Source organism: Bos mutus, chromosome 2, assembly GCF_027580195.1.
Source record: "Bos mutus isolate GX-2022 chromosome 2, NWIPB_WYAK_1.1, whole genome shotgun sequence".
Lineage (NCBI taxonomy): Eukaryota > Metazoa > Chordata > Mammalia > Artiodactyla > Bovidae > Bos > Bos mutus.
The window spans coordinates 10,312,485-10,453,553 of NC_091618.1; the positions used below are offsets into that span (position 1 = coordinate 10,312,485).

At 53.3% G+C, this 141,069-nt stretch overlaps 3 protein-coding genes across 10 annotated transcripts; all 3 read right to left on the minus strand.

The window, feature by feature from the left end:
- Nucleotides 1–721: 721 nt before the first annotated feature.
- On the minus strand, nucleotides 722–65,365 carry AHDC1 (AT-hook DNA binding motif containing 1). The gene is given in 8 exon segments (XM_070383671.1): nucleotides 722–1,362; nucleotides 11,124–15,496; nucleotides 15,498–16,032; nucleotides 16,433–16,470; nucleotides 16,602–16,818; nucleotides 21,972–22,149; nucleotides 64,800–64,897; nucleotides 65,141–65,365. Coding segments are annotated over 2 exon segments (4,791 nt in total). The 5' UTR covers nucleotides 15,959–16,032; nucleotides 16,433–16,470; nucleotides 16,602–16,818; nucleotides 21,972–22,149; nucleotides 64,800–64,897; nucleotides 65,141–65,365; the 3' UTR covers nucleotides 722–1,362; nucleotides 11,124–11,166.
- Nucleotides 65,366–73,764: 8,399 nt separating this feature from the next.
- Nucleotides 73,765–92,816, minus strand: FGR (FGR proto-oncogene, Src family tyrosine kinase). Of its 8 annotated transcripts, none has more exons than XM_005895905.2 (14): nucleotides 92,609–92,816; nucleotides 89,341–89,502; nucleotides 84,915–84,977; nucleotides 83,715–83,944; nucleotides 83,139–83,241; nucleotides 82,272–82,370; nucleotides 78,627–78,730; nucleotides 78,020–78,169; nucleotides 77,187–77,342; nucleotides 76,892–77,071; nucleotides 76,046–76,122; nucleotides 75,657–75,810; nucleotides 74,683–74,814; nucleotides 73,765–74,574 (listed from the first exon to the last, which is right to left on the minus strand). In XM_005895905.2, exons 4-14 carry the CDS (start codon nucleotides 83,932–83,934, stop codon nucleotides 74,366–74,368), a joined length of 1,584 nt encoding a protein of 527 aa, XP_005895967.1. In that variant the 5' UTR covers nucleotides 83,935–83,944; nucleotides 84,915–84,977; nucleotides 89,341–89,502; nucleotides 92,609–92,816; the 3' UTR covers nucleotides 73,765–74,365. The 8 variants fall into 8 exon arrangements, with proteins under 8 accessions (XP_005895967.1, XP_070239798.1, XP_070239817.1 ...); XM_070383697.1 differs by having other exon boundaries at nucleotides 83,715–83,947; nucleotides 92,609–92,815; XM_070383716.1 differs by lacking the exon at nucleotides 89,341–89,502 and having other exon boundaries at nucleotides 92,609–92,815.
- Nucleotides 92,817–115,601: 22,785 nt separating this feature from the next.
- IFI6 (interferon alpha inducible protein 6) lies at nucleotides 115,602–119,299 on the minus strand. The gene is made up of 5 exons (XM_005895906.3): nucleotides 119,145–119,299; nucleotides 117,635–117,738; nucleotides 117,199–117,273; nucleotides 116,963–117,112; nucleotides 115,602–115,841 (listed from the first exon to the last, which is right to left on the minus strand). Exons 2-5 carry the CDS (start codon nucleotides 117,705–117,707, stop codon nucleotides 115,735–115,737), a joined length of 405 nt encoding a protein of 134 aa, XP_005895968.1. The 5' UTR covers nucleotides 117,708–117,738; nucleotides 119,145–119,299; the 3' UTR covers nucleotides 115,602–115,734.
- Between the last annotated feature and the right edge of the window lie 21,770 nt (nucleotides 119,300–141,069).

Genomic DNA, 141,069 nt, shown 5'->3' on the forward strand with positions numbered 1-141,069 from the left:
GTTTGCATAGGCAGGTGAAGGTGTGTTGGGGCAAAAAAGTGGGGAAGAGGGGTGCTGGAGACAAAGAAGACCCAGGCCCTGGGGTGAGCAGGAGACACATGAACAGATACTCCAGTCCTTGTGGGAAAAGCGGGTGAACCACAAGGGTGCTTGCCCTTAGGATGGACTGAGTATCTCAAAGACAAGTATCCTGAACCGGAATATAACTGGGGGGCCCAAAGGCTGGGGGGACACAGGACAAATGAAGGGGCTAGAGTCAGAGACCCAGGGCTGAGGATGGAGTGAGGGGGTCGAGAAGCACAGGGGGACCCAAGACCTGATTTATAATGGGGGTTCCTCAGGGAGAGGAAACCTAGGACTTGGGGGATAAAAGGGGTCTCAAATCAGGGGAGACCCAGGACCTAAATCAAAATGAAGCTCTAAAAGGCAGACTCCCTGGCCCTGGGACAGAATGCATCAGGGCCTAGGAAACTTTGGGGCTAAGACTGAGGAGCCCAGAGGCAGGGGAGACCCAAGGCCTGGTGTGCAAAGAGAGGGGCCCAGAGGCAAGTGACACTCATCTCAGGCAGAAGGAAGAACTCTGAGGGAGGGAAAGTGGCGGAAATATTTCAAGTTCTCTGGGGACCCGGTGGATGGTGATGATCCCCAGCTGTCACCCCTTCCATTCTGTCCACCCTCATTCATCCCCTTTCACAAGACACAAGGTTGTTTTTTTGTTTTTTTTGTTTTTTTTTTTTTTTTTTCATTTCTTTTTAATACAAACTTGGATCTTTGGGTGTGTCCTGCCAACAGAAAACAACAACAACAACAGAAGAGAAAACCCAAAAGAGTGAAAAATAAGAAAGAAAGAAAAAAAAAAAGCTCCCGCAAGAGGTTCTTCTCCCTCCCCCCAACCATGCGAATTTGCACACCACGGGACCACAGCAGGTTTACAGAATGCAATATACAATCCACGATTTATAATAAAACAGTATATACAATAAATAGGATATTGTTCATTTTTGTCAAACAACCTGTAGATAAATTTCTCAGTGCATACTTGCAGGGGCTCTGGACACCGTGAGGCCCCGCTCGCAACCTCTTGCACACTCGCGCGCGCTCTCTCTCTCTCTTTTTTTTTGTCTTTTTCTAAAACTGTGTTTTGTTTTTTTAAGTTTTGTACATTTTTAAAAAGTATTTACAATTGCTGGTTTTGTGCAGAAAGGGCTCACCTTCGGCTTCTGCGTGGAGGAGATGGGCGGGGAGGGGCGGGAGCAGGGGACAGGGCTGCAGGGGCTGTGGGGGGGCGGCGGGAGGCAGAGGGGCAGGCAGAGGAGGACGATGTGGACACTGGGAGGGGTCTTGGCGTTGGTTTTCTGAAAGCTGCAAAGAAACACAAGAGAAGAGGCAGAAGTCAGTGGCAGGGACAGACCCTGAGCTCTAGGAACAGGGAGTCTAAGAGCAGGACCCCCCCACCCAGTTCACCCAGAAGTGAACTGCCTTGTTCCTCCTCCCAGAAAATTCCAAACGGCTCCGCTCATGAAACTCTGGCCTGCTTCGAGCTCAATTTCCCCACTGGTAAAACAGGTGTGTCCCCAAGGCCCACGCCACTGAGGGATAAAGGATGGGCTGGATAAGAAGGTGGAGTTTCAGGCAGAGCAACCTGTTAAGAACTTGAGCTCCTGAGTCAGACACAGCTGAGCTCAAACGCTAGCACCTCCATTTCACAGCTCTATGACCTTGGGCAAGTCAGTGGATCTCTGCGGGCCTCAGTTTACTCATCTGTAAAAAGGGGATAACAGAACTATCCTGTGTATTTGCTGGGAAGATTCAGTGGTTTGAGGCAGATTACAGCTGGTCCATAAATGCATCATAAGTGATACTAATTAGCACGAGTCATTATCCTCTTGGGGCTTGGGCCAGCTAGGCTCTCCACGTCTCAATTTCCTAATGTAACAGTAAGTTTAGTAATTCCTCCTACTGAAGCTGTTCTGAGGAATGACATAATGGGAAGACAAGGCCCTAGCACAGCACAGGTGTGAACTGCGGCTTTAATTTTTTCCAAATCCAACCTTCTCCCCATTCCCTACCATTGCCATTCTGTTCCTTACAGAGGTGAGGTGATGAGGAAGTCTGTCGGAATAAAGGAAAAAAGAAGACAACACAATAGCATCTGTGCTGTCTGCAGCCCCTGCCTTCCGGAAGCTCAGAAACTCCCCCAGTCCCTACAATCATCAGACACTAGAGATATGAAGTCACCCACTCCCCTAGATGGTCCTAATTATGTTTGCAGGGCTCTGGGGACCTGATTTCCTATCCAGACCCCCAGCTTTGCTGGGGTGAGCAGGAAGATGTCCAGTGGGAAAGAGGTGATATTCTCAAGACCTCTAGTTACTATCCTGGCTCTTTTGGGGCTCCATCTTCTCAGAGCCCTAAAATTCACGTCTCCTATACTTGGTGAGTGACCATGCCACTGAAAATGGGCAGGCATGGGAGGTGCTAGAACCACCTTCTGAGACTCCTCAGGGAGCCATCCACCCTCCTCCCCCCAACCCCCCCGAAGAACCAGCGGCCACTGAAAGCCTTTCCTCTCTTGTCCTCTTTCTTGGCTTCCCTTTCCAATGGGTCCACATTTAAATTCTGCTCAGCCCTGACTGCTGTCTGCTGGGCAGTCAGCCCCGGGGAAGACTTTTGTCCTGAGGCTGGACTTGCCAGGACTCCCCTCAAGGGCCAGGGGAGCCAGGTGGACCCCTGAGAGGTGGAACAGAATCCCATCCTGGTGCAGCAGCCCAGGTGGCTTGCAGAGGCGTGAGTGGGAGGGCAGGAGCTGTATCTTTGTTAGGCTGTCAGGTCTCCTGCTGGTGGGAGGAGGATGGAAAATTAGCCGCAGGGGTAAGAGGTGTGCTTGTTAGGGTGACAGCTGTATCACAACTGGGGTGGTGGGGACCTGGGGTGCAGTTGGGGTGGGTGCCAGTTCTCCAGTTAGGGGAGTGATAAACGGGTAGGGGGGCACAGGTTCTGTTGGAGGGCTGGGGGCATCTATCTGTAAGACAGCTTTACTGCAGTTGAAGAACAGCTGCCAAGCTAAGGAATGGCCGTTGGGGTGATAGATATGGTGTATTGGGGTGACAAGTGAGGGGGAGATTCAGGACGAGCAGCTCCAAACCACTTAACAAGCAAATTGTACCGAACCCCAGCCTCCCCTGCTTCCCCTAAGGGCCCCAGGGCAGGCTGGGAGCCTCTGCACAAATCCCTGTCGCCCCCGCCCCCCTCCAGCCCTTAGCCACTGCCAGTGACCCTCTCCAAGCCAGGTCTCCATGGTGATCTCAGCCCAGCAGGCAGCTCCTGCCAGAACCATTCCCGTGGTGCCGGCGGCCAGGCAGCGGGGAGGCTTTCTCACCCTCTGCTAAGCCACCGCTGTCTCACCTTCCTCCTCCCGCCACCCTCCCCAGCTTTCATGACTTGGCCAGAATCTGGGGGATGGTGGGGGGTGGGGGATGGGGAGAGAATCAAAACCAGAGGCTCCTGAGCCAGGAAGACAGAGTGCTGTGGCCATGTAGAACCCTGACCTTACTAGGTGCAACTCGCCCCAGCCCAGAACCAATGCTGCTGGGCCAAGCGGCCCAGTGCTGGGCACTGGGGACAAAGCAGAGAGGAAGACGGATCTGGTTCCTGCTCAGGAGGGGCTCACAGAGCAGAGAAGGAAGCAAAGCAGACCCCCAAACCAGGGGATGACAAGGCAGGGAGATGGGGGTATGGCAAGAAAAGCCCTGGGGGGCTCAGGGAACACACTTTACCCAGCTTTGGTGGGAAAGACTGACTCTTCCAACTCACTGCTGAGCAGGGCACCCGGCACATGCTGGGCCAGTGGTACACAGGGACTGAATGACATAGCTGTGACCAGTCTACGTCCGATGGGGGACTCAGGGTCCAGCTCAGGTCTTGCATACCTCCAGACGCCTCCTCAGACCACCCTGTTACCATAGCTACTGGGGCACTTGTCATTCCCTTCCGAGCTCCTCCTGGGCATCCCGGATGCCAGCACGTGGCCAGCGCCCCAGGACACCGGCCATTGTTCACGAGACTTAACCTTTTAGTACCTCCATAATGAAGGGCTGCAGAGCTATATTCCACAGAGCCTAGTGCTCCAGCAGCTTTACCCGGTCTGTGGGGCCAGGTCTCTCAGTGGCCTCTGCCTGTCAGTGGGGGCTGGCACTGGGGACACCAAGGGAGAGCTGAGTTGAGCAGGAATTTAAAATGCTGAAGACCACGGATAAACCAGGTTGTCCAAAGAGAGCTGCTCTCCCCAGCAAAAGGAGCACAAGTTTGTGCATTCACTTAAGCAAACCAGCGGAGGGATAGTCTAAAGTATAGCCCCATCTTCAAGTCTCTACCCTCCAGAAAGGGGGGTCTCAACATCCAATACGACAGTGGAACAGAAGGCGAAGAGTGCATGAGAATTTGAGAGACCGATTTGCTGTGTGACCTAGGTCAAGTCCTTGCCCTCTCTGGGCTTCAGTTTCTATGCAAAATAAGGGGGTTGAACAGGGAATGCGGGAAGATCTTTAGACACTGAGATAATGTGCCAAAGACAAGGGGTCAGAGACAAACCACAGCTGCCCAAAGGTGATCCATCCCTTGAGGTTTTTCAGGCAGTCAGGCCTGCGAGTCCCTTAAATGTGGAGAGTAGACTGCTAACCTGAGACCCAGAACATACCTGGCAGATGGGGATACTCTCAGGTAGGCGGGACCCAGACAGACATCTATTAGGGATAAAGCTTCCAACTGGGGGTGGGTAGCTGTGGCATGGGTGGGTGTGGCTCTCCCTGCCCCAGAGTTTTTCAAAATCCACCCACCAGTGACCAGAGGCATTCCTTAAACTCCAGTTCTGCCAGTCATTCCCTCTTTAGGGACCCTCCCTTGCTTACCCCACTACTGGGCACACGGAGGGATGCCAGTGAGACCAAGCGGGGTTTACACCCATGGCTGCCCACCCAACTTGTGGGACCTTGTGTATATCTCTCACCTCTTGGAGCCTCACACTCCTTACCTCCTTACTTCTGGGAGGAGGCTATACATGTCCCCCTAACACCCATCTCTCTCTTCCCAATGGGAGATGCCTGTGTCAGGACAGGTGTCACCCACAGGTAATGTGTTGGGCATGCAATTGAATGGAAGCTGAGAAGTGGCAAGAACACGGACCTGGGTGATCCCGGCTCTTTGTTTCTGTGATTTCCTGCCTGGGTGGCTGGGTGAGTCCCTCTTCCTCTCTATAAACTTGGAAGGGGCTGCACTGGGAGAACTCCAGGAGCCATGAGAGTTGGAACTGGTTTCATTTACACACCCCACCCTTGCTCCATCCTTGGGAGCACGATGCCTAACCCGTTCTCTCACAGTTCTCCCTGGTCTACATGCCCTTCTTTGACTCAAGGAGGGGGGGAACCCTGACCCTGACCCCTGAAATGTCCCAGGCACGATGAGACACTGAGGGGACAGTGCACAGAAATGAGTAACCCGCCTAAAGGAGCTGATGGCGCAGTGAGGAAGTCATTCCCAGGAAGAGCTGTCACAGCTGCATAAAGGGCTGCAGATTAATTGCGCCTGGGAAGGATCCTGGAACGCTTCTTGGAGGCGGCAGTGTCTGAGTGAAAGATAGGACCTGACAGGTGGGAGATGGATGGTGGCTAGGAAAGGGCGGCCCAGGCCAGGGAACGGCCAACGCAAAGGCACAGGCACGCTGGGGAGGGGCCTGGAAAGCTCCTCCAGACCCCACAGTCTAGGGCTGGGAAGGGAGGCTGTGCGAGCAGGAAGTCGGGGCTGAAGAAGCGGCCTCAAATGCCTAGAACACCAGGATAGGAGGCTGAAGGGCTGAGGATGCAATCAGAAGGTGTTACGCAATGAAGCCACAAGAGCAGATATGTGTGAATCAATTCATCCAGTAAATATTCGGGAGTGGGGAGCTATCCAGACACAGCATCCCACAAAGCTGAAGGATATTTGGCAGCCACAACAGGGGTATGGGCCCCGGGGGAGGGGAGTGGGAGGACAGATATTGGGGAAGAGACCTGCCAGGTGCTGGCTGGGCTGACCCAAGTGGCTGAGCCAAGGTTATAGCTTCCGAAGCCTTGAGTTTGTTCAAGACCCATTTTGCTGCCCCGCCCCCCACCGGAAGCTCTTCCTGCCAGTCCTGCCCCTGGTTCAAGAGGGTGGTCTCTGGTACATCTGGTGGGAGTGTCTCAGTCCCTTCCTTGGTGAGTGATGCCCACATGGATGCTTGTAATGAACACCCGCTTAAAGGCTGCAAACTCCATGAGGGCAGGACACTGCTCATCTTGTTCAGTGGCTCCTTTAGTACCACATGCAATGGCTGGCTCAGGCTAGGTGGTTCATTTGTGTGGGCTGAACCCAGAATTAACCTACTTTCTCCTGCCCTCCGGCACCAACGGAGGGCACATGGTAGCCAAAGTTAGATGACAAAGTGACAAAGAAATCTTTTTTTTCAGATGATCTGGACTGAGACAGAGAACTGGTGTGGGTAACTATGTGCAGAGTTTCCAGCCGACCTGGATCACGCAGCAGTCTGGGGCCTGTTGCCCATCAGGCTTTAGGTCCACTGGGGTGGTCCACTGGGGTGGGACCTGTGACTCACCTTGACTCTGGACACCCCCCAGGGAGGACTCAGCCCCACTGTTAAGGCATGTAACCAGGTGGCATTTCACAGTTTCCCAAACCCAAAGGCCCCAAACCTACACTAGAATACAAGCTCCTTCTAGGAGGGAAGCGGGGAAAGCAGGTGAAGGAGGGCTGGCTACAAGAGTCCTGAGCTTGGAGAAAAGGGTCAGAGGTGTGTGACTCATGCAGACTGCGAGGAGGTATGTTATTCACTCATCTACCAACCACTGATTACGTGCTTCCTGCGTGCCAGGGACTGGGCTAAGTGCTTCACGGGTAATCTCATTTAATTCTCACAAGAGAAGCAGTGAGGTGACATGATTCACCAGGTCACATGGCTGGGAAGGGATGGAATCGGGCTCTGCACAGAGGCCTGTCTGCACCCACAGGCCTGTTCCCAGCCACCACCCTCCAGCCTCCCTGGGTTCTTCCAGGTCCACAGAGATGCGGGGAGATGGGAAAGGAGGGGCCTGAGAGGGGATGCTCACGGAGAGATTACACTTCCAGGAAATAAGGGCTCAGAACAAGAAGGCCTGGCCTGAAAATGGCTGCAGGAGAGGCGAGAGACAGGCCGGGAGAGAGGACAGCACCAGACAGTGGGGAGAGGAGCCCGGGCAAGCCTGCCTGACCCCTGAGGTGTGGGCCTCTTGCTCAGGGCCAGAGGCAACATCAGGTGACCTCTTGAGGTTTCAAGACAGGGAGAGACAAAGCCCAGAGCGGCCAGGGCCTGGCCCAGGTCCGGGCATGCCTGCTGACCCTGGCTGGCTGGTGGCCTTGGAAGCTGCTTCCTGCCCCAGCTGGTATAACCTTGGAGGACCTGTGACATTTCTCTTGGCCTCAGGTCCAGACCCAAGAGGGAATGGGGAGGAGAGGGGGACTCGAGATCCCTGAACACCTTGGAGGGGCCCTTCCCACCCTTGCAGACTGTCCCCAGAGTCTAGAAGGGACTGATCTTCAGCTGTGAGGGCCCAAGGCGGAGCCAGTCTGTCTGGCTCTGCGTTCCATCTAAGGGACTAGAGATGTTTGCCGGCCGGGGCGCCCCCCGCCCCCCTCCCTCCCTGTCAGCTCAGCTCCCAGACAGTCAGGGCCCACATTCCCTGCTCTGGTTCCTCCCAGCTTTCTTCTTCTAACTCACATCGGGATGTGACCTGCCCCTGCCCGCAGTTTCCTCTGCCTGGAACTGCCCTTCCCCCAGTCTCCTGCGTGTCCACATCTTGCCTATCCTTCAAGGTTGAGCTCAGATGCAGCTTCTTTCACAGAACCTCAAAATCCATTTAAAATGTCAGACCCAGACAGAGCTGTGGGGACCATCCAACCACTCCGTCATCTTGCGGGTGGGGGAACAGAGGCGCAGGGGACCAGCAATGCACAGTATCCAGGATCCATGAGGGTGGGGTGCTGGCTTCAAATTCCGACTCTGATGTTTCCTACCCGTGGATTCCCTGGGCAACCTTCGGAGCTGCACCTGCATTCCAAGAGATTTGAATCGCTGATGGAAGAGGCAAGTACCCCGACCCCTCAGGCTGCTGTGAACGGCCAGTGAGGCTGTGTTGTACAAACGGCCCAGCATGAATACATGTCCCTTTTCTTACCAAAGGGACAGAGAGGTGACTTCGGGGCCGTGGCCCACCTTCCTGGTGCACAAGGTTTGCTTTTCCCTACCATCTCATGCCCAGACGCTTGAGGCTCTTTGTGGGCTTGGGTTAGCTTCCATGGGCCCTCGAGGACAGGGGCCGTGCCTGGCATCGGGACAGGCATCAGAGGGTAGGTGGGGGTGATGCTCAAGATGCGAGGTTGAGCTCAGTGACTGCTCCCACACCCGGCCCTGGGTCAAAAGGGCTCGCTGCCCTGCTGGTGAATGAGTGTGTCACTGTCCTTGTTTAAGCCCTCTGTTGACAATGACACTCCCTGTTAACGAGCGCCACTCCCTCTGTTAACTCTTCTTCCTCACCACTCTCCTTCCCTGCATCCCCAACACTTCCTTACTCCCCACAATGCTTTTAATCAGTCCTTGGCACTGGGAGCGGGGGCTGCCTGAGATGAGGGAGTATATGCCATCCTGGATGAAGAAGGGGTGACAGCCTTCCCGCCGTCACGGTCCAAGCCAGCACCACTGCTCGCCTGAGCTACTGCAGCTGGTCTCCCTCCTTGAACACCTGCCTGCTCCGCCACCGCCCGCGGTACCCCAGCTCAGAACCCTTCAATGGTTTCCCATTTGTCTTGGAACAAACTTCAAACTCCTTCCAATGGCTGCATGATCTGGCCCTGCCTCCTCACCCCGTCATTAGTGTTACTGTCTTCCCATCAGGTCGTCAAAGCTGAGCTGCTTTTGGCCTCCAGGCTTTACCCACTGCTGTTCCCTCTGCCCCACTCGCTATCTAGCTGACGCCCCCTCATCTTTCAGACATCAGCCTCAGCACATGGCCAGCCGACTGCAGACCTTTACGGCCTCCTACCTTTTCTTCTCTTGCATGGTCCTTCCTATGGCCACAATTACCAAATGCTTTGTGTTCTTGTTTCCCGTCTTTCCCTCTAAACTGGAAGCCCCCTGAGGACCAGGGGCTCACTGTGGTGTTCACTGCTGTGTCCCCAGTGCCTGGCAGGCAGTGGGTGTTGGATGGATGTCTCTGGAACGACTGAGTGCCTCGGTCTGAGGACTAGTGCTGTCAACTCCCAGCTCTGAGTGGGGAGCGGGCCAGAATGTGGGGCTGGATGGTGTCCCAGTTCCTCCTGCGTTCAGGCCTCGCTGGGTGGTTCCATTATGTATCTCAGTGAGCCATGACCTGCCCAAACACCCAGCCCCCACATTGGTTTATTTTCCCACCCAGAGCCCGCGAGGAAAGGTTTTCAGATTATTTCACATTTTCTGGATTATCCACGAGACATCTTCCCTCCAGTGAGAAGGATCAAGAGTTTGACATTTTAAACCCTAAGCAGCTTCTCCCTGGCCTGCTTCAGATCTGTGGCTCTGCTGCTTGCAATGAGGTGCATGGGGAATGGAAGGCCGTTTTAATCTTGGTTTGGCTTTATTACGAGGAAAAATATGCTGCCCTCAAGAAAGTCTGGTCCTTTCTCTATGCCATGCAGAGTTTCAAGAACCCAAGAGAACACCAAAGTCAATTTCCTTGAACAGATGGGGAAACAGAGGTTGGGGGGCATGGGGAGGAGGAGGGGCAAAAGCTTGGTCAAGGGCACATAGCAAGTCGGCCAATTGAGGAATGGTCTTTCCCCAGGCCTCCTGACTCCCACGTGCTGCCCTTTGCCATCTCCATGCACCAAGGAAGCTGAGGTCAGGCGGAGAGGGGGTAATAAGTTTCCACTGACATGACTTCAGGACCCTGAGTCACCTTGGCCTCGAATGGCCTTCCGCGAGCAGGGATGGGGCTTTCCAGAAGCCCTGTCATTCCTTCTCCAGGAAAAGACATTCCCAGGAGGCTGCAGCAGTCACAGAGGTGTGGGGTGGGGTGAGAGGCTCAGACAGACCCCCAGCCCACTCCATCACTATGCATACACCATGTCCAGGTCAATGAAGGGCCACTAATGGCTACATTTCTGGAGCAGGCTGTTCATCAAGAAAATGATTCCTTCAACTCTGTCCCCTTAGACCATTTTGGGGGCATTTTCCCCCCTCTTTTATTTTCCTTTTCTTGAACACAAAATCTTAAAGAATACTGAAGGAGGTGACAGTACCTGATAAAACAATATCAAAATACCTAATAATACTTAACTGAATTCTTAAGGAATGAATTTGGTTTCAGGAAAGGGCCTGGGATTTTTTAGGTAGGCGACATCCTACGTGGGGACAGACCCACTGGCTGGAGGTTCCCAGACAGTGAAATCCCAATACCCCTGTGGAATAATAGCCTTTGGGGTACCCTGTGAGGCCAGAAAAGGACATCCTAGCCATACCCTCAGCCTGGCTTTTGTCAGACTGCATCTTGAATTAAATGAAGTTCCCAGGGAGACAAGGAAGCCGGCAGGATCAGTATCCTGGATGGGCCTTTGTGGGTAATTATCCAACCTGCTTCTTCCTTCATCTGTCTCATGCAGAGTGATGCAAACACCCTCCCTTACAAGAGGTCAAGTGATGAGTGTGTGCTGGGACTCAGGTGGTCCCTGCTCAGGACCGAGCATGGCTAAGGGGAACAGACACCTGATGAACCAAACCAGATGGCCCCACCCAGTCTACAGTCCTCCAGCCATTTAAAAAATGGGTCCCCGGAATGTCTAAGCCCCGTACTGGGTTCCCCACCCAAGCACTCACCTCCTCCCCAAGACTGTTGCCAACAGCTAACGCCAGACTCCCTGAATCCCAACTCCCTGTTCGGTTGTCGGGTCCCCAGTCTTGCCCTCAAGTCCTTCTGGCTCGCGGCCATCCTTCTGCCCCCTGCCCAAGCTCTAATGTCTTCACGCCTCCCCAGTCCCAGCCCCCAGGCTTCTTCTGCCCACTGCACCCACATCCTCAGACTCACCCAGGAACAAAACCTCGAGGTCCAGTCGGCACTTCAGTTGGCACTACAGGGAGGTGACGGTGAATGTGTCCTCAGGGTGAGGTTCCGCCATAGGCCCCAGGAAGCCGCTCTTGGGGCCCCCACCCAGGCCGGGATGCGCCTGCGGCATAAAGCCTGGATACCTGTAGGCAGTATCCTGCAGGGGCAGCAGCGAGTCCCTCGGCACAGGGGACAGGGTCAAGTCACTAAGAAGTGGGCAGCCATAGCCAGCAGCGGCTGCAGCGGGGCCACGGGGTGGGCCGGGCGGCCGGGCCATCTCCAGCGGCTCCTTGTCGGCCTTGGGTGTGGCCGGTGGGCTAGCCAGGTGTGGGGCACTGAGGCACGCGGCCTCCGTCCTGCCCAGGAAGTCAGCCAGCAGCCCCGAACCCACCTTGCCTTCGTAGGGTGGGCTGCGGGCAGCTGAGCCTGGTGGGTACCAATACGCAGTACCCTTGCAGCTGGGGGAGTCGTAGTGAGGCTGGCCCAGTGGCAGGTCCCGGCAGCTCAGGTGGGCCTGAGCTGCAGCCGCATGGCCCAGGCTGGCCCCCTGGAGCCCATGCTTGAGGGGCTCACAGGCAGCCAGCTTTGTGGGTGGCGGCCGCAGCTCTTCCTTGAAGCCCAGGGTGGGTGAGCAGGTAGGCGAGTACGCCTTCTGCAGGCCTGCGTCAAACACCGTGGGCGGGTGGGCCAGCGGTGGGAAATGCTTGCCATCCAGCTCAGGGGCCCCCAGGCTAGGCGAGTCGCAGTGGAAGCCTTGGCCGAAGGTGCCGTCGGATGGCGTGGATGGGTTCATGGAGTAGGGTCCCATGAAGTCACAGGGGTCTCGCTCACCCACGCTGAAGGCCCTCGATTGGGAGGGCAGTGGGGACATGCTGCTGTCCCCGCTGTAGTAGTCCAGGCCAAGGTCTGGGCTGTCCTGGAACAGGGGGTTGACGGGCTGCGGCTTGGGGATGAACTTGGCTTTGGCCGCCGCCCCGCCCCGCTCCTTCTTGGCCGAGCAGGCTCCACCGCCCCGGCCACCCCGAGGCTGCCGGGGCCCGGTGCTCCGTTTGGACGGGTAGCCCGAGGCAGCGCCCGAGGCGGACGACGGGAAGCCCAGATGCGAGGCCTCGAACAGGTCCACTTTCTTCCGCCGTCCACGGCCCGGCTTGGAGCTGCTCTGGAAGAGGACGCTCTGGTTCCAGTTGTAACCGGGGGCGGACGAGGCCTCGTTCCAGTCCATCATCAGTTTCTCCAGGCTGGACAGGCTCGACTGGCCCTCACTGCTCGAGGCCTCGCTGTTGGCACGCCGGAAACCGCCGCCGACCGGCTGATTGAACTGGGTGCTGTCGGAGGAGGATTCGGAGAAGGTCTCGGACACGGCTGTCTGTTGCTTCACCTTCTGCGGGGTGTAGTTGGAGATGTCCAGGATCACGTTGGGCTCGCTGACATGGCAGTCGAAGCCGGGATTGTAGAGCTGACTGAAGGCCTCCGAGGCCCAGTCCAGGCCTCCATAGCCCTGCCGGAAAGGCCACTGAGAAGCCCCCGCAAACTGCCGACAGTTCTCAGGCGAGGGCTGGAAGGATGAGGACGACGAGGAGGCGGCGGAGGTGGCAGAGGCCGTGGTGCCCTTGGGCACCATGTAGCCACCGGGCGAGACTGTGCTGGCCCGGCTGTCACAGCGCAGAGGTGTGGGGGCTGAACCAGAGAAGGGGGCCCCCTCGGAGCTGTTGAAGAAGGAGGCCTTGCTTGGTGGCAGGCAGGGGCCACCGGTGGGCGGTGGGGCGTAGCCGGCACTGTGGGCGCTGCTGGGTGAGGCAGGTAGGCTGTTGCCGCTGCCATAGGCAAAGCTGCAGTCCTTGCTGTTAGCGCAGTCCTGGCCCGTGAAGGGCTTAGCCGGGGCAAATACGCTTTGTCCGGCCCCATAGCCACCGTACTGTGGGGGGTAGGTGTTGGTGGGCGGGTGGGTGGTAGGTGAGCGGGCCACAGCGGAAGGTGGGGGCACCAGCTTGGGGAAGGTCTCTGCAGCCCGGCATTCTGAAGTAGCCGGGGTGAGCCCATAGCTCGCTGCCCGGCTGGGTGGGAAAGTCTGGCGAGCGGGCAGCACCGGCTGGAAGGAGGGCTCAGCCCCAGCCCCACTGCTGCCCACGGCCACTGGGCTGGCCTTGGCTCCCCGGCTGGGGAAGGTGGCCAGGCCCCGCTGGGCAGGCAGGGCGCTGGTGGGGGGCCCTGCGTAGGTGCCTGATGCCTTCCGGGACTCGGGCCGAGAGGCCGAGAGGGCAAAGTCCAAGAGATCGGAGGAGTCGTCGGAATCAAGCAGGGAGCGGAAATAGCCGGTGAAGAGGTTTTGGCGCTCCTGGCTGAGCTCGGCCTGGCTCGCGGGCGCGGCCGCGCTGTAGTAGCTGCCACGGCCTGAAGCCCCACTCTCTAGCCCAGTGGAGGCAAAGGCCCGGGCCTCGGTCCCCTGGAAACCACAGTTTCGGCCAGCCTGCCCGCCTGGGTGCCCGTGGTGAGGGGCCCAGCCGCCACCCTTGTCCCCGACCCACTCAGTGCCCGCCTCCCCAAAGCCAGGGCCGCTGGGCACCTGCTCCGGGAACAGAGTCCCATTCTTCCGGGACCGCCTCTTGCGTTTGGGCTTCCCAGTCACAGCGTCCACCTCCCCCCGGCCTCGCTTGCGCGGATGCCCCAGCTCAGTGAGGCCGGGGCCCCCGACCCCCGCGGCTGCCACAGCCACCACCTTCTTCTTCTTGCCGATGCCCTCAAAGAAGTCACTGAAGGAGCACCGAGCAGCCTTGGCTGCATGGCCCCCTCCCCGGCCACCGAAGCCGCCCGCTTTGCCACCTCGCCGGCGAAAGCCCTGCACGCGATGCAGGAAGTGGGAGATGCTCTGGGTGTCAGGCGCCTGGTGCACGGACTCGGGTTCACTGGGCGTCCAGCAGCGGGGTGGGGAGCATCGCCCAGCGCACTGGCTCTGGCGGTTCAGGAAGGCGAGCTTGGCGAGGACGTCTGAGTACTCGGCCTTGCTGTCGTTGGCGTCTGCCGCGTAGGACGGCTGGGGGGACGCCAGCTTCTGCTTCCGCCGCCGGCGCTTCTTCACCTCTGGCATGGCCATGCTGGCTGTTGCCACGGTGGCTGCCTCGGCCGCCACCACCACCGGCTCCTTGGGCTTGCCGGGGCCCAGCAGCAGGTTCTTGGGAGGGCGGCCGCGCTTCCGCTTGAGAATGATGGGCATCTCGCCCGGTGGGAAGACCACCACCACGTTGCGGCCGTTGTTCTTCATCTTCAGCAGCGGGGTGGGCTCTGCGGACACGCGCAGGCCCAGCTCCTTGCCCTCCACGCTCAGGCTGCTGCTCAGAGACGACACCTTGTATGTGGTCTTGTTCCGCCGTCCCAGGGACACGGGGATCTTGGCCATCTTCACCACCATGCGCCGGATACCCCGGCACTTGCCTTTGCGGGGAGGGACCACCGGGGTCTGGGAGGCTTCGGGCTCCAGCTCCGGGACGGGGACTGGCCCGGGCAGGGCAGGAGGTGGCGGCGGTGGCGGTGGGGGTGGCTCCACCAGGGCAGCAGCCAGCCCAGTGGGCATAGGCAGGGGCAGCAGGCGGCCCTCGGGGCCAGCGTCTGCCTTGCGTCCCCGTCCGGCTTTCCGTCGGCGACACAGGATCTTTGGCCTATCAGTGCGCCGCAAGGCGTATTTGGGGTGACCCTCAGGCCCCGGAGGGCCATGGGGTGAGCATAAGTCCAGGCGCAAGGGCTCAGCCAGTGGGCAGGGTCCCAGGGGCTGCTGGGGCTCCAGGCGGCGGCCGGGGACGTCAAGCAACTTGGGCAGGGGGTCAAGTGCCTGGGGGTCAAGCAGCTGCGACTCCAGGGAGTCGGGCAGGGTGTCCAGAGCCTGTAGCGCCAGGCTTGGCAACCCCAGAGGATCAGCCAGGGGCTGCAGGGGCGGCAGCTCCAAAGCTTCCCCAAGCGGCTCTAGAGCCTGCGGGTCCAAGAAGCGGGGTTGGGGGTCCAAGAGCTGAGGCTCGGGCTCAGGCGACGGTGGCTCAAGGGCCTGGGCCTCCAGCAGCTGGGCCTCAGGGCAAGTGAGGGAGGCCAGCTCACTAAGGATGTCGGCGTCAGCGAGTTCTGAGTAATCGGGCCCGTCGGGCTCAGGCTCCGGTGGCAGACCGGTGGCCGCGGCCGTGGCTCCAGGACTGTGGCCTTGGCCAGGCTGGGGGCTGTCCTGAGGCTCAGGCTCAGGCTCGTACAGAGGGTGGCTGGGCCTCTCGGACTTGGCGTGGGGGGTGGCCCGCTCCTCCGGGCTGCGGATGCTGTTGGCCAGGCTGGGCGAGGAGAAGAAGCTGTACTGCAGGTCCCCGGGGGGTGGGGCGGGGGCGGCTGAGCCGGAGACCACCACAGTCCAGGTGCACGCCGCTGTGCTGCAGGTCCTGGGAGAGCCGGGTCAGGTCCTTCATGATGTCGATCAGCTGGACCACTGGACGCAGGGTCGCCCGCCCGTTGTCCCAGTGCCTTCGGGAGCTGCTGCTGTTGTCTCCCGCGGGTGTGGGGCAGCGGGCCTGGGAGACAGGACGGGCCGCCCTCGGGGGCAGCGGGTCGTCCCCCTTGGCAAGGACTGGTGGGCGCCGGGTGCTGGGGTCCCGGCGTGGGGGTGGGCGCGGGTTCTCGGAGAAGGTGTGGGCGAAGGCCTTGTCGGGTGGGCTGGCAGGGGGCCGGGCGGGAAGCAAGGGCCGGGGGGTGGGGGGGCCGCCGGGGTAGTACTTGGGCTCCCGGAGGTAGTCAGGAGAGCTGCACACGGCACTGGAAGTCACCACCAGGCCCTGGGGCTTCACACGCATCCTGACCTTGTCCTCCGAGGGCCGCCGGGCGGGGCCGGGACTGACATGAGGGTGCGAGAAGCCGGGACCAGGACCTGCTGGGCGGAACAGGCAGCAGGTCCCTCCTTGAACACCCAAGCCCCCATCAGTTTCCCATATCCCCTGTGGCCCCCTGCACCCCTCTCCTGAGACCCCTCCCAAAGCCCAATACCTCTGGTGGCCCTCGGCATTTCCTAAGCCACCAGGAGCACCATGAACCCCCATGGGCCCCAGTTCCACTTCCTAATAGTGCACCCACTTTTGTCTAGACCCAGGCTAAGGACTGGGGGAGAATAATTCACCTGCTTTTGAGAGGGACGCTCATGAATGGGGTGGAGCAACCACTCCAGATCAATTTAAGGAGGGGGCCAGGCCCGTCTGAGGGCCTGGAGGTCCTGTCAAGGACACGGCCTCTTCCTTCTTGCCCCACCCCTGAGGCAAACCCTGGTCACTCACCCTCGGCTCTGCCGCCTGGGCTGTCACACTGGAGATGTCTGTGGGTAACAAGACAGACAAGAGGCCATCTCAGTGGTCTGGGAGCCATAGCCCAACCGCTGCCCACCTGCCCACAGGGCCCCGTCTCCACCCCCACCCCAAGCCCAGCTCCCCAGGAACTCTGGCTGACCTGGAAGAGAGAGGGCCCCCGTGCCTGGGGGCTCTGCCAGTCGCTGGCTGTCAGCTGGGGGTGTTGTGAAGCAACTTTGGCCCGAGCCCAGGCCTCGGGGCGTGGACAGCGCCTGGAAAGGACCATCGCAGCTCAGGTTTAGTGAGCACCTACTGGGCGCCAGGCACTGGGCTGGAAGCTGTCCAGGCATCGTTTCATTTAATTCTTCATATCAATCCTGTGAGGTAGGGGCTATTAATAACCCCATTTTGCAGATGAGGAAACGGAGGCTCAGAGACGAAGTAACATATTCATTCATTCATATACTCAGTATTTGTGAAGTGTCTACTGTGCACAAACACTGGGTAGACAAACACTGATGAGACAATCATAAGTGACGTAATTAGTGGAATAACAGCAGCAGAGAAAAACTGAAGAGCGCCTGAGGTCCGAGGTCCAACAATCATACCAAGAGTCAACAACAATAAAAGTTCATGCCCTGGGTGCATTACACGGATCATCTTATCTAACCCCCCCTGCAAAGCTGAAATCAATACGATCATCACCCCCACTTTTACAGTCGAGGAAGCCATCCATTGGAAGGTGGTAAGCACCATGAAGGCAAGGATTTCCGCCCTGCTGTCAAGTGTATCCCCCACCACGGCCCATAAATGTGCTTCAGAAAATACCTACTGAACAAATAAATGAATGAGACACACAAAACAATCAGCCTTTCTCCACGAGGCTCTCTCTCATTCTTCTCCAGACCCCAAAGTGGGACCCAGGTAGGATGTGGAAGGAGGGAGGGAGATTAAGAATGTGAAAAGGGACATTCTCTGCTCCCCTGCCACCTCTAGCCTCGGCTTGGCCCTGCCACGTACTTTCAGAGCCCCCTTTATTTCACCTTCACAGTAGTTATCAGGACTGCAGTCAATTACTTGTGTGACTGGCTGTTCAGTGTGTCTTCTCCCGGAGTGTGGGCTCTCAGGGGCAAGGACCAAGTCTGTCTTGTCTACCGTTGTATCCCCTGGCCCCAGGGCCTGGGCTATGGATGCTACGTAAACATTTACTGAGCAACTCCCTGAGCTGGTCAGGCTGAGTTGGGATTTAGATCCAGGCAGGTCTGACTCCCAAAGGAGCCAGGGGACTCAGGGCCCTGGTTGATCCCCAGGAGCTGGTTTGGGGGAGCAGGAAGCTGAATGAGCCCTGATCACTGGGAGGATCACTTTGTACTCCACAGGAAGACAGCAGAGCTGACCTGGGGACAGGGAGGTATGGGCAGGGCCACTTGTCCACTCCCCTCTGGTGGGCAGCAACATGCCACCTACAAAGCACCTCCACCTATATGACCCACTGCATCTTCAGTGAACTGGGAGACGTGGATTATTACCTCCATGTTACAGAGAAAGCAGGTTCAGAGCAGTTGTATAACTTGCCTGAAGTCACATAGCTGCTAAGTGGCAAGATTTCTAATTCCGCCAAGTCCAAAGCCTCCTTCCACTCCTAGCTCTTGCAATGCTCCTCTGGACACTCCTGAAAGTGCTTCTTCTAGAGCTGCGGTCTAAATTAAGGCTGGGAGGAACCTTAAAATCACCTAACCCTTGGGCTTCTAAACCCTGGGCCTGGGGAGCTGTGCAACCTTCCAGATATGCAGACCCTAGTCCAGGGAGTCTGACTCATAAATCTGAAGGGACATCTGGGAATCTGGTGGTTTTTTTTTTTTTTTGAGGCACTGTGCAGCCTGTGGGATCTTGGCTCCCCAGCTAGGGATCGAACCTGTGCCCTGTGTGGTGGAAGCACGGAGTCTTAACCACTGGACCACCCTAGAGAAGGGGAAGGCTACCCACTCCAGTATTCTGGCCTGGAGAACTCCATGGACTACATCCATAGGGCTGCAAAGAGAGACACAACTGAGCAACTTTCACTTCACTTCACTTAACTAGGGAAGGCCCTGGGAATCTGCATTTTTAATCAGCTTCCCCCCAGTGGGTACACTGTTCCAGTGTCACCTCGTGCCCCTCCCATTTTTCAGACAAGGAAACTAAGACCGGAAGAGGGAAACAGACTGTGCCCAAGACCACAAGATAGCATGGGGAGGGGTGGCCCCCAGTGTGTTGTTCATCCAAGCAGAACACCCCCGTGTCTCTTCAGGTCCCAGGCCGCAGCTGCTCCTCACCGTCCCATTTACTAGATTGCTTCGGGTTCTGTTCTCTCTCATGCCCGCCTGCAGACTGTGGTCGGGCCCCTTCTAGGCCAGGCCCTCTCTGCTTGAAGAATCTCACAGCCGCTCTTGCGGGAAGAACTGTGAGTAAGACACTCACGAAGGAGGGAAGGGGCTCAGACTCTGGAATCTCCAGGTCCTATTTCCAACAGCACGGCTGACCCGTGGATCCCGCTGCCCTCTTCGAGATGCCTACCACAAGCCACCGCCCCTCTCTCGCTGAGGGTGGGGCTCACCAACCCTCCCTACTCTGGAGACCTCCCACTGGGGGCCTGAGGGTGTGACCTTGGCAGAAGAGACAAACCGCCTCTCCAGCGGCTGCTTCTGTTCCACCCACCCGTGAAGACCTCTGGGCGCGTCGTCCTGCCAGACCTCCTGACTGTCCGCGGCCTCCAGGATCTGAGGGAAGCAACTGGCTCCCCTCCCCACCACACCCAGGCAGACGTTTTCTTGGACCCCCTCCCAAGGGTACCACCTATCCCCACGTCTGTGAACAAAGTGGCAAAGGGTCCTCTGTCCGTCGTCTGTCTGCTTCTGGGTCAGTGTGTCTTGAGCCTGCTTGTGGGGACACCCGCCGGCTGGGAGGGGGGCTGGGGGCCCCAACCTGCTGCGCACAGTGCCGGGAAGGGCCAGCCCACATCCTTGAGTCCCCAGCCCCACCCTCCCCCGCTGCGGCTCTGACCACCCCACCCCTTCCCCAGCCAGCCTCCCCCTCCCCCACCCGCAGCCTCCCCAGGGGAGCCAGGCTGCCAGCCCCAGCTCTCACTTCCGGCCTCATGACCCTCTCTCCAGCCTCCTCCCCACCCCCACCCCCCACCCCACACACACCATTTCCCTCCCAGCCCGGACTGAAGGCCCAGAGATGTCCTCAAATGGAAAACTCGGCCTCAAAGGGGGCTATCACTGCTGCGCTGAAACCTTCCCTCAATCACCTCCCTTGGGAGGGACCTTTATTTCCCAGGATCTGCACCCCCTCAGGAACTATGCATCACCCTCCCCTCTCAATTTCCTTCTCTTCAGCCCCCTCCCACCCACCCCTGAAGATCTCCTTCCAACCTGACTCTGGACCAGAATTGTTACCAAAAAAATAACGATGATGAAAATAATAACGGGCAGCTGTCACTTATTTGGCATGTAAATGGAGGCTCAGAGAGGTTAAGAAAAGCCCTTAAGGACAAACAGCCATGACAGGGAAGAGTGTCTGCACTTGGGTTTGCTGAGCTCCTCTGAACCAAACTTCTCCACTGTCCACAGAGAGTCAGCCCCCTCCCCTGCGGCTTCCTTGAACTGTCCTGGTCCCAACAACCAGGTCTAATTTTTGACTTCTAAATCTACCCCTCCTCTCAGTTTCTTCACCCCTCCCACCTAGGTCATTCAATGCACTACCCTCCCTCGCCACTAGGTGTCCCCTTAGAGCCACTGATGCCCCCAAGGGGAGCAAGCCCCGCCCCGCCCCCTGGAATCATCAGGGCCAACCCCCCCAATAGCACAGCACACCCCACCCCACCCTACCCCCAGCCACACAGAGCTCCTTTGTGCAGCCCTTGCCCACCCCCTTCCTGCCCAGAGCAGGGCACCTGGCAAGCAGGTCTACCCTAGACCCGCCCCCTGCCAGCCCCCTGCCCTGGGTGCCAGGTGTGTGGGCACCACCCCCAGCTCTGGCTGAACCCGAGGGTCACCCTGCCGGGCGGCCCTCCCTTCCTCTCTCCGAGGTCACCCAGGGACTGTGCTTCCCGCCTGCTCCGCCCCCATCCCCTCCTGCCCTTGGCCCTTCCAGACTCCTGTCCTTGTCTTTCCTTCTGTCTCCCGGAGGACACCCCTCCTCCAGCCCCACCAGGCCCTCCCCACAGCCTCACCACCGCCCACCTCCTTCCCCTGAGAGCTCCTTGTTCCGCCCCCCCACCCCTCCCCACCCAGGTCTGAAAAACTCCTCCTCCTGGAAAGTTGCTGCTGGAAAGGAAGTGACTTCAGCAGTTTGGCCACAAGACTGGGCACTGCTGAGCCCAGCTCAGCTGAAGCCTTGCCCAGCCCACCTCCAAAGCACAAATGGAGCCACGTGCACACACATCCCCCAGTGTTGCAGCCACTGAACACACGCTTCCCTGGTGACACACAGAAGAACTTCTGTGTACATGATCCACCCCACCCAGTGTGTACTCGTGTATCACCCGGGTGTATTCAGAGTCCTGTCTGCACACCTCTCCAGTGTACACTAGCACCCTGCCCAGGAATGCCACCCAGCATGGCACACACAACACTCTAGCCTCCCCACACCTGCACAGGACACACCCTGAGTCCTACACACTCACTCCCATGTACCATGTATGCAGCCAGTGAATGTCTCCCAGCCCAGTCCACCTAGACTTTTATGTACAGCACCCTGCACACCTCAGGACAGAGTCCTACACACGCCTGCTTGCACACAAGCTGGAGTACTTGCACACTAGATGCCCTGTACATTTACAACTGGGTACACCCAGCTCTGACATCCCCACCCTGACAATCCCGGGAGACTCCACCCCCACAGACCTCAGGCCCCAGGAATGCTCTTTTGGAAGCTGGGTGGGGTCCCCATGCAGGCTGGGCTCTAGGGAGCTTCCTGGAGCCTGAGGCTTCATGTGTCAGTTCGGGGAGTTGCCTCTGCAGGGCAGGGCCGCTCCACCTGGCCTCTGCTGCTCTCTAGCCTGCCTGGGTGGGCTCATCTGGGCCAAGGCTAGGGAGATGGTTCCTGCCCCCGCCCCTGCCCCATCTCATCCCAGGAGGGCAGCCCAGCGTACCTCAACTCCCCAGGTCCTCTCAGCTTCCACAGACTCTAGGAGACAGGGGTCCTGGGGGGTCAGCATCACACAGCAGGCATTCTGGTTTCTACCTCTGCCCTGGGTTCTGATCACTGGGACAACCCCTTTCACTGCCCAGTTCTCTCAGGTCATCCAGGTGCAGGTCCCCCGACTAGGAGGCAGGACTTGGGGGAACTGGCTGTATATCCATGGACCTTGCCTTTCTGGATAACGGGGAGTCTGAGTAAGTGTAGTTACAGTATTTTGATACTAAAGGGCCTCTTCTTGGCCTAAGCTGAGAGGGGAGGGATCCCTGATAGGATTGAGAAGAAGTACCCCTGATCCCCACTTCCTGGGGTGGCCGGCAGACCCAGCTTCTCTGTACACTGTTACCTGAGCAAGCTGTGCAGATAGGCCCAGCTCAGCAGCCAAGGCCTGTCTTCGCCAGTGATTCCAGGGTGGTCTCTTCCGCAGCCTGAGAATCGCCCCAAACCCGGGGCCCTCTGCACGCACTTAGCTGGGCAGGCTCTGGTGTCCAGGCCAATGGGTAGACAGGTAGGCAAGCTCCCATCTGTGAAAACAAAAACAGCACCCCAGACATAAGCATGGATACAGGATGAACCAGACAGAGGGACCAGGAGGCCATCCTAGGTGAGTCTAGACGTACACAGAAAGTGGCTCCAACCTCATTTCACTGGGGACTACGAACTGTGTCTTGAATCCCCAGGCAGTATCTCTGCATGGGCAGATATGTATGCATGAACAAGAACACATACGCTATGGCGAAAAGAACCTGGTCTTGGGTGTCAGAATGGTCCTTGGCTCAACTTTCATCACCTGTGGGATCTCAGGCGAGTCAGTTAACCTCTCTGGCTCTCAGTTTCCTAATGTATAAAATAGGGAGAGTTTATGAACGGGGAGAAGTGCTCTAGGGAAACTATAAATGCTAAGAGCATTTACAATGCAGGTGTGAGAGTTACTGTTCAAAGTGATGGTGACTGCAGATCTTCACAAGGGGTGTATACGCAGCTAGCATTTACCCTTCTCCATCCAAGACTGGTTCTCTCTCTTATTTTCTTTAATAACTAGGGCCCTCCTCACCCCCTCTGCTTCCTGCCCATTTGTCTACCTCCCTGAGGTTTGTACTTGAGCCCTGAGGGGTCTGGGAACCAGGCCTCATGGACTGCTTATAGGTTTTGGTTGCCTGGGAATGTGTGTGTGTACATGCGTGTTAAAGAGATCCTGCACGTCTGTGAGCATTCAGCTGTCTGGGCAAACACACCTGTGTGTGGCTTCCTGGGTCTACTTAGCCTTCTGTATGTTTCTCTGTGTATTTTTGTATGTCTATGCAAGTATATGTGTGTTTAAGAGTGCCCATGTATAGGACTGTCTCTGTGTGTTTGTGAGAGCTGCTATTTACTAGAGTTGGTGTCTTCATGTGTGTATCTGGGTCTGTTCAGTTCTCTGTGTGTGTCCAGCTGAGCCTATGTTCGCACACCTATGGGGACACACAGGTATATGTGCCTAATGTGTGACCAGTGTACCCAGCTGTGATTGAGGCATGTGTGCCCGTGTGTACACACTCTGCATCTGGCCGTGTCAGGAGCCGAACTGACTTCTGCCCATCTCTGGATGTGTGTGCATTGGGGTGGGGAGGGGAGTGGACCCTCTACTGTCCTCACAGGTTTCCAGTCTCGAGGCCAGTGACTGGGGGCACTGGTGTCACTGGATCAGTGCCATCTCCCTCCTTCCCTCTGCCTTTCTCTGGGTTTTCAGGCTCGTGGTGCGACTGGTCACAGTGTCCCTGTGGGTCTGTTTCACCGCGGGTCAGTGTGTGCTTGACTGTGACCCTGCACGTGCGTCTTGTAAGACCTCATCACTGTGCACCTGTGTATGTCAGTGGGCCCTTGTGCCATGTCATCGTATGTCTGTGTCAGCGCAACATGTGAGTGTGTGCCATGGTGTGCCTGTCAGCACAGTGGTGCTTCAGTGCTCATGTGATACCTTTGTGTAACTTGTCGTGCGTGCGCGCGTGTATGTGAGACTCTGTGATAGTGTGTGTCTGTGTCACTGTGTCTGTATGCCTGCTTCCCTCCTCCCTCCCTATCTCCTGCTCTCTCTCTCTCTCTCTCTCTGTAGGAGCCAGACAACTCCCCAAGCCTGGATTAGGGACAATTTATCCACAGGCAGAGAAGGAGAATTTCAACCTGCCAGAGCCTCCCTCCTCTGATCCATCCCCCCTCCCCCCATGGTTGGGTGGGCACAGAAATGCAGCCCGGCAGCTCCTAAGCCCTCGGGGAGCCCCCACCTCTGCGGTTCCCCAGAGGCCCAGAAGGGTGGAAAAGATGGAAATCTGGGTGGCCCCAGAGCCCTCCAGTGGGGGTGGCTTGGCGGCCCCCCATTCAGGCCCCTGGAACTCAGCTCATCTTGGCCCTGTTCTCCTACATATGGTGCTGGTGGTTGGGGGGGAGTCTGCATGAGGTCTGCCTGGCCCTGGGGGCTGGGGCGACCTGAGGAGTGAAGCTGCTCCCAGCCCCTCCCCAACCTGATATTCCCCAACTGATAATGGCCAGCTCGCCCGCCCCTTTAGATGGTAATGACTGAGGAACTTGTGACTGTGCCCACACGGGCTGGAAGGCAGGGGACAGCGTGGTGGGGGGAATGCGGCAAGGAGGGGGGGTGGGAGCAGGGGCTGAGCTGGGACTAAGGCTCCCTTCACGGTGCTCCAGGCGCAAGGCAGCATCACATGTTTCCCATTAGCTGCTCTGGCCTCCTTGTTCAGGGGGTGTTGGCTGGGGGAGATTTGTTCTGGTTGCAGACACCAGCCGAGACCACACAAGAGAGAGAGAGGAAAAGACGGAGAGAGAGAGAGAGGGAGAGGAAAAGACACAGGGAGAGAAAGACTCAACAGAGTCGCACAGGGAGAGAGACAGGAGAAGCAGAGACAAGGACACACAAACCCCAAAGCAGAGACAGGACTGGGTGATGCTGGGCGAGGCTTAGAGTGGGGAACAGGGCCGGCAACTGCTAAGGAGACCAGGGTGGAGAGAGGCTGGTCAGGGGCTGAGGAGCGTGTCAGCGAGGAGGCACAGGGTGCTAGTCAGGCCTGGAAGGACCGAGAGGGAGAGGGCGGGGTGGGGGGCGCTGGGGCTGCAAGCCTGATGGAGGGGAGACTCAGGGGGAACCTGATGCAGGGTCAGGGAGGGCAGAGGCGATGGGTGGGCAGGGGGAGTGGCCGCCCTGGAGCAGCCGGGCGGGGGCGGCCAGCGAGCCCTGGAGCCTCCCGCCTCCTGACCCTGGAGCCTGGGAGAGATAACAGGCCCGAATAGTGCTGACTTGCGGTTCAGAAATCCAATATCCTCCGCGGCGCACTAATCGACTACCTGAGCTCCTGGCCCGCGCCGAGCTGCCCCGATTAATCCTGCGGCTCCACAGCCTTAATTAGTTTAACAGTTTCAGGGGCAGGAGAGGCGAGGCACAGGGCCCCCAGACTCGTGGGGACACAAGCCCCTCCATGCCACCCCTGCCTGGTGCCCTGCCTACCAGGTCGCACCTGCCCCAGCCCACATCATCTGAAAAACAGCAAATTCCTTCCTCCCAGGGAACAGTCCCAAGGGCTGGCACCTGGGTCACAAGTTAGGTCTTGGGGAGCCCAGACCCTCCTGCCCTGCACCCCTGCCCCGATCCCAGCTTGTCCCTGTGCCCATGGTCTGCGTCCTGGCTCTGGCCTGCTTTTTGAGGCCCTGCCAACTGACAGCCCCATGCCACTGGGCAACATGTCTTCTCCTTAGAGTCGAGAGACAAGCTCCCAAGTTCCTGAGAGCCCCCCACCAGCACGAGATAGTCACACGTCACTCCCTACACTGGCATGAGATGGGCACATGGTGACATCGCACACACACACCCAACAGTCAGAGAGATAGGCGGATGAGTGGGTGACTACCCTCCTAACAGGAGGGGCTAAGCACAGAACCTGTCACTTCCTCCAAAGCCTGAGATGGGCACACCTGATAACTCCAGACAGTCTGAGACAGAAACACAGTTGTCACCCTCCAGAGGGTGGGACCGACACACAAATAGGACCCCAACAGGGTGCAAAATGCAGAGAACCTCTCTCTCACACACACACACACACCTCACTTTCCAGGTGTGACAAAGGTACAGCTCCCTCCCCACAACACATCGAGTATAAGCCGGGGTGAGTCCTCCCCCTCCAGATTGCTGGGTGGGTAAAGGACATGTCACCCCGGGCTGCTCTGGACAGGTGACAGCCCACCGGCCCCTCCCCCATCACTGCCAGCCTGGTGGTGCCGTCCTCTGCCTGCAGAGGCGTCACAGCTCACAGGGCATGAATGTCACCCCAGCACTGCCAGCGCCGGGCACAGCCACACGTTGCCCCAGTGACAAACACCGCTGGCCCCAGGAGGTGGAGGCGCACAGGGCTCTGGGCGTGACCTTGGTCCCTGGACACCAGGAGGGGCGGCGCCATGGCCTCTCTCCTGGGTAGTCCGGGGCCAGGAGGATGAGTACCGGGAAGAAGGCAGGCCGCCTGGGCATGGACAACCTGAAAATGCCACCTTCCCAAGCAGCGCTCCCCCCCATTTCTAATAGAACGTAGTTGCTTTGGGGGGAATAGAATGCAGAGGCCAACGAGGTTGTCCTGGCCCTAAGGCCTGAGGAGCAGGTCCTAACAGGACTTCTCGGAGGCTGTGGAGTCAGGTGGGGTAGGGGTGGCTGTCACCACACGCTCGGGGGCCCAGGATGGACAGGGTGGGATGATCGCTTCAGACACCCACTGCGGCCAGAGGAGCCCCTCTTTCTTACCAAGGCCCCCTCTCCAATTCAGGCCACAGAGCCTGACAAGGAGGCCAAAGTCCAGGGGCATGACTCACCCAGGGAACAGGCCCAGCCTGCTGGCCAGAAAGTGAGGAGGACAGGAGCCAAGAGGCCTGGGTTCAAGTCTGAGCTCCTCCCAGGGCAAGCGGAGTGACCTTGGAGCAGAGGCTCAGTCTCTTTGGCTCTGGGGAGGGGGAAGAGGCAGCAACCCGGGAGGTGCTGAGGAGGAAGGACATGGCGGCTCACACCCTGGCCCACTGCTTGCTTCCTCACCAGGAACCTCTGCTTTCTGGAGCTCAGTTGCCTCAACTGGAGAGCAGAGAGGTTTCCCTGACCAGGGGTCGAACGCACGCCCCCTGCGTTAGAAGTGCAGTCTTAGCCACTGGCTCTCCAGGGAAGTCCCGAAATGGGAGCTTCTTATTGAAGAGGGGAAGATAAGACTAGGAAAGGGCAGGAGGCTTGCCCAAACCACAGGGCAAGTTAGTATCAGCTGAATCCAGCCTCTGCCTCCAGGCTTCCCACCTGAAGCTGTTTCTGTAGGACTGCTTGGAGGGAGAGAGAGAGTGAGTGAGTGAGTGAGTGAGTGTGTGTGTGTGTGTGTGTGTACTGTTGCTTACAGAGCTGCTCTCCTGTCCAATGAAGATCAAGAAAATGGACAGGAGTTTGTCATATAGCTTGACCTTTACCCACGTGGTCCACCTTCAGACTTCAGACCAGAAGGCTAGGGAGGCAGCCTGCACCCCAGCCCCCGTGAGTGGCGCCAGCACCTGGTGCTTGCAAGGACTGGGGGGGGTCTTGGGATGTCAGCATCCGGGGCCCTGTTGTTGTACAGGAGCCCAGAGAGGGACAGGCCTAGACTGAGGTCACACAGCACGACAGCAGCAGTGTCCAGCATCCTGGCCAGGGACAGCCTCAGAGCAGAGTTCTCTAGCCCCTGGGGTGGCTGGAGCTGGGGGGCCCTGAGGGACTGAGCAAAACGTGGCGACAGATGGCCTGCCGAGGCAGCGGCGATCTGGGCGGCTGGCAGGCATGCTCGCTCCCGCGCAGGGAAGCGGCTAATTTTAGCTGAGGCCTCGATGCCAGCTTTGTTCCCCCCACCCACCCGCCGAGGGGGCCCGGCATGCCTTGCGTGCAAACCCGCCTCCCCCAGGCACCCCTACTCCCCTGCCTGGCCCCTTGGTGAGTAGTGCCCAGACCCAGGAGTCCTAGAACTGTCTGCCCGCCCAGGTCTCATCACACCCAGAGGCAAGGGCTAGGCCCTGGAGGCCTGGCACCGCCATCCCAGGGTCTGTTTCCCATGACTCCAAGCTCATTCCAAAGAGGGGGTGTGAGGAGGAGGGCCTGACAGCAAGGGCTGCCAGTCGTGGGTCGGGGGGGAGAGGGGGCACTGTCCTCCACCAGACACTTAAGGAGACAGGACCCTTATTCCACCCCAGCCCTGAGCCAAACCAATTCTTCTGTGCTGAAGTCCCCCTCCAGCACAGAAGTATTGGTGAGCAAGGGCGGCGGAAGTCACTCCACCCTTTCCCTGTTCTTTATAACCCTGATTTTGCTCCAGGAACTCAAAGCACTCAAGAGGAGTCAGAGATAGAGCAAGGGGACTATACCCTCTGTACCAGAGGGGAAACTGAGGCACAGTCTGAGGCAGCCATCATTGTATGAGGGGGAGAAACAAATCCCAGGAATCAGGGAAGGAGGCCTAAACATGCTTTTCGTGGAGTTCCTAGAGCCAGGGGGCTTCTTGGGCCAGTTCAGCCCCTAACAACTACCGTCTGCCCTTACCTAGGCTGGGTGAAGGTAAACTAGATGATGGAGCCCGTCCTCTGAAGGGAAGAGAGGCCTGGTAATCTTGGTTCGTTGTGCCCCACGCCCTGCTGACTCTTTGCCCTTAGAACCTCCCCATCTCATCTCAAGTTCAACTACATGTGCCGAATGAACACCAGGATTATCTTGAAAGAGGACTCCTTTGGGGTGACTCCGGAGAGACCCCCACCATCCCAGGGGCCATGAGGGGAATGACCCCTCATGACTAGGAAACAGAGAAAGAAGACTGGAAAGAAATCTATGAATTTAGAAGGAGAGAGTCGGAAGAGAGACAAAGGAGAAACCAAGGCAGAGAATCGGATTCAGGGAGAGAGAGGCGGAAACAGGAAGCATGTCGGGGGGCAAGAGAAACAGGGCAGAATGAGGTTAAGAAGACAGAGATGGGGAGACAAAAAGACAGAGAAACGCTCGAGGAAGGAAAAGAGCCAGAAAGAGACAGGAAGTCTTCCCTTCAGGGAGAGAAGGATAGAGGAGGAAGAAAAAGACAAAGAGACAGAGAGACAAGCAGAACGAGGCAGAGACAAAGACAGAGAGAGAGAGCAAGACACCTGCAGAGGGGAAGGAGATGGAGAAGGGGCTGCCACAGACGGGGCAAGGCACAGGGGACTGAAGACACCACAGGAAGCTGGAGACAGAGGGACTGACTGACACACCCAAAGACCACTGGAGACAGAGGGAGAGGGGGAGAGGCACTCAGAGACTGGGAAGGCAGGAAGGGGGAGACACTAAGTGATAAAGTGTGTGTGTGGGGTGGGATGGGGGCAGCAGGAGTAGACAGAGGCAAGGAGGGAGGGGGTGTGAAGAGGAGGAGGGGGAGATGTCGTCGCCAGAGCTGGGGGGGACAGCGGACAGAAATGGAATGTGAGTCTGGGCATGAGGCTCACAGATGCGTCGGCTCCGGTTTCAGCTGGGGCAGTTGGTTGCTGGGGTGGGGGGGATGGTGGGGGGGAGGAGGAGAGCTCACAAGGGGGGGGGCTGTTGCCATGGCTGCAGGCACTGCAGGGGCACAGTCTGCTGGCACTTGGAGGTCTGGGCATGGTAGGGGGCTGACTTGGGGGAAAAACAGGGGGAGGGTGATGAAGAAGGCTGGCCCCTGCCCTGGGGGCTCTACCAGGAAGAAAGTTTCCAGACAGAGGATGGGAGATGTTGGGAACGGAGAAAAGCTCTGGGCCCTGCTCCACTCCATGGGGGCACACCATGCTCTGGGTTGCCTGTGGGCATCCCTGGTTCCCCACCTGTGCCTCAGGCTGGCCCTTGGGGATCCTCTTTCTTGTCCCCTCCAGTCTAGCTGAAGATCCCACATGCTGCCGCTGCTGCTTCTGCTTGCAGGGGAGCAGCAAGATTGTGAATTCAGGATCTGTAATCCTAACGCAGAGCCCAGGCCTACCGGGCTCCAGTTGCCAAGGCGACGGAGGGTCAGAGGGCAGCGCGGGGCGCCCGCTCCTCCAAGTCAGAATCCCAATTGTTAAAGCCCAAGAATAAACAGCTGAAGCGGCCGTGGGGGGGCCGGGAGGGGGGCTGAGGTCTGCATCGGCTCAGTGTGGTGTTGTCAAGCGAGATGTCACTAATTGTCTGAAGGAACGGGCTGAGGCAGCTCTTAACTGCTTCTGTACCACCGGAGACACCTTGGCTGCCTGGCCCCATCCCCTGGGCCTCCCAGCATTCCACCAGGCCAGCCTGGTGGTGGTGGGGGGTGGTGCTTGCCCAGCACAAACCCTGCCTCCCTTGCACTGAATCCCTACATACCTTGGCTCCCAACCCTCCTTGCGGCTCAACTTGGAACCTCCCACCTGCAAACTAAATGCCTTATGTCCCCAGAACCAGTACCCCCAATTACTGGAACCACACTACTCCTTACAGCCCAGAGGTAACACTTTGGCCTACAAAAGCCCTCCCAGCTCCTCCATCACTGTTTCTTCCTCATCCTCTCAAGAGCCAGAGATTCTGGTTCAAGGTGTGTGAATTGCAGAGGAAAACAGATTTCGGGTTCCTCTGATCTTTGGTGGGGGGGTGGGGGGAGAAGCCCTCCTACGGGGAGAGAGGAGGATTATGCCATCCTTCTTTGCAATTCCCTACTTAGTCACACACCAGAACTAAAGGCCTGAATGGAGCCTGGATACCTCATTTCTAGCTTTGATTCTTCTACCTATTTGCTGTGGGACTTCTGCCAGGATATTTTCCCTCCATGAGCCTGTCTCTTCATTTATTATCCATCCTAAACATTCAGTAGTGCCTATTCTGAGCCATGCCATGTCTGGAACCACTTCCCAGAGGAACTTCCAATCCAGTGGGTGCGAAAGGCTCATAATACAAGGTGGAAAGCAATCAGAGATCTATCAGGTAAGATATTCCATGAAAGACCCGTAAAGGCCTGGTACACAGTAAATGGTTCAGTAGACAGCTGCTGGTGTTAGTAGCAGTCAGTACTGGTATGACTGAGGATCGCTAAAAGGGTGTAGGTAATAAGAAAAAAGATTGGTGGGGGGTGGGGGAGAGGTCGGTTCTGGAAGGCTTCCTGCAGAAAGTGGTACCTGGTAGGATTTGGACAGGTGGGCAAGAAGGTTGAGTGCTCCAGGAAGAAAGGAGGTCTTGTGAGGTTCTTCAAAGAGAGCAGCTCGGTTCGCTCTCAGGGTCGTGTGCTCAGCCCCGCCCAAGGCAGGAAGGGCGAAGCCTTTCAATGGTCTCCCCGCCCCGTGGGCCGGCCCTGCCGCCTCCTCCACCCACGGCGCCTCCAGCTCTCAGAGCGCGGAGCCTGGAAGGGGCGGGCCGCCCGTGGGCACGGCTCCCAGAGATTGGTAGCACCTGGGTGACGTCACGTGGGCGGGGCCAGGACTCCAAGCACGCCCCCTACCCCAGACCACTCCCCGCCCCCCGCACCCCCAGCTCCAGGCCCGAAGCGTGGATCCCCCCGGGAGGGGGCGCTCAGGCAGCCTCGCAGCCCCCTTAGGTGGCCGGCGCGGCTGGGGCGCTGTCCCGTGGGCTGAGAGCCGGGCGCAGAAACAGGGGATCCCCCAGAGAGGGCCCAACCCGCCCCGGGGTTGGGCTTGTACAAAAGGCAACTTGTTCTTTCTTGGGATGCCTGCGCCTTCTCAAACATACCTACAGCCACACTCCGGGGACAGGCTACACCCACACATGGCTGCACAAACCCGCCGGGGTAGGCAGCAGAGGGGGCTGTCGCCAGCCTCAGAGGTCGGCTGTTAAGAAGAACCTTGCCCCAACCACCCCTTGCTACAGACTAAACATCATTTACCTCACCCCATCCAACCCCAAGTGACCTGGATACTCCCACAGCCTCACGCAGAGCCCTGGGGACACTGACCCCGTCACAGTCTCGTAACTCTCCTCTTCCTGAGACCAGCTGTAGCTCACCAACTCCTCTGGAGCCTTGGGACACAATGAGGCCCATTAAGGGTTACTTTTTACTGAGTACTTGCTCTCTCCCAACCCTCACGATTGCCCTTTATGATGAAGACGATCAGTCCCATTTTGTAGTTGGGGAAACTGAGGCTTAGGTTAAAAAGTTTGTCTGAGACAGACAAGGATTTGAACCCAGGTCAGGCTTGACTTCAGAGTCCATGTTCTTCTGTGTATTATCTCTGTAACGACCCCATCACACACAGCAAAGCCATTTCAGAGTCAGGGTAATTCACCAGCCCAAACGCATCGTAATGTCACTGTCTAGTAGCTGGCAGTTTCTCTCACCAATCAGTGTGTGTGTTGAGGGCGGGTAGTCTCCTAACTTTAAGCTTCCTCAATCCTCAGTGTTGGCCATCAGAGTCATAAATGGAACACAGAATGGGAGCAGGGCCACAACACGCTACCTCTAACCTTTCCAGCAAGCTCACCTCCACCTCCCCTGACCTTAGGATGACAAAGCACTGCCATACTGGCTGGGGCTCCAGGCCTGGAGCTCTCCCTGACCCCTTAGGCCAGGACCCTCCCCTACCCCTCATTGCCTGCTGAGAACAAGTCGAAACAAACTCTTCCTGGGGATGTCAAAGTACCTTTCCTGGGGGAGGCAGCTCTGTGATCCCCTGAGCAGGGCTAGGGAGAAGGATCGGGTTACTCCTTCCCCAGCTGTGCCTGGACTCCTTGGGGCTGACCTTTCACCTCATCCAGGCCAGGACCCAAAGGGGACTGGAGTCCAGCCCTCACCTCCTGTTAACCCTCTGCATTCTTCATCTTAAAATTCCAGAGCCCCCATGGGGTGGGGGTGGGGGGGTCCTCAGGAAGTCCAGCCGGGCATGCCAACCTTTCCCCACCATCCCATCCTGGGGTCTGGTTTCCCAGAGAGCTTTACAGAATGCTCCTCCCTGCCCCCTGCCCAAGCTGCCCTGCCCTGGCGGGATCAGATACCTCCGCCCAAGCAGCTGAAAATGACCTGGGCTATTTTCGCTCTGGGATCACATTGCAAACTCCCCCTGGAGCTGGCAGCTTCCCACAGTCCCTCCAGACCACTGCCCCTCACTTCCTCATCCCTCACCCAGAACCACTGACCAACAGGACAGGAGGGCTGTTAGAGACCACTGGCCTAAGCCCCTCACATGGGGAGACTGAGCCCACGGGGAGTCAGGCACAAGGTTGGGCAGAGAACCAGGCTGTCTGTGTCCCCGCCCAGGTCTCTTTCTACTGTCAAGCACAGCCTGCTCTGTACCCTAGATCTTAGAGCCTCCGACCCAGCCAAAAATCCAGCCGACCTCCTCCAAGCACCAGAAAGTCACAGTGGAGACTACCCACAAATCTCTGCGCCATCCTGCATGTGGGAAACTGCTTCCGCAACACACTTTTCTTTGTTTAGAGTTGGGACTGCATCTGTACCTGTGTCACAGTGACAGGGACCACGGGAATGTTCTGGGGGTGCAAACTAGGAGGAAAGACAGGGAGACAGTTCCAGAGGGACAGGAGGCTGATACAGGCTTCCAGAGGTTTACATTGCACAATCCTTCGAAGTTCCCAGCAGCCCCGTGCCCCACCTTCTCGGTACCCCAACTCCCCAAATCCTACACACCCAGCCCCCTCCAGGTCCCTACCTCTCCACCTCAAGCCTCATCCTCCTGGGCAGGAATGTGACTGGTCAGGTCTGAGTTGACCACATGAGTGGCTATAAGGCGACAGACCCCCCCCCTCTTCCTCCCATCTCCCCAGCCTGGAGGGGAGCTTACATACCAAGGTGGGGGGAAGAACTGCTTTAACCCTTTGCAGCCAGGCTTTCAGGGTGAAAAAGAAGGGTCCTCCTCTATTTCCAGTGGCCCCTCCCCTACAAGTGCTGCCAGCCTGGGCGGTGCAGGCAGAACCTACTTCACCCAGGAGGTAGAATGGGGGTATTTGCCCTGCTAGTCCCTGTTAAGGAAACTTATCCTTTGCTACCCCAAGTGTTTAGTCTCATCTCCCATGACATTTAGAAAAACAGTCATGAACTGGAGCTGAGGGAAGAGAAGGAAAGGAGGTATCATGAACCCCAACCTCAGGAGCTCCTAGTCTGATGGGAGAAATACAACCTCGCCCTGGGGAGTCTGAGGGGGGAGACCAGGCACAGAGGCTGGGACAAAGAGCTGAGAGCAGAGAAGAGCACGGAGCTGCGCAGAAGTGGGAGGAAGCCAGGGCAGGAGCAGAACAAGCCAGGTGGGGTCAGATCGGGCAGGCTTCCCGGAGGCCCCTCGGCCCACACCCCTCCCCCTAGGCTCTGGAATCTCGGGGGTCAGGGCTGAGGGACAACCCCGCCCCCTGCTCCCCTCGGGCTCAGGAATTCCACCAGCCAAGGGTGGGGGGGGCCTGCTTCGGCCTGAGTCCAAGTTGGCTCTCACTGGACCGGGAACTACAGCTCCTCCTTGGCCCCCCACCCCCACCCAAGCCCCTGGGCTGGCCCCCGGCCCCCTCCCTCCCCCTCCCTGGCTGGCACGGTGTGTGCCAGGCACTGGCAGAAAACAAACCCGCCGGGGTGGGTTTGCAGGGAGCGGGGTAACCTTGACACAGTTGCGGCAGTCGCTAATGGCAGACACACACTCCGCCTGTTCTGGGGGGACTGTTGCCGTTGCTAGGAAACCAGCAGCCGCGTGAATGGAAATGGGTCAGTAAACCTGGGGAGAGATAGTGTGACACTCGAACCACTGCAGCTGCTCCAGCCCACACTGAAATCCCTCCTCTTCAATATTTATCACTCCCGCCTGGGCCCTCAGCTCCTGCCAGGCCCTGCACCAGCCTGGACCTCAGCATCCACCCTGTGCCCCCCCCCACCGCTGCCAAGGCTCTACAGAGGAGGGGGAGAAAAGAGATGGTGGGGGCTGCTTATCCACTCCTTGGGGGTCCTCCCCAGGAGGGATGGAACTGGCTCTGGAGGAGATTGAACAGGAAACAGAGTCTAATCCCCTGGCGGGGAAGGGGTTAAAAGGTCAATTCACGCCTGGTCCTGATTTAGGCACCGTGGTAAAATTACTGCGAGTGTGAGCGGGTTGTGACTGCCTGCTAGCCTACCTGTGGAGGGACTGATGAAGACAGACCGCTCTCCCAGTGTGTAAGAGATGGAGGAGGAAGAGGCACCTAAAGCATGGCCAGGATGCTCCCACAGCCTAAGAACACCCTCCCTAGCAGCCTGGCAATGTCCCCAAGATGGCTCAAGGCTTCCTAGCAGCCAGAACCGACGCCCCTCGTACAATCTGATAGCACCCCAAATGGACAAAAGCTGCCTAACTGCCTTATAATGCCATCCTGTACAGATACTCTCCGAAAACAGCCAGACTCTTGCTGATGACTAAACCTTGACAACACCCTTACACAGATACCCCCACATGAGAATGTGACAACAGCAATTCCGAACAGTACGGTTCAGCACAGCACCTATAAACAAGCTGACAATCCTGGGCACAGGCAAAACTGTGTCAGACTGTTGAATATTCCAACACTTCCCCGTGAGGCTGGTGCCTCCCCAACAGCCTGCCCTAACCTAAAGCCTGACTCTGTGGTTCATCTGGTTTTTTTTTTCCTCCCTCCCATTGTCAGCCTCCTTGTCTTGCATACACCAGTAAACTGGCCCTGTGACCACTCTTCTGGACCGTCCCACAAGCTAACTGCCTCATGCACCGCGCCCCCCATTCCCTGGAGGCTGACTGGTCACTGACACACACATTCCCTTCCCCTAGAAGCAAGGAGTCTCACAGCCCCGCCTGACACCAGCTCTTGTTCTTAGGCACAGGCCTCTCTATTGACAGGGAATCAGTAGCACCACTTGGGTGATATGCCCCCCTCCACCCACCACAATCTCAGCCAGTATCCTTGGAGGGTGTGTCTTAGGGAGGGAGGCACTCCAGCTTTCTGGGGTGGGGGGGCCGGGTGGAATATACCTCAACAAGAATCTCCCAGCTGACTCGGTTCTGTGTGCTCCTATCTCCTAGGATACATCAGTCAACACAGGCTCCGAGCCTGTCAGAGCTGGAAGGTGCCTTAGGGAGTCACTAATCCAGCCTCCTCCTCTATGCAGGAGGAAACCGAGGCCCAGAGAGGGGAAGCAGCCTGCCCAAAGCCACACAGCCCTTCTTTTCTAGTCTCTGAGAGTCCTCTGTGATAATGGGGGTTGGGGGTAGAGGACACTCAGCCCAGAGTGAGATGGAACTGGATTAGCTGGGAGAGGGAGGGTCTGTAGTCCTGGAGAGCTTATGAGAACTGCGCTGCGGTGTCTTCAGATACATGGGACCCTGGCAGCCTCAGAATCTGGGGTCCACATGGATTTGCTCAAATTTGTACTTTGCCAAAATGATCTGGTACACATTCACCTCCAACCCACTTTCTATTCCAGGGCTCCAGAGAGCTCCCTCCCCAAATCAAAGGTGAAAGGAGGCTGCTCTGTTCCCTATACCTCGCCTAGAACGTCTAGGGAATCCCTGCCTTTTTTATTATTATTACTACTTTTTGGCAGTGGCACATGAGAGCTTAGTTCCCAGACCAGGATCGAACTTTCGCCCCCTGCAGTGGAAGGGCACCGTCCAGAGCACTGGACCACCAGGGAAGTCCCTGCTTTTTGTTATTTAAATAGATCTCTGCCACGGAGCCTTTGGGATGCTGCGAAAGAGATTTTCTGCAAGGTAATTTTTATTTCAACTCCACTTTGCAGAAAAGCAAAATGAGGTTCACAGAGGTGGTGTAGTTTGCTCAAGTTCACACAGACAACAAATGGAGCCTTGAGTTCCTTCCAGTACACAGGGAAGGCCCATCCAACAGGAAACAGGGAGAACTGGGGGGAGGAGGGGTAGGAGGAGAGGGAAGGGTGGGAGTTGACACAGGCCCAGGCCCAACATCCTGGGCTGAGGGGGAGCCAACAAGCATTTGAATTTGAATCTGGGTATCTGGGTTCCACCCCCACCCACTCTAGCTGAGGTGGAGTGAAAGGTCAGCAAGAAGATGAGAGGGAGAGGAAAGCAGAATTCCATCAGCTTCCCAGCCAGCCTGGACCATACTCCAGGGAGCTGGGCCAGGGGCTGCCCCAACTTCTCAGGCCCAGAGCTCTCTGCCAGCCCCTGCCCCCACCCCCATCCCAACAGTAGAAGGAGTGAGAAGACCCCACCCCTTCCCTGGACCTCAGTTTCTCCATCTGTACTAAGAGCTAGCCTCTGGTGGTTTTGTCGCTAAGCCGTGTACGATTCTTGCAATACCATGGACTATAGCCCACCAGACTCCTCTTTCCATGGGATTTTCCAGGCAAGAATCCTGGAGTGGGTTGCCATTTCCTTCTCCAGGGGATCTTCCCCACCCAGGGATTGAACCCAAGTCTCCTGCATTGCAGGCAGATTCTTTACCAATTGAGCTACCAGGGAATTCCCAGGTTAAAAAAAAAGAAAGCCTAGCAGGAAGGATTTCTAAGGGCCCTTCCAGCTTTAACAATGTGGTGACCATCCTGATTCTCAGCCTCCAGAGCAAATGTGTAAGTCTCTCCCCCAGACTGGAGCTGAGAATAACGGTAAGTGTGTGTTCAGTAAATAAATGAACACTCAATAGAACCAAGCTCCTTCCATCTTTCCCAGCCCAATTGAGAGGCACTACTTACCTTGCAAGGCCAAATTTCTCAGGGCTTTTGGAGAAGAGATTCAAACACTTTTGAAGGCTCTGAGTGGGGCTGGCTGTCTCATACACAGGTGCCCTTTATTTCCTGTCCTGACTGTATGCAGACACTATGGGAATTGCTTTAAATATTGTGCAACTTTAAGCCCCACCACAAGGCCGCGGACTACCTTCTAATTCGTTTTTGTTTTGTTTATCTTTGTTGTGGCCTACCTTCTACCATCCATTTCAAATGAGCAAAGGGACTAAGGAGTGAGGGGGCTTGCTCAAGGTCACTCAGCCAGGGAGCGACAGAGAAGGTATCAGAACTGTACCTTCGATCCCCTCGGCTTCTTTCACGCAGTGAGGGTTTGCTGGGTTGGGGCAGGACATGAAGTGGAACAGGGACCACTGGCAAGTGCGGGGGGGGCGGGGGTGGGGTCCAACCCAGGAGGGGGAGGTGCCTGCTGAGTTGCCAAACGGTTCCACGGTTTGCAGAGCACCAAACGGTACTGGAACTAGCGAAGTGGTGGGAAAGCATCCCTTCCCCTCCCCCACAAAGGGTAAGGTAGACCTCTTTCCCTCCCGCAAGCCAGCGTGCCAAGAGTGAGCCCTAAGGGGTCACTTACCTACTCCCCTGGATCTCAGGGCTCCTTGTAAAAGGAAGCCCTCCCGGGAGCCCTTTTCTGGATTCCCAGACCTGCAAGGTGCAGAGCCGGCCCCCCAAAGAAAGCTGCCGCAGCCGTCGAGAAAACTATCCAGGATTTTTCTGGCCCATCCGACCCCCACCGGGTCCGCAATTGCGAGGAATGGGGGTGGGGGTTCTTGTGAGCTGGCTGCCTCACCTCCCTCCTAGAAGCCCTCGGGGGGCCATGAGCTTGAGCAGGAGGCTCTGGTCTGCAGCCCCAGCGGTTCTCGGGCCGAACGGTCCGCGGCTTTTCCCGCCGCCGCCTCTCCGGCTACCTGGCAGGCCTGAGCGGCCCTCAAGCCTTGCCACCCCCCGCCCCCCCATCCCTCCCAGATGAGGCCTGAGCTACTGACTCCTGGAGGAGGTGACGGGCCGAGAGGGAAACCAGGCGGCTGGGGGAGGGGCGCCGCCTGCACCTGGTCCCTCTAGGCCGCCCCGGCCGGGAGGGGGCGGGACTGGACCCCAGCCAGACCCCCCGAAAAAGCACGGCGGGACACGGAGGCGGTGTGTGCAGCTCGTCTCGCCTGGTGCGCCGTGCGGAGGCGGGGCGGGAGATCTCTTACCCTCCCCATCCCACCCCCTATTACCCTCGCCGCGGGGGCGCCCCCTAGGGTCGAGCTGCAAGGCGCCCCTTCCCGAGCCGCGCGCTCAGCCCGCTCCCCCGGCCGGCCGCGCTCTCCAGCTGCAGGAAATTCCAGAAGCTCTCCATCATCCCGGCGCAGCGCGCAGCCCGGGCTGCCAAGGCTCCCCGAAGGAGAGCCACATGCCGGCCGGCCGCGCGGCCCGCCCTCGGTTCCCCCCGCCACCCCCGCCCCACGCCGCCTCCAACCCGGCCGGGCAGCCACGTCGGGCCGGGCGGGGGGCCCGACCGGCCGCCCCTTCCCGCGCCCCGGGCCCAGCGGAATGCGTGGCAGCCCCGGCCGGGGGCTATTTTCAGCGGGAAGGGGAGCGGCCCGGCCTCGGTGTTTTTTGGCTTTTTCCTGGCCCCCGGCCCGCCAGCCCGGGCCCTCGGCTGCCCGCGCAGTGGAGAGGGGGTCACGTGGCGGGGGGAGGCTGGTGGAAAGGGAGGGCCGCCGCGATCCGGCTTGGGGCTCGGGCCCCGGCCCAGGCCCGGGAGGCGCCCGGCGGCGGTGCGGACCTGCGCTTCTCGGCCGAGGCAGAGCGGCGGGATTATTAATAGAGCGCCTGGCTCCGGCTGCGGCTCCACGGCGCCCGCTACCTGCACGCCCCTCCTCCGGTGAACACGGGCGGCCAGGGCACTCCCTCCCCAGCGACGGACTCAGGCCTTACTGGATGGCGCGGCTATGCACCAGTGGCCAATCACCGGCCTCGATTTCCTTACCTGTAACTTGGGGATGAGCCTTACCTGGCTTTACAAGAGGGGTTACGGAAATAAAGGTTTTGCTCGCCGTATGCCTCTCCTTGGCCAAAACGCCTTCTCTTTTGGGAGCCTCAGTTTTCTCGTTCATAAAATGAGGGAGTCCGAAAGAACTCTTAACAGAGGAAGAATCCCTTATATTTGAATAACGCATTTTCACTACAACCTACTTGAGCTCATGGACTACCCAGGGACAAGAACCAATACTGGGCACTTGCCCTGTATAATTTGCATGCAGTAAACTCATTTAATTAAAAAGTTCCCATAAAGGAGGTAATGTTCCTTTTTTGCTGATGAGGAAACTGAGGCTCTAAGTTAAGTGACTCTCCAAAAGTCACACAGTGGCAGGGGCCAGAATCAGATAAGCTCTGGCTCCAGAGTCTGAGTAACCACTGAACTAGAATGCCCTGAGACAAGCAGGACAAACACTGTCCCCTTTTCATCGAAGGGTAAACTGAGGCTCAAAGCGATCTGTCCCAAGTTGCCTTTGCCCAGTTAGTGGCAGAGCTGAGCGTCTAACACAGATTTCCAACTCCTAGTCTAATGCCCTGTGCAGCACTCTGAAGCTGTTCAACACTCTGAAGCTGTTCAGTTCCTGCCCTGGGGTAGCGAGTGGGGCCCTAAGATGGGATCTAGAAATGGGCACAGAACTGTGTCCAGGGCCCTGAGGGATCACACTCTGCTCTCAAGGGTCAGGCCCAGACTCCCAGGCCCCCAGGATTTACTAATCCACCAAATTCTAGACTTAGCCCAGCCTTCCCATGAGAATGAAGACACGTGAGAGTGAGGAGAGATGACATGCAGGGGTAACAGCCTGGGAGAGGGCCTGGAGTTGCTTCCTGTCCCCCTCCACTACCCCTTAGCAAGGAAGCACAAAGGTTGGCAGGCCCCCTACTCCGCCCCGGAAACCTGGCAGTTTATTTCTGTCTCTGGGCCCCCTGTTTCCACAGAGTCAGTCCAGGAAGGCTGGCAGCAGCTGGCTTGGAGGGGTGGAGCTCCTGCTCCCTCAAGGGTCCAGCTGCTACCCTGCCCCACCCCCACCTGCCAGACCAGACGGGACTCAGAGGTGACGCTGGGAGGAAGGAGGGAGAGCTGGAGGCCAGTTGGTCAGGACTCCAAGGGAGGGACACCACCAGCACCACCACCTCCTCCTCCCAATCCAGAGCCTAGATGCTCTCCCAGGATAAGCCAGTCTATACCCAGTTCAGGTCTGCTAAGAATATAACTTCCGGTGTGACCAGCTCTATTTACTCCAGGTCATTCTGGCTCATCACTCCTCTGGACCCTGGTCCCAAAGAAAAGCCTGCTTCCAAACTGCCCGACGTTGGAAGAATATGCACCCAATGTGGTATAAATTAACTACTGGGCGCTGGGAATGTGGCTAGCTGGAACTGGGATGTGCTGTAAGCTTTTGAAGTCTAAATATGAAAAAAAGAATATAAAATAGCACAATGATTTTTTACAATGGTTTTATGTTGAAATGATTACATTTTTGATATATTGGGTTATATAAGATATATGATTAACATTAATTCACTTCTTTCTTTTTACCTTATTTAATGTGGCTACTAGAAAATGCAGATTCATATGTGTCCCCTATTACATTTCTATTGGACAGGTCCTGTCCTAGATCATATGGTGTTCTGGCTTTGGACCAAGACTTTGCTTGCTGTAGATCAATATCTGTGTGGCTTTAGCTCATCCACTTCCCCATGTTCAGACCACAGCCTTATGTGTGGGTCTAAATCTTACCACCCCACACCAGCCCTTCCCAGCTTTCTGTGAATCTGGCTCAGCCAGAGATTATGCCTTAGTCTGTCTGAAAGCACGGTCTAGTACATTTCTTGATCACCAGTTCTCAATATCTAGATCCAGCAAGAGAGTGGCTCTAGATCACCCAGTCTTGTTGCTTAGATTACTGTCTAGTCATGTTTGAGATCTAGCCATCTACAGGAAGAATAAGGTTCTAGACCAGGGGTTGGCAACTATGGCCCAAGGGCCAAATCTAGCTTGCTGTTTGTTTTTAGGATTCAAATTTGATTGGTTCAGAGCCATGCTCATTCATTTTACGCACTATGAATGTTTTCAAGGTACAGTGGCAGAACTGAGTAGTCATGACAGAGACCCAGTGGTCTATAAAGCCCAAAACTTTTACTATCGAACTATTTACAGAAAGTTTCCAATACCTATTCTAGATGACCAGCAAGTCCCACCCACCATAAATCTAGATTCCAGCCTGAGATGATGGCCTGGTCTAATCCAGAAAACCTCCCCCTAGATGGTACTGCTGATCCGGTTCTAAACCAGAACCTAACACGCACCCATGCTGATTGGGTTCCAGATTCCACTCTGATCTCAGGAGAGGGGCCTCAGTACTCTTTTCTGGGTTGGAAAGGGTGTTCCCTCTTCCGAACTTTCCTAGAGAGATCAAGGCTCATTGGCCCTTGTCAATGGCCTTGGGAAGGGGGAGGGAGGGTAGATTCCAGAGACAGCACTGGAGGCTGAGTCAAGAGTCAGGGGTAAGCTCTTCCTGCCAAGGGGGCAGGACATAATCAAGCCAAGAAAACAGAATAGCCCCTCCCCTTCCCAACAGGCTCCAGAGCAGGTCACTTAGCTGGGGGTTGTGTGGGACAGCTACCAACACCCTGGAAGCTAGACAAGGCACCTCCAAATGGAATCTTCCCCTACAGCCACCTGTGCCCATCATCTCAGGACTCCATGGTTTTACTCTTGCGCTGCTTCTCCACGGCTTTCTTTGAAAATCCCCCCGCATCTACTCTCCTCTTGCCATTTCTCCTTACTCCATCCAAAAATCCTAGCCCTTAACCTAAGGAGCTAAGATCTCAAGCTCTAGAGCTGACACAGCCAAGCTTCAATTCCAGCTCTGACTTTGGGCAAGTCACTGCACCTCTCTAGGCCTCCTCAGCTTCCTTATCGGTTAACAATAAAACAATGGTACCTGCCTCATTGGGTTGTTGAGCAGACTTAACAGGATTATGATGTATATAATAGCACTTTGCCCAGCACCTGGCCCATAATAAGCATGTAATGCTAGGGACTTCCCTGGCAGTCCAGTGGTTAGGATTTCATGCTTCCACTGCAGGGAGCCTGGGTTCAATTCCTGGTCAGGGAACTAAGATCTCACATGCCGTGGCATGCCCCCCCCACCCCTGAAAAAAGCATGTAATGCTAGTTGCTATTTTTTCTATTATTGATGATCTAGCTTGTTTCCATGAATGGTCTTTGACAAGTTTGTAAACCTCTAGCAAATTTTAACCAAAATTTGCTTTAGTATTTTTTCTGAAGAGGTCCATCATCTTCTCAAAATGGATTCTTAGCCCACAGGGTTAAAAAAAAGGAGGGGGGTGGTGGGCGGCTTTAGTTCAATCCAAATAAGGAAACAGGTACAGAGGGAAAAGGACTAGCCCTGGGTCCCTCAGAAAATGAGAGGCAAGGAGTACTCTGGTGGACTCGGTGTTTTCACTGCTGAGGGTCTGGGTTTGATCCCTGGTAGGGAAACTAAGATTCCTCAAGCAGCACACGGCAAGTCCAAGAAAAAAAAGTAAATGCGAGGCAGACCCAAGGCTAGCACCTAGAAGCAGGGTATCCCAGGCCCCACTCTGTCCATTAGTCCAAGCGGTCTTTCTGGTCTGACTTCCTCATCACTTCTTGCCCAGTCAGCTATGGCAGTCCCCCAGAGGGGTCCTCACTTCCAAACACCTCCCCTGAATCTGCTCCACCTAGTGCTAGATTCTTCTTCCTCAAATCTCATTCTCATGACACCCGTGTCCCTGCTCCAGAAACTTTTAAGAGCTCCCCACCGCTGAGGACGACATCAAGGCCGAGGTCTCCATCCTGCTATTCAAGAGCTGGATGGCTAGCTCCGGCCCTGCAACCTCCTCACTGTTCTCTCTGGTCTGGTCAGCCCTCCCCCCTCCCCCATATTCTCCATACCACCCCCACACTCACTCAGTTCTGGACAGCTTCTGCCCCTCTGTTCAATCATGCAGTGTCTCAGGGCCAGCCTGCTGCTGCCCCCGCTCTGCCCTCAGGGTTGCCCCTGGGTCCGGCCACTTCGAACTCACTCTGATCAGGCCATGCCGAGGTATGCTGACCACAGCTCTGGCCCTGGAAGGAGGCCCCTGCTCCTCCTCCCCAGCTCCGCCCCACCCCGAGATGCTAACCCACCTTGGCCCCTGTCTATATCCACCCCCTGTCCCCCTGCCACCCCAATTAACCTCTCCTCTAGACTTTTAGGAACAACACTCTTCTTGTCACAGGAGTCATTAGGAGTCAGGCGCTGCAGCCTGTCCTCAGAGTCATGATTCCAAGGTCAGATTCTTTTCTTTGAGCCTCAACGTTCTCATCTATAAAATGGGAACTGCAATACCTACACCTCGAGTGATTCTAATGAAGGATAAATGCCTCATAAACTGCAAGGCACTTTTTTCTGCTACAACCTGTCCTGCAAATAATGTTATAATATAGCCATACAATAATTCTACACAATAGCCTCTATTTATAAGTTTACTTCAAACTACAACCACCCCATAACCCTGGCAGTCCCCAAGCCCTTTCCATGTTTTGTTTTTCTCCTTGACACATATCGCCATCCAGCAAGCCATATATTTCACTGGTTTTCGCGTCGTTACCCTCTGAATATAAGCTCTTTGAGGCCAGCGATTTTTATCTACTTTGTTTTCTGCTGTGTGCCTAAGGGTGCACTTGGTAGCTGAGGAATAAATGAATGAATCAAGCACTTTCTACGTGCCCAGCACTGCACGAAGCCCCCCTCACAGATGGTCTTGTCTTAGGAGAGAGGTACCTTATTTTGAGAAGGAGATATCAAGCGACTTGCTCTGACCACACGGTAGGAAGTAGCCTGACTAGAATGTCCAGGACCTGCCCTCTTGATCACTGTGCTCTATTTCCTGTCCAGATGGGAGGTTATTTCTATTTCTACATTAGCTAGGCCTCTAGAATCTGTCACCCTCCCTATCTCCCTGGGGCTGTCACTCTCCCTGTGCCCCTGAGGCCTCCAGCCCTCCCAATCCTCTTTCTGACCTCCCTTAGCCATCTCCGGCAGCTTCTCGGCCCTATGCCATGCTGCGTGCTGACCTCAGGGCCTTTGCTGATGTTGTGCGCTCTGCCAGGAAGGCACTGGCTTGTCATCTCTTTCAACTCGGCCTGTTTCTTAAGACCCACCTCTTCTGAGAAGCCTGGCAGCTAATCTTCCCTCACTGTCTTCCCTCAGTTGTTTACTGCTGGGAAAACCCACCAGAGAGGCAGATGCTGACTTGGTCCATTCCTCACTATCTGCCCAACCTGGAGGCTCTGCCCATGTCTGTCCCTTTCCTGGCCAGGTCTCTCCCTCCTTCCTCTCCTGGATCACGGCCCCCACCCCATGCCATCTCTCAATCAAGTTTAAAGCTTTGTAAATCAAGAGCCTGGCCTTTGAGTCTCTCAAACCCCAGCTCCACCTCCACCAGCTGTGTTTCTTTGAGCAGGTCACTGCACGTCTCTGGACCTGTTTGCTACCTGCAAAAGGGGGATGACATGATCCCCTGTCTCATGAGCTGACCTGCCCAGCACATAGTAAGCACTCATCACCTATCAGCTTGTGATCAGGATGTTGTGCCTCCCCATTTAGGCAAAGACCCTGAAAACCCTCAGCCTCCTTTTTCTCCTACCTGAACAGTCCCCTGCCTTCTGAAAATGACTGATGAAGATAATAAGATCACTAACGTGTATTGACTGTTTATTATTTGCGGTGAATAGAGATATGTCTGGCACCCAGCAGGTGCTCAATATTGCTTATTATTTGTTTATTTATTTATCTGGCCACGCCGGGTCTTAGTTGCAGCACACTGGATCTTCGATCTTTGTTGCGGCACGCGGGATCTCTAGCTGCAGCATGTGCGATCTAGTTCGCTGATAAGGTATCAAACCCAAGGCCCCCGCATTGGGAGTGAGGAGTCTTAGCCACTGGACCACCAGGGAAGTCCCCTCAATATTGCTTATTGAATAAATGAGTTAACTAGTTTAATCCTCAGAATACCCTTTGGCGGGGGGGGCACTATTATTATACCCATTTTACAGACAAGGAAATCGAGGCCCAGAGAGGGTAAGTGACTCGTCATGGTTGGGATTTACACCTCAGCAGTCTGATTCCAGAGCCAAGACCCTCACTGGCCTCCTCATCTTCACTATTCCCATCCTGATCTGCTCCAAAGCCAGCCCCAGGGGCAGGTCCCTTTCTTTCTCTGGGTGTTGAGCCTTTCTCGGGTGCTCACTGGGCTCCAGATTCAGAGCTCAAACCCTTCATATTTTGTCTCATTTGAGCCTCACAAAACGCTATGGAGTCAGTGCCATCATTATTTCCCCATGACAGGTGAGGAGACTGAGAGTGGAGGTCAAATAACTAAGGCCACACAGGATTCCAAGCCCAAACTCTTTCAATTGCATCGGATTTTATGCTGTTTCTCTCCCACTTTCTTACACAACTGTTGCTAACTGGTCACACATGCCTGCCTTGTCTTTCTAGTCAGTCAGACGGCAAGCTCTCTGAGGGCTCAGTTTGAGGCCAACACTTTCGTCAATGTCTCCGTGTCCCCCACCCGCTACCGTGGCCAGCACTGTGGCTGCAGGCCCATGCTCTACAGAGGCTTCCTAACTACTGACCTGCGCCTCCCAGCCAGGCCCACATGGACACTCTGCCAGCTTCCCCCACAAAGCAGCTGTTGATTTGTGGGCTCTTTCTGCCCTATGAGATTTGGGCTTGGTGAGTAAGGGGCTAGATCTCCCTTCAACTGAGACTAGAGGCTCCCCGAAGATGCCACATCTCCTGGGAATTCAGGGCTCCCATGTAGAGCATCAAGGGGAGTGGGATGGTTAGGGTGGCTCAAAACAAGGACTAATGGATCCCACTGTTGCAAGTTCCAAGGCTGCTCCACCAGGTACTGGCTGTGTGACCTTGGACAAGTTACTTAACCTTTCTGAGCCTTACTTTTCTGATACGTGAAATAAAGATAATAATAATGCAGCTACCATGATGACTACATGAATATCTATTTATAAAGTTAGAAGAGTATCTGGGACACAGTAAGTGCTATGTGTTTGTTAAATAAGTAAAAGTAGACTTCCATCTAGCCACGGAAGGGTCACCCTGGTGAAGTACAGTGCAAGTGACAAAGCGAGCCCCAGCTCCAAACAGATAACCGAAGACACCGAGGGAAATGGAAACAGGTGGCAGAGACCTCACGCCTCGGGAAGCCCCTTGTGCCAGGGACCCACTCTCCTCCTCTCCCCACACCCTCAAGAGCCAGAGGACCCCATTTCCTGGCCTCTTCAGTCTTCGGGACCTAATCCCCCTACCCTAAGCCCCAAGCCACTTCCCCTCCCTTCCCTCTACCTATTAACTCTTTCTATATAGCCAGATTGATTATAGACAGAGTCCAGGCCCTGCTTTCCTTCGTTGCTGTGTGACCTTGGACAAGTCACCTAGCCTCTCTGAATCTCACTTCCTCCTCTCTATAGGGGATAATCCTCCCCTGGAAGTCTGTCCTAGAGATTAACTAATAACTGACATCACACCCGTGGATGTGTTCACAGGTATCTGAACATGTGAGTGTCTCACAGGCCTGACCACACGGGATGGGCGAGCTGTTTGGCACCAAGGTGGTGAAGGGAGCTGCCATTTAAAACCGACCCACACTTTATACAAGTTTCCCCAACGGCCCGTAAGCACCACTTAGGTTGCAAGCCAAGTGCCCTGTCCTTTAGTCCACGACCTATGACATAAAAATACAGTTCTTGGGGGACAGGCAGGGGCTTCATGTTGGCCTCTCTTCATGAAGTTACGGCATCTGAGGTTCTGAGGCAGGCCTTAGGGGAGAGGAGGAAGAAGTAGGAGAGGCTACCAGTGAGGGGGAAGACGAGAGTCCCGCTTTGGAGAACTGGGGAGAACAGAGAAGACCCCTGGAGTGAGGGACAGAGGGGCAGAGGGGCAGGCCCCCAAGGCTGTCCAGGGCCCCCACTGCCAACTCGGCAGCTGCCTGGCCCGGCCTTCCACCCTTCCGAAAAGGAAGAGGAGCCAGCGGCAGGCAGCAAGTTACGATAGACCATTACCCGCCGTTAATTAATTAAAATAAACAGCAAATTAAATACAGCAAAATTAAAATAGCACAGGAAATTAATTCTCTGCCAGCCCCACCTCACAGGTGAGATGCTTAAAGAGCCCCTTGCAGCCAGGATTCCGGGCGGCTGGGGGGTCACCAGGACTCGCCTTAGATCACAATTCCAGGCAACACCAAGTAACCATGAACCCAGCCACCCGGGGGTGTTCACTGGCTCTGCCACCCTGAGATTGGCCTCCTGGCTCCTGAATCTCAGGGGACTCTAAGCCCTGGGCCACATTCCTGAACCCAAGCTCTGCTCCTCTGTCAGTGGGCAAGAAGGGTCCTGATGCCCTCTGGGCCAGGGACTGGGCACTGTGCCCTCCTGGGCACATGGCCCACATGTGCCGCCATACGGGTCAAGGCAGGAGGGAAGAGGGACCTTGGCCTTCTCTTCCGGGCTCCCTCTGGGGCTGGAGTTGGGTCCTGGTGCATACCTCTCCCTTCTGTGCGGGGCTCCTGGCCCCTCATTTGGAGTGCCCAGAACCTCCTCCGGGGAACCCCTCATTTTGCTCCTTTCTTTGGCAGAGAATGCTCAGGAAGGAAGCACTGCTGAGGCCCAGAATCCCATGTCTAGCAAAGCTGGCTGGACCAATCCCAGGACATGATACTGGAACTCCCTCCTAAACAAGACTAAACACTTCATCACACAGATGGGGAAACCGAGGTCAAAGAGGGCAAGGCATCTGTTCTCCGTCACCCATGGCTTCCTGGCAGAGCCTGGAGCTAAGTCTCTAATGGACATATTCCATGTCACCTCCAAAACATGGCATTTCTAGAGTGCAGCTCAGTCCTGTGCTGACCTCCCTCTTAGCCTGGCCACCACGGTCTTGCCTCCATAATCCCATCCCACGACCCCCCTTTCCTGTGTCCCACACAACAGCCGGATTAGACTCCTTGCCCTTGGGCTGTTGTTCACATGGCTCCTCCTTGCTGAAGCTCCTTCTTACACTTCTGCCTGCTTAAGTTCAACCCCGCCTCTTTAGGGTCCGGGTCAGTGCCAGCTCTTCTGGGAGCCCCCAGAGCCCTCCTTCTCTTTTAACCTTCCAAGGTGCTCCACCCCCACCCCACTCCCCACTCTCTGCTGTCCACGTGAGCTGTGGCTGTGGCGTGTGAGCTTCTTGAAGCCGCAGACCACCTCGCCTCTGGGCCCCAGCACTTGGCACGGTACTCAGCACTCAGTAGGTGTGCAGTCTCCTCTTCATCTGATGCTCTGCCATGTCCTACTGCTAACTATCGTTTATTGAGCATCTACTACAAGTCCAGCCCCTGTCCTGTCCCATCCTCCCATGATGGACCCAGGGCACAGAGGTTGTGTGACTTCTCCGAGGTCACAGCTCTGAAGCTGGACCCCTACCACGGGCCTTGCTCCCAGATGAGTCTCCTTTCCTTCCCACTCACCTCTTCTAGGTCAGACCACCGTCATCTCCGCACCCTGTCCTGTCACTGAAGACTTCCCATGACTCCGGGGGGCCACTGGACAAAATCCAAACCCTTGAGCATGGCCTCTGAGCTCTGTGACATCTGGCTTCTGCCCTCTTGGCAGCGGTTCCTCCAGTCTCTGAACATCACCTTGGTTTCCAGCCTACCATACCCTGATTCACTGGTAGGTCTGGCATATGCTGTTCCCTCTGCCTAGAACACCTGCCGCCTGCTTCTCCTCCTGTGAATCCCTACTCATGTCTCAACATCGAAGATCAAGGGTTACCTTAACAATCGAGTCAGACGAGACAAGCAGCCAACAAACTGGCCACAAAACCGAGAGCTCAAAGAGGGAAGGACCTCTGTCACCACAGTATGTGCGTGTGTGTGCTCATGCTGCTCAGTCGTGTCTGACTCTTTGCGACCTTATGGACTGCAACCCGCCAGGCTCCTCAATCCATGGATTCTCCAGGCAAGAATACTGGAGTGGGTTGCCACGCCCTCCTCCAAGGGGATCTTCCCGACCCAGGGATCGAACCCGCATCTCCTGCACTGCCAGCAGATTCTTGATCGCTGAGCCACCAGGGAAGCCCGTCTCCACAGTAGTCCCAAAGCTTAACCCATGATCAGCGCTCCATCAACATATGCTGAATGAAGTAAATGGACCCTCCGTGTATTATTGTTGACTAAACAGAGAAATGACGGAAGAGCACAAGGCCCCAGGATGCGGGTCTGGAGGTGGAAGGGAAGAGCCTGAGGCCAGGGAGGACGTGATGGAGAACAGTGACAAACACTTCGGGGGCTGCTCTGCAGCAGAGCCACCCTCTTGGCAGAGGGAGTGTTTGTGAGAGACAGAGGAAGGCAAGTGATGGTGTGAGGGAGGCTCTGAAAGTGTGTGTGTGTGTGCACGCATGCATGTGAGAAAGTGGTGGGGATGTATGCGGGGGAGTGTGTGTGTGCGCGCGCTGCATTTGTGAATCAGCCTGTGAGCAGTGGCGAGGAAGGTTGTGCAGGGGCGCACGGACGTGGCTCGTGGGTCTGGGAAGGAGAGCCCGTGCGTTATCCTTGTGCACGGGGGTCTGTGTGAGGGGCGGGGGTGTGGGCCATGACGCCGTGGTGCTGGGGGTTGTGCATGCCTGTGGGGGCGGGGGCAGTGACTGGGGAAGACAACCAGGAGGGGGACACCTGAGGGGTGTGAGTGAAAAACTGTCAGCGTGTGGGCATGGAGGGCGTCGTGAGCGTGTGCAGAGGAGACGGTGTGCCCGAGAGCGTGCACAATGAGGTAAGGGACGTCAGGCTCTGCTGAGGGTGTGGCTGCCACGGCCTCGGCCACGGGCCCAGCGCCAGAGGTGGGGGGCTGGCCCTGGGCCCAGGGTGGGTGGGTGGGGGGGGCTTTGACTGAGCAGAAGATTCCTCAGAGTTCTCCCCCGAGCCGCAGGCGCCAGCTGACCACGTCCCCAGGCAGGCAGGTCGAGCAGGAGGCCCAGCTGTGTGTGTGTGCCTCACATGTGTCCACAGCGAAACCTCTGGGCATGTATTTGTCTTTGTCTGTGTCCGGGTGTGCACGCCTGTGCTTGTGCGCGCGCTGCCGGCTGTGTGTCGCTGCCTGTCTTTGTCTCTGTCTGTATCTGGGCCTTTGTCTCGGTGTGTGTGGCTGTTGGTCTAGGCCTGCCCACAGGACTGTCTCTGGGGCGGTGTGTGCATCTAGGTGTATCTGTGTCCGTGGAGCGCTGTGTGTCCTTGAGCTGTGCATGTCTCAGGAGGGCTGCCAGCATGCCCTGGCCCGCCTGTTTGCGTCTCTGATGGGTGGCCTTGGTGTGAGTGAGAGAACTGTTGTGCTTTTGAGGCTGTGGGTCTAGACCGTGGGGTACCCCAGTTTGAGTGTGTGCTTGTGTTTCTGTTTGTGAGACTCTTGCCACGCGTGGTAGTGTGGAAATGCTCCTGTGTGCCTGTGGGATGTGTGTTTGTGAGACCAAGGATCTGTGTGTGTGCCTCTGTGTGTGGATGCGTGTGTTGGATGTGAGGGTGTGAGGGGTTTGTCACAGACTGGTGAGCAAGTTAATCTCAGACTCCGTGACACGTGGAATAAAATCACGCTCCCATAATGGGATCATTCGTCTTCCTGTCCAAGGAGAGAACCAACTCTTCACCCTCCGCCCTGGGGGAGCCTGTGGGGCCAGGGCCAGGCTTAGGCCTCCGTCCAGACCCCCTTGTGGCTTCAGCGCCCCACCCCCACCTCTCCTCTGCCACGCCAGGCCCATTCTGCCTCCAGAGTGCCCTGGTGCCCACTGCGGGCTGGGCTAGGCTCCAGGACATGTGATGGAGCCTTAGAGGCCTGTCCTGGGCCCCCCCAGCCCCACCCACTACTTTGGAGGGCCCTGCCCCAGATGGGAGGGGGGGTGCAGGAAGGAATCTCTGGGCCCCTCCTCCTCCCGGAGGGGAGGGATGAGCTGCAGGCCCGGCCGGGATTTTCCATCTCTCAGCAACAAGATTCCTGGTGAGCAGGCTGCGGGGCTTGGCAGGGCGCCTCCTGGAGACCCGCCCTCACCCGCCAGGACGCCTGGGTCCCTAGGGCCAGGCAGCAGCGGGTTCCCTGGGGAGCTTGGAGGGCCCCAGAACTCGAGGCTACAGCTGTCCAGACCTATGGGAAAGCCAGACCCTTCAGGCTCCAACCCCAACCATCAACAACGGCTCCCCGGCCCCCCAGGCACAGCGCCACCCTTCTCCTGGCGTCCCCAGCTGCAGCCTTTGCTTCAGAGGGCCCTTGCGGACCAGCCACCCAGCACCATCCATTCCCTGCCTGAGCCTCTGCACACGCCCAGCCTCGGTTCAAGACCTCACCCCCGGGGTCTGAGGGCTCCAAAGGCCAGGGCTGTGCTGCTGACCTCATTGGGGCTCCTGAGGACAGGGCTATGTGTCCCGCAGCTGTGACGTCCCACTTAATCTTAGCATTCCTTCCTGACTAAGCAGTCAAGCACCAGGCAAGGATTTCAAACCCAAGGCTGGGGAAACTGAGGCAATGGAGCCTTCTGCCCTGCCTGTCATCATGAAGAAGAGGCCACAGCCAGGAGTTTAAGACACACAAGTTCTTAATTCTGCCCAACAACAGTGGTGGCAACACATTCTTCCCCATAGGGAGTGCATTTGCATGATGGGGGAGGCATCTGTTGGAGGGAGAAGGGAATGAATGAGCCAGGTGGACTCCCTCAACCCCCAGCCTTGGAGGACGAGCAGCCGAAGAGCAGGTTTGGTAAGAGATTAAGGTCGAGGAGAAGAGAACCGAGAAGCTCCAAGATTTATGAGCCTAATTCTTCTCCCTTAAATTCCCCTCCAAGCCCCCCAGCCCTAGCCTGGTCCCTCCAGGGTCATGCTGTGGCCCCAGGCCAATGTCAAGGCCCTAACCCATCCATCAGCTATTGCCAGGGAGTTTCCACCCCAACGGGTCCCAAAAGGAGGGGGCTCAACTGACACGCAGGGCCCAGATTGATGGGGATGGGACAAGGCCCTACAGAAGCAGCCGAGAGCCCCCTGCACCCTCCCAGGAGGTAAGGGCTCACAATTTCCAGGAAAGAAGCTAGGCTAGAGGAGGTGACCTCCCAGCCCTGGCACCACACCCAGTCCCGCCCTTCCAACAAGCCAAGAGACCTGGGATCCAGGGGGGGCCCTATAGTTCACAGGGTGTGTGGCCTTGGGCAGTTGCTGGTCCTCTCCAGACCTCAGCCTCCCCACCACATGACGCAGGAAGTGGTTCGGATCCCAGGTGTCTCCCCTTTAGCTCCGCTCCTCAGGGCTAAGACTTGACCTCTCTCCAGTCCAGGGCTGTCACCGACCATCTGGGCCAGATGGGGTGAGGCCTCGTGGTTACCTGGAGGAGTCCCTGAAGGCACCCAACTCAGAGCTGAAGAGCCTGGTGATTCCCCCCACTCAACGATGCATCTGTTTTCCAGAAGAGTGAAACTGAGGCCCTGAGAGAGGCTTGGGGTCTGTACCAAGACCTGAGCTTTACTGGTGGGATGGTTAAGAGCATGTGCTCCAGGGTCAGAAAGACCTAGATTAAAATGCCAGCTGCAACAGACACTTGCTGTGTGAAGTCCCTTGCCTTCTCAGCCTCAGATTCCTCATCTGTAAAATGGGCAATAGTGCCTCGCTCCTATGGGCTGTTGCGTTGAAATGAGAAAAAATGCACGTAATGGGCTCGGCCAGTGTAGCAAACGCTTCGACAGTGGTAGCTATCCTGACTGTGGGTAGTATTAACACAAAGCCAAGTGGCCAGGGGGGAAGACAAGGAGGGGTCCTGACCTGGCTCATCCTCCGGCCCAGGAGGGCCAGCCAAATTCCTGGAAGCCCCCCAGCCGTCTCCCCTATTCGTTAAAGGCCTCTCATTAGTGAGCCTGGGCACCTGCCCCTCCACACGTAATAAGCCTCATTAGTATCTTAGCCCCAAGCTCTGAGCCCAGAGTCTGTGCATGTGCACACGCATGCGGGTGGGGGGCTGCAACAGGCCACCAGCCAGGAGGCAGCATCCCCGCCAACCACACCCCCTGCCTGTCATCAGCAGGGCCCGTCACCACCCAGCTTGTCACCTGCCTGCCTCGCACCAGCACCACCTGTCACCCACCCAGCTCGTCACCCACCCAGCCCATCACCTGCACCACCTGTCACCCACCCCGCCTGTCACCGGAGCCGCCTGACAGGCATCTGGGTTGGGGGACAGGAGCTGGGGAGGAGAAGACCACAGGGGTGTGGAGCTGGGGGCCCCAGAGACCCTGTAGGACCCCCACTTCAGCTCGGCATCCTGCAGCATTGCCATGGCAACCTCTCAGCCGCAACCACTTTCCCAAACATCCCCCACCCCACACACACCGCCCCGCCCAGGCCCTGCTCTTAGCTGAGCTGAGGCTGAGAAGAGTCTTGAGTGACAGCAGAACGGGGCAGGAAGGAGGTGCTCATCAGCTGGCTGGCCTTGGCCATCCTGCCCTCCCTGGACTCGGTTACTCCATCTGCAAAATGGAGGGGCTGGGGACGGGGGAGGTTCCTGTATGGCCAGTCACTCCTTCCCAGCCTGGATGTGCTGAGCCAGTGGCCAGTTAACCTGTGAAGCCTCAGGGGGAGGTGGGCGGCGTACAAGAGGACAGGGGATTCTAGGTTCTTCCACACACCTTTGCCCCTGGTCCAGTCCAGAGAGGCTGGACCTCTGGCCCAAGCTCACACAGCCAAAGAAGAGGAGCAAGCTGCAAGGGAGAGGACCGCCAGCTGGAGCTGATGCCCCCAGGGGGTGACTCAAGGTGACTGGGGGGTGCTGAGTTGGCCCCCACCTCCAAGCTGCTTTATTTATAAAACCCAGCGCTCCAGGCCCAGCAACAGCTGCAGTGCTGCCCCTCCAGGGGGCACAGGCCGCAGCGGAAGGGAAGGGTGGTGCCTCCCCCAGGAGAGGGGCGCCCTGGGGTCCCAGGCTCCCTCCACCACTGGCCGGGGCAGGGGCTGAGGTGGGAAGGGGGCATCCGCCAGTTCTTTCCTTCCCTGCCCCCCTCCTCTCCTCCAGGCAGGCGGCGATAGGATTACTTCTGCATGACTGCCTGCTCCACAGGGTTCCTGAGACCCTCCTGCCTGCAGCAATCTTTAAAATTCCTCCAGCCCGGCCTCGCTCCCTTTCTCCCCAAGGTAAATGCTCCAGCTCCTACCACAGTGTGCCCGCGGCCGCCACCGCTGAGCCTGCTGGAGGCCCAGGTCCCTGGACCCATCCTCGGGGTGTAGCCTGGTGTCCCCTAGGAGCCTCTGAAACCCAGGCCCTGGCCCATCTCCTCTGGCCCCTGGTGCCCCTCCAGCCCCGTAGGGCGAGGCTCAAGCTGGGGTCAGGCCTGCCAGTGGCGCCAAGGCAGCTGGGGCACATATGCACAAACACACCTGGGGGGTTTTGACGTGCCTGCTCTCGTCCTCTGCTGCCAAAAACCCCGATGTCCCCACCTCTGTTCTAACTGCCCCCTCCCTACCTCACCAATTCCTTGCTACCCCTGGGGTGGGCAGACAGCTGGGCCAGGCCAGTGCCTGTGTCTCCCCAGGGCTTAAGAAGGCAGGCAGGAGATCGATCCACTGAATTTTTTAAGGCTCTAATGGAGCCTGCATCCCAAGACTTGGGGCCTGGGACACGGGCGATGTCTCAGGGACCCCTCCCGCGGCACTGCAGCTGCTTCCTCTTTCAGGTCTACTGGGTCAGAGCACCTTGCTAGGAGCCTTCCCCCAGCAAGAGAAGAGGCACAAGGGGCCCCTGGGGAAGAGGTGGGGTTGAGGGGCTGTGAGCAATACCCAGAACCCCCCCCACCCCAATCTCCTCAGCCCTAATGCAGGCAGAAGCAGCTCAGCCTCTAAATCACTTCCCTCACGCTGCCCTCTGAGGCGGATTCTGTGCATCTGTAATTAGGGGGTGGAACAGATGGTGGAGATTCCGTTTAAAATCATGCATCTAGTAAAGTAACCTTCACTGTCGGAACTGACTCCCAGGGAGACCAAGCCCCAAGCCCGGACCTGGTTGGGGGGGGGCGGTGTTTGGGGAGGGGGTATCAGGTCAAGCCAGCACTTCCCCATCTTTTTCCCTGAAGTCCCAGGCCTGATGTCCCCCTTCAGGTGAGCCAAGGAGGAGGGGGATTTGGCAAGCACCTGACAAAGTGCAGGCTGGGGGTAAATCCCCCTGCCCAGCACCATGCCCCCACCCCACCCCTACCACCATACTTGCCAGAGTCAGGGCAGGGCTCGGTACGAAGAGTTCTTGGCTGAGAAACCAGGATGACCAGGTGCCAAGAGCCCCCAAAGAGGCCTCAAACCCCCAAAGCCCAGGCCAGGGTGCCCAGAGCACAGGGTCTTGGGTGGGGCAGCTTTGAACCAGATGTACAGCCTCACTGTCCAGGAATGAAAGGCCTGGGGCAATGAGGCGGGGTGGAGATGCCTCCCCAGGCAGAGGAGGCACTGGGAAGTGGGGGAGGACTGGGCAGCAGAGTAGACAGCACAGAAGAGTGGGCCTGTGTGTGTGTGTGTGTGTGTGTGTGTGTTGTGGCGCGCATGCGTGAGCAAGGCTGAGGCTATCCAGAGGGGGTTTGGTGGGGGGGGCGCGGGTTGGGAAGAACAAGGGAAGCTGTGCTGGAATGTGCGCTAGTGGGAGTAAGGGCTGCAGGCTGAGGTGGGGGTGCAGGGGGTACAGGGCAGAGCTGCTCTGAGGGGTGAATGGGTGCAGGGTTGTGATGGAGCTGGGGCTATGTGTGTGTGTGTATGAGTGCGGGACTGGTCTTTGGAGAAGGCTGGAGGCTGTCCCTGGGCCCTTGGATGGCAGAGCAAGGTGCTGGAGCTGGAGCTTGTTGGGATGTACAGAGGACCGCTTGTTTGAGATGTTGTGGGATCTGGGGTGTGTGTATGTGTGTGTGTGTTGCACATGCATGCCTGGGAAGGTATGAGAAGCTGGGGGGACACTGCCTGTTTAAAGATACAGTAGAACTGAAGCCATATTTGTGTGTCTGGGGTGAATGGCGTGGCCACAGGAGGCGTTGCCATTTGAGTGGTTGTTGCGGCAGCCTGCGTGAGGCAGTGTGCATGTCTGTGTCTGTGTGAGGGGTGGGAGCCGTGAGTTTGGAAAGGTGTAGGGAGCCGTACTGGGGTGTCTACGGACATGCTGGGCTCCAGCTGGGGGAAACATCGGGGCTGTAGGGAGAGTCCATGGGTATCTTGTTAGGTGTTGGGGCTCTGAGAGTCTGGGTGTGTGGGAGGTATTAGAGCTGGAGTAGGGTCCTGGGTGTATCTGGGGAGATGCTGGGGTTAGAGAGGGGAGTTGATACATTTGAGGATGTGGTAGAAGCCATGTGTGTGTGTTGGGGTGTTTGGGGATATACTGGGGGTCATAAAAATCTGGGTTTTCAGTACTAGAGCTGTGACTATGTGTGTGGGGGGGTAGGCATGTGGTGGTGGTGTGTTGCGGCTGAGTGCACGGAGCAGAAGATATGAGGAAGGTGTTGGAATGTGGAGAGGTTGTGTGTTTGTGGAGAAGCTGGGGCTGTGTGTTTTGGGGTGTTGCCACCGTGAGTGGGGAAGTAGCTGTATACTCAGGAGGCATGAGGGGGCTGCAGTTGGGTCCCCCCGGCTGTCCCGACAGGTGGGGGGCTGCAGGGTGAGGTGGGGTACCCCTCTGAGGAGGTGAAGGGCAGAGTCCTGGCCTTTGCTCAGGGACCCACCTGGGGGCTGCCTGCTGCTGGAACCCCTCTGCTGGGGCGGGGGGGGGGTGCCTGCCCGCCCTCAGACCCCTGTGTGGGGGCGTCGAGACCGGCTGTCCATCTGTCTCAGCCTGTGCCCAGCCAGGCCGGAGAAGCAGAGTCGCCTCCTCGATCCCCAGGGTGGGGGGGTGGCAGCAGATCCCAGCCCACCCATCTGCCTTCAGACGGTCGAGGCAGGAGCCTCCACAAAGCTGCCTGGAGGGCATCACTGTGTTTGAAGAGACAGGTTGGGGGCTGGGGGATCTGCAGAGAAAACAGCTCTCACGGAGGCTCCTCTGAAAACCACCGACGCAGGGAGGGAGGGCAGGGGAGGGTCTGTCTGTCCTTTGGGCGCCTGTGTGGGTCAGCGCCCGACTGTGCGCCTTGGAGCCCCTTCTTCGCATGTGTTCATGGCGGCGGCCTTGCCTTGGAAAACAGCCCTCCCTCCAAGCCAGGCTCCACACTCACAGGCTCACACAGGCAGCTACCCCTCACACATGCACCCTGCCTACACTCCCGCACACACGGCCCCCACACCTCCACATCTGCAGAACAGTGCACCCTGGCACACGTGTACCTGCGCCCCAGGGTCCCAGTCCTTACACACGCATGCCCATCACACCCCACCCCACGCTGCAAAGCCAGGTACGACCACACACACCTGTCACATATACATGCCTACACACATATATACCTGACAAGCAGCGATCACACCCACACCCACACGCCACACACCTCGGATCTCCCTGTCACACCCATACCCCATCTCACATGCATTCAGTCTCTCACACACACCGTAACAGACACTCGCCATCCCTTACACCTGCATGTATGTGCCCTGGTTTATACATGTGCACACATGCATGCATACACACTCTCACCAACTCTCAGCTCTTTCACACCAGCCAGCTGATCAGTGTTCAGGACAGGCCTTGTCACTTCCCAGGAGGGCTCCCACCAGCTCAGAGGGCCTCCACTCCACCCAGCCAAGTCAGAGTGGGGGGTAAACCCCCTCCCCTGCCCCCACAACACCATGGCTCCCTGGGAACCCTGATCTTCCCCTCCAGAAAGGGTCCTCTCTCTGCTGTGGGGTGACTGCTGCTGTTGTTTGAGTGTGACTGTATATGGGGGTAGGAACAGGTTCTGAGAACCCATGATGAGTCCTGGTGTCACTGCCCACGTGGGTAAAAGGCCCAGGGACAAGTTCACTGGGTTCTGTCTGTGAGATTCAAGAGGAGTGCGAGAGCCACAAAACGTGTGTTTGTGAGTGTGTGTGATGCCAGGCCTGTGTGGACAGGTATGAGTATGGGGCGGGGGGTGCACTTGTATGAAAAGACACACACCCAGTGAGTGGGGAGGATTCTGGAATATTTCCTGAGACAAGAGGTATGTACATCTGTGAATAGGGGTCAGGGCCAGGAGAGGTGCCCTCTGAGACTCCCTGCCCCCACAAAGAGATCAACAGGGAGGGTCTCTGGGATCTGGCGAGTGTGTGTGTGTGCGTGTGCGTGCGCGTGTGTTTCTTTCTCTCTTCCTCTCTCTCCCTTCCTGACCTCTTTAGCAGCTGGAAACTGAGCTGGGGGTGGAAGGAATGGAGACTTGGCTGGCCTGGGGGTTTGGGGAGGGAAGCAGGAGAAAACACCTTCCAGATTCTCATCAAATCCTTGTTTGTGGTTTGCAGCCTCCAGCCTCTCTTTCTCTCCGTCTGGGTTTCCCCCTCTCTCTTTATCTCTTCCTGCCTCTCACTCTCTCCCCGTATCTCTCCTTCTCCCATCTCAGTCACCTTGTCTCCTTCCTTGGATCTCCCTGTCTCCAAGTCTCTTGTCTGTTTCTCTCTCCCCAGACCCTTCCATGTTTCTGACTCCTCTCTCTGCCAGCACCTCTGTCTGTCCGTCTCTCCCTGTCCTGGTCCATCTGTCCGTCTCTCTCCGCCTGCCTGTGCGTGGGTGTCTGTGTCCATCTGCTCCACCACCCATCTGTCTGGTTGTCTGTGCGAGTCCTTCGGAGGGTACCCGCTCGCTCACCAAGCCACCCTCTCCCAGGTCAGCAAAGGCCTCTCCTGGCTCAGAAGGTGGGGAGGGGGTGCAGAGCTGCAGCTTCTGGAAGCTTCAGTAGCAGCTGGGCTGAGCTGGGAGTTCGGGGCCAGCCAGCTGCAGAAGCGGTCCCTCCCCTGGGCTCCCAAGCCAAGGACCCCAGAGCAGAGAGGAGAGAAAGCAGGGCCTCTTGCAGCTGAGTCTGTGTGTGTGTGTGTGTGTGTGTGTAAAGAGGAGGCAGGGGGCCTCACTTTGCCCTCATTTCACCATTTCCCCCCCAAAGCCAGGCCCTGGAGGAGAGGAAGCTTCTATGTCCACCTTCCTCATCCCCTCACCCATGCAAGAGACACTGGGGGATCCAGGAGGGAAGGGTTGGAGGATGCCAGGCCTTGGGTAAAGGAGGGGCTGGAGCTGCAGCTTCCTGTCAGCTTGGTGGAAGGGGGGCTCCTCCCCGCCTCGCCTCCCTTCCAGGCAGTCCCTGGGGACCCCTCCAGTTCTGGTCCCAGCTCCAGACACGACACGAGGGGCTGCACATGCAGTTCTCATCAGCTCCACAGGGGCCATTCCCACCTCCCTGCTGCCCTACAGCCTCTGACCCACAGGGATATGGCAGGCAGAGTTGGGGATGGGTGGGTGGAAATCACTCGAATGTCTCCCCCCTTCCCCAAATGGAGGTTGGTTCTGGACATGTAGAGATCATTGCCCTGTCGAGGCACTGGCCATCCTGAGAGACCCCAGGCAGTCCACCTACCACAGCCAGCCCAGCACCTCACACCCACATATACACACACGGCCCCCCCACCAGCACTCACAGCCCAACGCCCCCACTCTGTGGCCCAGCGACTCAAGAGGGCTTAATAGGAACCCGACCCCAGAGACCTGCCTCACCCTGACTGCCAGCGGCCTCCAACAGGGTCTCCCGGCAGGAAGCCAGCAGCTGCAGGAGGTAGCCCTCAGACCCCTCTCAGGAGGCTCTGTTCCCCCTACTCCTCTGAGAAGAGCTGCCGTCCTGATCTCACGCTAGATGGGGAAACCGAGGAAGGGAAGGGGACGACACAGTCAGGAGCTTCTGAGACCCTGGGGTGGGGTCACAGATGACGAGAGGGACCTGCAGGGGCAGGACCTGGCTCCTTCCTGACCTGCCGTGGGCAGAGTCCATGTTGGCTGCACCCTCCGCAGGGCGCACAGCCCTGTGCAGCCCTGCCGCTGGGCTGGGGCCAGAGGCTGGCTCCCTCCCTCCAGAGCTCTCCTTGCCCCTGGCTGGGCCCCCTCCCTCTCCGGGCTTCGGAGCAGCCCTCCCTGCCCTCTCCCTCCCAGCTCTGGCTCTCTCATCCTCAGCTCTTGGAAGCCTGACTCACTGTTTCCCTCCTCTCTCCCCTCCTCTCTCTCTCTCTCTCTCTCTCTCTCTCCCGGCAGGCAGCGGCGCCTCCCCCTCCCCTGGGGGGGCTCTGGCCACAAGGGTGCCCGCCTGCTCCTCTCCCCAGGCTCTGGCCCCCACCCCCGCGCACCCAGGAGGCCCCCCTGCAGCTGTTCCAACTCTAACTACAGAGAGGTGGAGGGAAAGAGCCTAGGTCCTAGATCTGGCTCTGCTGCCTGTGACCCCTGGCAAGCAGCGGCTGGGGGGTGCTCTCTAGACTGGGTTTCCTCCCGTCAAACAAGGAAGGGGGGATGCAGTTGCATGGCACCCTGGTGCCTCTAATGCTCCTGATGTTCCCTGTTTTTAAAATCCCAATGCCTCCTGGTGCAGAGCGCCCACAATCTGTGGGGCACTGTACCTGCCTCCGGCCCCGCCCCCAGGTCCAAAGAAGAGCCAGGCTCCATCCACAGACATCTGGGCAAAGCAGTGGGGAGACCCTGCCCTGTGGGGCAGCAGCCTAAGTCTAGTGACCCTTGGAATCCCCCAGTCTCCCCGTTCTCCCTCCTCCTGTGGGAGTCCTCCCTTCTCCCCCTCCCACCTGTCTGTCCTCCTCCCTCTTCCCTGAGACATTTGCTTGTCTCGCCTCCAAACACAATCCTAGCAGCATTTGATCTTGGGCGAGAGGCTCTCAAGTGCCCGCTCATTTCGGGCTTTGAGGTGGGGAGTGGCACACACCTAGGCCTTCTAGGTCCCCTGGACCCGTCTCTTGGGGTTTGATTCTGGCTCTTCCTGACTGTTTTCTCTGCTCCCCCTCTCCCTGCTCCCCCTGTCACCATCTTTCCCTCTCTCCACCTCGCGTGTGACTGTCTGGGTCTCTTTCCTCCCCACCTCCCCCTACCCCAGCTCTCTCCCTGGGGGGCCCATCTGCTGACATTAGTAACAATGTTGCCCTTGCTTCCCCCCCTCCTTCAGTTCCCAGCTCCACCCCCTCCCCGGCTCTGTCCCAAGAGACCCAGGGGACCCAGCGACTGAGCTGGGCTCCATCCCATAATAGTGAGTCGGCTTGACCTCACGAATCAGACCAGAAGCGCCTGGGCATCTGGTACGAAGGCGGCAGGGCACCCTGTGGTCTTGGGTGGCTGGCATGAGACACAGAGCTCTGTATTCCACAAACCAAAAAAAAAAAAAAGTTGACCTGGGGTGGGGCAGAGCGGAGAAGAGGGGAAGTGGAGGGGATCAGGTTTGCCTGGAGGAAGCCCCTGTCCAATGAGGAACAGAAGCGACAGGAGGCAGTGGCTCCAGCCAGTGCTCCAGGCTGACCTGAAAACCAGCAATGTCCCTTGGGGGCTCTGCCGGTCCACAGCAGCAACCCCCACCTTAAAAAAAGGGTCTTCTGCCAGAGACTGTCTGCCCCTCAAGTCTCCAGCACAGGCACACCAAGCAGGTAAAGATCCCATTTCTTAATCTCCTTTAGAGTCCAAATCCATCCTCGCTACAGCACACCTCCACTTAGCTCAGCAGGGGGTTCCAGAAGCCTCCCAGCCAAAGTCTAACCAGGTGGAATTATGTGTGTGGGGGGGTGGGGAACAAATCCCTCAGCTCCCAAGCCCCCTCACCAAAGGCCCCATCGAAGGCTGGGGAGCAAGGAAAAAGAGTCTTGGAAACCACACACCTCCAAACTGAGAAGCACTGCTGTCCATCACGGCACCTGGGGGTGCTGGGACTCCAGGCCCCCACGACCCTGTTTCAGACCCCCCAGCCCAGCAAACATAATAAACAGCAAGCTCTTTTTCTTTATGACACCAAATTCCTCCAAGCCCAACAGCTCCTTCCATCACTACCTCAGCCATAGATCACATTAAAAACTCACAGAGGGCAACTTAAACACATCACATTTGTTTCTCTCTATATTATTTCAAAAGTAACGGCATTAAAAATGGATTTTACTACAGAAAATAAATATCAGCACGTGGGCCAGGAGCCCAGAAAGGGGGAGAGAGCCCACCAGGAGAACGTCCCCTGAGGGCTTGGGCACAGCTTAGGTGCTGACCAAGGAGGTGGCTGAGAGGACAGACTAGGGGGAGTGGGGTGGGGGGGGATGCCTGGGGAGGGGGCAATGCCTCCCCACCTGGGTACCTGCCCCAATGCCAGACAGAGAGGGACAAGAATCAACAGTTTGAACTGGTGCCCACTGGCCCCCCAAAGCTCATGCCCTCACTGATCTCTGCAACCTCAGGAGGGTGGGAGCTTTGGGGCAAGAAGTTCACTCGTCTCTGGGGGTTATTCCAACTATTGACACAGCAGAAGAGAAAAAAAAAATGAATTCAACTTACTATCCAGTTTGATTTTCTATTACTATAAAAATAAATATACATCTGTTCAAAGGAGGGAGATGGCAAGCTGCAGGCACATGCCACCTGGGGGGGTCCCCCACAGCTCACCACCACAACCCAGCCTGCCCCCAACAGGCAGGGGGTGGGGTGGGGGTGGGGGTGTGGGTTGGGGGGGTGGACTGACTGGTAATCTTTCACTTACAGCCCCAGCTCACACAGCTACACACACCGGGCCACACGGAACAGGAACAAGCCAACAATAGAAACACCCCAAATGCTCCTGGCAGGACTCTGCCCAGGCCCGGGTACATGCCCCCGCCCCGCCGCCGGCGGCGGCGGTGGCGGCGGCGGCGGCGGCAGCAGCAGCAGCAGCGGACAAAATGTGGCCACCCTGACCCAGAGGCAAAGCTTGTCCTCACACCCTGAGCTCTGCCCAGGGAGCTGGGGCCAAGTCCCGCCTGACACCAACTGGTCCGGCGGGAAACGCCTGCCCAGCCAGACAGGCATAGGCCCCCCAAGGGTCCCTCCTTGTGCTCAGGGACCAGGCTGGTGCAGGCTGGCCCTGCCTCCCAGGGTGACGCCTGGGCCCAAATTCAGCTGGCCCTGCCAGTCAGGCACTTGGTGCAGAACCCAGGGCACTAGGCTCAGCCCCTCCCAGCCCAGCCCCCGGGGCCCCCAAGCTAGCAGGGAGGGGGACTCCCCGCCCCTCCACATCTGGCCCCGGCCCCCAGGGTCTGCGGTGGAGAATTCCCGCCCCCGCTGCTCTCCGTCTCCCTCCTCCTGCTCGGTGCCCGCTGCCCGCCTCGGGGACTGCCCCAGCGCCCGCCTCGGGCCAGCAAGGCCCACATCCTCCCTCCCTCGGCCGGCCCCTGCGCCTGGCAGGAGGCTGGGGGGTCAGGCTGCCGGGGAACCCCTCCGGCTCCCATCAGTCTTCATCCCCAGCCCCCAAACTCTCTGGGTTGCCGTCCCTTTTCCTGTAGAACAGGAAACAAGGTTATTTCCTAGACTCGGAGCCATCCCCCTGCCCCTCTGGCTCTGCCCGGGGACCAAGACCCAGCAGGGGAATGCGCCCGGAGCCAGAAAGCGGAGGGATTCAGCGATTCACCCCCCAGCGACAGGCCCAGGGGGCTGACAGCTGTCACTCAGCACCCCAACCCCTGGGGAAGAGGGGGCCCCCCGATTCAATCAGAGCCTCAGAGGAAACGCATTGATGGGCGATTATTTATTTATTTATGCAAAAGTGAGCCGACTTTGTTCGCCAGGTAACCGGGCACGCGGCCCAACCCTTCTGGCCCCGGCCGCCCCCAAATCCCTCCTCCGCCCCACACCCCCTCCGGGTCATTAGGTCCCCGCCCCTCAACTCCCAGAGCACAAGCGGAACCTTGGGATTTGGGGGTTGGAGAGGAGGGGCTCCTCCCCTCCGCAGTCTCCCCCTTTCCCAGCGCCGTTCCTAAAATCCAGCCTTGTTCTCCGCTCCCACGGTCCCCCCCCCTTCACCCACCCCCCCACATTCTCAGCAAGCTGGAGAGCAAATTGCAGTTTTAAATCCAAAGACGGAGGGAGGGGGAAGGAGGAGGGGGCGCGCGGCAGCGCTGGGCGCGCACCTCGCCCCCGAGCCGGGGGAGCCGCGGGGCGGCCAGGAAACCCGAGAACCCCCTCCCCGCCCCCCCTTCTCGTCCACCTCCCCCTCCCCCTTCCCGGCGCTGCCTGCCAGGCTTCGAGCCGAGCCCAGCCGAGCCGCGGGCCCCGGTGGAAACAAAGACCGATCGCACCGCGGGCACCGCAGCCACCGGGTCCGGCGGACCGGACCGGGGCGCGCGGAGGGGGCGCGGGGCCCCCCCGGTGCGCTGCACAAAAGAGCCCGGCCGGCCGGTCCCCAGCGGGGGTCTAGGGCTGGGGAGGAGGCGCCACTCACCGGAGTGCTGGGCTGCCGGCTCCGTGGGTCCGAGCCAGGCGAGGGGCTTCGGGGGGCGTCTGTCTTCCGGCGGCGGCAGCGACGCGGGCGCCCGGCAGCTGGGGAGAGGAGTCGTGGAGGAGCCCTGAGCCGCCCGCCGTTGCTGACAGCATGGCTCGCGCCTCGGCTCACATTCTCCGCCGCTAACTCCGCTGGACCCGGCCCCCCAGCTCCCGCGGCGCCCCCCACCTCGATCACTCCTTCGCTCTCTCTCTGCGGCCCCCTTTCTCCCCCCACCACCACCACCGCGCACACACTCTCACAGCCCTGGACACCCCCGCCCCCACCCCCCAATTGCAAACCTGGGAGGGAACGCGCCCCGCGTAGTCCTCCTCCTGCTCCTCCTCCTCCGCCCTCCTCCCTCCCGCTCTCTTCGGGCTGTCTGTCTGTCCCTCTGACTGTCTCAATCTCTCGCTCCCTCTGCCTTTCTCCGCTCTCAGAGCTGGGTGGGAAAAGGAAATGAGGACAGAAAGCAGACGCTGGCTTTGGGTGGTGGTAGCTGGATTCCCTCTCTCCCTCCCTCCCCCTCCTCCCCTCCCTCCTCCTGCCTTCTGCTCTCTCCGCGGCGAGCGGGGCTGAGCGCAGCCTGGCGGGTGGCTCGCGTTGCCCGCCCGCCCGCCTGTCTGTCTGTCTGGTCTGCCTCGCTCGCTCCCTCCCCTCGCCGTCTCTCGCCCTCGCCCTGCCTGCCTGCCTGCCTGCCTCTCTCCGTCTCCGCCGCCGCCGCCGCTGCCTCTGCGAGCTCGCCTTACCTTCGCCGCTCACCATCCGGAACCCCAGGGGGGAGCGCGCGCGCGGCTCGCCGGGACTTGTAGTCCCCGCCTCGGCCGCTCCGCGCGCGGGGCGGGCGGGGCGGCGCCGGCAGCTCCGACGGCGCGGCCGGGAGCCCGCGGGAGGCACCCAGCGCCCGAGCCCCGAGGGCGAGCGTCCTCTTTTACAAAGGGGGATTGCATTCTTCCCTAAGGATCACCAACGTTCCCCACGTTCCTCGTCCTCCCGCGGGGGTCTCTGGCCGGAGCGGAGGTTGCGGGTGGGAGTGAAGGGGCGGGGTCTGAGAATGGAAAGAGTAGAATGGGGGAATCGAGGGACTAGCTAAAAGGGCCTGAGACTTTCTGGGGGCGTCCCAATTAAATGTGAGAGGAAGCGAGAACAGGAGACGGCCGGCTCCCTGAATCTGGAGGCGTTCTCCCTTCATGAGGTTTCCTATTGAGTAAAGCGCAAGGGTTGATGGAGAGAGGGCTGCTCCAGAAAACTCAAAGCCCGCCCGCACCTCCTCCTCCTCACTCAGGGACCCCAGTCTCAAATTCTGAGCTCTGGGTTTAGCCACCCCCACCAAAGACTAGTTTTTCTAGAAGTCCGAGGAAGACAAGAGCATGAAGTCCTGGATTCTCCACAGATCTCTCTCTGTCACACACACACACACACACACACACACACACACACACACACAACCTTGCCTTCCTGAAATCGACTGTGCTTCCTGGTGTCAGGAAGCAGCATTCAGATTCAACAGTTCAGAGCTCCTGCTGGGCCCAGGGGGCTGGACTCAGCACTTTCACCTACCTCCTCTGCAGGTCACATCTGTTATCCAGCCCCTAGCTCTGGCCCCCTGCCTGGCCTATCCCCACAGATGGGAATGTGCACTGCCAGGGCCTGGTCACCAAGGAGAGGTCTCTGGACAGTGCAAGAAGGAGAACTGCTGCTGCTGCCACTTACTGAACACCGCAGGGCTCTTGAGTCCTGCGCTGGACCAGGGTCTGTTCGATTCCAAAGCTCACTGCTTAACCTCTGGATCAAGCAGGGAACTGCGACTTCCCAGCTCTCCATCTGACCTTCTCTCCCGGCGTCTGTGTGTCCTCCCTTGGCACTTAAATTCGACAAATGTTAACTGAGGTGTGCAGGGCTCACAGGGGACACGGAGATGAATAATGCATGGTGGCTGTCCTGTCCCCGGCATCTACCAGCAGCAGCCCCACTGATCCTGTGCTAGTCCCACTTCATCTGTGTGTCTGGCATTCCTTTGTCCAATGTCTGCTGGCTTTTTCTGTCTTGCCCTCCCTGTGTCTGAAGTCCCTTCAGCAGTGCCTTTGTCCTTGGCCCACCTGTTTCGGACTCTTCCTTTGGCCCTGCGGGGTGATACGAGGTGATGGCCAGCGTGTGACAAAAGGCAGGTGTTTTGCCAACGGCAGCTCCCTGTCACCACCTGCAAGCCCCTCCTCTAAGACAAAAAAAGGAGGGGCTCTGGGGGACACTGTTGGCCCTTTGCAGGGACTGGGGGCACCACGCCCATGGCAGAGGTCTAGGGCTCTAAATAGTTCCATCTATTGATCTGGCATCATGGGGCTGCTGACCAGCCGCAGAAGCCCCCATTTGGGAGCAGCTTCTCCTTATAGGCAAGCCCTGGGTTCAAAGATTTGTCAATTGAATGGAGACCATTGTAAGATCAGATATTAACGAAAGCAATGGTTAAAGTTGTTAGGGGCCCTTTGCAGCTCCCAAGCCTGACCTAAAGTTATCACAAATAGATGAGGCTTTGGCATCCTGCCCCAGCTGGTCCCCCACCGGTGAGACTTTAGCATTGGGGAGGCTAGGAGAGGCCCAGGTTCCCTTTTCTTTTACACCTTCACAACATCCTTACGTATTAGGCTCTGCCCCAGGGAATGAAGACCCCACCTAGGCTGAATCAAGTTTGAGGCAGGAACTGGGGGGCAATACAGGATGGCTTCTGGGAGATAGGGAGCCCCAGGTGGAGTGGGATGAAGAGGAGTTTGGGAAAGACACGGGAGGGGAGAGATTAGGTGATGAGGTACAGGGGCCAAGATTAGTAGGGCCCATGGCTCTGTAAGTGAGAGGGGAATAGAACTTAGGTAGGGTTGTCCATGCACACTCTCCCACCCCAGGCTGCTTGAGCAGCCTCCTTCCCAGGGAGGCTGGGTGCTCTTAGCCCCCAAGGTGTTGGGCATTGCTGGAAACCAAGCACTACAGGGTTTCCCAGTCATCTGGGAACTGGTCTTTCTCTTGGAGCCTCTTAAAATTGTATTGTGGAGAGGGTGGGCGGGGGTCCTCCCCAAACTCAAGCAAAGTCTTCCTGTGGGTGGCTGCTGCCACCTAGTGTCCAATTGCTATATCTGTTTACCAGCCTAGTCCGAAGGGGTCTCCGTTCAGCTCAGTGGTGTCCGACTCTATGCAACCCCAAGGACTGCAGCAGGCCAGGCTTCCCTGTCCATCACACCAGGCTTCCCTGTCCATCACCAACTCCTGGAGTTTACTCAAACTCATGTCTATTGAGTCGGTGACACCATCCAACCATCTCATCCTCTGTCGTCCCCTTCTCCTGCCTTCAATCTTTCCCAACATCAGGGTCTTTTCAAATGAGTCAGTTCTTTGCATCAGGTGGCCAAAGTATTGGAGTTTCAGCTTCAGCATCAGTCCTTTCAATGAATATTCAGGACTATTTCCTTTAGGATGGACTGGGGGCTACCTGGTCTTTAAAAACAGCATCTGGAGTAGCCACAGGCTGGTCAGGGTACCTATAAACTCCCAGAGAAAGCAGACTTGAAGGAGAGGAAGAACCTAAACCATCCCATTCTAGGTTCAGCTCACTGCAACCACTTTTGTCTCGATGTAAGCAGAAGGTGTTATGTAGCTAGACCTAGGAAATAGAAGTGAGAGTCCAGAGGGGCTAAAAGTTGTGGGGCCTAAGAGTTTGGAGGGCATGTGGAATAGGAAGCAGGCAGACCTGGTTCTTTTTATTTTTCAGCTGTGCTGAACAGTTTGCAGGATCTTGGTTCCCTTCCCCCAAAATTGAACCTGGACCCCCTGCCGTGGAAACGTGGAGTCCTAACCACTGGACAGCCAGGGAATTCTCCAGACCTGGTTCTGATTCGGCTTTTGCTTGCGTGTCCTTAACTCTCCGAGTCTCCATTTCCACATGTGTAAAACTGAGAGTAACCCCTTCTCTGTATTACAGGCAAGGCTGTTGAGAAGATTTACTGAACACATGGATATGAAAGCAGTTTGAAAAACTGGCACAGGCGTGCTGAGGGATTATTGAGCCATATAATAATAACAGTAACTGAGGTCACAGCAGCCTGGAGCCACATCCCTGGAGCTCCTGGAAAGGGCAGAGTGAAGTGAGCCTTGGGTAGGAATGGGCACCGCCCTCCCTGACTACAGAAGTTCTGGGGCTGGCCTCATTCTTGGAGCTATCCCCAGGAAAGGTCTGGATTGTTTCAGAGGAATTCAACCTAGTCCCTAGAAGGAGAAACTGAGGCCCAAAGAGGTGGTGGGCCTGTCCTGAACCACTGAGCTACAGATCCAGGAACAAGAGGCCCGTTGGACTGCAGCCATTGAGGCCTTGGTTTTCCCCTCCTCTGGATGGGAACAGCTCAGAGCTGGGGCCCCAGAGACAGTGGAAGCAGGAAGCTGTCCTTCACTGTGGTACAGTGGGAACCAAGGCCCCCAGGTCTCCATTATCCCTCCTCCTGTGCTGGCCTCCCTGCATTCACCCCTCCCTGAAAGTCCTCCCACATTCCTCCAGGCAACAGGAAACCCCAGCTGCAGCCCAGACTTCAAACAGCTCCTCCCTCTGGGCAGGGGGTGTGGGAGGAGAGGCCAGAGGCCAGGGGGCAAAGGTCAGCTTTGTTCCTGCCGGAGGTGGTGAGGGACTGGGTGTGGGGGTGGGGCGGGGCAGGGTAGAGCCCTTGACAGCCACACAGTACATGCGGGTGAATTCCTGCGTCCATCAGTGTGCTCGGTCACACTGTCAGCCTGTGACTGGGAGTGAATGCGTGTCCTCGGCTTCCTTCTGGTTCGAGGTCCTGAGTTCTGGGTTTGCGTGTATGTCAGTATGTGTGTGTTTGTCTGGGTGCTCAGCCTGGGGTCCCACTGACAAGTCTGTAGGTGTCGTCATCTGTGCTCTACGTCTAGTTCACAGGCTTGCCCAGAGCTCTGTGTCCTCCTATGAGTGTGACCTGGTGTGATTCTTTGTGTCCAAGAAGGGTGTTCCTCTCCCACCTCTTCCCACCTGGCCTTCCTCCGTGTGGGCCACCAGTGGGTTCCTTTTGGAAAGTGAATCTGACTCTCTTACTCCCCAGCTCAGAACTCTTCAGTGACTTCCTGTGACGCAAGGTTTGGAATCCTAGCTTGAGGACACAGCAGACAACCCCTGCCGACCTCGCCATCTTCATCTTTAGCCACAGATCCCCCTCAAAATTTTCACTCCAATCACAGCTACTTAATTTTAACTCTCTTCACAGTCCCATTTCCTGCCTCTGAGCTACTCAATTCTATCGAGTATGGATGCCCCTCTCTTGCTTTTATCAAGCAAACTTTTATTCCTTTTTCAAGTCTCCAGTAACACCTCCTGTGAGAAGATGTCCCCCTGCCCAACTGGGTTAGGACCCTCTCCTGATCTCCAACATCTGCTTTGCCTGTGCCCTTCACACTCACCACCAGTAAACTGTGAGCTTTCTGAGAGCATAAACTGTACCGAATGACTGTCTCTCCCATCCTGAGGATGGGAAGGTTCTGAAGGTTTCTTCTATCCCAGAAAGTTTCCTGCAGTGTTGGATGTAGTGCCCAGAATGGCCGCTAGAGAGAGTACAGACATCACTGCAAGACCATCCAGGGGTGGGTGGGTGGGTGGGTGTGTGTATCTCCCGGAGTGGGAGGGAGACTTTGATATGGTACCTGGGAGAGAACTCCTGGAGTGGATAGTGGGTCCACCCAGCTCAGTACCGGAGCAGTGGAATCCAGAATAGACTCATCCCAATATGTCCTAGGCCACCCAGACTTTTTCTCTCTGACTTTTCTCAACTCAGGGATCATAACCCTTGTTTTCCTGACCCCAGTATCTTTTGTCTCTGGCCTTCCAACCTCCTTCTTCCATGCCTCATCCTTTGCCTCAACCCTCCCATATATAATTATTTGTACTTGCCTGACTTGACCTTGCTCTACAATACCTCTGGACCTTTGCACAAGCTATTCCCTCAGTGGGAGATGATCTCACCCTCTGGCTGCTTCATCAGGCAGACTTTTCTTTCACTTCCTCCAAGAAGTCTCCCTTGGCCTCCAGACTGACCTTGCCCCTAAGTGTTGTAATTGTTTACTGTTCTGCCTCCTGGTCAGGACCAGCCTACAGGAGACATCAGTAGATGTGTGTAAAATTAATAAATGAGTCGGCTCTTTTATGAAAACAGTCCGGCACATGTGGGGCTACCCCCACCCCCAGTCTGCAGTATGTCCTCCCTGGGCTTGACTCTGGGTTAGTATCACACTTTCCCATGCTGTTCCATCAAATAAGGGAATGAGACACAGAGGGATGCCTGAGACTCTGAAGTCACACAAATCTGGGTTCAAATCCTGACTCTATCATCCGGCTGAGTGACCTTGAGCAAGCGTTGTGGCCTTTCAGAGTCTTTGTTTCCACTTTGGTAAAACGGGAATAATCCTACTTCTGCACTGCCTCATGGTGAGGCTCGAATTAGATGATGCATGTGAAACACCCAGCATTAGTCAATTAGGTGTCCTCCTCCCCCACCATGAACTTGGAAATAAAATTGCCCTCTGAGTCTTAAGCCAGTAAAATCATGCATCGCAGAGGAGAAGAGCCAGGTGGGGGAGTGAATGAGGCGAGAGATGGTTTTGTAAATGACTGAAGAGTTTTGTGAACGGTGGAAACCGCAATCAAGGTGACCCGCCTGTAATCTCAGGGAGGCAGGGCAAGGATGTGATTGAAATTGAGAAAACAGAGGCCTAATCAATTGCATTGTGCTCTATCTGACGGGAACAGAAGAATGCACAGAAAAGGGGGTGCAAGGGAGAATTCATTCGGCTGCATCAGAGGGAGGGACGGGGAACCAGTAGACAGAGGGATTCCAGGCTCAGGCAGCTCTGGTCTCCGCTGTGGAGTCACAGGGACCTGGGGGACTCCAGGTGGCTCACTGCCCTGCTGGGCCATCATCTAAACTAAATGGATATCCAGGTACCAGGCAGAGCCCCTTGGGGGCAGACAGGAATAGTCTGGTCCCAAGAAAAGACTCTAGAGACTAAGAGCACTGATTTTGGAGTCAGAGGATTTGGTTCAAACCCCTGCTCTGCCATTTATGTCCTATAGTCTACTTCACTGTGCCTCGGTTTTCTTACTGGTAAAATCAAGATATAATAGCTATTTCCTCATAAGACTTTCCGAGGATTAAATGGCAACATGCATGTATAGGATGCCTTACATAGAGTGAATGATCTATAAACGGTAGTGACAAAGACAACTAACATGTATTGTGCATTTTATTGCCATTTCACAGAAGAAGAAACTGAAGCTTGGAGCGATTAATAGCTTGCACAACATGACACAATTAGCAAATGGTAGAGGCCAGATTCATAACATTACACGACAGTTCCAGAGCTGTGCTCTTATTATGTGCTTACTCCATGGCAAATGGAAACACTGGGCCTCTGATTTAAACATCAGGTTCTTGTGAATTCGGTTGGCCAGAAACCATGGCCTTCTGGAAGCCTTGGCCCCTGAGACTTGGAGTATGCAAAGCGAAGGCTCCCAGCGCTGTGACCACTTCTCTAAGCAGTCATTTGGCTTCTCTGCATCTTATTGCTCCGGTTCAGCCATCCCTAGCAGAGGGCTGAGCGCAGGGAAAGCTCCATCTGCACTGGCCACCTTATTCTGTTTCCTTTAGGTCACTCAACTTGGGGAGTTTCCAGAGAATCCTTCTACCAATATTTAGAGACAGAAGCATCCCCTAAACATCCATTGGGGCAGACAGGATCCTTTCCCAAAACCCAGAGGTAGCAAGGTCTGATAGACAGATCATGGGCCTTGGTTCAGATCCCAGCTCTGTCATATATATGTGTGACCTTGGTACATCAGGTAATCCCTGGGCCTTAGTTTCCTCGCCTGTAAATGGGGGTGCTAATCATGGAACCAGATTCAGGACTCGATTAAATGAAAAGATAACCGTGAACACATCTGGCATTCAGTTGACATTTAATAAATGAGTTATTATTATTACTACTGTTTCTCCCCAGCCTGACTGTGAACTCCTTCAGGACAGGGACAGATCTTGTTCAGGTCTGTGTTCCCAGGCTCCTGCCTAGCAAAGGGCCCTTCACAGAGCCAATACTTAGTCATTGTTTGCCAAGCATGGGCGTAATTCCCAGCTCCCAGACTCTTTCCCCTGGCTATTCTTTTTGTAAGTTAAGGGTCAACACTTGTTGATGGGAGAGGGGGGAATCCTTATTCCCTGTTCTTGTTTCTACCCAGAGTCACATCAGCTGCAGGAGTTTCTCAAAGGGGAACCCAGTGGGTACGACAAGTCTTCACTGCACAGGTACATGTCAGGATGTTAAGTACCCCACTCCCTGTCCATTACATGCCAGCAGGACCCCCCCATCACTGTGACTAACAGAACTGCCTCCAAACCTCTCCAAAAGCCCCTTGGGGGCAGAGTTGTCCCAAGTGAAATCCAAGGAGCTAGACTCTCAGGCCTCTGCCCACCCAGCCCTACCCCTGTCCCTTCTGGGGAGTTGCAGAGGATCCACTGTGGTCCTCCCCCTGACCTCAGTGGAGGAGGCCTGAGGTTCTGCTGAGGTGCCTGTGATGAACAGTAAATCTGCTGAAATCAAGTAAAGACTTAGTGAAACCACTGCATGCAGACTGAAAGCCACATCAGTAATGAAGGGGATATTTTGATTTCCAGTTACTTGATTCTATATCCATCTCTCAGTTCATCCTGAGCTCATATGAGGATGAGATTCAGGACTTTGGGGTGTCCTAGAACACACCTTGGGTGCCCTGTGATTAGCAGGCATTACGGCTATCTCTAACCTCCTCCTCCTTCCAGCAGCCAAAGCAGGCCCACTCACCTCCCACTGACCACCATCCCTCCCACAGGAAAAGATTTTCATGGCTCAACGATTCATATGGTCACTCTTCTTATTTACAAAATCAGTAAACACACACATGATTCAGAGAGGTGATGAGCCCTCAGCAACCCTCTCCTTCACCCTGGGCTTGGACCCCAGTCGTGTATTACAGCATCCACCCAGTGGGAAAGGGATCCGACAGAGACTTTCCCTGTCTTTGTAAATTACAGATATGAGAGAATTGAGTAGGTGAATTCTGGGGGTCCGGACCAGGGTGGGTTGACAGGTAGGAAACCAGGGACAGGAGCTAAGTGAGGGAGAGGATATACAATTTTATAAATAACTAGAAAAAATCTCAGCATTTCCTTTTTGGGGGGAAGGGGCACAGGCAGGAAAGCTAGAGGCATGTAGGGGCTTAAATGGGAAGAGGAGAGATAGAGCTTGGGGCCAGAGTGGGTGAGGGATGATCTCTGAGCCTCGATTTGCCCCATCTTTAAAATGAACAGGTTGCCCTAGATGAACCCAAAGCAACTTGCTTGCTCTGACATGCTAGGACTCTATAGGGTTCTAGGCCTGGGAACCTAGAAATAGGAACCTGGGAATAGGAAGGGCTTGGCGGGCACCCCCAGAGAGGTGGTTGATGCCCAATCAGGCTATGTGTCATCCCCAGGCTGGTACTGGGGTTCTGTGGAGGTGAAATAGTCTTCAAGGAAGGACTGCAGGTACTCGAAGGTGGGTCTCTCCTCTGGGTCCAGACGCCAGGTTTGTTCCATGACCTCGTACAGGGATGCTGGGCAGCCTGGGGGGCACGGCATGTGGTAGCCATGCTCCACTTGTTCCAACACTTCGCGGTTATTCATGCCTGGAAGGTAGGGCTCTGTCAGTCAGAGGGCCAAGCCCCTCCTGAAGAAGCAACTAGGAAGAAGCTCTTCCCATGCCCACCTTTCCACCTCCCCATCCCCCAGCAAACCTGGGTAGGGGACTCGGCCCTTGGTGATGAGTTCAGTGATCAGGATCCCAAAGGACCACACATCTGACTTGATAGTGAATCTGCAAAAGAGGGCAGCCTCAGGGGCTGTCCACTTGATGGGGAACTTGGTCCCTAGAGAGATTGAGGGAGAAGAGAAAGTTAATGAGGAAATCCATGGGAATAGCTGGATTAAGAGAATGGCATCTTTGGGAACGGGAACCCTAAGCACAGAGGTCTCTGGGCATAACAGGAAAGACCTGGTATCTAGCCAGAACTTGCTAAGAGTCTAGTATAGTGCTGGGCACTTGGCAAACATTGTAATAATTCTCATCATGATTATAGCTCACACCTGTATAGCCTCTACCATGTGCCAGGCACTGTTTTAAGCAATTTACATGCATTAACTCATTTTAACCTTCAGGAAAACCCTGTGAGTTTTATTACTATTTTTTTTTTTTTACTATTATTATCCTTATTGTACAGAAGAAGAAAAGGTGGCACTAAGTAGTTAATAACTTGCCCAAATCATACAACTTCCAAGTGGCTAAGATTCAGACCCAGGCATTCTGGCTACAGCGTTTTTGCTATTACACTCTATGGTCTTTCACTTGAGATTTATAGAGGTGCCTGGCACATAGGAGGTGCTTGATAAATATCTATTGTCTGAGTATTTTCATTGGGATTGTTCACTGAGAATTCCATTATGAGAAAAGACAGCTCCCAGAGAGGTTAAGTGACTTGCCCAAGGCCACATGGCTGGTAAGTGGAGGAGCTGGGTTTGAACCCAGAGTTGCCTTTTATATTATATCGGAGTAGGAGCTACTGTCTATGGGGTCACACAGAGTCGGACATGACTGAAGTGACTTAGCGTAGCGTAGCGCAGGAGTGTCCTGGATGGTCTGGGAGGAGGCGGGGCCCCATGGTAGCCCCTTGGTGCACTGGGGAGCTCTCAGAAGGAGGGGTGAGGCAGGCACCTTGCTGGGGGTTGTACTCGTCATCTTCGATGAGTCGGGCCAGCCCGAAGTCAGCGATCTTGCACACCAGCCGCTCCCCGACGAGGATGTTGGCTGCCCGGAGGTCACGGTGAATATAGTTCATGCGCTCCATGTAGGCCATGCCCTCAGCAACCTGGGGGCGAAGGTACAGAGAGATGAGGACACCGTATTTGTGTAAGCGATTATTTGAAAAATCCTGTTTCAGACTGGGGCCCAAAGAGAGGGGCAGGGTCCTGCCTCAGGTCGCACAGATGGTCCAGGCGTTGGGGCTGCAACTCCCAGGAGCAGGCTAGGTGCTGGAGGGCCCAGGGGTTTGTGGAAGATAATAGGAGGGGCTCTGAGAGATAAAGGTGGCTGTCTCAGTTTACCTGTGCCGCCATGTCCACCAGATGGGGCAGCTTCAAAACATGACCCTCCGGGCCCTTGAGGAACTCCAGCAGGCTACCTGGGGAGAAGAACTCGGAAAATCAGCAGCAAGGAGAGGGTGGGATGATTTGAGAGAATAGTATCCAAATATATGTATTACCATATATGCAAAAGAGATAACCAGTGCCAGTTTGATGTGAGAAGCAGGGCACCCAAAGCTGGTGCTCTGTGACGACCTGAAGGGATACAGGTGGGGAGGGAGGCGGGAAGGACCTTCAGGGTGGAGGGGACACATGTATCCCTACGGTCAATTCATACTGATGCATGGCAAAAACCATCACAGTATTGTAAAGTAATTATCCTCCAATTAAAATAAGTTAATTAAAAACAAAAAAAGAAGAAAAGCAGCCGTTAAGACCCTACTCCCAGCCTTGGGCCTGCCTTCTCTCGCTTGGCCCCGCCCCCTGCTCCCAGTCCTTCTCACCCTAGATCCGTGTCCCCCCAACCCCACACACACACCCACTCGGGATCCCGCCAAGTGCCTCAACCCCTCACGGATTTCGCCCAGACCCTATTCCCACCGACAACCCTACTCTGCCCACATGTCTTGGACCGCCCCACGAGGCTCCGCCCCCAGGCACAGACCCCGCCCCATCTAACTTGGCCCCACCCAAAGTTCCAGTGTTTTTTTTCTCATTCCGGGGCCCCTCACTCGAACTCTGCCCATCGTTCCTCGTCCCTTCACAAATCGCCACCCCGGTTCCTCCCCGAGATACACCCACCTAAAACTGGGACTCCCCCTGAAAACCCCGCCTTCCCAGACCCCGCCTCCTGACCCCGCCCCTCACCGTGGCACATGAACTCGGTCACTATGTAGATGGGCTCCTCTGACACCACCGCGTACAGCTGCACCAGCTTGTCGTGGCGCAGCAGCTTCATGATCTGCGCCTCTGCCAGGAAGGCCTTCGGGGACATGGTGCCCGGCTTTAGCGTCTTCACCGCCACCTTGGTGCTGCCGTTCCACGTGCCTGTCGCGTGGAAAGGCTTGTCTGGACCAGCTTCCTGCCGCCCCCAGCCCTCGCCCTGGCCTCCACACACCCACCCCCACCCACACCCCTTCCTCCGCTCTCGGGACCTCCGTACCCAGCCACACATCCCCGAAGCAGCCGGTGCCCAGTCGGTGCTCCAGCGTGATGGAGCTGCGGCTGATTTCCCAGGCGTCCTTGGCCAGGCCCAGCGTCTGCGGCTTCATGGTGGTGCAGGCCGCCGTGAGCAGATGGCACAGCCCATCGTTCACCTCTGGGCAGTGGGGCATTGGGAAGTTGAAGGTCAAAGGCTGGCCAGGATGGTCCACATATTCCTCATCCCCACCCCAGCCTCCAAGACCAGTTATAAGGCACTAGGGCAGCTGAGGGTCACAGGCCAGGGCAGAAGGCACCCCAGCCCACTGAGTAGGTGAACACGTTGGTGGCCAGGGAAGGAGGTGGCACTGGAGGGAGAGATGATTCCTGTAAGGATTGGCGGCCTTCCCATAAGAGGTGACCTCCAGCTGGGCCTCCAAGGATAAGATGGGATTCTGACAGGTGGAAATGGACTTGGGAATTCCAGACAAAGGTGTGGACATGAAGCCTTCGCCCTTCCACACAGCTATGCTTGGCCTAACCAACCAAAGCAAAAACCAGGGTTGGATGCTAACCTGCTCCTCCACCCTAGAGCCCATCCTCCAAGTCAGGTCCATTCAGTCTCTTACTCAGCTCAGACATTAGGGGGGGCGCTCTCCAGCCATGCAGAGCTTCACGCCTCAGTTTCTGGAAACTTACAGAGCAGGATCCTGGGCCAGGCGTCCAGACACCTGGGTTCTAGTTCCGGTCCAGGCACAATTGCTTTGGGAGCCCCTTCCCTTCCCTGGGCACCTCAGTCTCAGCCAATTGGTTCAGGAATCTCAAACGCACGCCAGCCTGAAGGGCTGCCCTCACCAAGGTAGTGCTGCACCAGCTCCTGCACAGTGTCAAACTGGGCCCTCGTGGTGATGTAGTAGCCACCGGTGTCCAGTTTGCGGATCTTGTAATGCTTCACATGATCGCCTCTGGTCTGGTCCCAATCCCGGATGGACAGGGAGTAGGCGCCTGTGGGCAAGGGTCACCTTTGGGTCTGCTTTCCTCCTCACCAGCCCCAGTCTGGGAGCCTGGGGAAGCCCAAAAGGCTGGGGACTCTGAAGTTGGATGGCCATACCTCTTGAACCCAATCCCTGTCTTAGCTCAGTCCCTCCAACCTTGTCCCAGTCTTGGCCCTGACCCAAGCCCCACCCCACTGCTCCTGAAAGTGAAGTGAAAGTGAAAGTTGCTCAGTCGTGTCCGACTCTTTGCAACCCCATGGACTATACAGGAATTCTCCAGGCCAGAATATAGGAGTGGGTAGCCTTTCCCTTCTCCAGGGGATCTTCCCAACCCAGGGATCGAACCCAGGTCTCCCGCATTGCGGGCAGATTCTTTACGAGTTGAGCCACAAGGGAAGCCCACTGCTCTTAGCCCCACCCAAATGGCTAGGCCGCCCCCATTGGGTGGGCAGTGGCAGAGCCCTCACCTTTGGTGGTCTCGCTCTCTCTAATGAGAAAGGCCCCGCGGGAGTTCCCTGGGGAGAGCAGCTGCCTCTCAGCGTCCTTCCTCCCGATCTTTCCGAAGTACCACCTGTTGGGAAAGGCCAGCAAGAGTCAGATACACCTGACTCAACCCCCAACTCAGCCTCCCGGGAAAAGTCACCTCACTAGCCAAGATTCGCTTTCCTCACCCATGAAAAGGGGATCAAACACCTGATTTGCAGCCTGACAAGGAGGATCACAGAGCAGGGACATACAGCATGCCTGGCACACAGGAGGTGCCCAGTGAAGCTTAGGCTTCTCTTCACTCTCCGGGTTTCTCTCTTATTTATTTATTTGGCTGCAAGGGATCTTCCTTTCGCTGTGAGGGCTTCTCCCTAGTTGGGGCTCACAGAATCTAGAGGGCAGGCTCAGGAGTTGTGTGCATGGGCTTAGTTGCCCCCGTGGCACGTGGGATCTCAGCTCCAGGACCAGGGGTCGAATCCCTGTCCCCTGCATTGGAAGGTGGATTCTTAATCACTGGGCCACTAGGGAAATCACCTCTCTGAGTTTCTCTTGAATTAAAATTGCTAGACTTCATCAGGGGGTCACTACAGCTCCTTCCATAGGCTCATTTACAGATGAGGAACTTGAGGTTCAGAGAGGGGAACTGACCTTCCCACAAGGCTAGCTGATGAGCTCTATCTAAAACCTTTGCCTCCCACCCTACTTCTTTACCCACCAACCCACACAGTCACTCAGATTCCTCTCTCCACATACTCCTCAAACACTTTCCTCATTTGGCATCTAGAACAACACTCTTTTCTGCTACTCTTCTTTTTTTTTTTACCCCCTTGGCCATAGAGCATGACTTGCAGGATCTTAGTTCCCTGCCCCAGGGATTGAACCCAGGCCAAGGCAGTGAAAGCACCGAGTCCTAAGTACTGGACCACCAGGGAAGTCCCCTTTTCCCTCTTTTGGACTGCTCCTGCCTAGTTCTGACTGCTGCTTTCCCTCCACTCTCTAAAGCCTGGATGTTGTCCTAAGTCTCAACTTCAACTCAGATCTCAAGCATTCCTGCTGTCTCTTGGATATACTTCCTGGGACTGAGCTGTAGCCTTGAACCAATGGTGAGACTACAATGGGAGGAGAGCCAAAGTGACCACAGGTGCCACAGAAGACTCAGGTGTCATTTGATCACTAAATTGGCTTGTGATCACCTTGGGCTGAATTAAAAGGAGCACAGTTTTCAAATTAAAGGAGGTGGCGGTCTCAGTGAACTCTGGGACTGTCAAGCCACACCTGGTTACTAGGCACAGTCTGGGGAACAAGGAAAGGCATTGGCAAGTAGTGCCCAGAAGGGCAGGCAGGGTGGGGAAAGGAGAAGCTGTGTAGACAGATCACATTCTCAAGTGTTTCCAATGCTCTGCCCCTCCTCACACCTTGACATTAGCTACTTCTTTAATCATTGACATAACAAGAACAGCACCTGTTCTGTGTCAGGCTCTGCTGTCTTACATGTGTGTATTTATTTCATTCTTATAACAATATTGTGAAATAAGTACTGTTATTAACCCCCACTAGACAGATGAGGAAATTGAAATGCCTAGTGGTTAAGCAACTTACCCAGCTACGCGGCTCTTAAGCTGTGCTGCCAGAATAGGAACCCAAGCTGTCTGCTCTCGGGCCTGCACTCTTAACCACGACAGCGCTCTTAACCACGATGCTGCCCGGAGCTCCTCTCAGAGCTGCACGACACTGCCTCTAAGATGTGGACCCCCAGACCTCTCACCTGCCTCATCACCTCCTCTCCTCTAAGAAGCCTCCTATCACCCTCTCCAGATGAAGGCCTCCTGCCATTTGAGCTCTGGAGCCCGTCCACTGGCCTCTGCTCAGGGACACCTCTCCCCCACCGACCAGCCCCATCTGCCTCCTCTCCATCCCACCAGCCCCTACATGTGGCCACACTTCTTCTTTCCCCAAAGGAAACCATTCTAAGTTCTATCTTATCACCAACGTTCTGCTGTATCTCTCACCTTCCTTCACTTGAAAAAGCCCTTCACACTTGGGTCTCTGCTTCCTCACCTCCCACTCCCTCCCAGGCTCTGCTGTCTGGCCTCCACCCTCACTTCATGCGGAGGGATGTCTCACCAAGGTCAACCCTGTTGCCAAATCCAGTGGCAGCTTCTGACATTCCCTCTCTTGTTTCCTGAAACCTCCCCGCTGCCTTCTTGGTTGTTCTGACTCGGCCTGGCCTGGTCTGCCAACAGCTCCTTCTCCCTCACGCCCGGCTTTTTCCAGAGTTGGGTCCTAGGACCAGTCTCTTTCATTTTCTTCCTTCACACCTCTGTGCAGCTCTGATGATTCTTTCTCGTCTGAAGAGTCCTGAATTTCCACCCCAGCCCAGGTATGACCTCTGCAAAAGCCACAGCCAACAAACTAAGGAATCTCAGTGCTAGTTAGAAAAGGATGCCCCTTTTCTGGGCTAATGCAGGCACATGCCTTAGCATGGGCTGGGCAGCTCTCATGCAAAGCACACCCAATCTAACTGCTGACCTAATTGTGGGTGTTCCTCTCCATGAATTCAACCTCACAAGCCCCTTCTCATGTATTTGTACCTGTTCCTGGGTTCCCCCACTTTAGCAAACAGCACCTACTTGGCTCCATAAGAAGCCTGTGGGTCACTTTGGATCCTTCTCACTTCCCACAGCCCAGCAGCAAATCAGTCACCAAGTCCTGGCGACTCCCACTCTGAGGTCTCTCCAATCTCTACTTTTCCTATATATGGATGTATATGTGAAGCTAGATTAAAAAGTGTTTGTGAACCTCAGTTTCCTCATCCTTCAAATGGGATAATAATAGTGTCCACAGAGAATTAAATGAATCAAGGTATGTAAAGTACCCATCACAGTATCTCAATTTCATCAGGGTATTAAAAAATGATATTTCTCTGATTGCTTAACAGAATTAATTCTAAGTAATGTCTCCTTCTATGTGTTTAGCACTTCCCAGTGTTTTAAAAAGCTCATACACAGTTGTTATCGCTGAGAGAATATATATCTATATATAGCTTCCCTAGTGGTTCAGTTGGGAAAGAATCTGCCTGCAATGCAGGAGACCCGAGTTCAGTCCCTGGGTTGAAGGAAATGGCAACCCACTCCAGTACTCTTGCCTGGAGAATTCCATGGACAGAGGAGCCGGGCAGGCTACAGTCCAAGGGATCGCCAACAGCTGGACACGACTATGCGACTATGCGACTTTCACTTTCATAAATAAATAACGTTTAGCAAATGTAGCCAGACTAACTGGGTTCAAATACCAGCTCCACGTACTTACTAGCCATGTGAACTTGGGCAAGATATTTAATTTCTCTCTGCCTCAGTTTCCTCATTTGTAAACCAGTATAGTATTAGTTTCTGACTTTGTTAATACACAGAAAGCACTCTGAATAATGCTCAGAACATGGTACGTGCTGGATAATATTACCTACTATTAGTATCATCTCTCTTATCTTCTCGTATCCTCACAATGACCTTACTGGATTATAGATAAGGAGACAGGCTCAGAGTGTAGCTGCGACTTGCTCAAGAGTGGCCTTGAATCTGGACTCCAGAGCCCTGCCCTTAAGGCTGGCGTCCCCCCACCTTACTCACTCTTCAGCCTGGATGGAGTCCACGGGGGCCACGTAGTTGCTGGGAATGTAGCCAGTGTGTCCGGAGCTGAGGGACCGAGCCTCCCACCAGTCACCCTCGCTGGAGACACAGAACAGAGGGTTTCGTTGGCAACCTAGCCCCTGGGGCACCATGGGGCCAGGCAGGGTCACGTCAAAGATCAGGCGAACACTGGCCCTGCCAACCCCTCACCCGGAACACACCACCCCCAGGGCTTTTGCCTGTTTTGCCCCCAGCCACTGCAGCTGCCCTGGGAGCTTTTCCCCGCAGAAGGAGTATGTGTGGGGACATCTGGGCCTCCTGGCATTCTTTTCTGGCACCTCAGCTGGGCTGGGGTTTGGGCAGGCAGTGAACAGCTAACTAGGTCACTTCCCCATTAAAAACCCCTCCAATGGCTACATTTCCTTCTTGATAAAATCCAGACTCCTCAAGATGGCTTAAAAAGCCCTGCGGACTCTGTTCCCACCCAGTCCTCCAGGATCTGTTCCGCACTTCAGACTTTATGACCCTCCTAATCTGAACCACTTGGTGGTTTCCAGAAGTCATCATTTAGTTTCATTCTAACTCTCTTCCTTTTTTGTCACCTCTTCTTTCAATGTCTCTTTGTTTTTCTAGTCTCAGCTTAGAAATCTTCTCCTCCAGAAAGCCTGCCCTGATCACTGCTACCCTAGAGGCCGTGGTTGGTGTTCTTTCCGTGCACAGAGTTCCTCAGGCTTCCCCTACATAGTAGCAGTTACCCAGACATTGTTATTGTCATGTCTCCTTCTCCAGTTAGACTGGCGTTTCCTGAGGACAAGGACCAGTAAGATTCCTCTCTGGGTCCTGAGCTGGGGAGGCCCGATCACTTACGTGTTGTTCAGGATGTGGAACTTCTCGCCCTTGGTGAAGGTGAGATCGTCCTCCGTTCGGGCCTCATAGTCATAAAGGGCGATGAACATGGTCACCCCAATCCCTGCAGAGTCAGGGTTACTCATCAGGGGGCCCCCGGAAGCTGCACCCCCGGAGTCCTGTTCCTCAGACAGGCACTCTGCCTCCCCACTGCGGCAGTGCCCTGGAGATCAAAGGTCTTTGGAATCCAGTGGATTTCTGATTTGGACCCCATGGATTCAGGACACACACCATCGAGCTCATCCCTCCTTCCTTGGGGGCTCCCTGCGAGTCCCTTCTGCTCTTCCCGACCAAGCAGACATCCCACTGGTAACTGTCTTTGGGGTCCTTTTGTCAGACGGGGAACAGAGCTCTGTCTGCCCCTCAGATGGGAGTTTCTGAGGGTAGGGCTGGACGGGCTCCCTCAGACTGTGCGCTAAAAGCAGGGCTGTGTCTCCCAAGTCATCCTGGAGGCTCCGAAGGACAAGGCCAAGCCTCTTCTCCCCTGAGGTCCTGTGAGGGTCCAGTCAGGGCTTGCCTCCAGCCCTCTGGACTCACCTGAGATGCCCCGGATGGTGCCCGCATCGAGGAAGGCGGGGCTGGCGGGCTGAGGGGAGAAGCTGTTGTAGTTGGGGATGTGGGAAAAGGAAGATGCAGGCCGGCTCTGAGTAGGGTCGGGGCCATAGCGGTCTGCAGCCCCATAGTTCCTGAAGTCCCCTTCTAGGCCACCATCCTCCTTGGCCCCCGGCTCCAACTTCTTGCAGAACACACAGCCCATGCCAGGTGCCCTGCTATAGAAGGGGTGCATGCTTCACTCAGGGGTCCATGTGAGACATGCCACCCTAGGCACACCTGCACGCCACTGACATACAGCGTGCAGAGGCGTGCAGCTGCCTTACTCAGGCTTGGGGGGAGGAAGTCCTCCCTAAGTGAGGGACAAAGCGGGGCAGGGTCACCATTCTGTCCACCCCCGCAGCTGCTTTAGTGTTTCTGGAGAGTATATATCTCCTCCACAGGACTGGTTTTCTGTTTCGAGATGTTTCTGTGTTTATTTATATGTTTTTGCCTCCTATTGCTTCAGTGTGTTGGGTTTCTATGACCCCCCTCAGAGTGCTTGCATGTGTGTGTGTGTGTGTGTGTCTTTCATGTGTCTCTTAGTATTGGTGAGTTTGCTTGTGGGTGCATGTCTTTGTGTGTGTCTAGGCAGCTCTTTGTGAATGTCTGTGTCTGTGTGTGTGTGAGTGTGTGGACGTTCTTGTATGAAACGACTCTGTGTGCTCATGTCTGTTGGAATGTGTCCATATGCATGCGTTTCTGTATCAGCATGTATGTGTGTGTCTCTGTGTTTGCAGGTGTGTGTGAGTGAGTGCATCTGTGTGTCATGACCATGCATGTAGCCCTGTGTGGGAGTATTTGTGCCTGCCTGCATGTGTGTATCTGTGTGTGCAGGTCTGCGTCAGTCCGTGTGGGTATGTGCATGTCTGTGCAAGTGCGCATGTCTGTGTGTTGATGCATGTTTATGTGTGAGTGTGTGAGGGCTGTGTGCCTGCACCTGGAGAGTCCCTGCAGAGGGGGATCAAGGCCATTTCCTGTCGTGGGTCCAGCCTCTGGCCTTTCAAGCTGCCTCACTCTCGCTCCCCCATCTGTTACCTAGCAACAGGGCCCTTGTAGGAAGAAGGGGCTGTGAGGAATTGTGGGGCCCAGAAAGGCCACCGCCACCCCATTTCCTGACCCGGGGAGCCCTCAGCCCCCACTCACCCCTCAGGCCTCTACTCCTGCGTCAGTGGGGCTGCGGCATGGTCCTTGGGAGGGGCCGGAGACCTGAGGGCAGGGCGACAGAGGACACGGAAGATGAAGTCCCTGCCAGGCTTCTGGCGGCCAGATGCCCACACCCGTCCTCTCCAGGGAAGCCAGGGGCCTGGGCTCTGCCCCGACAGGACTCCTCCTTCCTTTTCCTCCTGGCCTCCATGGCTCACTTAAAGACCTCACACAAGACCCACCACCCACACCAGCCCTCTCACACTCATCTCCATCTGACACATCAACACATGAGCAGCACACACGGCAGCACAGTCACCCGCGACACTCACAGCGCACCCCTGCGTGAGTGGGCTCAGCAGCACCAGCACACAGCAACACAACTAACGCACACCAGCCCAAGCTCCGGTGCACGGCAGCGCGCACACGCGCACGTGCACACAGGTTGCCTGCTCAGGCTAACAGACTCGTACACTCACGTATGCACATCTCTGGGTTAGACCCAGGTCTCTAACAGGACTTCTGTCAGCCCTGTTCAGTTCCCCCTAGGCCTCTGGTCACTGTCTCCTAAAACCAAGCCCTCCCTCTGAGCTCTGCCTTGGCACCCCTCCTGGTCTGGGTAAACCCCAGCAACCCCAGGACTACATTGAATAGCCGGGGAAGGTGGACACATACCTCCAGAGCTTGTTCCACACCATGGAAAGGCCCAGGTCAGAAGTCAGGACCACCAGGTCCCTTGGGAAGCCCCCAAGGGAGCCAAGGCTTTCCCGGTAGCTGTGTCTTCTGAGTGACAGGGCAGGCAGGTCATTGAGCAAGGGCTCTCCACGCCCTGCCAGAAACTCTGCCATTGCAACACTCAGAGAGGAACTGCCGGGGAAAGGGCTCGACTTCCTCAGATGTGAGCTCTGCTGCTGCTGCTGCTAAGTCACTTCAGTCGTGTCTGACTCTGTGCGACCCCATAGACGGCAGCCCAGCAGGTTCCCCCATCCCTGGGATTTTCCAGGCAGGAACACTGGAGTGGATTGCCATTTCCTTCTCCAATGCATGAAAGTGAAAAGTGAAAGTGAAGTCGCTCAGTCGTGTCCGAATCTTAGTGACCCCATGGACTGCAGCCTACCAGGCTCCTCCGTCCATGGGATTTTCCAGGCAAGAGTACTGGAGTGGGATGCCATTGCCTTCTCCGGATGTGAGCGATAGGGTGGGGCTAACCCGGTGTGCCTTCATTTCTCCCAGAGGACCCTCAGGACAGGTGTCCCGCCTTGCCTTTCTCGACTCCCGAGTTCCGTTCCCTTTATAGATATCCTCCTTCTTCTCTCTGTGGGTCCTGCCCCACCTGTCCAGCCAGCACCACTCACCTCTTCCAGGAAGCCTTCCTGGATCCACTGGATCTAGCTGCTTGGCTGATGGCTCTGTCACATCAGTGCCTTGTGATCCCCACTTTAGACCCACCAGCCTGTCTCATGCTCCGCTGCAACCATTCTCCCGTGTATGTGTAGGGGGTGACACCCATGTGGTGAACTATGAGGCGGGCTGTGGTTTGAGCTCCAAAATAGCCCCTGTTCACCAAGCCATTGAGGAGGTCTTCACCTCAGGACCTCAGGACCCCTCCCCTGGGGTGAAGCCACTGTCTGAAGGGCTCCAAGGTGCTACAGGGCTGGTTAGGCTCAGGGAGAGAATAGACGCAGAGGTGGAGGAGGGGCATCTCGAGCCAAGGGAGGGGATTTCAGGCACTCAGGGGACAGATGGGGGTAAGAGGAAAACACAACCTACAGGGTGAGAATGGAGGTCTTCTCACAGGAAGACACACGCACATCTCAGATGGCACAGAGCCCTCCCAACACATTCTCAGACACCCCCGCCACCTCAGCTACACAACAGTGCCTCACATGGACTCTCTGAGCTCCTCTGTACGGATTCACAGACACAGACATCTATGAACAGACACACACCTTCAGCCTTCACCCATCTACACACACACACACACACACACACAGAGCCTCTCCCATTATAGCCTTCCTCTGTGTCAGCCACTGCATTAAACACCTTATTCATATTACCTCATTTTATCCTCACGACAACTCTACGAGGTTAAGAATTATTATTAATGCAAAGGCATCCGAGGCACAGAGTGGTTTAGAAACTTGCCCAAGGCCGCACAGATGAGGTATCCTGGCCCTTGGTTCCAGGATCTGAACCACTTCTCTCCACTGCCTGGTCACAGACACAGAGGATTCCAGCCATTCCTTTAAGCACACACAGGTGTACTGAGCCTCCACCGGGAAACCCAGAGATATATGTAGTCCTCCCCGCCCCCAGTCACAGACCCACACAGAGCTCCTCTCGATAAGAGTTTCAAACTTATACAATCTCTTGAGTTCCCATTAGACATGATGCCGCCACTTCCAACAATACACAGGTACATGTTACCCCCATCTTTAAAAGTCAGCCTAAGGGGATCCCGGAATTCTGCAAGCCTGGAATGGGGAGGGGGTCCAGAGACCCTCCAAGAAAGAGGCAGAGGGAGAGCTCTGGCAAGGCTGACCGTGTGGGCAGAGGGGGCAGGGGTGATGCTGTGCTGGTATACTGACTCTTAAAAGAAACAGGGGAATAAAAAGGCCCAGATTTGTAGCATTTGCTGATTTCCATGGTGTAAATATTCCCACCATGGCCGATTTCAAGTTACTGAAGTGACTTGCTGAACGCTGGGCTGGAAAGAGATTTGCAGAATCAGCTCCCCAGGGCCGGTACTAGGTAGCTGGCTCCAGCACAGCACTGCCGGAAAGAAACAAAGAGACAAATAGAGACTGAAATGAGAGGCAGAGAGACGGACGGACAGAGACTGAGAAAGAGAGGGTGGAGACAGAGAGAACTAAAGAGACAAAGACAGAAAAAAGAGAAAGGGAACGCGGAGGGTCCTCTCTGCTCAGCATCTGCATGAAAACAGCCCCCAGGAATCTTTGTCCTCGGCTAGCTGTCATCTCAGCTACAAGCCACCAATGCCTAGGAGCATAATTTGACTTCCTAGAAGTCTGGGGAAGCGGGTGGGAAGGCAAATAGCTATTAGTTTTAAAACGTTAAAGTATTAAACACCTACTCTATGCCTGGGGCTTCCCTGGTGGCTCAGACAGTAAAGAATCCACCTGCAATTCGGGAGACCTGGGTTCCATCCCTGGGTTGGGAAGATTCCCCTGGAGAAGGGAATGGCCACCCACTACAGTATTCTGGCCTGGACAATTCCATGGACAGAGGAGCCTGGCAGGCTACAGTCCATGGGACTGTAAAGAGTTGGACATGACTGAGTGACTTTCACTTCTCTTCACTTCACTTCACTCTGTGCCTGGCACAGTGCCAAACAAGTCCCATGACTGATTTCATTTAGTGACCCTGTGAGGTAGGTTTTATTATTACCCCTATTTTACAGATAATGAAACCGAGTCACAAAAGTGTTAAATAACTTCCCAAAGACTACCTACACAGCGAATAAGGGGAAGCTAAAACACAACCCCAATCAATTTGGCTCCAAAGTCCATCATAAGCACTGCTGTATTTTGAAGTCCCCGTGAAAGCAATACAGTTATGTACCCTCACAAGCCCCCACAGAGTGCCAAGCCCTGTGCTACACACCCTGAATCCTCATTATAGCCCAGTGAAGGGGAAGGGTCTCTCAGCAACCACTGATTTTCAATAGCCCTTAGAATCTGAATCCAAGTCTCTTTTCTCCCTTTGCCTGCTTACAAAGGGAGTGGCTCAGAGACCCGCCACAAGCATTCTGGTCACTGCAGGGACTTGAATCTGTTAATAAACAGGCCTCTTGAACATCTGGTTGACAGGAGTTGGCTTCTAAAGTCTGATCTGGGTCAAGATCAGGTTGTAGATGTCAGAACTGAGGTCCAATCCTGGACCATGGTGTTCCCACCTTCAGCATCTCTCCCTCTGTGTGGCCCTCCCAAGTTTTGGGGCCTTGATTGGATGACATCAGCCTTCTGAGCATCTGTTTTTGCATCTGTATCTTCTGTGCAGTTATCGGGAAGGCTCTTGGCCAGTGTGGTTAAGGGAGGCTGAGAACCACAAACAGCAAAGCTAGAAGGGCCCTCAGGGAAGATTTATCAGTCTACCTCTCTCGTGTGGAGAGGGGAAGTGAGTTGCTGGAGGTCAAACAGCCAGACCTGGGATTCAAAGCCAGGACTATTAATTCAAGTACAGAGTTCTGTTCCCAGCTGTGCTCTCCAAAGCCTGAGCAGGGGGGTCACGCTCTCCTTGATTGGTGAATGTCATATTTCCTACCCAGTCCCCAGACAACTGATCATACCACCCCTGCCATATATATGGCAGCTGGCCATAAAGCGGAGAACCTGCCCCCCTCCCACCCCTCCTCCTGGACATAGGAGCCCCAGATGCACCCATCCTTTCTTTGGTCTATACTTGCCAACACTACATCAGGGCTTTGATGTAGACACAGGATGTCCTGTTCCCCCCTGACTTCTGCCAAGTATCTGTAGGATCTGGAGACTGGTTTGAGCTCAAATTCTACCCGACTTGAGACATTGGGCAGGTTGCTTCACTTCTCGCTGAGCTGCAGTTTCTTCGCCTAGAAAATAGGAATCAGATCTCTGCCTCCTGGGGTTGCTCCTGAGCCTCAATTGCGGTCAAGCCCCTGAAAGCACCGGGCGCACTGTAGTTGCTCGGCGAACTTTCACTTCTGGTCCCTCCCCTTGAGGAAGCCCCCTCCAGGGCCAAGGGAGGAGAAGTGACAAGGCAGAGAAGAAAGAGAAGTGCTCAGGGTGAGGTGGGAGGGCTGAGCCGGCCCAGCCGCCTGGGGGATTTCACCAAAAGGGAACTGGGACTGAACAGGGGCAGGAAACCACCATCCAGCAAGAGTTCCGGCTTCTCCTCAGGGCTTCAGGCTGGCCCAGTGGGCAGGCCCAAGTCTCAGGCTCACCGCACCCCATCCTCACCAAGGCCTGGCCCTCTGATGAAGGCTTCCATCCCTCACTGAGACCTTCCACCCCTCCCTGGCTCCAGTGCCCTTCCTGAGCCTCCATCTCCCTCACTGAGGCCTTCATCTCTCATAGAACCTCCAACCACCTCACATCACTCAGGCCTTATCACCCCCACCCCTAACACCCAGGGGCTAAGAAGACACAGCCGGCTCTGATTCTATCACTTTGGTAAGGCCAGTGTGTGGGGGTGAGGGAAGGGCCACACTGGCTTTCCCCTCCACAGGGTCCTCACCGTGTCAGCTGAATTTTCTCCACTTCTTGTGGGTAAAAATGTTTTCTCATCGGTTGCTGAAAACCTACCCACTAGCCTCTAAAATAGAGATCTTGAGGGACTTGAGATTCTCGGGGGATGGAAAGCCATGAGTTGGTCCAGGGGGAACTGAGGGAGTAGGAGTCTGAATTTCATAGCACGCTCAGACAGGCAGTCCCCTTCCCCAGGTCTGGTCAGAGGCCAGCCTGGTTGACTCTGTGCAGGAAGGGCTCTGGGTCCTCTTTCCCCAGCCCTGAGGTCCCCCTACCCATCCTGCCAAGGTCTGGCCACTTCCTTTGCCACAGCCCCAGGTGGCTGCAGAGAACACCCAAACACCCACACACATGCTCACACGCTCAAGCTCATTCACTCAAAGCCCAAACCATACTCAAAAACACTCTCCACCCTCACTCACAGCTTCACACCCACTGGAAAGCAAGAACCAGCCACACAGCCCAGGAAACCCATATGTTCTTTCACCACTGCCCCCCTGGCTCCCCTCTCCTCTCCAGAGGGCAACGGAATTTGATAGGGATAAGGAGGGAATGTAGGCTTCAGTTCTGTCTACATCCTTCACCACATCAGGGACAGGATGCCCAGCTTCTGGGTCCCTACTGCTGACCTGTCAGTTATTCACTCCCGAACCTCCATCTTCCCATCTGAGAAGTGGGAACAGAGCCTCACTCTCCCACCACCACACTCACAAACGGAAGGATATTAAAAGACTCAGGGATCACTGGTTTCAATAAAATGAAGTTTCAGGACTTCCCTGGCAGTCCAGAGGTTTAGACTCCACGCTTCCAATGCAGGAGGCATGGGTTCGATCCTTGGTTGGGGAACTAAGATCCCACGTGCCGCGCAGCATGACCAAACATTTTTTTTTTAATAAAACAATTTAAAAAAAGAAAATGAAGTTTCAATAAAATGCATATTCTTGAACTTTGCATTATTTGGAATTGAGAAGAGCAAAACTTGCTGACAAACCAGTGTTTATACCATAAACACACACAAAATCACCAAAAAAATAAAAATAAATAAGGGGGAGGGTCAAGGACAGTCTCAAATCGGCTGACTTTCCCAGTATGGGGCCTCAACAGACCCACAAATATTTATTTTATAAGAAGTCACCTGTGTTTTGGTCCCTGGAGGCCCTGTCAGGCTTTGTGGTCCAACTCTATACTTATGAGAAACTGAAGAGGCTAGCCCCCAGGACACTGGGTCGGGTGGGGAGTGGGGGTGGGGGAAACTGCTTAGTGCACCCGAGTCCCACGACTGGGGATAAGCTGGGGGATGGAAGCTGGGTAGGGGCAGGGATAATTTCCTACATAATGCAAATGAGGAAGTTAAGGCCCAGAGAGGCCCCATAATTTGCCTAAAGTCACACAGCAATCAAGGTTCCAGTCTGGCTAAGACCTGGAGATTGCAGATCCCCCACCTTCCCAATCCCTGAACACTTGCACATCCTCGCCTTACTCCTCTGCCCCGCAGCTCGCCCCGAACTAAGGACTCAAAATGGGGGCGGGGGAGGAGACCACAGAGGGTAGCGCGGGCGTTGAGCCCCGAGGCAGCCCAGCGCTGGGCTCGGTCCCTCCGCCCTCTCGTTACCATGGAGACAGCCCCTCCCGGCAATCGCGGTCAAAGGCAGGATTTCCGTCGGGGCGGCCAGCAATTCCCGGATCCCGAGGAACGTGGACCGAGATCGCCGCTGCGGGAGGGGAGGGGGCACCCAGAGAGGCCCATCCCTGCCGAGGGCGGGGACTTCCCCAGGAAACCAGGACCCACGCCTCCTGAGCGTTGCAGGACTCCCCTCGCCAGCCGGAACCCGCCCACCTGTGCGAGGCTGGAGCGTCTAGGGGGGCGCTTGTGACAGCCTCCCCTCCCCTCCCGGCCGCTGGCCTCACCCCACCTCCGACTTCTGCCGATTCCGGATAGAGGGACTTCCTGGACCCTCGGGATTGCGACCCACATTCCGCGTCCTCCAGAAACGGTTTTCCTTGACTCCTTTCTGGCAGACCCCCTCCCCACCCACCTAAAAGTCGTTCCTCTCTTCCAGAGCCTTCAGCTTCTCCCCAGATTCTCACTTTCAAGGTCCCTTTTAGTTTCTCAACCCAGACCCTTTTGGGGATCCCCTCAGTTTCCCTCTTCCGACTCAGCCCCTTCCCAGCTTCGTCTTTGCAGGTTCCCACCAGATCCTTTTAGTCTACTTTCCCCGCCTTCCCTCAGCCCTCTCCCCAAATTGTATCAGTTTTTCACTTTCCAGGGTTCCTCCGTTTTCCTTCTTATGTCCTTTTCGGGGTGAGGACCCTTTGGCCTTCAACTCCCTCAGCTCTCCTCCCCAAGTTTAGGGGTTCCTCTCCGCACCCCACGTCCCCCTTTCTTCCCAGCCACGAAGGGACTGGGGGCGGGGCACCGCCGGCCCTTCCAGCTCCCCCGACGGCTCCTACCTGGTCCCAGGCGAGACCGCTTCTGACTGACCCCGGGGCTAGCCGGCCGGGGCTCCCAGCAGCCACGAGTGCCGACAGGGGTGGGGGCGAGCAAACGGGGGTGCTGCCCGCCTCTGACCGCGGCCCCCTCTGGTTAGGGAGGAGGAAGCCGCCTCGGACTTCTCGGACTTCTCTTATTGCAGCCGCGGCAGCGCGCGCGGTGGCGGTGGCGACGGGGAGAATTTGCAGTCACGCCCCAGCCCCAAGCCAGCTGCCCGGCGGCAGCGGGGAGGGGCCCTCACATCCCAGGCCCTCCCGCCCCCGCTTCCCACCTCCCCTGAGTTACCGCTGCTCAGCTTTCCCAGGCCTCCCCCGGACCCCCGACCCCACCCCGGCTCCTCTCCCCAGACCTGAACCCTTAGCACAGACTTCCCGGAGACCCCCTTCAAAGGGGCAGGTTCCTCACACCCAGAAGCACCTGCTCATTTAGAATTATTGCATTTGAGGTTAAGAGGGGGCATTTCTCCACCACTGCTCTGCTCTCTGGCCTTTGCAACTGAGAAAACTCGAAGACCACACCAGGACAGGCCTTAACCCAAGTTCTCACAGCCAGTTGACCCAAGGCTGCTGTCATTAGAGCCACTTGGTCTTCAGTCAGCATGCTCTGCCATCCTTGGAGACTGGGCACTGGAGAGGTTCTAGGACAGCAAGGAGCAGCAGAAGACCCTTCTTTGCTTTTCAAAGGAATCAGTCATCCCGCTACACTGAGCAAACAAGAAGGTGTCAGCCTCCCTCGACCCCCCAACTTTTAGAAAAACTAAGTATAGCAATTTCTATCACAATAGTTCTAGCCTTTCCAACTAGTAGGGTTCGATGCCCCTCCCCTCAACCTGGGGTTCAGCCTTCAACCAGGACCACAACAATCTCTCTTGTCAGAAGAGGATGAGATGTGTGTGGGAGGGCTGTTTGTTGCAGGATGTGTGTTGGGATATGGTGGGGAGGCCGGGAGGGGGCGTAAGCACAGATGTGTGAGTGTGTGGTTGTAGGCAATGAACACGATGACTGCAATTTTGGAATCAACAACAGGGACGCATTATGTAGGCATGTGTGTTTCTGTGTGTGAGCAGGGATGGCTGTGAATGCCTGTGCACATGCCTGTGTTCAGGTGTGTCTCAATATGATTGCGGGGCAGCAGAGAACAGAAGGGTACAGGTAAGAATGCCTTTCTTACTGGAGGAAGAGTGGGGAAGAAGGCACAGGGGAGGAGCTAGAGTTGCAGGGACTTGTGGAGGGTGGCTTCACCTTGGCTGGACACTATCACCTCCTGGACACCATCAAGTACTTCCTGCCTGACCATTGTCCCACCTGTTCAATTAACAAACAGATATTTATCATTGCTGGTCAGGTGTCAGGCTTAGGGACCATAGACATGAAGGCACTGGTCCCTTCCCCTGGGGACTCCCCCCCCCCGCCCCACCAATCTATCAGGCTCTGTCATCCTTCAAGGTCTGGCTTCTCATCTCCAGCAGAACACTCAGCATCATTTGCTTGGTGACCACTGGTTCCTGGGGTGTGGGGTGTGGGATATGTTTTTCTCAAGGGCAAGGACTGTGTCTGGCTCTTGGCAAGGCCCCTGGAGTCCGGGCAAGGTTTGGCACAGAGAGGCAGGTTCTCTGAGTACAGGAGTGCATGAGTCAATCAAGAAGCAAAGGAACTAGCAGGCAAACAAATGAAAGTCCAGTGAAAAAATAAATGAATGTAAGAATTAAAGAACAAATGAAAATATCGAAGAATCAATGACTGACTATCCAAATGAATGGAAGAACAGAACTGTTGCTTTTAAAATACAGATCAGACCACAGAAGTTCCTTGCTTAAAACACTAATGGCAAAAAATCAAACAAACTAAAAAACCCAACTCAAATGGCTTACTTCCCATTCTGCTTAGAATAAAAAAAATACAATTCAATAATAGCGAAAAATAACTAAATCCAAACCCTTTTCGTGGCTTCGGAAGAGTCGTGGCCCCTACCCACCTCTTAAGTTCCTTTTGGGCCCTCTTCCTCTTCAGTCACACTGCAATCTTTTTCAGTTCCTAGAATACATTGACTTTTTGCCTCAAGATCTTCTTATATGCAGTTTCCTCTTCCTAGAACACTCTTTCCCTTGTTTTCACAGCACTGGCTCCTTTCTATCCTTTACCTGAAGTGCTGCCTCTTCAGAGAAGCCTTCCCTGACCACGTCATCTAAGGAGGTCCCTTTATTCTTGCCCTTAGCACCGAGTTTGTCTCCTTCATGGCAGTTGTCAGAATCTAGAACAGAGTAGTTCTCAGTTCATTGTTGGTTGACTTGGCTCTCTCTTGACCAGATCTGGGCTCTGGCCTCAAGAGATACCTGGCTTCACCCAGGACAGAGATAAGCCGATTCTATGACTCTCATTCATCCATTCAGAATATCCTGGTCATGAGGAATACGGACTCTCTGGGCCCAGACTGCCTGGTCTGTAGATCAGCTCTGCCTCTTTCTAGCTCCATGACTTTGGACAAATTATTTTAGCTTTCTGCGCTTCTGTTTCTTCATCTGTAAAATGGGGGGGGGTCTACCTTCCAGGAGTCTTGGGAGAAATCAGCGTGCTCGTACCTAGCAAGTGACTTGTGCATATGTACTAGTGACCTGTACATAGTAAGCGCTGTATAAAGTGTTTGCTGTCCTTCTTTCATTCAGCCAATCAAACTCAACTTTCTCCGTCACTAGCCTGTGCCAGGCTGGGTGGTAGAGGCTCGAACAGGAGTCAGGTCCAGTCCTTGCCCTCCATGTGGCACTTGCTCCCCACGATGGGCGCAGGACACAGAGGCCATAGGAGGGGCCTGTTGAACACCCTCTCTCACTGTCATTAGTGGTTGTAGTTCCCATGCTTGCATGTTCCTTTAAATAAATTCTGAAAACTGATATCAAAACTAAAAACCAAGGGCCAGCAAGTAGCTGAGCACTCCTATCCATTTCCCATCCAGCCATCACTCTTGCTCTCGCTTCTGTTTTCAACCATATTGGATTCTGTGGTCAGTTGTGGTGGTGCCCCTTTGCCACACCCCTCACCCCCCAGGGTGCTTGCCTGGAAAGCCCCAGACCTGCAGCAATCAAACTATCTACCTTTTCTGGGTGTGGAGGAGAAAAACACCTGCCAGACAGACAGGGTGACAGCTCCCAGATTCCAAGAACACTAACGAGGCCCAGCGGGCTTCCCGGGCGGTGCTCATGGTAAAGAACCTGCGGGCCCATGCCAGTGACATAAGAGATGTGGGTTCAGTCCTTGAGTCAGGAAGATCTCCTGGAGAAGGGCATAGCAACCCACTCCAGTATTCTTGCCTGGAGAATTCAGAGGAATTCTGAATTCTGGACAGAAGAGCCTGGCGGGCTACAGTCCGCAGGGTTGCATAGAGTCAGACATGACTGAAGTGACTTAGCATGCATGCAACCAAGCCCAGCAATCCTCTGGCACATTTCTTAGTAAGCTGGCCTTGTACATCCACCCAGAGGGCCAGTTCACACCGTTTCTTCTGTCCTCCCCTTCCTTCCTCCACTTGTACTCCACATCCTCACACCTTTTTAGGACTTCACACCTTCTGTGACCTCCTCTCTTGCACCCTGTCTCTCCCTCTCCAAAGAATTAACCTCTCAGCATACAAACAGAAGTTCCCACCCAAAAAAACACACAAAAACCTCCAAACTTTCCCTTGGAAAATGTAGCATTTATCCTGCCTTTCTTTGGAGAGGCTGCTGTTCATTGCTACTTGAAGGAAAGCTTTTCTTTGTAGAAAAATGTCACCTAATATACTGTGAAGAAAGCTGAGCACCGAAGAATTGATGCTTTTGAACTGTGGTGTTGGAGAAGACTCTTGAGAGTCCCTTGGACTGCAAGGAGATCCAACCAGTCCATTCTAAAGGAGATCAGCCCTGGGTGTTCTTTGGAAGGAATGATGCTAAAGCTGAAACTCCAGTAGTACTTTGGCCACCTCATGCGAAGAGTTGCCTCATTGGAAAAGACTCTGATGCTGGGAGGGATTGGGGGCAGGAGGAGAAGGGGACGACAGAGGATGAGATGGCCGGATGGCATCACCGACTCGATGGACGTGAGTCTGAGTGAACTCCAGGAGTTGGTGATGGACAGCGAGGCCCGGCGTGCTGCGATTCATGGGATTCACAACTGAACTGAAGTGAATATACTAGAAGGAATGTGAGAACTAGAAAAACTCCATCTTGTAGCCTCAACTGATAATCGATTTAGGCAAAAACTCTCAGTGATGTTGCATTAGTCACCTCGGTCTGCCATACCAAAGCCATAGATTGTGTGGCTCCAACAACAAGCATTTATTTATCACGGTTCTGGAAGCTAGCAGTTCCAGATCAACGTGGGTTTCTGGTAAGAACCCTCTTCCTGGCTTGCAGATGGCCAGCGTCTCTACATGTCCTCACCTGGCAGAGAGAGAAGGCACTCTCCACTGTCTCTTCTTATAAGGATACGCTTTGGATTAGAGCCCCACCCTTATGGCTTTGGTTATATGAATGCATGCTCAGTGTCTGACTCTTTGAGACCCACCAGGCTCCTCTGTCCATGGGATTCTCCAGGTAAGAATACTAGAGTGGGTTGCCATTTCCTCCTCCAAGGGATCTTCCCAACCCAGGGGTCGAACCCAGGTCTCCTGTGTCTCTTACATTGGCAAGTGGATTCTTTACCACTGTGCCACCTGGGAAGCCCCTTATGGCTTATTTAAGCTTAATTATTTCCATAAGGGCCCTATCTTCAAAGATAGTTACATTGGGGTTCTGGCTTTGACTTAGGAATTTAAACGGAGGCCACAGTTCAGTGCATCGAAGGTACCAAAAACACCAGGTAAAGGGATTTCTTTTGAATTTTTAAAAAATTATTATTTTTTTTGGCTGTGCTGGGTCTTCATAGCTGCATGTGGGCTTTCTCCAGTTGGAGAGAGTAAGGTCTACTCTGGTTGGAGGTGTTCGGCCATCTGGTTGTGGTGGCTTCTCTTGTCTTGGAGCATGGGCTCTAAGGTATGTGGGCTTCAGTAGCTGTGGTGCACGGGGCTTAGTTGCTCTGCAGCGTGTGGGACAGGGATTGAACCCGTGTCCCCTGCATTACCAGGCAGATTCCTAACCACTTGACCATCGCGGAAGTCCCTAAGTGAAAGGTTGTAAAGAACGCAGTGTTCACATAGTGCAGAAGGAGTCCTGCACAGCTGACTGGGCTTTTGCAAAGAGGTTCTCTCTTTTCAATGGAGAGATTTAGTGGACATCCCGTAACTCACCCATAACTCGTGTAAGTTGGCCCTTGTGCCTCCTCCTTCAATAACTGTTAGACAATCACCATCATTATGAAGAATTCTTGTTACAGATGCTTAACCTAAATCCAATCAGGGCTTAGCAAACCATGGGTCAAAGATGGTCTCTGCCTGTTTTTGTGCAGCCCATGAACTGTGAATGGTTTTTACATTAAAAAAAAAATATTTTTTTGGTTGTGCTGGGTCTTCATTGCTACATCCAGCTTTTTTCTAGTTGCAGCGAGCAGGGGCTCCTCTTTATTGCTGTGCTCTGGCTTCTCACTGCAGCGATGTCCCTTGTTGACGAGCACAGGCTCTTAGGCATGGGGGCTTCAGTAGTTGTGGTACATGGGCTTAGTTGCCCTGCAGCTTGTGGGATCTTCCCAGACCAGGGATCGAACCGGTGTCCCCTGCATTGCAAGCAGATTCTTAACCACTGGACTACCAGGGAAGTCCCAATTTTTACATTTTTAAATGGTTCCCCCCAAATCAAAGAATAATATTGCGTGACATACGAAAACTGCATTAAATCTCAGTTTCAACATCCTTGAATAAAGTCGCACTGGAACGTAGCCACGCTCCATTTGTGTGCTGTGGACATGCTACAACGGCGCTGAATGCTTGCAACAGAGACTGTATGCGCTGCTGCTGCTGCTGCTGCTAAGTCGCTTCAGTCGTGTCCGACTCTGTGCGACCCCAGAGAGGGCGGCCCACCAGGCTCCGCCATCCCTGGGATTCTCCAGGCAAGAACACTGGAGTGGGTTGCCATTTCCTTCTCCAATGCATGAAAGTGAAAAGTGAAAGTGAAGTCGCTCAGTCGTGTCTGACTCTTAGCGACCCCATGGACTGCAGCCTACCAGGCTCCTCCATCCCTGGGATTTTCCAGGCAAGAGTACTGGAGTGGGGTGCCATTGCCTTCTCTGGTATTCGCTGCAAAGCCCCAAATATTTACTTTCTGCTCCTTTCCAGAAAATGTTTGCCAATCTGTGCTCTCCACCTAACTTCCACTTACAAGTGATACCGGATTTAGAGGAAGAGGATAAACAACACTAGAGGGAACCTTCACACTCAGCTATAATGTGGAATATTCTGGAAGACCACTGACCTGGTCATTTTAAAAACTTGTCTTTTTTTTTTTTAAAGGCAAGATGGGGGTCACTGTGTTATATGAAAAGAGACCAAAGAGACAACATCATTGCCAAATGTAGCATATAAAACTTGGCTAGAGAGTTCTTGGGAAAAACACAGCTATCATGGTGTGTATTGGTCAACGTGTTTTCCTCTCTCCTTCCTAGGCTTTTGGCTCCACTAGGGCAGGGGTTTTGTCCCTAGATCTTCGCAGCATATCAATAGTTCCCAGCACATCAATAGATAGACACTGGTTGAAAATAAGAATGAAAGGAATTTCCCTGGTGGTGCAATGGATAGGAATCTGCCTGCTAATGCAGGAGACACAGCTTTGATCCCTGGTCTGGGAAGATCCCACATGCCTCGGAGTACTACGCCCCTGTGCCATAACTATTGAACTCTCGGTCTAGAGCCCATGGACCATAACTACTGCTGAGCTAGTGGCTGCAACTGTTGAAGCCCACGTGCCCTAAAGCCCATACTCTGCAACAAGAGAAGCCACTGCAGTGGGAAAGCCTGCACACTGCGACGAAGAGTAGACCCCACTTACTGCGTCTAGGCAAAGCAACAAAGACCCAGCGCAGCCACAAATAAAAATAAGTTGAATAAAGGAAGGAATGAACCTTGCTTGAGGGAGAAGAATGACTCCTTAGAGGAGGGAGTGTCTGGTGGGTCTTCAAGCAGAAGTAGGAGATGGCTCACTGCCAAGAACTTTGATAGAGCTGCTCCCCTACCCCAGTGGCTCTGGGCTGATGCTCCTGGAGACCCGGACAACAGAATTCTGACCAGCGGTGCAGCCTCGGGCGGCCGAGTTTCAGTTCAGGAGCAGGAAGAACCACGTTCTCAGAATAGCTCAGCAGCAGAATGGTTGGTCTCAGGAGGCACCTGGGTGAGCCACAGAGGGCATCCTCGTGGACTGTCCTCATGTATGGGTAGGGGATGGACCCCCTGGTGATGCACACGAGACCGATTGCCAACCGTTGGCCCAGAGGTCCCCCTGACCGGCAGCCTGTCTCTCCTCTTTTCTTGCCCAGGCTCAGTCTTATAGGCAGGCAGTATTTTTTTCCCCTTCTCTGGCCATTGAGCACTTCTGGTCTGTACTGTGCTAAGTTGCTTCAGTCCTATCCAACTCTTTGCAACCCTATGGACTGTAGCCAGGTTCCTCTGTCCATGGGATTTCCCAGGCAAGAATCCTGGAGTGGGTTGCCAAGCCTGCCAGGCTCTTCTCTTCATGGGATTCTCCAGGCAAGAATACTGGAGTGGGTTGCCATCCCTCCTCCAGGGGATCTTCCCGACCCAGGGATCGAACCCATATCTCTTATGTCTCCTGCATTGGCAGGCAGCTTCTTTACCACTAGCACCACCTGGGAAGGAGGGCTATTGGCATGCTCTGTCTTTTACAGTGGAGAAGGAAATGGCAACCCACTCCAGTACGCAGCAAGTTTTCACCTGGGTAAGAGGCAGGGCCCCTCATGGGCTGTGTGACCTCGAACAAGTGTCTACCCACCTCTGGGCCTCTGTTTCCTGATCTGTACAAGGACAGGGTGGGACAAGATGCCCTATGAGGGCTATTCAACCTCCAGATGTCTGGCTTGGAGTCTAGTCTTCTTGTCTTGTATGGACCAGGGACTCTCAGAGGACAGAAGTGGTCCTGGCTCCAGGAATAGACCTGGTTCGTGAAGGGCAGCGGGGTGTGGTGCTGCTCTGACCTCTTCTTTGTCAAAGGCAGGATGGACCAAAGTTTAGGCCCCATAAATTACTATATTATCTTAGACCATGACTTAACAACTCTAAGCTTTAGTTCTACATCAGTAAAACCAGAACTCCTCATCTTCCAGGATGAGGAGTAAAGGATATGATGTCTTTGAAAGTACCTTGTACATAGCAGGTGTACAACAGGCTGTTAGGAGCCGGAGAGGGATGTCTGAATTGGAGTTTTGGAATCTCTCCTCTATCACTCTATACTTTACCTTCTTCATGCTCATAGACTGGTTGGTGCAGGGAGAAATAATAAATATATTATGTCTATGTCTGATGCAGATCTGGTACATAGTAGGCACTCAATAAATATTTATTAAATGAAAGATTCATTCTCTAACTACTAGTTCACTTGAGCCTTGAAGCAAACTGGTACAGGGCAAGATAAGGGTTATTATCTGGAGACTCTCCTGGTGGTCCAGTGGTTAAGACTGTGCTTGCAATGCAGGGGGCCCGAGTTCGATCCCTGGCCATGGGAATAGATCCCACATGCTCTAAGACCCATCACAACCAAATAAATAAATAAATATTAAAAAAAATAAAAAAGAATCTACCTTTCAGTGCAGAGGACGCGGTTTAATTCCTGGCCAGGGAACTAGGATCCCATATGCCATGGAGCTACTGAGCCCTAGTGCCACAAGTAAGACCCAATGCAGCCAAATAACTAAATATTTTTTTTAAAAGGGATTATTACCTGTTCCAAAGGCTAAGCCACTGAAGCTCAAAGAAGGTAAGTGATTTACCTAAAGTAACACAACAGAGCTGGGCTTGGAACCTAGTTCCTTTCATTTGCTAACCCATAATTAATAGCGCCTTCCATGGGGCCACCTTGTGGTCAGGGACTTGCTAGATTCTGGCTACATTCACATAAGGGTGACCCAGTGGGTGACACTTACATAAGCACAGAAAAGGGCCGGTGGCCCCCAAACCTTCCTCATGGGCCCCGTTCTGCTCCCTGGTGGGGGGCCACAGTGGGTCACTGTGTTTTTTGAACAGAGGCAACTTGGTCTTGGCCTATCTGCCTTATTATCTTAGACCTATGGAGCCACAGGACAGGTGTCTCAGAGCAGCACGAGGGGGAAACCGGCCAGGTGCTAGGGCTGAACCTGTAGGATTACCCTGGGTGGCTGACCCAGGCAGGGAGCTCCTGACCAGTCAACCAGGCAGGTCAGCAGTGTGCTGTCCCCCAGACCCTGGGTGCCCCTAACCCTTGGGGACTACAATCATGTTTGGTCAGTGGGGCTCTTAACTTGGGCAGAGCCGGGGGAAGATTTCTAGAAGGAGAGTCTGTTTGGCTGGAGGACTGTGAGGAAGCTGGTGGGAGCCTCCTCCCAGAAGGGATACTGACACTGTGCACTACGCGGACGTCCAGGAGCCATATGAGGCCCAGGAGGGCATCGGAACCAGCAGACTGAGTGCCAGAGCAAGAACTACCTTGCAGTGTGTCCTAGGCAGGCCTGGGAGTCCATCTCTGGGGCCAGGCAGAACATTCCAGAGGTTTTGGGCTATAGAGTGGGCTTGGAGTGTTACTGAAGGGGCTGGAAGATCTTCATGGGGGATGGAGATTATAATGAGAGTTAGGACTAAAGTACTCTAGTGGGGTGAGGAGTATTAAGGACGTTGGCATATTGCAGATAGAAAACAAGAGTGCTGAACTTGGAGCACACATTTAAAGTTGAGCTGCAGTTTAAAAGTGGAGTGCAGTTTCAAAGCAAGGGCCGGAGTACTCCAGAGACGACTGGAATATTGTCTGATGCGGAGCGGGTGAGCTACAGGACTTCACCAAGGGCTGGGTTATTTCAGAAGATGCTAGATCAGGGGTCCCCAACCTCTAGGATCTAATGCCTGATGATCTGAGGGTCGAGCTGATGTCATAGAGATAATATGAAATAATTACAGAAATAATCATAGAAATAAAGTGCATAGTAAGTGTAATGTGCTTGAATCACTCTGAAACCATCCTCCCACCCCTGGTCTGTGGAAAAATCGTCTTCTGTGAAACCAGTTCCTGGTGCCAAAAAGGTCGGGGACCTCTGTGCCAGAGTATTATGGGGAGTGAGGAGGATCTACAGTATTTCAGAGAGAAGCTGGAATGTTAGAGAGAAGGTTGAAGTCTTCTGGGGGAGGCTGGATTATTTCAGAGGGATCAGGAGTTCTTCAGAGGCAGCTGAAGTCTTTTCATGGGGTGGACTGGGATATTTCAGAGGTGAGTGAGAATAGTGGTGGAGATGGTGTATGGCCTTGGAGGTTGCCAGAGAACTCCTTCAGCCCTGAGTCTGCAGTCCAACGATTCTGGAGTCCCTGGAAGTCCAGTCTCATGCTCTCTCCTGCCCCTCAGGGCTGGTTATCGAACTCCAGTTCAGCCACACGCAGTCCCTCAGTATGGCCTCCAAGGTGATGCTGGTGACCAGGGCCTTGGGGTCCAATATCCAATTTGCCTCCATGTCGGTGGCACCAAGAAGAAGCCCGTCCTTATGTAGCATCCCACTGGCACCCTGGAGCTTCCAGATAAGGGTCAGGTTAACTTGGCCATCCCTCTGCCTCTGGGCAGGACTCCTTTCCTTTCCTCAGCAACCCTTTCTCAAGTATGGGACTCCTGGTTGAAGTGGGGAGCGTTGCTGAGTACAGACCCTTGCTTCCAAGGGTGTGTCTGCAGTCTACCTGCAGCCCCTCCTGTTTTATGGGGGGCTTGTTTATTTCCTGAGTATAGGAGCCCTCCTGGGGTGGGGGAGGTTAGTCTGCCCCAGTGCTCCCTGGTATTTCCTGCAGCCTGTGAGACCCGAGGCCCTTGGGGGCCAGGGTGCTAAGTGAGGCGGTGACGATGGGCGGTGGGCGGAAGAGAGTGGGCCAGTATGGGTGGCTCAGGCCCTCGGGGCACAATTCCTGTTTGCTCCACCATGCGTAGATTTAGCAACCTACTGGGCTGTCACTTGACAAGTACCAGCTGGACCGTGCCAACAGACGTCCACACAACACACTCGCCTCCCAACAGGTTGTGGCCCCAGCAGGTCACTCAACATAGAGCAGAGGGTCAGACACTTCCCCCGCACCCACCCCCTGCTAGAGTGCCAATGCTTCTATCTCCTGTGTGCACACCGCAGCCACACACACGCTGTGCAACAAGGTGGCACAATGCTCTGGTTTCCGTGTCAGGCCTGGAGCTGGGCTCTCCCCTTTTGGCTTGGGCTGTGTGTACATCAGACTGGAGACCATCCCCAGATGGCCGCAGGCTGAGGCTCCCTGGGAATGGAGAAACCCTGGGAGTGGGTATGCCCCCAGAAGTCCTCCGATCTTCATCAGTATGGGAGGAGGGAACACCAACAATGTCTCAATTCAGCCAGGTTAGCCCACAGGCCTGAAATCCCTACCAGACAAGGGGAAGAAGGGAGGGAGAGGGCAAAGAAGGAAGGGGGCGGGGATCTTCTTTTATTGAGCACCTACTGTGTGCCAGGCCCTGTTCTAAACATTCTACCTGCAGTATCTCCCTACAAAGTAGAGTCATTCTTCCAGTTAATAAGGTTAGAGGCCAGAGAGCTCCAGAGACTTATCCACGGTCACACAACTAGTGAATGAATGGACAAGCTGGGGTCTGACCCATGGTCTGCTTGAACTGATTCACACTGCCTTCTCTCCATAACCCTGACACTGGCCTCTAGACAAATCCTGACTTCTCGATTTACTGACCAAGTGACCTTGAACAAGCTGCTTAAACTCCTTAAACCTCCTCATCTGTAAAATGGGTATATTAATAAAATCTGCTTTGTGATGAAGTGAAACGATGCATGTGAGGTGCCTGTTGGGTTACTGTGCACAGTAAATGTACAGAAAGGTCAATCTCATTGTTCCTATTTTACAGATGGGGAAACTGAGGCCCAGGGAGGCTGAATTATTTGTCCAAGAATATAGAGACTTGGTGACTATTGTCCCTCGGTATCTGCTGGGGATTGGTTCCAGAACCAATGAGAAAACTGGAGCACAGAGAGGCTGGCTAAATAACTTGCCCAAGATGACACAGCTTCTAAGTAGCTATATTACCACTACAGCTTCAAGGGTTGCTAGAAGAAATTATCAAAAACGGGGTAGCTTAAAACAATAGAAATCTATTCTCTCACAATTCTGGAGGCTAAAAGTCTAAAACTGAGGGGTCAGCAAGGTTCAGTCCTTCTTGGAGGCTCTGGGGAGAATTTGTTCCAAGCCTCTCATCTCCTTGTTTCAGGTGGTTGCCAGCAATTCTCGGAATTCTTTGGCTTGTAGATGCATCACTCCAGTCTCTGCCTCTGTCTTCATATGTGTGTTGCCTGTCTCTGTGTCCAAATTTTCTTCTTCTTATAAGAATACCATTCATACTGAATGTAGGAATGACCTTGTTTTACCTTGATTACATCTGCAAACAAGACCTTATTTCCAAATAAGGTCACATTCATTCCCAGGTTCCAGACGGACATCAATTTTGGTGGGACACTACTGAACCCAGCCTGGCACCCAAAAGTACATTTGCACTCAGGCAGTCTGGCTTCTGAGCCTGTGCTGTTAATCACTGGTTATACTGCCTCTCAGTAAGATTATGACTATACAGTCGGCATTTGAACAACATGGGTTTGAGATGTGTAAGTCCACTTATACATAGATTTTTTTCCCCAATAAATATGGTACCTGGACAAACTCCAGCTGTAGAATGGGTATATTAAGATCTCTAGGAGACTTCAAGGGATTTCATTTTATAGATCTTTAAATTAATTGTGTGGGGGAAAGTTTGTGTTTGATTAGAGATCCCAGTATCTGGAATCAAAAGAACTGAAGTTTGAATCCTGATTCTATCTGAACTGTTCCCACTTCCTGCTTTTTTTTTTTTCTTTCAAATATTTATTTTTTATTTATTTGGCTGTATAGAGTCTTAGTTGTGGCACGTGGGATCTAGTTCCCTGACCAGGGATCGAACCTAGCACCCCTGTATTGGGAGCACAGAGTCTTCGCCACTGGACCACTAGGGGGTTCCTCACTTCCTGCTTTTGTGTGAGTCATTATCAATTCCTTCGTTTTTGAGGCAGACATAGCAGTACACAGATTTTTGACCGTGCAGGGCTTCAGAGCTCGTAACCCTGAATTGTTAGAGGGTCAGCTGTATATATAATTCTCCCTCTTTTTCCTACAAAAGGTGGAATATCATATATGCTGCTCTGCACCTTGCTTTTTTAAATTAACATATATTTTAAAAAATTTATTTGTTTATTTTTAAAATTTATTTGTTATTTGACTATGTTGGGTCTTAGTTGTGACATGCGGGATCTAGTTCCCTGACCAGCCTTGGGAGCATGGAGTCTTAGCCATTGACCACCAGGGAAGTATCTGTACCTTGCTTTTAAAACTTACTATCCCTTACAGATATCCTTTCCCTGTCAGGATGCATGGATCTCCCTTATTCTCTTTCATAGTTAAAGAGTATCTCATTTTATGAATGGATTGTACTCTGCCTAACCCAGCACTTACTAACAGACAGTTGAGTTGTTTCCAGTCTATTGCTATTGCAAACAGCGCTGCCGAGAATAATCGTGTCCATACATCATTTCTCACTTCTGCAAGTATATCCGAAGGATAAATTCCCAGAAGTAGAATATCTGGATGCATTTGTAATTTTGATAGATTTTGCCAAAATGCCCTTTTGGGGACTTGTACCAATTTATATTTGCAGGTGTGAGAGTATGGTTTCCTTACAGAAAGGCCCACAGAGTATATTATTAAACTTTTGGATTTTTCACCAGACGGATAAGACATGGTATCCCACCATGTTTTTCCTGATTTTCATTTTTTTCAACTGTGTTTGATCTTCTTTCCATATGTTTAAAAGCCATTTGTATTTACTTTTCTGCAAACTGTCAATTCATATCTTTGCCTATTTCTACTAGATTGTTGATCCTTTTAGTGGCCTTCCAGGAATTCTTTATAAATTAGAGAGATGATCCTTTGTCTGTGATCTGAGATGTGAATCTTTTCCTCTATTTTGTCATTCATCTTATGACTTGATTTATGCGATTTTTTTATTTATATGATTTTTTTTCCATGCAAAAGTTTTTTATTTTTATATAGTTGACTTTGTCAATCTTTTCTAATGACATTTTGGTTTTTGAGTCGTCAGTTAGACTTTTCCCACTATGAAATTACAGATTCTCTCCTGTTTTCCTTTAGTGCTTTTAATTTTTTAACATTTCAAACTTTGACCCCTTTGGAGCTTATCCTAATGCTGTAATGTGAGGTAGAGATCTCATTTTCCCTCCATTGGTTACCTAGCTGTCCCAACGCTATTTATTAGAGAGTCCATTCTTCACTTTGAGATGCCGCTTTCATCAAGTACTAAATTCTTCTCTACAGTTGGGTCTACTTCTAGACATTCTAGTCCAGCCCATTCCTTTGTCTCTTCCTGCACCAAAAGCAAGTTGTTTTAATTACTGAGGATTTAAACATTATTATCTATAGTAGTATAGTGAGTGTTGCCTTTCTTTTTTTATAGTTTCCTGATACTCTTTCCTCTCCCTCCCCCATTTTTTTTTTTTCTGAGGGGTGAGAAACTGTAGGAGATTTCATGGGACTTACACTCTTGTAAGTAGGGGAACACACAATAAGCAAATAATTATCTGTCGCTTGATAATGCCAAGAAAACATCAATAAAGCAGATAAAAGGACAGAAGGCAAGTAGGAAGTAGTATTCAGTATTTCAAGGAAGCCCTTGAATGAGTTGGAGACACCTGAGTGAAGGGAGGAGGTCACCTGGATATCTGGGGAAGACATTCCAGCGGCACCAAGGGCAAATGCAAAGGCTTGAGGCAGGAGCATGCCTGGCATGTTGAAAAACAGCAAGGCAGCCCGTGCAGCTGGAATGGAGCTCTCAGAGGGGAGAGTGGGAGGCGATGAGGTAGCTCAGGCAGGCCGTCCAGGTCACAGCAAGGACGCTGGCTTTTCTTCTGGGCTGGGGAGCCTTGGGAGGGGGTTGAGCGGAAGAGTGACATGTTCTGACCTCCCTTTTATCAGGATGGCTCAAGCTGCCGAGTAGAGAGCAGACTGCACCGCTGAGGGCAGAACCGGGGAGGGCAATAGCACTGGGGATGGGTGAATGAATTATAACTCGGTTTCCTTGTCAGTCTCCTCCTTTGCAAGCATTGGCAATGAGCTTATTCAGTGACGGATGCACAGAGTAGGCACGGATAAACAATTGGGGGGGTGGGGAGAAGGGAGAGAGGATAACAGGAGGCGGCAGGAGAGTCAGGGTTCCCCTGGGGAACGGCTCTGCAAAGGCCACAGAACCGAGAGTGAGTCGAAGTTATGAGAGAGCCGGTTCCTCAGCAGAGATGGAGGCCAAGAGGGGCTGAAGCTGGGGAAGCTATGCACCCCCCCCTCACCTGCTGCCTGCCCCACCCAGGGTCTGTGACTTCCATCAAGGACCAGGTTATATGCAGTTTATGCTGGCGTTTTGCCATCACAGGGACCCTGAAGAGGAGGCCGTGCTCTCTGAGAGGGTACAAGGGTGTTTTAATTATTGAGGATTTAAACATTATTATCTATAGTAGTAGGAGACCTGGGAGAGAGAAGAGCAGTTTTCCTGAAGACCGGCACACAGAGACCCCGGGGAGGGATAATATTCCCCCTTTACAAATGATAAACAGAGGCTCCAAGAAAGGAAACCACTGAAGGTCATGCAGGAAATAACTGGCCCAGTCTAGTTTCAGGGACTTGATGGTTACCAGAATGCTCCTTGGCCACTGCCTAATTTTAGCCTAGGTCCCTCCGTGGTTTTGGGGAGTGACCAAGTACAGAGGAAGGGGCGACTCCTGGCATACAGTCAGCTCTTAGCTGGCTGCCGAGGCCCCAGTGTGGGTGGGATCCAGCTGGATCCAGGAGCCGCGGACCCTCAGGACCTCATGATGCTTCTGGTAGCAGGGTCAGTAGACAAGAGGCACCAAGCTGAGAGGTAGAAGAAAGAGGCTGGGCTTTCAAGTCTACCCTGGCTTGGCCACTATCTCATTTGTGCGACCTTAGATAAAGAGCATCCAACCAGAAACCCCAACCCATTTGTCTGTAAAATGGGAACAGCATCTCCCGCCTTACAGGGCGGGCATGGAGTCTGACGGAGGCAATAGGAATCAGTGCTACTCCTCGTTCAGGTCTTTGGGGTCTGAGTTTGGGGTGGGGGTTTGGGGAAGAGATGAAGCGTGTCCAGAAGAGTTGGGAGGTGGTGGTGGTGTGTAGGGCTGTGTTTCTGGGACTTTCCTCGCTGAGGTCAGAGGCCCGAAATAGTGGCGCTTCGGCGAGCGCGTAGGGGTCTGGTCACCAGCTCTCTGCCCCGCCCTCTGCGGGGAGCGGTCCAGCCGCAACGCGGGCCCCCTGCGCTGTCCCATCTCCCGGCAGAAGGGCGAGAGACTGGCCAAAGGCTCAGCGCTACGTGAACATGCCCCATGGGACCCCGATGAGCCGAGGCCGCCGCAGCTGCAGACGGCGTCGCCGAGGTCCAAGGGGACACCTCGCCGAGGTCCCTCGGCTCAGCTCCCACGGCTTCCACGCCGACGGCAGTGGCGGTGAGAGCCGCGGCCCTGGGCGCCCGCCAATCAGGAGGCAGAGGCCGACTCCGGGCACGCCCCGTGACGTCACTCATCCGGCCCTGGAAGTCCCGCCCAGTGGCCGGGCCTGGGAAAAGCCTCGAAGGGCCAGTGGGTGGGGCTTGTCAAAGGGTGAAAATAACTCCCTTGTAAATCGCGCATGTATGAGAAATATACAAGCAGGTGAATCGTTTTCTAAGTTTTAAAGTGTATTTATTCACTCAGTCACTCATCCACCCATTCATCGGTTTGTGCATCCAGCTGTCCATTTTAACTGTCCGCTCAGCCAAAGCTTTGGGGCGTCTCTTGTGTGCCAGGCGCTGAGCTGGGTGCTGGTGAACGCTCAAGTCTAGTGAGCAAGTCTGACAGTAACAAATGTTTACACCCATCATGCTTTTATTACAACCGTGATCAATTCTAGCAACATACGGAACCGGCTGCCGGAATAAAGGAGTGTTGAATTTAGATTGGGGGCTCGGGTCTCAAGAAGTTACCTTCCAGCTGACTCCTGAAGCAATAAAAGTGTTCCAAGCAGAGGAAAGAGCTTGTGGAAAGGCATTGAACTTGGCAGGCTCTTGCAGGGTTCTGGGAAGGGAAAAGAGGCCAGTGTGGCTGGAAAAGAGTTGGGGGAGGGGAAGCACAGTGAGGTAAGACTCTGGAGATTTGGGGGGAGCAGATTATTAAAGACCTCAAGGGCCAAAATAAAGTAGAACTTTATTCTAAGTGTGATGGGCAGCTACTGGTTGGGTTTTTGGGGGGAGTGTTGCTTGATCTCCTTTGTTTTCAGATCTTCTTGGCCCTGTGTGGAAAATAAATAAGAGTGAACAGAAGGATCAAGAGTGGACACAGGGTAACCTCTTAGAAGGACTTTGTGGGTTCCCTCTAGGCCTGAGGGTAGTGACCTGGATGCTGAGAGGAGGGCCATGTGGGTGGAGACTGGTGAACAGACTCAAGAAATAATTAGAAAATAGATCTACAGGTTGCCTGGTTGCTCAGTTGAATGGGGTTGGATGGGTGAGGCAGAAGGAGATGAAAATTAAATCCCTTGGTTGGGCAGTTACTTATAGAGTCCCCTCTGGAGGCCAGGCACTGTCCTAGTGCGGCTGACTGGGTTCAAGTCCTGGCCTGTCGCTTGCCAGCTGTTTTCCTTGGGGAAGTGACTTGGCATCTCTCTACCTTCATTTCTTTTCTGTGAAATGAGGATCCTAATAACATCTAAGGAGATTGTGGTAAGGATTAAATGAGGTGATATAAGTAAAACCTTGGATCTGGGTGTTTGGGACTAGGTTCTGAGGTTCCTTAGACTTGAATTTGGGGCTGAGTGTTTGGGTCTGCTTCTTGAGGCAACCAAGGCTCCATTCTTTAATTTTTTTTAAAAAGGATGTTCTCTTTTTAAAACTTTATTTTTAAAAAATTTATTTATTTTTGGCAGCGTAGAGTCTTTGTTGCGGCATGCAGGGTTTCTCTAATTGCGGTGAGCTGAGGCTGCTCTCTAGCTGCGGTATGTAGGTCTCTCTTTGCGGTGGCTTCTTTTGTTTCGGAACACGGGCTGTAAAATGCAGGCTCAGTGGTTGTGGCGCCGGTGCCCCAAGGGATGTGCAATCTTCCCAGACCAGGAATCAAACCAATGTCTCCTGCACTGGCAGATAGATTCTTAACCACTGAACCACCAAGGACATCCAAGTCTCCATTTCTTTACTGGCCTTTTACAGAAAACTAAAACAGGATGACACGCTAGCCCAGTGGTTCCCACACTTGTCTATCTGCACATAAAAATCACCCAGAGATTTTTTCTTAACTTCCAAAGCCCAGGCTACACCCCAGACTAGTTAAATAACAATTTTTGTGAGTAAGACACATATCAGTATGTTTTGATCCCTCCAGGTAATTCCAGCTGTAGATAAGTTTGGGAACTGCTATGGTAGCGAGAAAAAAGGAGGCTCCTTTAAAGTGTGGTCAAGGAGGGCTTCTCAGAGTAGGTGATGTTGGAGTGGAGACCCCAGAGTAAAGAAGGCTATCATTGGAAGGTCGGTGAGGGTAGGGGGGCCCCTTTGGTCAAATGTCTAGCCTAGGTTCCTACATACCTGGAGGTGACTTTGGGCCTATTTCTTTGAGCCATCAAGACCCCATTTCTTTACTGATGTGCTGCAAATGAACCTCCCCTAATCTGACCTCCGTGTGGCTTCACAGAACCTGGAAAAGGTGTGAGCTTGCCTGTCAGTCCTGTCCGTTTCATGGAAACCACAGAGGGAAAGGAAATATGGGCTCTGGGCCTCTTCATAGGGTCTTCCTAGGGCCTTCCTCTCCCCCTGAGCCAGGAAGTCCACGCTCCCTAACCTTCTGCCCCTCCCCCAGAACCGGCTAGCTTAAAGGAAGTGGCTCTTCAGTTCTTCACAGGAAGCCACAGGCCTCCTCTGCCTCTACTCCCTCCAGCTACTGCTGACCCAAGCCCTTTCCTGGCCCAGGTCCCCTTCAAGGCTGGGTCCAGAGATGCCCTGTTCCAGGAATCATCATCTCCTGCCCAGACAAGAAGGGTCTGTGTGGAGTGCTCCTCTCATTGCCTTTAAATCCCGCATGACTCAGGTCTGGGAGCACAGGCTGTGAGCCTGGAAGTGAAACCTGGTCACAGGGTGTCCTGATTGCTGTGGTCAGGAGTTTGGAAATCCCAGCATTGCAGGATCGAGGGCCTAGAAGGAGAGGAGAGGGCAGCCCTGCAGGCATCCTCAGAGTTGACCACTCCTGTGAGCTTCAGGAGCTCCTGCCGCAGAGCCGGCGCAGAGCCTGAATCATTTTAGTCTCTAGCATCCTTGGTGGGGCTGGCCCCAGGGAGAGCTGTTGATCACAGTGGAGCTGCGGGAGGATGAGTCAGGCCGAGGCGGCTTTCAGGCTGAGACGGCACTGCCACCTGGTGGTCATACTCGTGCATAGCACAATGGGATTGTGGGAAGCCTGCCCTGAGAGGGAGTGAGTGGACTTTCAAGGGTCTTGGGGGCCAGGGGCTCCTTAAAGAATAAAATAAATCTCTAGATAAAGGGATTTTTATCAAAGAGCAAGACACCTCTGACTTGAGCACTTTGGAAAGACATTCTAGGTCTAGATGAGAGTCCAGCTCTCCCCATCCTCTGTTTTGTAGACTAGGATCTTGAGGTCCAGAGAGAAATGATGATGTCAGGGGACCTCAACGTTGTTTTCCATCAAGTCAGCCACGCAGATGGGATCTATTTTTGGATTTGTCTTAGGGTGCGGTCCCAGAGTGAGGAACAGCCCTGCTAGTTTCTAGTCACCCTTCTTTGTGACCAAATAGGCATCTCTCAGCACCATAGTCACCGAAGTTGGCACTACAAGGTGGCTTTTGGCCGCTTCCAAAAATGAAACCTCAGAGGGCTGGGACATGACAGGCATAGGGGATTCAGAAGTCTGTGCTTCAGGCTCAGCAGTTTTAGAGCAGGAAGTGCCCAGAGACACTGATGTCCAACCTCCCCTTGTTTTAAAAATGAGGAAGCTGGGACTCAAGGAAGGCAAGTAACCTTCCTTGAGTGGGCAGGGTGAGTGCCCCGTTCTGGAGCTGAACCAGGATTTGGTGCTGTGTCTTTCTGAAGACCATTGCCAAGGAGGAGTCCAAAGGTGATTAGCATCTCCTGACTTGTTGCACTAGCGAATTCTGGGTTTACATTCATCATTCTGTCTCATACTTTATAGACAAGGTGATTGTGGTCCATGAAAGTTGACAAGGGCCAGGATGGGTGAAAAGAGATGGGGGCGAGGAGGTGGTGACAGGGAAGGAGAAAGGGGGGGTCATGAATATTCTGAGGGGCTTCTAATTTGTATGCAGGGGGCTCCAAGTAGGTAGGAACTGGATCTCTTCCACTGCAGTGTCCTTAATATTTGGCACAGTGCCAGACACAGAGTGAGTGCCCAGTAAATGCTGTGGAATGAAAGTCAAGAGTTATCCTGCACTGGCCCAGAGGGATCCTGTGATAGGCAGAGGATCACCTTAAAGACAGATCATTGCCAGTGTCACTCAGCTTGAGAACTGCTGAGGCCTCAGATCTAAAATCTGGGGCCAGAGTCGTCCACCTCTCTCTGGCCTTAAATGCTGTTCAGGACAATATGATATCTAAGGACGGTGTATGCCCCTGGGGGCAGGATGCCTACACTTAGGAAAAAAGAAGATCCAGGGCTGTGAGCGCTAGAATGTAAACCCAGGCTCCAAAGTTAGATGATGTAATTCTTGGTTTTATTTGGCTGTCTCCTCTTTGCTTTATGCAAGTCCCTAGTCATAATAATGGACATTTACTGAGTGTTTAGCATTTGTCAGGCATCATGCTAAACTCTGTTCATGGTTTCATCTAATCTCATAAGAAATGGCAATCCACTCCAGTATTCTTGCCTGGAGAATCCCATGGACAGAGGAGCCTGGTGGGCTACTGTTCATGGGGTCACAAAGAGTAGACACGACTGAGCAACTAACACAGAGAGGCTATTATTGTTCTCGGTTTACAGGGAAGGGAAGTGCAGCACAGGGCAGTGAAGGAACTTGTGCAGGGCACGAAGCATGGTAAGAGAGGGCAGGCAGCTTTGAACCCAGGTCTGTGGGACTCCAGAGGGACACCCCGAACCACTCTGCTCCACTGCTTCATGGAAAACTCAGCCTCACCCATGCTAGAGAATACTGAGCAAAAGTTAGGGGCCTGTGTTTGCCTGACCACAGCATTAAAGGGGGTTGAGGCCTGCATGGTAGTGACAGCGGGTATTATCAAGGGCTCCCCAGGAAAAGAACAAGCGGTCTAGCCCCTGCCTCCCATGAAGGTTGGGTGAGGTGAAGGGACAGGTGGATGGAAGGAGACTGGCCTCAAGTTCAATTCTACGCACATATATTGAGCACCTGCTGTATGCCAGGCACTGGGGAGGCGAGATGAAAGAGATGCAGTGCCTGCTGTGAAGGGGCTGAGGGAACACACGTCCATCTCTGGGATATCAACTCTGTGGACAAACTGGGGTGCAGTTAGCACGCCTGGGGGAGTGTGATGCCTGAGACGTGGGCAGAAGTCCACCGAGGTGGGGCTCAGCTGATGCCCTGTGGTGACTCTCAGGGCAGGGCACTCAGCTCAGCTTCCGCTCCTGGAACAAACTGTGGAGATCTGTGTGTTTGAGGTGCCGGTGGGGCCTCCAGCACCTGTGCCCCCTCTTTCACAAACCCGGCTTCTCTGGGGCCCTGGGGTGAGCCAGCTGAGGCCAACAGTTTGCCACCCGCAGGGCGGCATCCGACCGGGAGACAGGAGCGAGCACGATATAGCCTCTTAGCCGCCTCTGCACGTTGGCAATCCAAGGAGAAATTCTGGGTTAGAAGTGGGGTGGGGTGGGGGAGGCCTGAGAACAGCTGGCTGGGCCCTTTAGTGACCGGCGTTTGTGGTTCACACATGGCCACTTCCCCGGGGGTGCGGATCTCTCTAGAAGGCTGGTCTGGAATCGCGTCTGGCACGCCCACTCAGGCCGGAACCAGAGCTCGAGTCTGTCTCTCTCTCCATTAGTGCCAGAACCACCCCGAGCTTTACTGAAGAGTGGTTTCCGGGGCCTCTTTGCCCTTCTCCCCTCAGCCGAGGTCCTGGCACTCTGGTTCCCTGGACAGGCCTCCCGAACCTCAGATCTTCCCAAGGGCTGGGCCTCCCTTCCCCTCAGAAGGCGTGTGGGCTCCAGCTGCAAACTCCCCACCCTGTCCCCAGAGCTCTCTAAAGGAAGGGAGGCCTCGCTGACCACCCCCACCCCCCAAAAGCTGCTATTAAACCGTTTCCCCATGACAAAGGGAGACCCGTCTAGCGCTTCTTTGGGGACTAGAGATCTGGCTTCTCCATCTCTACCTGATCAGGGACGTAGCTGGAAGCTTCGCTCACTGAGAACAGATCTGCCTCCCCAGGCACCCTGTGAAATGGAGCCTGGGCGCCCAGGCTGTGACAGGGGTAGCAGGAAGGCTCTGCCAGGAAGGAGTCCCGGAGGACGAGGTATGTCTGAGGTGGGTTGTGAGCTTCAGAAGCACGTCCTAGGCCGAGAGACCAGAACACACCAAGGCTCAGAGGCAAAACCAGCTGGTTGTGCTCCAGGAGCTGTGATGGGCTCTGGGGAGGGAAATGGGGGTGGGGTGTGTGGATGAGGCAGACCAGAGCCAGATCTTGTTGGGCTTCTCATAGCAACCACGACTCACAGCAGGACTGAGTGTTTTCTGAGAGACGTTTATTCTGTGTGTGTGTTTTTTTTTACCTTGGTCATTGCCAAGTGTGACAGAGGAAGCTCTGGACTGCAGCTGGAAAAGGAAGACAAGGAGGAAGGCGGGGCTTCCAGGCAGCTGCCGGCTACTTCTTCTCCTTGCTCTCTTTCTGTCTGCTTTCGACTTGCTTGTGGACAGTATAGCCCAGAAAGGCCCCGATCTTGGCCATGAGGGCACTGCCACCGCTAGCGCCTGTAATGCAAATGACAGCCCGGTCCCTTGGAGCCCAGGCACCAGGCCCGGGAATCCAAATGTCGGGAAACAGCGGGTCAAGTGTACCCTTTTTATTTCCAGCTAGAGGAACAGAGGCCCAGAGGGGACAGGACTTCTGCAAAGGGACTCCCATCGCCACCCTCCCAACTTGCCATCTCAAATCCGAGATGAAAATGACAAAAATAAGAGCGCATTCTCTTCATGTCTGCAGTGGACACACTGTACTATTAGTAACGCTAACCGCCTCCTTGGTGGAGGCCTCAGTGGGTGCTGGTGGTTTGCAAGTGAGATATGTCAAGCTTCCCCCGCCATGTGTGACAGGACAACCTATCACAATCCTGTGACATGTGAGAGGACGGCCATCTCACAGCACAGCACTGCTGCTCGGCTTGCCCACACCCTTCCTCTCCCACCGCTGGGGGTATGGCTCAGGCTGTCTTCCCGCTGCCCCCGCCGAGAAGGGCCCTGTCTTCTTGAGCCGCTTCTTTGGGCTTTTGTCATCCAGAACTTAGGGAAGATGGAGGGGAAGGCAGAGGGGCAGTCTGTCAGGGGTGGTTTTTCTGAAGGATGTGGGAGGCCTCAGAGAGAGGGAGAGAGGGAAAAAGAAAAGACAGGGCTGGGCGGGGAGACAGAGAGAGAAGTGAAAGCATGTTTTCCAGAAGCACCACTCTGTGCTCTGTATCTGTCCCCGTAATGATGCTCAAGAAATGCAAGACCAGGCTGAGCATGAGATTGAATTGGGTCACTTCTCCCCGGTTCGTTGCCACTCTGATTTTCCGGGATGGATGAGATTCATAAAGTGTTAAACTGAGGATGCTTATCCTGGTTAACGGGGAAACTGAGACTTGTGACTTGGCCAGAGCATCAGTGAGGCCTCTGGCTTTACAGGCTGAAAGCAAGAAGGCCTACTGACTGGGCTTGAATACTGGCGGTGGTACTAACTATATGGGAGAATTTGAGTCAATTCCTTAATCCCCAGGTGGGTGCCTCAGTTTTCCCACGGTGTGTAGAGCCGAGTTAGGCTGTGGAAAGGGCTCAGGACAGTAAAGGAGGCCCCTGGCCTGGGTGTTCCCTCCTCCAGGAACCCCGCCAGGACTCACCCAGGCTCTGCAGCGTGGCCACCAGCCCCCCGGCCGGCACTCCGCCTCCGTTCGCCACGGCCGACCAGCTCATCAGTGAGGAGGCCAACGAGTTGGCGGCGATGCCGGTGCTCGCGAAGCCCAGCATGGGCAGTGCCGCGGCCATGAGTCCTGGAGGAAGAGGAGGGAGGTGGGTGAGGGACGCCGGCTGCAGGGCCCGCCCGCGTCTTCCCGCGCTCCCCACCCTGCAGACCTACCGCCTCCGACGGCCATGTAGGTCACCATGCCCCAGAAGCTCGAGTCGCTGTTTTCCTCTGAGTATCTTTTTTCGTCTGGAAGGAGAATGGACAAAGCCCAGTGGGGAGCAAGGTCCCTTATTCTGTGCCAGAAGCTCCAGACCACCCGGACAGGTAGGACCACCATCCTCCCATTTTGGAGCTCCTCAGTGAAGGATAGCGGCTTTTCCCAGGTCGCTGGGCCTGGCACAGAACTGGCTTGAATACATTTCGAGAGAATGGACCAACGGACAGAGAAGGGATTAGAACCTGGGACTCTGGCTACAGGGAGCCCCCGACCCCCACCCCGCGCTGTCCATTGGAATAGCTCCTCTCATTCAGAGGCATGCCTGAGTCTCTAAACGAGGGATCCTGAAACTCTCCGCTTCTTTATCCTTAGGTGCCCCAAGATCCTTACCTTCTTCCTCGCAGCAGCCGCAGGTGTAGAGTAGCAGGTAGCATAGGAAGAGCGATACCGCCTTCTGCCGCATGGTGGCGCAGCTCAAGGCTTTGTCACCGTATCTGGGTTAGGGGCAGAGGAAAGAGACGGTCCCCTTATTGGAACCACGCCCGTTCGGTGGTAATTCCCTTTCGATTCGAGGATGAGTCCACAAAAAGCAGCAAGATGCTCTGAACTGAGCCCAGGACCCCCTCTAAGGAGCCGCAGGCTTTTCGTTTCCTCGCTGCACCAGCGGCGCTGATGTTTCTGCCACTCTATTGGTCGTGAGAATTACAGGAGAGAATCCCCTTCTGATACTATGCCTGGCATGTACTTCACCAGAAGTCAGCTAGTATCCTTACTGTGGTTTTTGTACTTGGCTTTTTTCTGGATGTGTGACCTTAAGCAGGATACCTGGGACTTCTTTGAGCCTCAGTTTCTTTAACCCTAAAGTGGGGATGTTAATAGAGCCTCTTTTAGGGGGTGGCTGTGGGTTTTTGCAACTGTGCACCCCTGGATCCCTAGCATTTAGAACAGTACCTGTCACATAGCATTTTCTAAACAATGGTTGTTGATAGATTTATTCTTCCAATGCATTGAATATGTACAGGCACCAAATACTGCCTCAGATTAACTTCATTTTTCAGAAAGCAGAAAGGGGTAAAGGAACTTGCCCAAGGTCACACCCAAATCCTGCAGCCTAGACACACACTCAAGACCGTCAGAATCCAAAACCTATGCTCTTTCCATTATACCACAAAATAGAAACACAGTTCCCTGCCCCCACCACAGTTTACCTTTAATGTGATCTTTGTCCATTCAATGCGTTTTCCTTGAAATAAAAACAAACAAGCAGAAATTCCCCCAAAACTTCCCCTGGACTGAGCACTTACTCAGCACTTTATGGCACAAGGTTAATTATACCTATAACAACCTCATGAGGTAGGTGCCATTGTTCTCAACCACATGTTATAAATAAGGAAACTGAAGCTCAGAAAAGGGATACTTCCGAACCTACCCAGCTAGGAAGAAGCAGAGTCAAGATTTAAAGCCACAGATAACTGATGCCACACCCACACTTTGAACATCTGCTTCCAATCACTACATCTATCCTCAAAGATAAACTCACCATCACTTTAGAGCCTATAATAAAGGGGTTTCAGAAATCATCCAGTCCTTTGGGCAGGTGGAGTAGCTTGATCCTCATGTTTACAGAACTGAAGCCCAGAGAAATGAAGTGACAGGGTTAAGGCCATAGACCGCTGACATGGCACCTATAAGCTAAATCTCACGACTCTTTGGGTTTTGCAACCCAAGCCCCTAAAAGCCCACCAACCCATCCCTTCAGACCAGTCTTAGTCCAAGGCAGTCAGGAATGTAGCCTCCCTGAGGAATGGGCATTCTAGCTCTTATGGAATGAGGCTCCCAGGCAGGCAGCCTGGCAGAGGTTGGCAGCTTGACACCCACACCTTATAGCTTCTGGGTTTACCTTGGAGGAGAGCAGAGAAAGAATCTTCCTGCCTGGATGGAGCCTGCTGCTGGAAGGGAGCAGCAGTGAAGTAACAGTCCTCAGGCTGGTTTTTTATAGCCCTTTCAGTTTGCCTCTAAGTGGCCAATCAGCATCAGAGTTTCTAGTTTCAGTTTCTCGCGCCCTGCAGCATCTTTTCTCCTCCCTTCCAGTTCTGCTCAGGGACAGCATCTCTGCTGAGCTGCTGCTGCTGCCAAGTCGCTTCAGTCGTGTCCGACTCTGTGCGACCCCATGGACTGCAGCCTACCAGGCTTCTCCGTCCATGGGATTCTCCAGGCAAGAACACTAGAGTGGGTTGCCATTTCCTTCTCCAATGCATGAAAGTGGAAAGTGAAAGTGAAGTCACTCAGTCGTGTCTGACTCTTAGCGACCCCATGGACTGCAGCCTACCAGGCTCCTCCATCCATGGGATTTTCCAGGCAACAGTACTGGAGTGGGGTGCCATTGTCTTCTCCCTTTGCTGAGCTGCCTAGTAGCTAAAAGATGTAATTCAAGCTGGAGACTTTCTGAACAGCTCAAAGTATTCAAAGCAGGTCAAACTAGACTGGGATCCACAGTCCTACTGGGCTTAGTGAAGCCAGACCACCAGTTCCTCCTAAGGCAGAAAGTCTCTCACAATTTAATTGAATTAATAATAATGCCTACCATTTATTGAAGAGCTTCCCTGGTGGCTCAGAGGTAAAGAATCCACCTGCGATGCAGGAGACTCGAGTTTGATCCCTGGGTCAGGAAGATTGCCTGGAGAAGGAAATGAAACCCACTCCAGTATTCTGGGAATACTGGGAAATCCCATGGACAGAGGAGACTGGTGGGCTACAGTCCATGGGATCACAAAGGAGTCAAGTATGACTTGCATGCGTGTGTGCTCAGTCGCTTCAGTTGTTTCCGATTCTTTGAGACCCCACGGACAGTAGTCCACCAGGTTCCTCAGTCTATGGAATTCTCCAGACAAGGATACTGGAGTGGGTTACCATGCCCTCCTCCAGGGGATCTTCTGACCGAGGGATTGAACTTGCATATCCTGCATCTGCTGGATTGCAAGCAGATTCTTTACTACTGAGTCACTGGGGAAGACCCAGACACGACTTAGTGACTAAACAAGTCATATATTGAGCACTTGCTGCACACAAGGTCCAGGAAAGATATCCAGTCTCACAACAGTCTTGAGAAGTACTGTCACTATTTATAATCGTGTTTTGCAGATGAGATTAAAGCTTGTGGAAATGAAATCATTCCATTGTTCTCTCAACCTGGCTGCTTCTGGCTGATGGGTATGTAGTAACACCAGTGAAGCCCATGTTCATGAGGCCATTGTCTCAGATCCTTTGCCATAAAGTGGGTCTTCCGGCCCTAGGTATTGGATTGAGCATTCTTTCAACCTTTGGATGGTGATGATTGAAGAACTAGAATGCAACCCATATTTGGAGTAAATAATTCCAGGTTTTTTTCCAGTATATTTTTGGGCTCCAAAATCACTGCAAATGAAATTAAATCACTGCAGCCATGAAATTAAAAGACGCTTGCTCCTTGGAAGAAAAGCTATGACCAACCCAGACAGCATATTAAAAAGCAGAGACATTACTTTGCCAACAAAGGTCTGTCTAGTCAAAGCTATGGTTTTTCCAGTAGTCACGTATGGATGTGAGAGTTGGACTATAAAGAAAGCTGAGTGCGGAAGAGTTGATGCTTTTGAACTGTGGTGTTGGAGAAGACTCTTGAGAGTCCCTTGAGCTACAAGGAGATCCAACCAGTCCATCCTAAATGAAATCAGTCCTGAATATTCGTTGGAAGGACTGATGCTGCAGCTGAAACTCCAATACTTTGGCCACCTGATGTGAAGAACTGACTCGTTGGAAAAGACCCTGATGTTGGGAAAGATTGAAGGTGGGAGGAGAAGGGGACGACAGAGGATGAGATGGTTGGATGGCATCACCGACTCAATAAACATGAATTTGAGTAAACTCATGAGTTGGTGATGGACAGGGAGGCCTGGTGTGCTGCAGTCCATGGGGTCACAGAGAGTCGGACACGACTGAGCAACTGAACTGAACTGAACAATTCCAGTAAGGATGAATCATTGCCTCTCCAAGCTGGAAGGGGGTTGATGTAACTGACCTGTGCCCAGGTGACTGGCTGCTCTCCCTAACCAACTTTTCTGTGCAGCTGCCTGCTGCTGCCTGGTTGGCTAGTTGTTGGCTGTTGTTAGGCCAGCCTTGATGAAAGGGAGCCCAAGTTGTCAGGTGTATTCATAGCCTCCATCCTTGCCACTGGGGCTATCCTTTTATGGGTCTTTTGCAAAACAGCAGGGTGGCTAAGTTTAGAGGATGGCTGACATCCACAGATGGGACATCTGACCCTCTGGCTGGAGAGCCTTGATGGTCTTTGGTGAGTGTTAGTGCGAGACACAGAGATCTGCATGCCTTGCACCCACTCCCATAAGTCCATCTAATATGCCCCTTATCCCCACCTGCTTATCTCTGAAATCCCACCCTTTCTCTTCTGTGCTCTTGACCAACTAGCCAAGCCATTTGCTAGTCAGTAGGAGTTAGTGTCGGAGAAGGCAATGGCAACCCACTCCAGTACTCTTGCCTGGAAAATCCTATGGATGGAGGGGCCTGGTGGGCTGAAGTCCATGGGGTCGCTAGGAGTCGGACACGACTGAGCGACTTCACTTTATTTTTTCACTTTCATGCATTGGAGAAGGAAATGGCAACCCACTCCAGTGTTCTTGCCTGGAGAATCCCAGGGACGTGGGAGCCTGGTGGGCTGCCGTCTATGGAGTCGCACAGAGTCGGACATGACTGAAGTGACTTAGCAGCAGCAGCAGCAGGAGTTAGTGTATGTCTGTGCTTCAGCCCATCGCTTCCTTCACACAAAGGGAATGACAAAGTATACTGCTTGGAATTTTGCTCCCAGGGGGGATTGACTGCTGTCCTTGGGGGCTGCCCCTACCTGGGGTTGTAATAGAGTGGTCCGTTTCCAGCTGGTGCCTATTCTGTCGCTGTTGTTCAGTCACTAAGTCATGTCCAGCTCTTTTTGACCCTCATGGACTGCAGCACTCCAGGCTTTCCTGTCCTTCACTATCTCCCAGAGTTTGTTCAAGTTCATGTCCATTGAGTTGGTGATGCTAACTAACCATCTCATTCTCTGTCACCCTCTTCTCCTTTGGCCTTCAATCTTTCCCAGCATCGGGGTCTTTTCCAATGAGACTGCTGTTCACGTCGGGTGGCCTAAGTACTGGAGCTTCAGCTTTAGCTTCAGTCCTTCCAGTGAATATTCAGGGTTGATTTCCTTTAGGATTAACTGGTTTGATTTCCTTGCCGTCCAGGGACTCTCAAGAGTCTTCTCCAGCACCACAATTCAAAAACCTCAATTCTTCGGCCCTTAGCCTTATTTATGGTCCAACTCTCACATCTGTACATGACTACTGGAAAAACCATAGCTTTGACTAGGCAGACCTTTGTCAGCAAAGTGATGTCTTTGCTTTTTAATACTCTGACTAGGTTTGTCATAGCTTTCCTTCCAAGGAGCAAGCATCTTCTGCCTACGATGATCTATCTGTAAAATGTATTCTACTCTCTTCCTCCTTTATCAGTTGGTTATAGGGAATCCTCCATGAGGCCATAGGTATGAGTTAAAGAAGTGTCAGATCCACAGAGTTAGATGTCATGGGAGTCTGAGATGTCTGTTCATTTGATTTACTCATGCCTCTGGATCCTTTGAGCATAGCCCTGAATGTACCACTTCCATCATGTTGGATTGCTGCTGTGCCCAACTGATAACATCTAGCTTTAGATATATAGCCACCTGACCTCTGGTGGTCACATGCTCAGTCACTACTGGGACCCAGAGACACAGAAGAACCTTTTTGTTCAAATGGACCATGGTAATTATGGCCTTGCTCCAGAATCCTAGGGGTCCTCACTGTAGCCCTTCTATCTGAGCTTTCAGAGACTCCCCACAGAAACTATATCCACCACAGATTCCTCCAGCAACATTGTCTCTGCAGGATCATATAATCCAAAGTGGCATTGGCTGTTTTATGATCTGAACCTGCTATAAACCCCTCTCTTGGTCTGGGTGCCACTCAAAATTGGCAGCTTTCCAGGTCACCTAATAAAGGGTTGGAGAAGTACTTCTAAGGGTATATATTCTGGCTCCAAAATCCAAAGAGCTCTCTACTGCTCTGGCCAAAAACTGCATTTTTCTAAGAGATGTGTGGGGTTAGATAACTGGCCCTGACATGCCTCAAAAAATACTGAACCCCTAAAAATATTCCCAGTTGTAGCAAGATCGTGAATCTTCGTGCAATTTATCTTCCACTCTCTGGCGAACATGCTGCTTTCCATTTCCTGTTCATATCCAGTGAGTGAGCATGATGTCATCCATATAGTGGATTAATATGATGTTCTGTGGGATCTCAAGGTGATCAAAGTTCCTGAAGACTATAGATAACAGAGAGCTGGTAAGCTAACAAAGCCCTTAGGGGAGAGAGTAAAGGTGCTCATTGTAGTATCTGATGTAAAGGCAAACTAACTGCCTTTGATCATTTCTTCTCATGGGTTTTGAAATGAAAGCTTTTGCTAAATCAACAACCACACACACACGTGCTGGAGTTGTGCTGATATGCTCCAGTAAAGGTACCACATCCTGAAGAGCAGCTCTGATGGGGGCTCTCACAAGATTAAATTCACAGCAGTCTATTCATCATCTACCAGGATCCATCTGTTTTCCTGGAGGCCAGACAGGTGAATTGAATGGGGATATGATGGGGAATCCAAACTCAGCCAAAGTATTAGATCAGAAATAATACTGCACAAATCATCTGTAGGGCAGTGTGTGGTTAATTTTATGTGTCAACTTGGCTAGGCCACAGTACCCAGATATTTGGTCAAACGCTACTCTAGGTGTTGCTGTGAAGGTAGTTTTTACATGAGATTTACATTTAATCAGTATACTTTGAGTAAAGCAGATTGTCTTCTATAATGTTGGTGAGCCTCATTCAATCAGTTAAAAGCCTTAGGAGGAACAAAAAGACTGACTCCTCCTTGGAAGAGGGAATTCTGCCAGCAGTCTGCCTTTGGGCCCAGCTGTAACATCAATTCTTTCCTGGCTCTCCGGGTGGCTAGTCTATCCTGCAGCTTGTGGACGTGCCAGCCTCCACAATTGCATGAGCTAATTCCTTAAAATAAATCACTCCCTTTCTATATATGTACACTCCCTATTGGTTCTGTTTCTTTGGAGAACTCTGACTAAAGCAGGGAGTTTCAGGAGCTTCTGCTTGGCTCTTCCTGTCATAATAGCCATTACTCCGTAGATCATGGAACCAACGACAGGATTCTGTCAGCTTCTACGGGACCCACTGGACTTAGACCAAACTCCATCTGTATCACTTGGCCTCCTTTACTCCCCACTGTAGCCAGAGAACTGTGATGGTGTTTTGTGTCAACTTAGACTCCATTTATTTAACAATCTTTTAAAATTCTGAATATTGTCCTTTTTCCAACACACAGTTATCCTGGAAAATGGCACCAGATTCCTTTGGGGAGGGAGTGGAGGAATATTTACTATATATAATTATGGCCTCACTGTAGAGTTGTTTCTGAAGGGAAATGGCCTCTCCTGTAGCCAAGGGGTTCTGGCTCTGTGAATTTAGATCTAGAATCTAGATGATGGACTGTGGTGGTTTTCTATTGTAGCAGCTGATGTCACTCTTCTGCTTACCAGCTCTTGCTAAAAAAAAAAAAAGCAAAAAAGCAAAAATAAAGGATCATCCATTGAGCTATCCACCCATCCCATCCCCATAATCAACTTGCCATAGATTCCTGCAGATTGAGGCATCCTTACTGTCACTCTGGTCTCATTGCCCTTGACAGCAGTTATATTCACCTGATCTTGGATGCCACCTCTGCCATTCTGGAATCCCAACATTACTATTGACGTTAGTGATCCCAATTATACAGCAGCATCTCTTACTCTTGATCCTAGGGTACCCAAAACAGTCACCACTGAGCTACTCAGAATGCTGGTGTCCCCTTTATCATGAACCCCTTACTGACTTAGTGAAGAGTGTCCTGTGGACCCTCCTAGAGAATGTTGGTACTGAGTTCTTAGATCTTACATTCCCACCTCCCTAAACTTTCTGACCTCTTCCTACATATTCTACCAAGGACGTTCTAGCATCTTGACCTCATTTATTGTAGGTCATCACCCTGTTTTAACCAAGCATACTTGCAACCTATTAAGATCAGATTTCAATCATCTATTGCTGAATAACAAACCACCCAAAACTTAAAGGCTTAAAACAACAACAATTTATTATTTCTGACAATTCTGCAGTCTGGGTTAGGCTCAAGTGAGTGTTCAGATGCTTCATCTGTTGTTTGCAGGTGTCGCAGGAGGTAAAATGTTCAGGATGCCCTTTTCATTCACATAAATGGCAGCCCAGCTGGAATGGATGGAACATCTTGGCTGGTTAGGCATCTCTCTTTCTCAGTATGGTGTCTCCGCATGGCTAGCTCATACTCAGTGTGAGTGTCTCCGTGTGGTTGGATTTCTTACATGGCAGCTGGCATCCAAGAGGGAGGACATGAAAGCTGCCCGTCTTCTCAAAGGCCAGGTCTGAAGCTGGATCAGTGCCACTTCTGCCATATTCTGTGGGTTATGGCAGGTCATAAGGCCAGTCCAAATTCAAGGAGGCAGAGAAAAAATGCCATTTTCTCATGTGAGGGGTGGCGTGTACATAAAGGGAGGGAAGGAAGTGATGATGACTGCCTTTGTTGGATTTTTAAAACATTTATTTATTGATTGATTTGGCTGGGCCAGGTCTTAGTTGTGGCGTATGGAATCTAGTTCCCTGACCAAGAATCCAGTCCCAGCCTCCCTCACTGGACGTATGGAGTCTTATCCACTGGACCACCAGGGAAGTCCCAATGGTTACCAGCTTTGGAAACTACCAGAGACCAGCTCAGGCATCCTTGCATGCATATTAAAGCCTGATTTACTTGAGACTGGTCCATGATGAGGGCTTCCCAGATGGCGCTAGTGGTAAAGAACCCACCTGCCAATATAGGAGATGTAAGAGATGGGGTTTGATCTCTGGATCGGGAAGACTCGCTGAAGGAGAGCACGGCAACCCACTCCAGTATTCTTGCTTGGAGAATCCCCATGGACAGAGGAGTCTGGTGGGCTGCAGTCCATGGGGTCGCACAGAGTCAGACACACTGAAGCGACTTAGTGTGCATAGTGCTGCAGTCCATGGGGTCACAAAGAGTCAGACGTGACTGGGCGAGTGAACAACATGGTCCGTGATGATGGATTCCCCATTAGCCAGTCTGATATTCTGCTATGCCTGCCTCCTACTGCCATGTCTAAAACTTCCAAGGCCACTCCCATATGTTTTTGCTAGACCTTTCGATTCCTTTGATTTGTAGCTTATTTTTCCTGGGTCAGCACTTAAATCTCCCCACTTAGGAGTTGCTAGGAACTGACCCCAGTTATTTGAGTGTGTGATGGGAATGACGTTTGTATTGAAGAGAACAAATATCTTATGAGGGAGCTGCTTCATGTGAGATTATTGTATAGTCTCAAGATAAGGAGAAGCTGTTATTCCTTAGCAAGAGGGCAGGAGCTGCTTCTGCCACCCAGGAGAACTTATGAGCCAAAGCGTTTTAGGTTTGCCTACCCTGATGTTCCTAACCCAGGTCTCAGGGCCTTACTTTTTCCCTATCAGGACTGTGACACTGATATAGGACATCAACTGACACTGTACTGTAGAGACCTTTGCAACTCTGCCACTTAAAACGTGATTGGGTGTGCTTTTTCCCCATGTAGCTTTCCTTTCACCACAAGTGAAAGCTTTACTAATTGTGATGCCAACTGAAGGGCAAAGTTATTATCACTCCATTTGCTACCAGCAATGAGATCCCTCTTGCTTTCACATGTGTGAGAAATTCAACTACAAAATCACACCCAAAGGTCTGTTTTCTAGAACCTCTTCTGGCACTAAATATCAGCCTGCATTCCTTAGAAAATGGAGCCTGAATCAAAGATTGTATGTTAATACTTCCTTGGGGTTTGTAATCCCAAGGAAGCAAAAGCGAGGGGGGAAAAGAGAACTAAAACAGAGAAGGAAGGAAAGAAATACAAGCTAAGTGCTTTACTTAGCTAGCCAGAGCTCCACAAAAATCAAGGTCAGTTGCTCAGTCACATGGAATCTCTTCAGTGAGGTCACATGAAACCAGTATGTCTTGGAATAGTCCATAGTAAGGAAGAAGTGTGAGGAATTTATATGTCAGCAATTTTTCATTGTCTAGTCTCATGCTTGCCAACAGGGTCTTAACAGTCTGCACTTTGGAATTGTGTTAACTCCTTCCACTGGCCCATTGCTGGGAAAACCAGAGCCTTCATAAGTCCAGCTGGGTCAGTCGTGAGTGCCAAAGCTTCTGGTGTTCCTACTGTAGCAGGCTCAACTGAGTTCATGCCAAAGGCTAGCGCTTGCCTCCTGATGATGCTGAGGCAGCCCATCAAGTTTGGAGATGAGGCAAGGATACAGACGGCTGGAACACATCTAAACTGAACCTGTGCCGCTACAGGAAAGACTTTGGTGTTTACTTAGAGATGGGGAGCTATTGGAGGGATTTGAGCAGAGAAGAGACACATCTGAAAAGTTTTAACAGGATCCCTCTGGCTGCCCAGGAGGGCAGGGACAGACACGAGGGGACCAGTTAGGAGTCAGTTGCAATAATCCAGATGTATCCATCAGAGTTCCATCAGAGAAGCAGAACAATTAGGAATGATAAGAAGAAGGCATTTGTTAGAGGTATTTGACCAATTATGCAATTATGGGTGCTGGTTACACAGTTGACATACAGCTGTTGCTTGCGTATCTGATCGTGGGCTAGGAGTTAGCAGGTAAGTCCTAAATGATGGGTGTTCTGAAAAGTGGACATAAAATGGTGGAGGGCAAGGTCAAACTGGCACCATGAAGATGAATGGAATCTGTAGACCCTCCCCCATTTCTCTCTCCTCACCTCTACATCTCCAATTTTGATGATGACCAGCGAGAGAAGCTAGTGCCCTTCATCAACACATCCTGGAGTTGGAGAAGCTGAAGGCAGAGATGGGGGCAGGAAGAGGGTGCTGGAGGAGCTGTGGCCCGGCTGCAGCCTCACACGGATGGGGAGGTGGGCAGTAGATCAGTGAAAACATGCATGAGTTGCACAGCACTTGACTCTGTACTAGCCGTCCAAACATAAGCATGGCCGCAGCTTCATTTCACCTTCTAGAGCCGCCTACATCTCCCTCTGGGGCTAATTGTCACCCAACACTATACAAGGAAAGGAACTCTGGGAAACATAGTTGCAGCTTAGCTGAGTTGACATAATACAATACAAACCCACCACACCAGAGGAGAAATTGAAATGAATGGGGCCAGAGTCGGTGGGATAGCATCACTGACTCTATAGACATGAGTTAGAGCAAGCTCTGGGAGTTGGTGATGGACAGGGAAGCCTGGTGTGCTGCAGTCCATGGGGTCATAAAGAGTCAGACAGGACTGAGCAACTGAACTGAGTCTAACTAGGCCAGAGTTTTGATAACAGGGGTGTGAGAAGTGCTTGAATTCTGAAAGTATCCTGACTATCCCTCACTGTCTGAATCTATTTGGTTTTTGAGCTTGGATGGTAAGTTCTGATGTGACAGTAGTCATGTCACCTTGAGTCTGATGAAGGAAAAACAAAAAGGTCCACCACCCACTTGTACAGGGCCTGGGACAATGCTGTAAATGGAAGCTCACCTACCTGATGTCTAAATATTTAAAAACTCTAAATCAAGACAAAAGTCTATTATTTAAGACATCTTCTATCTTCATACTTTAACAAACATAGTTTCATAATGACAAAATGAAAAATATGTATGGAAAACTATGGTTTTTATATGACCGATAGCTTATTAAAATGACTAAATTATCATAGTACATATCTGGGTGTGGAAATACTTAGATGAGAAATAAAAAATATATATATACACAATTAATAAGTTATTATGTATTTATTCCAAATGAGAAAGGCTTCCCTGGTAGATCAGCTGGTAAAGAATCTGCCTGCAATGTGGGAGACCTGGGTTCAATCCCTGGGTTAGGAAGATACCCTGGGGGAGGGCAGGACAACCCACTCCAGTATTCTTGCCTGGAGAATCCACATGGACAGAGGAGCCTGGTGGGTTAGAGTCCATTTGGTCGCAAAGAGTCAGACACAACTGAGCGACTAAGTGCATAGCACATATAAGAAAGAAAAAAAAAAAGAGGAGGCTGGATTAGCCCTCACAGCTAGGTCATGGTATTGAACATAAGTGACCACACTGAATACCAGTCTCAGACGAAGTTACTCTGAGACCATGATTAAATGAGACAAAACAAGGCCATTTTATATTTTGTCTAAGCATAGCCAACGAAGTCACTGTGCCATCCATAAAATATCAAAGCCCCCTTAGCTACAATGAGTGACTGCTGCTGCTGCTTGGCTGCTTCAGTCGAGTCTGACTCTGTGAGACCCTGTGGACTGTAGCCCACCATACTCCTCTGTCCATGCAAAGAGTTGACTCATTGGAAAAGACTGATGCTGGGAGGGATTGGGGGCAGGAGGAAAAGGGGATGACAGAGGATGAGATGGCTGGATGGCATCACCGACTCAATGGACATGAGTCTGAGTGAACTCCGGGAGTTGGTGATGGACAGGGAGGCCTGGCGTGCTGCGATTCATGGGGTCGCAAAGAGTCAGATACGACTGAGCCACTGAAATGAACTTAACTGAATCACAGAATTGCCTTTGCTATCTGACATCTAATCTGGAGCAATCCCTCACTTTCTCAGACCTTCCCCCAAGTAATTCAACCCGGGATCCTATAACAGGACCCTAACACTGTCTGAAACGTTCCGTGATTTCCAGTGGTGTGTGTTCTCCCTCACTGCTGGGAGTTATAAATCCAACTTGTTTAACTACAGGTCTGTTTCTGGGGGACTGAAGGGTACCAGTGCACCTAGAATGTGTTTTTCTTGATTTTGTTTCAGCAAAATTACTAACAATTTTTCACAGTCAAAATTTTCACATAGGGCTTCCCTGGTGGTCTAGCGGTTAAGAATCTACCTGCCAGTGCAGAGGACATGGGTTTGATCCCTGGTCCAGGAAGATCCCAAATGTTGAGGAGCAACTAAGCCCATACAGCACAACTACTGAGCCCACCTGAGGCAGCTACTGAAGCTTGCAAGCCTCAAGGCCGTGGTCCAAAGCAGGAGAGGTCACTGCACCACAGTGACGAGCAACCTCCGCTCGCTGTAACTAGAAAAAGCTGGAGCACAGCGATGAAGACCCAGTTCAGCCAAAAAGAACTAAATAAATCTTTCAAACTCTTTTCCACATAATCTGTGTTTTCCTGACAGCATTTGGAAACTATAACCTGCGGGCCAAATCAAACTTGTTGCCTGTTTTTGTAAATGAAGTTTTATCAGATCACAGCCACATTAATTCATTCACATATTGTCTATGGGGGCTTTTCATGCACAGTGCAGAGTAGTTATGACAAAGACTGTAACGGCCAACGAGGCCTAAGATACGTACTCTCTGTCCCTATATAGGAAAGTTTACCAACTTCTGAGCTAAAGAATTAAAGTTAAAATGTAATTGTTTTCACATAAATGCTGGAGAGGGCATGGAGAAATGGCAACCCTCTTGCACTGTCGGTGGGAATATAAATTGATATAGCTACTATGGAGAAGAGCCACTATTTTCAAATGTAATCGAAAAAGACACAGGTATACCAGTGTTCATTGCAGCACTATTTACAATAGCTAGGACATAGAAGCAACCTAAATGTCCGTTGACAGATGAATGGGTAAAAAAGTTGTGGCATATATATATAATGGAATATTACTCAGCTATAAAAAGGAATCCACTTAAGTCACTTCCACTGAGGTAGATGAAGCTAGAGCCTATTATACAGAGTGAAGTATATCAGAAAGAGAAAAACAAATACTATATATTAATGCATATATATGGAATCTACAAGGATGGTACCGACGAACCTATGTGCAGGGCAGCAGAGGAGACACAGACATAAAGAACAGGCCTGTGGACACAGCCGGGGAAGGAGATGGTGGGACAAATTGAGAATAGCATTGAAACATACACATTACTACATATAAAATGGCCAGTGGGAATTTGCTGTATGGCCCACAGAGCTCAAATCTGATGCTCTGTAACAATCTGGAAGAGTGGGATGAGGTCGGAGGTTTAAGAAAGAGGGGGCATATATGTACCTATGGCTGATCCATATTGATGTATGGCAGAAACCAATGCAATATTGTAAAGTAACTATCCTCCAATTAAAAATAAATAAATTTAAAAGAAAATATAAAACAATTAAATTAAAATGTAATTATTTTCAGAATACACAAACTTTCATACATTTTCATTAAAAATAAAATAAAATAAATATGAAAATTTTAAATCAAAATTTTCTTATATATGTAAGTTTTAAAAAATTATTCCAAAAGATTTAAATCATAAATACAAATAAAAAAGCAAGCTATACCTATTAATATAACATTTTAAACCAAAATTGAAAGCTGATACCTTTTGTTTTGGAAGATTTTATCAAATCTTTTTTTTTTTGAAGAAAATTTTCTACCATTTTACTGTGCAGTATCTGAGAAAATGCTAATAGAAAGAACTGGTACTATGCTTCACACATGATCTAGATCTGTATATATATGCTGCTGCTGCTGCTGCTGCTTAGTCGCTTCAGTCGCGTCCGACTCTGTGCGATCCCATAGACGGCAGCCCACCAGGCTCCCCCATCCCTGGGATTCTCCAGGCAAGAACACTGGAGTGGGTTGCCATTTCTTTCTCCAATGCATGAAAGTGAAAAGTGAAAGTGAAGTCACTCAGTCATGTCCGACTCTTAGTGACCCCACGGACTGCAGCTCACCAGGCTCCTCTGTCCATGGGATTTTCCAGGCAAGGGTACTGGAGTGGGGTGCCATTGCCTTCTCCACTATATATATATGCCGATGAATAATAAAGCGAAAGTCATGTCTGACTCTTTGCCACCCTGTGGACTATACAGACCATGGAATTCTCCAGGCCAGAATACTGGAGTGGGTAGCCTTTCCCTTCTCCAGGGGATCTTCCCAAACCAGAACTGAACCCAGGTCTCCCTCATTGCAGGTGGATTCTTTACCAGCTGAGCTATGAGGGAAGCCCAGATGAGTAATATGACTTGTTTAGTTGGAAAACTTCCCTTGGCTGCCATGCGCAGCTGTTGTGCTTGCCAAGGTTATTTATGAGGACCTCTCGTTTGAAATTGAAACTGGAAGAGAAGCAAGAAAATGGACACTTGGGCACTACTGGTAAATAATGTTTTGTCATGCAAGGATTTATGACTACATTCATGCTATCAGAGAGAAAGGATTTGGCAAGTCAACCTATTTGGTGTTTCTCTTGCATAAGTTCTTCTAACTCTCAATCTTCCCCAGACTCTGAAGCAGTGTCTGTCTCTGATGTTGGCAGTGACACAAGTTGTAAACCTTACAGCAATCAACACAGTCAACTTTTATTTTGGGGACATAGGGCAAGAGATTTTAGAAGCATTCCCTGGGGACTGAATGGTGCTAGTCCTAGAGCAGGTATTTATGATTATAAGTTGTTCTGTGCCAGCGCTGAACTTCAGAACCTGACAATCAGAGGCACTTGTATGTTCTCTATTTGATGTGTGTGTGTGATATATGCATGCATGCATGCTAAGTCGCTTCAGTTGCACCTGACTCTTTGTGACCCTATGGACTGTAGCCCACCAGGCTCCTCTGTCCATGGGATTCTCCAGTCAAGAATACTGGAGTGGGTTGCCATGCCCTCCTCCAAAGTATCGTCCCAACCCAGGGATCGAACCTGTGTATCCTGTAACTCCTGCATTGCAGGTGGACTCTTTACCGCTGAGCCACTGAGGAAACCTGGTATATATGTAGGGCCTCCTAAAATAGACCTACATCTAAGGATGGTGTAGTTGTAAAGGCTCAGATACTGAAGGACACTTCTAAATATTTATCTGTGTCTTTTTGGTTTCTGAGTTTGGAGAATAGGAATTCAACTAGTGAGGGATACCTAGCACTTACTGACAGATCAACTGTGACATATGAGAAAAAGAGGAGTCAAGGATGACATTTTTGACCCAAACAACTGGGAAAATGGAACTCTTGTTAACTGAAAGGGGGAGGACTCTATCCTTTTTCTGCTGGTTGAACCCCACGTGAACCAGCCTTAATCACACAGACAGGGGAAGGAACCTGGGTGCCTGAGTGACAACAGGGAGCACGGCCACCAGATGACCTGGAGTGTGAGTCCGTAGACTACGACTCTCTTAGTTAGTCCAGGCTGCCATAGCAGAAGACCATAACCTGGGTGGCTAGTCAACAAGAGAGATTTATTTCTCCCAGTTCTGTAGGCTGGGGAGTCCAAAACAAGGTGCTGGCAGATTCAGTGCCTGATGAGGACATGTGCTTTCTGGTTCCTCTCTTCTGGGTCCTCACATGGTGAAGGGAGCCAGGGAACTCTCAAGGGCCTCTCTTATAAGGACACTAATCCCTTTGGTGATGGGGTAGCCTCTTGAGCTAACCACCTGTCAAAGCATCCACTTGCAAATAACTATCATATTCCAGATCAGGTTTCAACATATGAATTTTGGGAGGACATATTCAGTCCATTACAATTATATAAGAAAAAAAAGAGCTGCCATCTTGTTCAAGCTGCTGAGTGATTGTTCATTCTCCTTGTAACAGCAGCCCAGGCTTACCCTAGGTCCCCACACCCAACCCAACCGGGAGCAGTAGAAAAGGAGTAGCTGATGGATGTGACTCCCTGTGCTTGAGGGTGGCACAGGGAACAGTGGCACATTTTCTGTGGTAGCCTTGAGCAGAGTAGGCGTGGCGATGTTGTTGGCAGACATGAAGAGGAGGACATGGCAGCAAGCCACGTGGACGATGACACTGGATGGGAAGGGCCAGGTTAGGAAGCGAAAGTCAAAGTGTTAGTCGCTCAGCTGTGACTGACTCTTTGCAACCCCATGGGCTGTAGCCCACCAGGCTTCTCTGTCCATGGAATTCTCCAGGCAAGAATACTGGAGTGGGTAGCCATTCCCTTCTCCAGGGGATCTTCCCGACCCAAGGATCAAACCTGAGTCTCCCTCATTGCAGGCAGATTCTTTACCATCTGAGCCACCAGGGAAGACTAGATATTCCTTACCTGGCTCCATTTCACCTGTGTTTGTGATTCAAAAGACTTCTAGAACTTTGATGCAGGCCCTGAGGAATGTGTGGAGAGCACTCTAAATTATTTTTCCTGCTACGCCCATGGGCAACTTTCAATTTACACACTGGATCCCATCCCCACTCACCCACAAAGACTTTGTTCCTGCACGTTTCTCTTCCTTCTCTTGTAGCATTAAATTTCCCTTTAATAAACACCATTTGAGAAAAAAGGCACAGCTTCCCTTGACCCCCAGGCTTCCCTTCAATTATTATTCTATTTTTGTTTCCCACTTTCTCTAGATGCTTCTCTATAATTCCCCGACTCTACTGCCTCACCTCCCATTCTCTCTCTCTCTCTCTCTTCTTTCCTTCCTCTGTTCTGTCTTCAACCCATCCCAAGAACTCTTTTCTTCCTGCCAACCCAGTGAAACCAGTCATGGCAGGGTCACCAAACCCCCTTTACCAGGTGGTCACTTCTTTTTTGAAGCCCTTTCTTCACTTGGCTTCTGAGACACCAAACTCTCCTAGTTTTCTTCCTGCCTCATTGGCTGAACCTTCGCAGTCTCATTTGCTTATTACTCTTCTCTGCCTCCTCCATCCCACCCTCAGTTTCCAACCTCACAATATTTGGAGCTCCAGGCTTGTCTTTGGAATTCTTCCTTAACTCTTCCCAGATGATTTCATGGCTTTTGAAACTATCTACATGTTCATGATTTTCAAATTATACTTGCAGCCCTCGATAATACTCTGCACCCCAGATGTGTATCTCTAACTGCCTATTCATCTTACAATCATCTCAAAATTATCATGGCCAGTAATGGAAGCTTTGCTGTGCCCTTCCAAATTGGCACCTCCACTACTCTTTCCATCTCAGTGAACGCCATCCCTTTGACACAGTTGCTCAAGCCCCACACAGGACACACACCCTTCATTCCTCTCTATTGCTCACACCAGTATCCAATCTCTTGGCTGGCCATTCAAGTTCTAGTCTCGAAACTTATCCCATCTTCATGATCATGAATTTGGTAACAGATAGTTTCCTAAGCATCACAACAAAGGCATGGGCAACAAAAGAAAAAATAAATAAATTGGATCGCGCCAAAATTAAAAGCTTTTATGCATCAAAAGACATTATCCTATTACTCAGTCATCAAAAAGAAAGCATGCCATTTGCAGCAACATGGATGGACCCAGAGATTATCATACTAAGTGGAGGAAGTCAAAGACAGATCATATGATATTACTTATATATGGACTCTTTAGAACTTATATAAGTGAACTGATTTACAAAGCAGAAATAGATTCACAGACATAGAAACAAATTATGGTTTCCAAAGGAGATAGTAAGAGATGGGGAAATAAATTAAAAATTTGGGATTAAAACAGACACACTATTATATATAAAATAGGGACTTCCCTGGTGGTCCAGTGGCTAAGACTGCAAGCTGCCAATGTAGGGGGCTTGCATTTGATCCCTGATTGGAATCTATCCCTGTGGCATAGATTCTCCATGCTACAACTAGGAGTTTGCATGCCACAACTAAAAAGATTCCATATGCCACAACTAAAGAACCCATATTATGCAACAAAGATTGAAGATCCCACATGCTGCAAGGAGGACTCAGAGGAGACAAATAAAAAAATATTAAAACAAAATAAAATAGATAAACAACAATGACCTACCATATACCTGGTGACTATACTCAATATCTTATAATAAATTATAATGGAAAAGAATCTGAAAAAGAATATATATGTATACATATATATTACATACATATAACTAAATAGAGGAACTAAAGAGCCTTTTAGAAAAAGTGAAAGAGGAGAGTGAAAAAAACTGGCTAAAACTCAACATTCAAAAAACGAAGATCATGGCATCTGGTCCCATCACTTCATGGCAAATAGATGGGGAAACAATGGAAACAGTGACAGACTTTATTTTCTTGGGCTCCAAAATCATTGCAGATGGTGACTGCAGCCATGAAATTAAAAGACGCTCACTCCTTGGAAGAAAAGCTATGACCAACCTAGACAACATATTAAAAAACAGAGACATTACTTTGACGACAAAAGCCTATATAGTCAAAGCTATGGTTTTTTCAATAGTCATGTATGGATGCGAGAGCTGGACAATAAAGAAAGCTGAGCGCCAAAGAACTGATGCTTTTGAACTGTGGTGTAGAAGACTCTTGAGAGTTCCTTGGACTGCATAGAGATCAAACCAGTCAATCCTAAAGGAAATTCAGTTCAGCTCAGTCACTCAGTTGTGTCCGACTCTTTGCAACCCCATGAATTGCAGCACGCCAGGCCTCCCTGTCCATCACCAACTCCCGGAGTTCACTCAGACTCACGTCCATCGAGTCAGTGATGCCATCCAGCCATCTCATCCTCTGTCGTCCCCTTCTTCTCCTGCCCCCAATCCCTCCCAGCCTCAGAGTCCTTTCCAATGAGTCAACTCTTCGCATGAGGTGGCCAAAGTACTGGAGTTTCAGCTTTAGCATCATTCCTTCCAAAGAACACCCAGGGCTGATCTCCTTTAGGATGGACTGGTTGGATCTCCTTGCAGTCCAAGGGACTCTCAAGAGTCTTCTCCAACACCACAGTTCAAAAGCATCAATTCTTCCACGCTCAGCCTTCTTCACAGTCCAACTCTCACATCCATACATGACCACAGGAAAACCATAGCCTTGACTAGATGGAACTTTGTGGCAAAGTAATGTCTCTGCTTTTGAATATGCTATCTAGGTTGGTCATAACTTTCCTTCCAAGGAGTAAGTGTCTTTTAATTTCATGGCTGAAGTCACCATCTGCAGTGATTTTGTCCTGAATATTCACTGGAAGAACTGATGCTGAAGTTGAAGCTCCTGTACTTTGGCCACATGATGTGAAGAACCTACTCATTAAACAAGACCCTGATGCTGGGAAAGATGGAAGACAGGAGGAGAAAGGGACGACAGAGGATGAGATGGTTGGATGGCATCACCAACTCAATGGATATGAATTTGAAACAAGCTCCAGGAGTTGGTGATGGACAGGGAAGCCTGGCGTGCTACAGTCAATGGGGTCACAAAGAATCAGACATGACTCAGCAACTAAACTGAACTGATACACTAGAAACTAACACAATATTGTAAAACAACTATACTTCAATTTTAAACTTTTTTTTTAAAAAAGACATTATCCAGAGAGTGAAAAGACACCACAGAATGGGAGAAAATATTTGCAAATTATATATCTGATAAGGGATTAATATCCAGAACATACAAAGAACCCCCACAACTCAACAGCAAAAAACAATCCAATTAAACAGTGGGCAAAAGATTTCAACAGACATTTCTCCAAAGAAGATGTACAAATGACCAATAAACACATAAAAAGACACCCATCATTAATCATGAGAAAAATACAAATCAAAACCACAATGAGAAGATCTCTTCAGACCTCTTAGAATGACTATTATAAAGAAAAATAATGCAAAATAAGTGTTGGCAAGGATGTGGAGAAGTTTGAACCCTTATTCATTGTTAGTGGTACTGTACATTACAGCCATTGTGAAAAACAGTTTGGAGGTTCCTCAAAAAGTTAAACATGGAATTACCAAATGATCTAGCAATTCCACTCCTAGGTATATAGCCCCAAGTAATTGAAAACGAGGACTCAAACAGATACTTGACCATCAATGTTCATAGCAGCATTATTCAGTAGCCAAAAGGTGGGCAAAACCCAAGTGTCCAACAATAGAGGAAAGGATAAACACAATATGATATATACATACAATGGAATATTATGCAGCCATAAAAAGGAATGAGATTCTACAACACGGATGAACCTTGAAAATAAGCCAGATACAAAGGGACAAATTTGTCTGATTCCATTTATATGCGATATCTTGAATAGGCAAGTTCATGAAGACAAGGAGTAGAATAAAGGTTACCAGAGGCTTGAGGGAGGGAGGAGCTTAATGGGTACACAGTTTCTGTTTGGGATGAAGAAAGTGTTCTGGATATGAATATATAGGTGGGTGGCTACAGATAGTCACGAGAGCTGCAGAACTGTGAATGCATTTAATGCCACTGAGTTCTAGCTCTAACGCTGGTTGAACAGGCAGATTATATGCACTTGACAATGATGTGTTTGTGTCCACGCTCAGCCGGTCCCACTCTTTGTGACCCCACATACTCTAGCCCTCTTGGCACCTCTGTCGCCCTCCAGGCCCCTCTGTTCTGGATTTCCCAGGCAAGAATACTGGAGTAGCTTGCCATCTCCTTCTCCAGGGGATCTTCCCAACTCAGAGATGGAACCCTCATATCTTGCATTTCCTGCACTGGCAGGCAGATTCTTTGTCACTGCGCCACCTGGGAAGCCCCTTTTACCACAATAAAAAAAGAAAACAAAACAAAATGTATTCCAAATCTGACCACCTTTCTCCATCTCTACCTTTTCCTCCTAGTCATCATCACCTTTGGCCATCTAACTGGTCTCCCTGCTGCCATTCTCATCTCAGGTTAGCCAGAGGGATCTTTTAAAATGTATATCGGATCCCACACCCTGCAGCTCAAAACCTTCCAATGACTTCCCACAACCCTTGGACAACATCTGGGCTCCTTACCATGGCTCATAAACCCTAGAGGATTTGGCTGCTGGCTGCCTCCCTAACCTCTTACCAGTCTCCCTTTCACTCCTCTAGGCAAGCCACACTGGTCTTGTTGTTACTCATACCTGCCCAGCGTTCCTAGCCTCAGGACCTTTGCATTTACTGTTCCCTCCATCTGGAATTCTTTCCCCCAGATCTTCAAGTGGTTGATACTTTCACTTCATTTATATGCCTGGTCTTGTGTCACCTCCTCTGGAAAGCCTTCCTGACCATTCTATCTGAAATAGAGCCTCTCCCATCATTCCCTGTCCATTTCCCCTGCTTTATTTATTTATTTAAGTTTTTGACTGCACTGGATCTTTGTTGGGGCTTCCCTGGTGGCTCAGATGGTTAAGAATCTGTCTTCAATGCAGAAGACTCAGGTTCAATTCCTGGGTCGGAAATATCCCCTGGAGAAGGCAATGGGTCTTTGTCGCTGAGAGTGGGTTTTCCCTACTTGTGGTGAGTGGGGGCTACTCTCTTATCGTGGTGTGCAGGCCCTAGAGTGCAGGCCCCGAGGCACATGGAATCTTCCCTGACCAGGGATCCAACTCATGTTCCCTGCATTAGCAAGTGAATTCCTATCCTCTGTACCACCAGGAAAGTCCTCCCTGCTTTATTTTTTATCTGAGCACTTAGCGTCACTTGAAATTACATTATACACTTGCTGACTTATGTATCATGTCTCTCATCTCTGGAATGTAAGCTTCATGAGAGCAGGGACTTGGTCATATTCATTGATGTGCTTCCAAAGCCTAGCACTAGATACTAGATGTACAATGCATGTTTATTTGATAAATATGGAAGGAAAGTTATGACCAAACTAGACAGCATATTAAAAAGCAGAGACATTACTTTGGCAACAAAGGTCCATCTAGTCAAGGCTATGGTTTTTCCAGTGGTCATGTATGGATGTGAGAGTTGGACTATAAAGAAAGCTGAGCGTGGAAGAATTGATGCTTTTGAACTGTGGTGCTGGAGAAGACTCTTGAGAGTCCCTTGGACTTCAAGGAGATCCACCTAGTCCATCCTAAAGGAGATCAGTCCTGGGTGTTCATTGGAAGGACTGATGTTGAAGCTGAAACTCCAATACTTTGGCCACCTGATGGGAAGAGCTGACTCACTGGAAAAACCCTGATGCTGGGAAAGATTGAGGGCAGGAGGAGAAGGGGATGACAGAGGATGAGATGGCTGGATGGCATCACCAACTCAATGGACATGGGTTTGGGTGGACTCCGGGGGTTGGTGATGAACAGGGAGGCCTGGTGTGCTGCGGTTCATGGGGTCACAAAGAGTTGGACACGACTGGGCGACTGAACTGAACTGAATATGGAAATTAAATTCTGTTACATGTCAATTATATCTCAATAAATCTTTAAAATTAGCTTTAAAAAAAGAAATTAAAATTCAGTTTTTAGAAAAGTTTTATTTCTGAGTTTGTGGATCAAGAATTTACACCTGATAATAGAAGCCACTTTCACCTTTTATCAACTCCTCCTCTTTCCCCCTGGACCTACACCACCTCCTTAGCATGAAGATTTTCAGGAGACTGTGACTAGGAGGCAAGCAGTGACATTCTAGGAGAGCTGACGTCATTGAAGCTAAGTGTCCCCTCTCATGTACTTCCATAATACCCTAAGCACAGCACAATTCAGACATCCATTATTCTGTTTATGGTTATTCCCCCCGCCCTTTTCTTCTGTTAGTGTGAACAATCCTGCTAGAAATATTCTCTTTTCTGACTGCTCCCACAGGGACAAATCCAAAGACACAGGGAGGGAGACTCGATAAAGGAAAGAAGGGATAAGGTTTGACCAGCTAGACATTCAGCAAACACAGGTGTGTGTTCAGATTAGTTCAGGAAGCATCAGTCACTGCCCTCATTTCCCTGGTGGCTCAGGTGGTAAAGAATCCACCTGCAACGGGGGACACCTGGGTTCAATCCCTGGGTT

Bases quoted from the DNA above. Each gene is read 5' to 3' on its own strand.
- FGR (XM_005895905.2), bottom strand. From the start codon at position 83,934: ATGGGCTGTGTGTTCTGCAAGAAGTTGGAGCCGGGGGCCAAGGAGGAT. The intron at 82,371-83,138 runs GTAAGTGATCGG...CTGTGTCTCCAG, and splicing joins TTCCACATCCTGAACAACAC to CGAGGGTGACTGGTGGGAGG. The intron at 74,575-74,682 runs GTTTGCTGGGGG...CCTACCTTCCAG, and splicing joins GGGCCGAGTCCCCTACCCAG to GCATGAATAACCGCGAAGTG.
- IFI6 (XM_005895906.3), bottom strand. From the start codon at position 117,707: ATGCGGCAGAAGGCGGTATCGCTCTTCCTATGCTACCTGCTACTCTAC. The intron at 117,274-117,634 runs GTAAGGATCTTG...TTCTCCTTCCAG, and splicing joins CGGCTGCTGCGAGGAAGAAG to ACGAAAAAAGATACTCAGAG. The intron at 115,842-116,962 runs GTGAGTCCTGGC...TTTGCATTACAG, and splicing joins GGCCACGCTGCAGAGCCTGG to GCGCTAGCGGTGGCAGTGCC.